This window comes from Poecilia reticulata, chromosome 20 (genome assembly GCF_904066995.2).
Source record: "Poecilia reticulata chromosome 20, P_reticulata-male-v2, whole genome shotgun sequence".
NCBI lineage: Eukaryota > Metazoa > Chordata > Actinopteri > Cyprinodontiformes > Poeciliidae > Poecilia > Poecilia reticulata.
The window spans coordinates 5307140-5451263 of NC_088849.1; the positions used below are offsets into that span (position 1 = coordinate 5307140).

The window sequence follows — 144124 nt, forward strand, 5'->3', positions numbered from 1 at the left end:
AAAAAAAAAAACGGGTGTTGGGGGGGAAAAGGCTTACATGGAGTTAGGGTGAAAAACGAGCCATTCAGCTCACCGACCTGACAACACCACCAGGTAGGAAAAAGAGCTCCCGTTCCCGCATGGAGACAGAAATGTTAGCTGGCTTGTTTTTCGAAGCGGTTCGGCATTACCGGAGTTCGCCACAACAACAATAAAAAAAAACTCCCCCAAAACACGGTTTTCTTCTCCAGGACTAAAAAGAAAAAGAGAGGAAAAAAACCCGGAAAAAATGTGAATATACTCCTTTTGAAACGACTGAAGGGGATGTGAAGTTGTCACCACTGGTCCTCTTGTTCCTTTCGAAGTGGCCGGTCGCAGTGAAGCATCACGTTTGTATTCCTGAGCGGAGAAATTTTAGGTGGAAAAATGGATGAGTCAGTCCGCAGGGCTGCACACTCAGACTGGAGACGGCGGCGATTTAACTGGAGAAGCAGCAGCAAGCGGCCCAGGCCCCGCCTTCCTTCCTTCTGATTGGTCCGACCACCCAGGGCACAAAATTGATCTGAGTGCAGTTCAGGGAACATCCGGTAACTTAATTTCAGAATAGAACCAACAGGCTGAAAGGCACACACGAACCCCAGGTTGAAGTTGAATAGCAATTTAGAGCAATGTGAGCAGTACAAAATGATTCAACCTGCATAACTATCAAACAATAAAAAAGTTTATGTAGGACAACTGTAAAATGTTTCTTAATGGATTGAAGAGTTAAATTTATGTGTTTATTTTTGTATTTGCTTGTTTAAAGTATTTAGGCATTTTTAATGTTAAATCTACCATTTTAATTATACAAATTTAGTCTGTTCCTCCTAGATGAAACTAGCGAGTCCTAAAGTGTTGCAAAGTTTCCACACAATTATGTCTTTTATAAGCTGGGAACATAATTGTTTCTTTATTGTACAAATAAAAATGTTATTTTCATGATTTCTCAAATCATCAACATATTGCATGTCGTAATTCTATTGCTCAGCACCTAATTTTAGCGGCGCTATGTCCATTTTGTGCTTCGATCAAATCAAGCTTTTATTTTCTACACCACTTCCACTAACTTCCGGGCTATAACTCGTCTACCTACATTCTGACCTGATCCAAACAATCCCCTCCACCTTTCATTCATAGCCTTCTATTTCCATAATAGCATGTTCCATGTGTCATCACAGGACCAGGTCGTACTCATTTAAGTGACTTAATAATTATGGCGCTGATGTAATCAGTAATATTATGGTATGTCTGGATAGCCGGGCCAGTTTATGTTGCAGCTCCTCAACATAAACACAGTTTAATAAAATTATTTTTGGTGTATGAATCAAAAATATCAGTATTATATATATATATATATATATATATATATATATATATATATATATATATATATATATATATATATATATATATATATATATATAAGAATAACAGGATTAAAGGTGTAACCTTGAAGCTAGACTGTGACGTCAGGTCATTGTGTCCGGTATCAGCTACCTGCAGCGTCATCGCCGCAGCAGCCAGGTTGACGCCGGGCTGAGCCGCCTTCCTTCAGGCTGACACCGCCGCCGCTGCTGCTGCTGCTGGGAGGAGTGGACAGCCGGTTAGAGAAATTAGCAATCCAAAAAGCGCATGGCGCCACCCAGTCCACGCGCACACACACACACACACGCACGCACACACACACACACACACACACACACACACACACACACACACACACACACACACACACACACACACACACACACACACACATAATTACCCCTTCACCAACCGGCAATGCAAAACAAACCGGCGAAAGATCTGTATCAAGCCTCACGCGCCATCTGTATCTTACCATACGGACTTCCTTTTTTTTTTTTTTTTTTGAACTTTCATTTACTTCGTAATGAAATCAGTCTCATTATGACTCTGTGCCTCATCCTATAGGTGTGATATCGTGGTTCCGCCCTGATCCGGAGCCATATGCTTCACCGTCGAACAACCTTTATTGTGGCTCTCAGAAAACAAGACGAGGATCCTCGCTTCAGGCAAAGTAGAAGACGACACTGCAATTACCGCAATTATGTGCAATTCCACGGAGGCGCCACTCCACGGCTGGTGTTACATCCCGTGCAAAGGGCAGTAAAGGTGGAAAGAGACGGGTTCAAAATGTCAGCTCACGCTGTTTTTAGGATTTGTTGAGAGATGTATACAAAAAGAGACCCCTGCCTTAATTAATGTGCGAGCTCTGTATTTAGCTCTTAAGATTAATTTATTCGGTAGTTTACATTTGATTTGGCGTTAAATTATCAGTTTATACTAGACTGTAAGTATTTACATTTTTATCTAAATATTTCTAGAAATGCTCCTTTAACATCGAGCGCTGCAAGTGCGACCTTACGTGATGTTAGCTAAATACTGCCATCTAGTGGCCACAGCTGGTACCAAGATTTTTCCTTTTCAGTCACAATATGCATTTTCCTCCTTCACAAACAAATGTAGACTGACAATTAAAACCCAGCCAGATTATGAAATATATATGTCCACAGCAGGATTTTACAAAATACAACGGTTTTTTTTTCAAAGACATCGAAGAAATATATATTAAAAAAACTTAAGAAGTTTCAACAATGTCACAAAAGACAGATGTGGGACTTTTCAGAGATTTCAACACAGATTCTGAAGCAGTCAAGTTCTATTTTAGATGTACGTATTTTACCAAGTCTGAGCCAGGGACTGACTGGAATAACCCCCCCAAGCCATGATGGATGCTGTCGTGGCCGGTGGTGACAGTAACAATAATTATCTTCAGGACTTTAAAGGATAAACATCTGTTTATATTCTGGCTTGCACTGCAGGCAGTTTGAACTCATGCAACTTCGGTTTACCCAAACATCCTCTCTGTCTCCGACTGCTGAGCCACCGCTCTTCTTCCTGGTTATCCTTTTCAGCAGAAGTAGCGAGTGATGCAGCCGTTCCTCAGGATACGCTGCAGGGACTTGGACATACTCTGGACGGATGCACGTCATGGTTACTTGTTTGAAAATAAGCGCTGGAGATCAACCAGATAGATCTACGACAGCGTGTCAGTAAATAGAAAAAAAGAGAAGTAGATTTCTACCAAAAAAAAAATGTTTAGATTTAATCTCAGAAATTTTCTGTCATTTCAGGTGGATAACCACATCTTGGTAAGTTTATACTCACGCTTTACCCCCTAATAAATTCTTCACTACGATGGTCTCAAGAGTTTGTACATAATTTGTCCAAACCTCATTTTGTTCTGAACTTCCACAAAAAAGACACTAAAGCTCAGTACTTCATGTCAATATCAACCATTATCAACTCTGTCAAAACCTTACGTTTAAATCTGCTTTTAAAAACTGTTGACTTCCCATTAAAGTTACTATTAAAGTATATTTAGTCAGTATGAATATGGTTGTATTTTATTTTTTCTCTGTTTTATGATGTTCTCCCCTTTTTTTCTGCTGCATCATATTCTGCTGTATGATGTTTAAATGTTTTCGGAACAAGTCATTGTCTCAAACCAACTTACTCGGTTTTATAAAGGTTGTAGTTGTACCCTGCTCTTTCCATCATCAGATGACACATTTAACACGTTTTGTGGTTGGATTTTAGTTTTACATCTGATTCAACTTTATGTTTGGTTTAAAAATAAAAAAAAAACTATTTCTGGGTCCGTTTGATCAAATTTCACCGTCTGATCTTATGCTAACTTGGTGTGTTTTCTTCCTGCTGAGAGGATGAGTGTCACCCGGTGGGGTTGGTTTCATGTGAGCGTCTCTCTTCGTAGGTAGTCATCGTCCCCTGCAGGTTGCGTCTGGTTTCACACATTAGGAGACACTTTCTTACTTGGAAGTGTTACCTGTTACTGATCTGCATGACAACAGTTCCTCCCCCCCTCTTGCAACCTCATGGCAGGAATGCTGTTGTGGTAACTTAGAGTGACAGACAACTCAGTTTTTTATTGACAAAACAGCTCTTTTGGAGAATTTCACTTTGAATTTCCGAAAAACCAAACAATTTGAAGAGTTGCATGTGTTATGCCCCGTGGTCCCACCCAGGTCATCTCCATGCAGCAGTCACTGAGGGGCCAGCCGGGGCAGAAAGGCCTCCCTGAAACGTCTTCCTCTTGTGCTTCCTGTCCTCTCTTTGATCTGAGCCATATCAGTGTCTCCAAAGAGTCCCAGACAGGCAGACTGTCTCCGTCCTGCATGATCTAGTTTTGCCCTCCTGACTGTAACAAAGGGAAATGTTCAGTTCTACTGGGTTTATAGCGAGAGAGAGAAAGAGAAAGAAAGAGAGAGAGAGAGAGCCTCTCTGGCAGCTTTGATGTTCCAGATTTGGTTAAAAGATCTGCGTACTGAAGTCGCCCCACTGAGACAGAAAACTGACTGCCTTTGACATTTTTTGGGCAGGAGATCTGTGTTCTTTCCGTCTGTCATCCAAAAAAGACTCAAATTTGCATTTCTAATTGAACTTAAATGCTAAGCCTTTTTACCAATAAAAAATACACAACGCCTTACGTCAACAAAGAGAGCAGGAAAAAGCTTAAGAGTCAACTTCCTGTCCATGACCGTACCTGCAGTTTTGCCTTGATAATTGACCACAGGCCCAACATCCAGCAATATCACTGTATTTCCTAAAGTGATGTTCTTGGGAAGCTAATTGTCTGTAGAGGGCTACGTTTCGGAAATAACCCGTTTCCAGGTTTGCTGCGTTTCTCCTCTTTTTGTGTGTTTTGATAATCCCATGAGACAAAGGGACTGAAGTCTTTGTGATGGCCACAATAAAAATGCTGACTGTATCCTTGAGCCACTTTGTTCATAACTTGGCAGAGCTCTTAGGGTTAATGTCAGTGTGAACAACAGTTATGTGCTCGAACTTTACATTTTTGGCTAATGTGGTTTCATATCTACATATTTTTTTCACATGAGTTGTTCCTATCCTTCCCACAGCAAACCGGCTCACAACCCAAAGCTGCCACCACTGTGCTTCAGTTAGCACGGTTCCTGTTTTTCCTCCAAATTTATTGACGCTCATTTTAGCCAAAGACTTTGATTTTGTACTATTGGACCACAGGGCACGTCTCCAATCATTAATCTTTGTTTCCATGTGAATTTGCAAAACGTAATCAGGCCTTTTCATCCCACTCTTAAGAGTCGTGGCTCCTCTCAGCACAGCCTTTCAGCCCATGTTGGTGCACGTCTTGTTTTGCTCTAGATAATGACACTCTCTTACTCACACTTAGCCTTTGTTTTTGGGTTGATACTCACATTTTGCACCAGAGCACATTCATCTCGGAGACAAAGAGTCTGTCTCCTTCCTGAACAATAGAATGGCTGGATGTTACCATGCTGTTTGTACTTGCATTTAATTATTTAAACAGAAGATTGTAGCCCCTTCAGGCAGCTGTACCTAAAGACAAACTAGGCTTTTAAAGGCTTTTTTTTATGACTCCATTATCGGCTGTTTGTAAATGAATGTTCTCAGTGGAAATAAATAAATCACTGAAACCCAGACTGAAGACTCTTCTAGAACACTGTAGGACAAGAAACTAATTTATGACTTGGGTCACATAAAAAGAAAATTAACATGCTGGGTTGAGTTGGCCCTACGAAAGGAAAGACCCTTATGAAAGGAAACAGTAATGCTGTCCTCTGCTGGCAGAGAATATGCTGCTCAGGATCATTATTATGATTTTAAAAAGACCAAATGTAATCGTTTTATAATAAATTCCTTCACTCAACCACTATGGGAATAAATATAAATATTTTTTAAAAGTTTTTCTTTAAACACCACCACAACTTTCAACTGTTATTTAAACAAAGACTAGGGCTTTGGACGGAAAACACAAAATAATGAGAAATATATAATGAAGACTTTCTTAGGAGGATGGCAGGAATGAACCTTGATGTAATTTCTTGCTGCAATTTAAATGTTTTGCCACTAGAGGGAGCCAGATTGTACAGTTCAAAATGCTTGGTTTCATGCCATTTGTTTTATTTACATGGTTTTTCACAAGCAACATCCGGAAGAAAACGTATCAGTCATTTTTGCGTAAGTTTTTCATTAACTTAAAATCTAAAAAATAAGTAAAATGGTAGTTCCAACAAGTTACAACAAATGTCCTATTGCAAACATCTACCAAAAATATTTTCTCAAATGATACAACAGTTCAGGAAAACTGCTGTTCAGTAAAGAACCAGCAGGTGTCGCCAGAGGATTTGCCCCCTTTATGAAGCAGGTGGGAAGTAACAGCGCTGCGGTGGAGAGGTACATTTTAATGTATTAGTCACTTTACATCAGGAAACGATGCATAAAGCGACAACGGCTCGTATATTCCGAATGTGTTATTAAAAGGCCAGCGTTATATAAAATAAACTGTTATAAAGTTATTCCCTCATTAAAAAAAAAACATACCAGGAGTGTTACCTTGATTCGTTAATTCATGTTTGAGAAACCCCATCTGGCAACCATTCGGGTTTGTAGGCGGCTTGGTGGGATCGAGCGCCGCCTTCCAGGACGAAGGTCCTCCTGGGAGCTGCAGTTTCCGCCTCAGAACAGCCCTACCCAGTGACTCCCCCCACCCAGCTCCTTCAGACTAGCCAGCAGCAACTAGCAAACACCTGGAGGAACTACATATATGCCGAGCTTAGTATACCAGGAACTACTCAGTGCACCGCTGGTAAAAACGTTAAAGGGTTAATAAGAGATGTGATAACTTCCTGAAGGCGAAGTAAAAAAAAAGGAAAAAAAAGGAGTTTCTAAGGAGACAGGCCCAATAAGTAAGATTTAATTAGTCATATTTTATATACACAGCATTTTTATAGCAACTACAGGCAAGTTACTTGGTAGTGCTATAAAATTATACATGGCTGGACGATGCACAATACTGCCCCTTTAAGAGAAGCTGTTCAGGACCCAGCTCCATATTTACAGATGGCAAAGAAGTGAACTCCCAAGTGTCTCTCGCTGACCTGATGGCATCACAGAAAAGCTCTTCAACCAGGCACCAATAAAACATACACGACAAGCTTTAGTTTAACATGTTTATTACAATACGTACATTTCATTTCACATTTGAGCTTTGACCTCTTGTTGCCCTGCGCTGACTGAAGAGGTGCTCCACATGCACCCACCCTGGACCTGCTGAGGCCGTCCTACCGCTCCTCGACCGGGGCGTTGGTGAAAATGTGTGGCTATCATTGTGATTTTCCGCTCGTCACTACAACTCTTATAAATAAAACCTTTTTTTTTTTTTTTTTTAATTCCGTCTCTCTTAAAACTCCACCGTTATGTTAGCAACTGTACAAAGGAATGAAAAAAAACAAGAGGTACAACCCTCAACTTGAAAAGTCAGAGGTATGGGAGGGGGAAGAGAGGAACAGAAAAACAGTGGGAACCCAAAGGAGAAGAAAGTAAAGCACAACACAGAAAGGTGGGATGTGTCAGAGAAAGAGGCGTGGCGGGCAGGTAGGTGGGCGAGTGGGTCAGGAAGCCAGGGCGGGGTGGTGGAGGTTACCGGGAATGGTCCAAAGCAGCACGCCATCACATCCCACGATGGATTTGTTTTTTTTTCCTTTTTGTATTTTTTTTTTTTAAATAATCACTCACTTCACCAACCACCAGGCACTGATTTTTTTTTTTTTTTTTTTTCAGACTGGGTAATGCAGGGCCACCAGAAGCTGCTAGCAGATCACTGAAGCATTGGGAGCAGGTGGAAGTCTGCCACGCCTGCACATGACAGAACCCCTACACTCAGGGAGGCTGGAGGGAACGGGCGAGTTTACCGAGATTTGACGGGCTGAAGAGATTGTTCTGGTTGATTCCATGCCTCCAACACCTTCAAGTCAGCCTGCAGGCCAGCCACACACACACACACACACACACACACACACACACACACGCACGCACGCACACACGCACACACACCAGCTGACTCAATGGTTCAGAGATCTTGTGAAGTGAGAGTGAAGCCAGAGATCTGCAGATGAGTTAACGTGAAGGACCGGAGGCGTCGAGGCGTTGATTAGTCTGGATGTCCGAAAAGCTTTGATAGGCATGGCTTTCCATGGCTTCAATCTACAAAACATATTTACAACATAGATAATAACATCTACAAGAAATCTACATTTTTTTTCCACCCTCCCCCACCAAGCGTTTTTACAAAACCAGAGTCTTGTAAATCAACCCTCCTCCTCCAACAACAGCTCCTCGGTTCTCCCTTTCAGGTCTCCCAGTCCAACGGTCCAAACCAACCCGACTCAAACTCCTCTGAGAGAGTGTGTGTGTGTGTGTGTGTTTATGTGTGTGTTAAGACTGGGTTCAAGAGGAACCGAACAACTGCTTTCTTTCCAGCTTTCAACTATGTGCAATGGGTTTTCCCCTTCCCCCCAAAAACAAAACTCTCGACCCCAAAGTTCTCAGACCATGAAGGAATTTTGATTCTTCAACTTTTCAAGTTCTTTGATTTGCTGCCTCAAAAACAATATCCTGAGGGGAGAGAGGAGAGAGTTAGACATGTGGATGTTTTGACCGAGTTGTGACCGAGGGCGAGCGGCTGGCTCACCTCTGCTCCCGCAGCGTAGCTTGGATTTCACAGACTCTGACCAACGAGCGCAGATTCTTGAGCTCAGTGCAATTCTCAGACATGCAGATGCTGCCCATGCTGTGGGCCTCTTCACGTAGCCTGGACGCCTGGAAGAGTTCACGCCAAAGGTCAGCTTGTTGGTGTTCCCCAAGGGGCCGTTCCAGGGCCACTACTATTTTTCATTTACACATGCTGCCACTTGATCAGGTTATTCATGAATTCTATGGTTTACCCCAGTGTTTTATCAGCCTGGTGGCCCACCAGGCTTTACTAGAGACCCCACCAAGATAAGCTTTGTTTGTTTAATTCTTTTTAATGTTTGTCTTTTTTTTTTTTGAAGACTTTATAGTTGGCGTTTGTGTTCTTTGAAAGACATCAACAGTCCCTAATACCTGGTGAAATTTTGAAATAACTTCAGTTTAACTCAAAAACATGGTAAGCTGCTGGATGCCACCACCAGGCTTAGCAAGTTTTCTAGGAGAAACCCTGAATTCAATGTCTCTTCATTTCTATGCAGATGATTCCCAGATTTATTTGGCTGTCAACCCATCACAGCTCTCTACTTTTAAACTTACCCTGCCTCTTTTAGACATCAAGACCCAGATGATTGATAATTATCTGTTACTCAATAACGATAAATCTGAGTTAATGGCGTTTGGACCCCAGGTCAACATTTTGAGAACATTACTAAAATTGGTGAATGCTCTTCCTCTAAATATTAGACTGGGGTCTTGACTGCCTCCTTTTAAATCATTAGTTAAAACTTACTTTCAAAATAAGGCTATTAATATTTGAATTTCTTTTGTATTTTTACTATTTCAATTTGCTTTACAATGTTGTGTATTTTAAATGATTTGGTATAATTTTTGTTTTTGTGTAATTTCTAATGTTTTAATCTATTTTTTTAATGCAGAGAACTTTGTAATATTTGTTTAAAAAGGTGCTATACAAAGAAAAAAATTGGAGGTATAATTTTAGTTGAAATGTTTTAGGTTGTGAAATGTAAAAAAAAAAGGGGAAAAAAAAAAAGATTTCGGGAGGTCCTGACCTGCTTCTCTGCATGTTCTGCAGGCCACCCCTGCACGTGTTTGATAAGGTTCTCATTAAAGTGAGTGGCCAGCGTGGGGGTCAGGGAGCAGGAGGGCCGCACCGCCGAGGCGCCGGGGGGAGCCGAGGCCGCGGTGGAGGCGTTGCTGCCGGAGCCGACGTGGTTGGGTCCAGGAGAGGGACTCCTCTGACTGCTGCGGTTCACAAGAGAAAACGGAAAACGTTTAAGAAATGTGTCCCTCAAAACCTCCTGCAGGTTTTATTCAGAAGACAAAGTTGTCATTAAGTTTCGGGAGGAGATTTCTGCTAAGTACTGAAGATAAGAATTTGATTTGATGTTTACACACAATCTGAAATTACCAAAGAGGGAAAAGCTGTGGGTTAAAAAAAAAAAAAGATCCTTGTACTGTAAACTGCATAGTTTGATGCTGTGGAATAGGGAGAACTGCTACATTATCAATTATTTTACATTTTATGTAATAGTTTGCTTTTGTTTCTCATGTTTTAACTTCAAAGATCAAAGTAAAATCCTCTGCTCCTCCTTTTTTTAAACCACAGTTTCTGCAGATTTCTCACTTTAAAATTTTGTTTTAGAAAACTAATTTCTAAAACCATCCGTCAGATTTTACAAAATTCTGCAAACGTGTGTAGTTGGCTTCAGAGGTGAAGTTAACCCCCCCCAACAAATTTAACATTTCATATTTGAACAAAGATTAGAACCACTATAAAATCCAGACCTAAAATCCTGTTTGTAGTTTCTGATCTTTTGGTTTCTTTGTAAAAGTTCAGTCACATAAGAATCAAAGTTTTTATGATCGTCTAGCTTCAGAACTTCAAACCGATTTAAAACCCTGATCTGTGAGAATGTAGAGGCAAAAAAGGCAGCAGAGCTGTCCTTTTGTAAAAATTTCTGATTTTGAGAATATTAATTGCTAAATTTTATCAGTAACTCATACACATGTAGAATTAAAGATGAGTCAACATCTTATTGTAAAACACTGTAAAATGTCCCGTTAGGAGATAAACAGATCTTAAGCTCTTTCCAGATTCATGGGCAGCAACAACCTTTATTTGTAAATTCAAAATATATCTAGAAAAACGGCACAGTTTGATTCTTTGGCTTTAGAAATAGTTTAGAAGATTAATGTGGAGCTAGAGATTGAAATAATTCAGCACAGACGATGTAAAGTGCATGCAGCAGGCTGCTACTGTGGAGCAGGTGAGCTCATGCAAAGACGGTAAAAACAGCGATGCTACACTGATGAACCAGGTTTCTGCTAGTATCACTCAGCACAACTACAGCTTTAAGAACAAACATCCATGCATTTAGAAATGTCTCTGCATGAAAAAAACTATGCTTTCAGCTCCGAAGCTAGAAACAAAGTAAACAGAACTAAAAAATAGAGTTAATAAAAGACAGAAAGTAATGGTATGGGAAATCAATTGTCTTATTATGGATTCCATTTACAACTAGGGCTGAAACGATTCATCGAGTAACTCGATTACAAAAAATCCTCGAGGAAATTTATCTGCCTCGAAGCTTCGCTAAATTTATTGTATTGTAATAAGCAATGCTGTTAAATACGCAGCACACTGGTCTAGCTGGAGGGTTTTTGTGTTGCACAACGCTACCACTTCCGTTAGCGCCTGGAGCACATGTGCTAAGTTTGTAGCTATGGAGGGAACCGGAGAATGCTCAGAAGGAGAACCCCGAAAGCGACAAAAAATGTCAAAAGTTTGGGAACATTTTAGGCTAAACAGAAAGGACAACACAGCGCAATGCATCCACTGCAAAGCAGAATTGGCGTACCACAACAGCACGACATCAATGTTGCAGCATCTCAAGAGAAAACACCCGCTACATGCATCCAACTCGTACACGGTTGCCAACAGGTAACGTTTATGTTCTCTGCTAACTACGTTGTGTGATAATCTGCCATGTTATAGATGTAAATTGAGGCACATTATTTTGCTAACGTTACATCTACCGCTTAAACATAGCGGTTACTTAACCGGGTGTAGTGTAAAATGTATGTGAGGGTGGAACTGAGAGAAATTATGCAGGACTTAATGTAAGTTTGTTAATAAAAATACGCAGCAACAGATTACAGGCATAAGCTGAAAAGCATTTATTTATTGGTGTCTTTCCATCCTGAAAAGTTGCAATTTTTTTTCTTCTCACTACTGTTATGTATGAATTAGAAATTTTGTATTAATATTTTGTAGTAATTCTGTATTTGTTGCACCTTAGACTTAAAATATATTGTATAAAATGCAGTATTTACTATTTTGTCTAAACTTGTTTTATTTTTAAATCAAGTATTTTCTTTATTTATCTTTTCTGTTTGAACTTTAGAACAAAAAAGCAAGAGATTTGCTGTACTACTGATTTGAAACTTTACTGGAGGTTTAATGTTATTGCATTGTTATTATCAATAAAATGTTAAATGAGTTGTTTACTTAGTTCTTTTACGTGTATGTGTATTACTCACTGAAGATAAATACATAAACTAAAAGCTGGAGTATAGACATTTTTATAAGCATATTTGTGAGCCTGCCACTTTATTATTTGAATATAATTTAATATCTTAGTATAACTTTTCTAAAGGTTAAAGCAAACTACTGTTACAAGTAAACTTTCTAAACCACAAACATTTAATTGTTAGGGATGCTCAAAAAGGAGATATTGAACTGATCTGGACTAACTGGTGTTATTGCAGATTTGCCAATATTTTATTTTATACATTTTTTTATCAGATTACCCGATTAATCTTAAGAATAATCGATAGATTACTCGATTACTAAAATATTCGTTTACAACAGCCCTAATTACAACCGTGATCAATCTGGCTATTACACAACAAAATACTATTAGGCTTAGATAAACAACGGGGTACACCCTAGTCAGGTTGCCAGGGCGACACAGACACACCATAGGCCCATCACCGTAAGAAATTTTGCTGGACGATTAACTGTCCCAGAAGTTATTGCGATAAATGATAATATTGTTTTGAGACAATTTTCAAGTAACATAATAGCAATTGGATAATAATACAAAAAAACATTCACAAAGATCAGTACTTTAATTTCTAACATTCAACGAAGACATTTTAAATATCCTAAATAAAAAAATTCGCAAAACAAGAAATAATGAATTATGAAGTCTGTAAATAAAATTATCCTTAAAGAAAAGCATAGATGAGACCAAAGAACCAGACTGAAGACTTTTATCATCCATTTACATGCAAATGGAAATGAATGAGCTAGTTTTAATTGATCATGTATTCAATTGATTTATGGCAACAAGCCTAACACATAAAACTAGTGACCTGTGATTACAGGGATCCGTAATGGCTCTAGAAAGAAAGAAATAAAATAAACAGAGTAAATAAACAGAAGCAGCAGCTCTGATGTAGAAGAGTCCAGGCAATCAAAACAAAGCAGCTTCTCTTTGTTCCACTGATGACCAGCAGGTGGTGCAACAACAGAACACATTGAGACACTGGATGAGCTCAAACAGCCTTGCCACTGGAGGTAGGAGCAGGAGCGCAACAGGCAGTAAGTGAGCTAAGGTCAGGGGTCAACCAGCTGAGTTTGGAAGTGTCGGTACTGACCCTTGGCGCTGAAGTGTGCGTGGGGAGGCCGTGGTGGCGTCGTGACCGTGCGGCTTCTCGCTGGACAGCGACTGTTGAGATGTAGGCTGGGAATGAGGCGGCTGCTTCACCACTGGCGTGCTCACCTGAAACGCAAGTTGGAAACGCTGCGTCAGCAAAAAACACCGACCCGCTCCAGTCAAGGCTCTTTAACATCACTGGGATCAGCTGGTGTCACTGGTGCTCTACCTGAACAGAACATCAGATCACTCTGTGGTGTGGTTAGCTCCCAGCAAACACATGCTCTCTTGTTTCTGCTAAATGCCACTTTGCATAATCACATCACTATTTTTATTTCTTGTAAAGCAAGATAAAAAATAGCACTTTTGAGTGTCCTATAAAGCACTGAGTAACTGTGATGTGTTATTATTATTATTATTATTGGTTTTTGTATTTAAAAACAAATGAAACTTATGAAAAGGCATAAAAAAGTGATGTTTTAGTGACTTACTTTTAAAGATGCACCGATACGATAATATCTGTATCAGTCCGATATAGAAAAAAAAACAAAAATCTAGATTTTGCCTGACCCATGAGGGCAGATCTAGTCAGTTTGATTCTACGTTTTGTGATCTGAGCAACATCATGCTTTATTATTTATTTTACATTATATTCAAAATTCCTAATTGCGTTTTCTGAATCATTTGAAAGGTTTGTTGCAGTTTATTTTTCCATGTTGGACCAACGTAGTCAATCCATTATTTAGTCAGTTTCAGTTTCTTTATCATTTATTTTCCATTGGCTGTTCTGCTCCTAATTCCACTCACAAATTAAAAGTTGTTGTTTTTACATGTTTGACCAAGCTAGCTGGCTTATGAAGCTATTGGTGTACTGAAGTGTGCTGTACTGGAGCAGAGTTATCAAATAAACTTGTAATTCAACACATTTCTGTCTGTTAAAAAAAAACAAAAAAACATTTCAAGTCAATTTAGCACTGAACTGCTGTATATACTGTAGGTATCGGCAAATCTAAACCTCATACGAGTATCGGAAGTAAAAAAAACAAAAAACTATGTGCATTCCTACTTTTGGTTGTGAGATGACGGGCTGTGCACTGAGGTGAGACTTTAAAGGGCCGACGTTCGTCTGCGGCGTGCTGATCCTGGGCGACACGTAGGATCTCGGCGATGAGGCGTCTGACGTTAAAGACATCGGTGACTGATTTGATTGTTGAGCTTTTGGGAGAAACAAAACCGTAAGGGACCCGCAACGAGCCGACGGTGCAAAAACAAGAACTGGAAGCACGGCGCTTCATTTCAGTTGACGTTCAACTTCCTTCACCTTGGTTGGAAAGCTGAGCAGCTTGGGAGAGGATAGTAGTGATGTTGAAAGCCGACGGTCCAGCTGTGAGGATCTTGTGGAGCATCGACTGTAATGACGCTTGTGTGACAGCAGCTGTGAGAACTACAGAAACAAAGAAAGAAAAACCACAAAACATGTTGGTGATGGGTTAGTTTTTGAACCAATTTAAGAAAATTGTGACCAAGTTTTCTCATCTCTTTTATAATAATGTCGCCGCTACACTTTGTGAACTTCAATATCTCAGCTGCTAAAAATATACATCAAAATTTGGCAGTAAAAGTCTCCCCAACAGACCAAATCTGCAATAAGGAAATGTTCTCAGTGCTGCTGTCACTGTTCCGGATAAGGTCTGTGGTCATTTAGATAGATGTGAGCAGCATTTTCATGGACTGGTCATCTGCTTTTCACACAATTCAAACCCACGTTCTTTTAAAGTGTTCAAAAAAGGAAAAAAACATGAATGCAAGTAGTAATTTTATAATTCTGATTATAGTTTTTTTTTTGTATTTTTTTTTAAAAAGACTGATCACAATGAGATTGCGTTAACATTTATTCCCAGTGTCATGTCTTAAACACAGGGGTTCCGCAGGTCTGTGATTTATCCCCTCTGTTATTTAAATACAAATGAGATAAACTACAACACAAAAGCTCCTGGATAATAAAATACGCTGCGGATGATCGTTGAAGCTCCTCTGCAGGATGCTAAACACACTACTTTCAGCAACTGACTTGTCCTCAAGTTGCTCATTTTAAATAATACACAGTAAAAATCTCACCCACTGGCCCCAACAGACTTCACTTCCACTGCCATGCAAATTATAACCAGCTTCTGGCTAATTGTTGTTAATTATTTACTTTTTCTATATACAGCGGTGCCAGTGATTAAAAAAGCAAGGAAAAGCTAGGTTTATAGCATGTAGAAAACGTGTCGAGCGTTTTAGAGGTTCACACAAGTTAAACGCAACTATAAAGGCCCAGATTTGTTCAGCTTTTAAAGATTTGCGCTGAGTGAGCAGTGAGACTGATGTGAGCGCATAGATCTTTGTTAATAAGGAATAATGTGTGGCAGGTGTGTTTCCATCTCAACACGCTCACTCAATGTGTCTGTTCTGGCAGACTGATAAATCACACCAGCAGCCAATCACAGACGGGTCCTTTTCATCCAGAGTTATTCTTTACAAATCCACATTCATTCACTTGGAAAAACAACAACTAATCCCAGCCAACACAAAAACAGCAAGCGTTATTACGGAAATGAACTGATAATGTCACAACAATTTACCATGTTTGTGACGTTATTTTGTAAATCCTACCAAACAGTAGGATTTAGAAAAACACAAGAAAACTTAATGCAATAAGTTTTGTCCCCAAAGAATATTTATAAAAATATGCTCATTCCTCCTACTTCATGTTTTATTTTATTTTTTAACTTTTAAATGTGACCACATCACATAGTTTGTCTTATGATCCCTGGGCTGATTAATTAGGATTAGTATTGTCAATAGTAACACAATTACAAAGTCAAATTTCCTGTCAACTTTAAGCATCAACACAAAAACATGGCAGGCTGCTGGTGGACTGGCCCAATGCCTCTACCACCAGGATTAGCAAGTTTTCTGGGGGGAAATCCTGAAATTTAAAGGTCAAAATAAAGTTTCCCTTATGAGCAAATTGAGAAGCCATAATGCCACCAAGCAAAGGCTGACAGTGGTTTATGTTATTTACAGAGAATAAACATCTTGGAACGGTAACTGTTCCTTTAGGCATGAAAACAAGCTGAATCAGGGGATCAACGAGGACAGGAAACAACTCCCACCCAGATCAACCCTTCTTTAAGAAAGCTACTCAGTTCGATGAGGACGGCTCTCATTCTATTCACTCACTGTTTTCATATAACAATAATAATGAATTATGTTGTACTTTTCAAACTTACTGAGAAAAATCACTTCCATTAGTTGGGAAAACTACGATTTCTTCTCATTCACACACTACCAAGCTGCACTATGTGGCACATTTTCAATGGATTTCATTTGACTTGTTAAACTCTCTTATTCTAGCCACATTTCAAACAATCACAGGAGTCACTGAGCTTGAACAGGAAGTTATAAAAAGCGTAAAACTAAATCACTCACTCCTCATTAAGTGCTTGATTAAATTGCTCACCAAACAATTTCGAAGCGCTAAGAATCAGCCTGTTTCTAACTGAATCAAACATGCCACACCAGTGAGCTTTTCTCATTTAAGACATCAAATACACAAGCTTTATAACACACATTATTTCAAGTTAGATAGAAGGCAGTGGTGTTAACTCCAGGGTGAAAACGAATGTTTTAAACATGCTATTCTTCCACTTGCAAAGCAAAAAGCATCACAGGAAACGTTTTGCAAACACAGGCTAAACGACATAACATAAAATTGCATCGTCAAGCTGTAACTTCTCTCTTACCCTCGTTGATTTTTGCCATGTCCACGCTGGCGTTATTGAGCTGCAGGGCCGTCTGAAGCGCTGGGAGAAGCTGGCGGAGCAGGTTGGGGTCCTGGAGGATGGGGGGTGTGGAGGACTGAAGGACTGGGGAGACGGGCACGGTGGACGCTGACGAGCCCGGTGGCGCCGATGAAGGGTTCACGCTCCCTACACCCGAGGAGGATGACTGCGACTGGCTGGGAAGAGCCGCTGAGGGCTTCTCCACCTGAGTCGACTCTGTTTGGAGAGAAGGGGAGGAGTCTGGTTCAGGCCACCGTCTGTTGATCCACACAGCTAGAGACTGGAAGACTTCAGTTGAAGTGGTGCTGGTGGTGCTAAGGGAACAACACCAGCACCACCACATAGTATCATTTTATAGCATAATCAAATAACTAAGTTATAAAAATGTTGTATATATGAAACATAACTCAAAAGAAATTTGACTTCATAAGTAAACGCCTTGAAATTGGGTCTCTGTCTCTTTAAGAAGCTCCTGCTCTTTCTGAAACTCCGCCTTCAGGAAGTCATTACAACATGGTTCCTCTATTAACCCTTTAACAAAATTTTTTCTTTCCATCAGGTGTTTGCCAATTGCTGGTCAAAGAAGCCTCAAACATGGTTCTAGGTCCACTAAGGTGCTTTGAACATTTGAATGGTTGCTATGGGAGATTAAAGGATTTCTCAAACATGCATGAAAAAGAAAAAATCTATACAACGCTCCAAGCTCATCATGTTTTTGAGCTTAACATGATGTAAAGCTTAAAAAACCCATTTGTTATATAATACTGCCCCATTAAAATCGTTGAGACTCCACAGTAAGAATAGAACTTCTTCAACAACACTATTCAAGGTCAATACAAGCAGTCTGACTTTTAGCCAAGTTGTTGCTTCAGAAACACAACCAGCCTGTTCTTCTTGCTTACAGAGGCTCACCTGAACCACCAAGACAGAGACAGTCAGCTGCAGCTGGAGCGACCTCAGAACGAGCCTCTGGGACAGTTAAGTTGAGATGGTGAAGGCTAAAGTTCTGTTCTGAGACAGTTATGAGGAGTTTGGGCTCAGAGGCAGGAGAACAAGAAGAGCCCAGAGGCTAACGCTTAAACCGACACACTGACGTTTAAGAGCAACTTAAAAAGGACAGTGTGGACATATGGACATATCGGATGGTATATAATCACCCGTTGTGACATATAATCAGTGGTGGAGAAAGTACTCAAAAAATGTACTTAAAGTACAAATACACAGACAAAAATGTACTCAAGTAAAAGTCAAAGTACCACATTAACATTTTACTTAAGTAAAAGTAAAAAAGTACTGGTTTTTAAAAATACTTAAGTATTAAAAGTAAAAGTACTCGCTGAATGCATTACCTAATCACTAATATCATTAAGTGTACCGATCATATGATCATATGCCACAGATAAAACATGTTTTTATTGCGTTTATTCTGTAACATAGTTTAGACTTAGATATATAATTCTATGCATCATAATTTCAGGGATGGAAACATCTCCTGTCCTAACATAACATGAACTTCACTTTTTTTGCCACACATTTATTTTTAAAGAAATCCAACTGGCAGAGGAGGACATGGAACCAAGGAGCCTCATAGCAGAGTTGTAGTCTAGACCACCGAACCCAAGACCAAATCAAAACCAGTACCCCATGCTACATGACAATAAAATTTAGTGCACCTATCAAAACTGCTTCTCAAATTGATCTGAAAGATTCACTTTCCCACCTAGATATTAAACACTTAGAGCTGAAATAAATTTAACCAGTGACAATTCAAACTCTTCATTCTGTTTTGCTTTCATCTCTGTGCCACAATCCACAGAGGTCTCCTGCCATCCCTAAAGAAATAACACCCTGTGCGGTTGCCCATATTGCCAATGTCAGAAATAATAATTGTCTGCACCATTAAACATAGCAATTAACAACGCTCAACTATGAACACTGTCCAAGGCCCAATAAGCAAGAAGTAACCAAGCAGGAGGAGCACCGTGACTGTTCTCATCCTCCCTCCTGCTGCAACGTCTGCCACCATGACAGGTGACGAAAACAAAGAGCAATGAGCATGCTCTGTGTTCTTATGTTGTTTTATTTATTCACCAATTAAATATAAAGATATTTTAATGAAATAAAATAGCCACTGCAGTGTACACAGAGCATTACAAGAACAAAGAACGGCTCTCAGTGAGGCTTCAGCACTATAGGACTTGGTCAAGATCCGTCCAGAAGAATCGGATCATCCATGAATGTCATATTACTATATTTCACTTTGGTCACAGCGTTGTCTCATATCTGCGACGTGTCAGTCATCCCAGATGCAACATGTGTCTCAGTACAGCTAGCTTTGCTAGCATCACGTCCACGGATCTTACCTTTCTTTAAGCTTTCCTTCCAAGTGACGTTAAAAATTGGACAAAGTCCCCACCGTCTGTGAAAGCGAAGCGCTGCTGATTTTACATGTCGCCGCAGCGCTTCCGTACTATTATATTACTGACGCTCAGAGGAAACCACTGCGCATGTCTGGAGCTCCGCGTGCGAGTAAAGGTGGAGCCGATGGGTGACAACAGACACTAAGTCACGTTATTGCTTGGATTTTACGGCGCCACCTTAAATCCCTGAACTTCACATTTTAACGGAAAAAAAAAACACAATGCGACTTGGATGTAACGAGTAACGCGACAGTTTTGTAGAAATGTAGTGAAGTAGAAAGTACAGATACTTACTGTAAAATGTAGTGGAGTAAAAGTAGAAAGTATCCATTATTAAATCTACTTAAGTAAAGTACAGATAAACGAAAATTGTACTTAAGTACAGTAACGAAGTACTTGTACTTCGTTACTTTCCACCACTGCATATAATTATATATATTATAACAGGTGATAAACAATGGTATATGTAATGGTATATATAACCTGTTTGAAAATTAGAAATGGAAGGACAACACAGTTATGAAATTAAATCTGACCCTTATGCATTATTTGTATAAAGCAAAAAGGTTGCCGTTACCAAAACATTTGCATCATTTCACTTCAGCTGGGATTTAGCTGGCAAATGTACGCTTCTGGATCAATCTGTCGCTAACAGAACAAACAAGTTGTGGAGAACTAAGTGAGGAGTCTTTGTACAGAGGTTTTCTGATTTCACGTTTGGGTGGTTGTGTGATTACATCAGATTTACACTGAATGTCCAAATTTTTAGAATGCCGATCGCGGAAAAACAGCTGATGCAGCTCTATACACAAACTTTTTGCACAAGTTCACTTCCAGTGAATTGCGGCTATTTTTTTTTTATTTTGCTTTTATTTGCCACCAGTAACATTCATCTTTAGACCCTTTTTTTTTTATTCACCATACGTAGAGTAAATAGGAATGTTATGATATACATTTGTAAATTCATTTGGATCAGCAAAAATGTAATATATACTCAAAAAGTATAATGTCACACAGAACCAGAGTGTAACATGATTTTTTTTTCATACTCATTATTTCCATATTTGTAGACAGTTTTCGACTTTCTATTTGACTTCATGCAAACTAAAAACTGGATTAAACCCCACATTTTAATCCAATTGAATTAAAGTTAATAATCCATCTATTTTTTTTATTTACTGTACAGAGAAATGCAATATACAAGCCCTTCTAAAAAAATTAGCATATTGTGATAAAGTTAAATATTTTCCATAATGTAATGATAAAAATTAAACTGTCATATATTTTAGATTCATTGCACACCAACTGAAATATTTCAGGTCTTTTATTATTTTAATACTGATGATTTTAGCATACAGCTCATGAAAACCCAGAATTCCTATCTCAAAGAATTAGCATATCATGAAAAGGTTCTCTGAACGACCGATTAACCTCATCATCTGAATCAACAAAGTAACTCTAAACACCTGCAAAAGATTCCTGAGGCTTTTAAAAACTCACAGCCTGGTTCATTACTCAAAACCGCAATCATGGGCAAGACTGCTGACCTGACTGCTGTCCAGAAGGCCATCATTGACACATAATGATGTGTCTGTGTCTGACCCTCAAACAAGAAGGTCAGACACAGAAAGAAATTTCTGAACAAATAGGCTGTTCCTAGTGTTGTATCAAGGCACCTCAGTGGGAAGGAAAAGGTTTGGCAGAAAACGCTGCACAAAGAGAAGCGGTGACCGGACCCTGAGGAAGATTGTGGAGAAGAACCGATGGGGGACCTGCGGAAGCAGTGGACTGAGTCTGGAGTAGAAACATCCAGGGCCACTGTGCACAGGCGTGTGCAGGAAATGGGCTACAGGTGCTGCATTCCCCAGGTCAAAGGTCAAGCCACTTTTGAACCAGAAACGGCGGCAGAAGCGCCTGACCTGGGCTACAGAGAAGCAGCACTGGGCTGTTGCTCAGTGGTCCAAAGTACTTTTTTCAGATCAAAGCAAATTTTGCATGTCATTCGGAATTCAAGGTATCAGAGTCTGGAGGAAGACTGGGGAGAAGGAAATGCCAAAATGCCAGAAGTCCAGTGTCAAGTACCCACAGTCAGTGATGGTCTGGGGTCTGTCAGCTGCTGGTGTTGGTCCACTGTGTTTTATCAAGGGCAGGTCAATGCAGCAGCTATCAGGAGATTTTGGAGCACTTCATGCTTCCATCTGCTGAAAAACTTTATGGAGATGAAGATTTCATTTTTCAGCACGACCTGGCACCTGCTCACAGTGCCAAAACCACTGACCATGGTATTACTGTGCTCAGTTGGCCTGCCAACTCTCCTGACCTGAACCCCATAGAGAATCTGTGGGATATTGTGAAGAGAAAGTTGAGAGAAGCAAGACCCAAAACTCTGGATGAGCTTAAGGCCATCAAAGCATCCTGGGCTCCATAACACCTCAGCAGAGCCACAGGCTGGTTGCCTCCATGCCACGTCGCATTGAAGGCTGCAAAAGGATTTCTGACCAAGTATTGAGTGCATAACTGAAGGTTGACTTTTTTGGTATTAAAACATTATTTTTTTTTTAGGCAGGGATTTTGGGTTTTCATGAGCTGTATGCCAAAATCATCAGTATTAAAACAATAAAAGACCTGAAATATTTCAGTTGGTGTGCAATGAATCCAAAATATATGACAGTTTAATTTTTATCATTACATTATGGAAAATAATTAACTTTATCACAATATGCATTTTTTTTAGAAGGACCTGTATCTACAGAAATGGATAATGAAAGCTATTAAAACACAGATAAGAGTGAAATGTAACAACCTATACGCAATTTCTCTCCCTAAAAAAATGTAGTCAAGTCAGATCCAGCTTGAAATGCCAACAGGTCAAAAGTCATCCATTTATAAATAACTTTCTACATTTTATGTTTTGTGCACATTTGTAATGGAAACTCAGATTAAGGTGCTGAGCTCAACTCTAAACCATCTTCAAGACAAGATTTTCTTTTACAAAATGTATAAGAACATGACATTCTTTGCTTTGCACACAATGTTTAAGTTTTTTTTCTAAAAAAATAAATAAAAATAAATCACAAACGCCTTGGAAAGTCATTCAGTGCTTTGTTGAACCACATCACTGATGTCTGTGAAACCTGAACACAGTAAATGTGAAACTCTGGCTACTGATTTCTTCAACTACTTTCATACACTCCATGATGACACACTTTTTGAATTAATATTAGAAAATTGAACAAGTGGAATTTAAAAAATAATAAAAACAGATCTCACACTGTAGATTAGAAACTGAGATCACCTTACCACAGCTGCTCTATAGTCGTTTGAGAAATCTTCATATCTCTAGAAAACAAGACCCTGCTCTCCAAACTCTAAAACAGAAACCCCTCATGTGTGCTCAGAGTTTGTATTTTAGCCTGTTGACACACGGTTGTACTGACAAATCCAGAACATAGCAGCTTGTCATGTTCACTGATGTAACAACACGGCCAGCTATGAGTAAGAACCTGCTGAGATAGAGACCGTTAACTTAGTGAGCTGGTGTGGAGATAACCGTCTCTGAAAGGGATAATCAGCGCTGGACACTATGTGGTAGACTAGATTTAAGTGTAGCTTAACCCCGGCTCTGAGACCAGGAAGTGTTGCAAACAAAACAGATGACCACTAGAACAGGAAGCTAGGTAGTTAGCTAGTTTGACAGAAAGAAACCATGAGGAAACCCAACAACTGATCAACTACTAGGCCTGTCACGATAACAAATTTTGCTGGACGATTAATTGTCTAAAAAATTATTGCGATAAACGATAATATTGTTTCAAGACCTTTTGACAGTGATTTAATGGAAATGACTAATAATGCATGCAATTTCTTGCCATAAATAAATACACTTTATTTTCAAAAGAACACATAACACTGGAACTGATAAACTAAATAAATAAAACAACCAAAAATAAAATGGATTATCAGTCTCCATTAACAAAAAACGTACTTGGAATAAAAACTAAACAACATAAAGTCAAAGTGGAAATAAATACTGCATTCAACCAAAAGAGTGGAGATTATAAAGTCTGTATACTATATTGTCCTTCAATAATCACTAGATTTAAATAAAGAAGATGGGCACATCCGACTACCTAATGCAATAGTTCACACTACACGGTTTTTTGCCCCCATTTTCTCCTTACGACAATCTTAAATCATTGGTCGATCTACGATTGTCGCTGGTGATTTCGTAACCGATCATCCTGCAGTGTGATGTAGATCGTCGTGGCCGTTCCGATCTAAATCGGGTTTTCCCCGACTGGGAGCTTAAAGCTGAATGTGACAGGTAGCCAATCAGAAAGCGAGGATTCTCCTCCTGCTTTCTGAGGGGAAATTACGAGGGGAATCCCAAACAACTGACACAGCGCAACCCGAAGTCCAGCGGACATTGGAGATGATATGTGGAAACAACATTAATATTTATTCAACATTTCGTGCAAAGAATATAGAAATGACAAGGGGAGGAGTTGGAGCCAAATTGCTACCGCAGTTGATAAACCCGGTAACTTTTCAGCTGTTCTTCGTTAACGTGACATAAATAGGTTATAATGATTTTCATTCAGTCAAGACTTTACACTGACTCTAGCCACATGCATCACAGGTAGATTCTAGTAAAGCATTGATTAATGCCTGATTTTAAAATTAGTTAACTGGACTTGTAGCCATTATTTTGTGCCCATTGTTGGACACGGCACGACGAACCCAACCGAACCGTTATACCTAGGATTTCTGTCAGCTAATGTGTCTCTCAGGTTTTGTAAATGGGCCGACAACTCGTGTAGTGATCGCTGGACATTACACTAAGGAAATGAGGAAGGGAGGGTCAGTGGAGAGCACCGGAGTTGAGTCTTTTTCCATTCAGTGTCAATAGAAAGAAAAAAAGGCAGGAAGAGATGATGAAGCCGATAATTAAAATGAGATCGATAGGTTTAATTAATCGTGCGATTAATTGATTTATCGTTTATCGCGACAGGCCTATTAACTACACTGGGCGTTTTCATGGGTCGTTTCCATACATTATATGTCCTGACGCTGAATGTCTTCTCGTACTCCAGGAATGCTCTTTTCACCTAGAAACACAGATCTATGCCCAACAAAACAGCAGCATCCAGAATGCTTAAATTAACAACAGCCACATTTTGCAAAACAGCATTAATATCGGATTCCTGTGGTTTCAAAGCCGCCACTCCAAACTGTTTGGAATCATGGGAGTTTTTAAATGAGCGACACTCCAGACTGAAAGGAGATCAGAAAAGAATGCTGCATTTAGAAACACAACTTGCTTTCAAAAAACACAACAGCTTCACAAACCTTTGAAAACATCCTGGGATCTTTATAAACTGAAGTCTGCAGAAAGAAAACGACACATATGCCACATCCTGAGCAGCAGTTTGTCTACTCTGTTAAAACTTGAAATCTGCGAATGATCAAAAATCCAGCAGAATTGTGATTCTGATCTGTCCCTTTAAGGATAAATGCTGTAAAAGCAGCCAAACTTTCTCAGTCATTGCTGGAATTCTAAATGCTGAATCTGTCAATAAATTGTCCCAGAAATGATTGAGATAATATTGTTGTTTTGACACCAGTTTCAAGTAATTTAAGAATTATAACAGTATAATAATGCAAGTTTGACCTCTCACAGAACAGTAAATAAATCATTTTGTAAAGAACTTTCAATACTGGAACCGCAAGATATTTTAATAATCCAAACTAAACGACCAAAAACAATAAATACTGATATAAACCACACCAAACAAAACCATGAATTAAATATATTAGAAAGTATCAAAGAAAATTGCCATTCAAAAACATAATCAGAACGGAAATTATTAAACTTTTTTTTTCCTTTTTTATGTTTACCTTTATAGTTTGTGTTAGTGGAAGTCATAATACCTAATTACCTGCTGATAGTTTAAAATTTCTTGTAAACCTGAAACTTTATTAACTCAAAAACACATTAGGCCCCTGGTTAAAGTTTAAACCCTTCTAGACCGAACGCGTCGGCAACAACAGAAAAATGTGCAGTACGGTAATTCTGCGACACTTTGCGTTATCTGAAAAATAAGCAAAAAGATCCAGGCAGAGATTTGAAACTTAAGGCTCTTAAATCTCTAATTCCTTAAGTCAATAGTTAACAGCCCTTGTTTCTGCAGTACAACTTCTCCTCAGATCAGCCAAAAGAGAACAGAGCAACTTAAAGCAACATTTTGCCCAACTAAAACCACCAACTCGGACTGAATCGAAAAGCAACCTAAAGGCAAAACCTAGCATACAGCTTGGTTTGAAATTGGACCCGTCATCTTTAGAAACCTTGAAACCAAACAACATGGGTTGGATAGTGGAGGTAAAGTGTTTGCTATAAAAACCAAAAAGAACCAGCAGTTCTTTCTGCTGTCACAACCTGAATACATCACCCTTTGAGCCGCCGTAGCAAACCGTCTTCAACAAAGACGGCACAAAACAAAGCATCTGTGATGCAGGCAGATGAAAGACGGAAAGCTCGGCATTGCAGAACCAGACGCGGTACTTACTGGGTCCGGTGAAGCCGGGGGCTGCCGTGGCTTGCATGGCCTCCCTTCTGTAGTCCCTGTCCTTGGGGAAGCTGTTGACAACGGCGCTCTTTGTTGCCTCCTTTTGCCTCTGTTCCCTGCCAAACAGAAAGCAACCTGCGTGAGCCGACAACCGCGTGTGACGGGATGCGCAAGAGTGCTGTGCATCCGTCGCCGCGGCTACCTTTCCAGCCACTCTTTGGGCTTCTCCCACTGGGACACCTCCGTCCTGCAGTTGTAGTAGTATTTCTTTCCGGAGGAGCTGATGTGCTCCGACCAGTCGTCGCCAGGCTCGTAGGGCTGGGTTGGGAAACGCAGAACCCAAAGGGCAGCGAGAAGAGAGAGATAAAAAAAAAGGCAAGAGTTCATGTGACAGTCTGATGCAAGAGGCTGTAATATAATCTGAGAGAAAAAGACTGTTCCTGTTACTGCCGTTCAACTTCAGTTTACAACATTCAGGATTTTCTGATTAAGATGTCATTTAGGTTTGTTTTTATTTTGCGTGAAATTTACTGCAAAGTGCAGAAAATGAAACTTGTTTTTTTTTTCTTGTGAAACTATGCACTTAGAAGTCATTACTGAGATAAATTCTATAGCGGTCTGTCATCGGCTCTCGAGCTCCAGCAGAAACAATACTTACTGTGTCTGATGTCTTGCTGGGGTTAGAATGCGAGTTGGAGCTATGGAGGGAACTGTGGTTGTGGGAATTTTCTTGTGGAGAATAACTGGGTCCTGCAGCGAAACACACAGAAATTCATCATGAATGACCGGGTCCAGTGAGGGACAATACAGCAACACAACCCAGCTGTGGTGTATTTAGCTTTAATGCACCCTGTTCTTTCTAAAGCTCCCCACCTTAAGCATTTAATGACACTGTAGAAGTAACGTGTCACTTCATCTACATGATGGCGTATTAGTGCCACTGCAGATGGGGGGGAAAAAGGGGGAATAAACTTCTGCCAAAAAATAAAAAACTCAAGAAATTTTGTGATTGGTCTCAGAAATGTTGTAGAACAAATTCAGAAAATTTGAGTTTAATCACAGTTTCTTTATAGAAAAAAGAGAAGAAAAAAGAAACATTTCTGGGTTTTAAACGTCCAATTTTTTTTTTGAGTTTTTAAAACTTAAATTTCTGAGATCTCTCAATTTGAATTTTTTTCAAGCAAATGTTTCATTTTTGGAGCTCAGAAATGTCCTCGTTTTCTCAAGAGAATTTCTGACATTGATCTCCAAATTTCAGAATTTCTTTTTTGGCAGAAACTTATGCCTCAATTTTTTTTTCCCCATCTACAATGGCCCCAATACTCCATCATGCTTTGCCTTTCATTTACTTAACAACAATTCTATGTCACACTGCCTTTTCTTTACATTTGTTTCACACATTTATTCATCTTTAATTCAGGATGCTACAGTAGAATCTGTATTTTTCAGTAAGATAAGGCAACAACCAGCTGCTTCTCTCACACTAAAGACATTTGAGTTCACACCAGTCCTGGAACTCCAGTTTGTTTGTCTAGGAAGTCTGGTTTGTTTGTGGACATGCGAATGCGTAATCAAACTCTGATTCGGACCAAACACAACTCTGGTCCACCTATAAACCTTGGTCTCTGTTAGATTGAAGTGAACTCTGGTGCGGTTTGAAAACAAATGTGAATGCCAAGCGGACCGGAGACCGCTCCAAAGGTAGGAAGCGTACTAAAGCGCAGGGCATTCTGGGTAAATACAACCAAAACAAAAACAAGGGTCTAGCGGGAGAAATGACTCAGAGAAACAAAAGAGAAATCCTCCAACTCCTAAAATCTGATGCTACTCCATTTTTCTTTACATTTTGTGAAAAAGGAAATTGTGTCCAATATCTTCTTTGGAGGGTTTTTGTATAATTTCCTTCAGTAGTTCTTGGTGCAGCGCCACCGTAGACGAGGAGGGGAACAGGTTTTTCAATTTGGTTTTTTTGACAGTGCAGTGAGAAAGAAAGCAGCACAGCTGAAAGTGGAACAAATGTTGCAATTTTCCAATTGAAGGAAGCTCTAAGTTTGTTTTCCTTTTATTTCTAAAGCCATCAAATAAATCAGTAGTGAGTACCTGATAGTGACAATTCCTGTCTAAGTAGAGACAAATTGCATTAAATCCTGAAGCCCATCTGACTTCAGGTTCCAACTAGTCTGTAAATACTAAAAATATTTCCAAAACCTTTATTTTCTTATTCAGACATGAAAAGCACTCTAATAAAACTTCATTCTTACCAGACTATAAAATCTAGAAATCTATAGAAATTTACACAGAGCCAAACTCGCTGCTGCCTCACCATCACTGGACCAAATCAACCCTGAGCTGCTGCTGCTGTGTTGAGGATGAAACTTATTTTATCGATGTAATCCTCACAACGGCTTCAGGTCACATTCCATTTATCCTGCTCTGCTTATTTTTGTTCAGTTTCCATCTTTCTCTTATGTCCTTACCTATATTAGCAAACAGCGTATGTTTCTGCTACTTATCAAAAGGGGAACTACGTCAGGTTTCAGAATGAACGGACAAAAGCAATGTGAAGCTGGCAGGTTATGTCGTCAAAAGTGGCACAATTAACCAACTTTGAGACAAAACTGTCAATTGTGCCGTTATTTAACAACATGCAGGTTTCTGGTTTCAAACTCCATATGATGGAGCATCTTGAGATTCGATTGAGATTTTTAGGTTCGCCATTCAATTCAGAAATTACTTTTGTCTCGCAATTTATTTTCCTACACAAAAATAGTTTATTAATTCTGATTAAATAATGACTTACAATAGTAAAGAAATGGAACATTTAAAAAAAATCTATAAGGTTCCATACGCTATGTGTGTCCGAATTCAGGGTCTGCAGCCTTCAGAGGACGGGTCCTTTGCAGCCTGTGAATATCGAAGACTGGAAGAGAAAAACTGTGAATTCGGACAGGTCTGGCCTTCAGCCAGCTGTTTAGCCTCCACTTCAGTGTAACTTATGTTGTCTATCAACTGTGACAGCGTGAAGCACAGAGCGGCAAAGGAAAAACAACGGCTCAGAAATAAATTAGATACTTTACTAAACCAAACATTTTACTACTAGATGTTACCTGACTGAATAATATTGGTAGTAGTGTCATTTAAAGTGTAATATAGCAAAATAATTTGAAGCTCTTCACTGCCATTGCTGCTTTGCCTGAACACCCGATTTGGACCCGCAATGAATTATGGGAAATTATGGGATATGGTGGGCTGTGAAGGATACACCACATCCATCCTTCAAGTCTGCGGAAAAGAAGGACGCATTTGAAGGAGTCTTCGAATTCGGACAAGCCTCGTCGCCGCGGTATGATGTAAGCAGCCTACAAATCCGTCCTTCGAAGGATCCAGCCCCTGAATTCGGACACGGCTTCTATCAAATTCATCAGTTTGTATTTAAACAATAGCAGGTTTGTGCACCAAATTCAGTAACTTCAATTACCAGGATTAGGTTAGCTTAGCTAACTGGCTTTTCTTAAATAAAAAAAAAGAAAAGAAAAAATTCAAAGAATTATTCAAAATAAATACTGCAGCTGAGTGGACGAGTAAAGCGATACGCAGTATACTCGCGGCAACTTAAATGCATTTGAAAATCGATTTTGGAATATTCTGAATCTATTCGGAATCCCCAGGACAAGGAATTGCAATATTCTTTGTAAAAGAATAATTTTTTCTGGACTTCTAGTAAGACAGTGTTTTTCAACCACTGTTCCGCGGCACACTAGTGTCCCGTGAGTGATTGTCAGTTGTGCCGTGGAAATTATTCAATTTCACCTACGGTACCGTATTTTCTGGACTATAAGCTGCTACTTTTTTCCTAAGCTTTGAACCATGCGGATTGTAGCCCGGTGTTGCTTTTCTGTGGATTTTTCTTCAACCACCAGGGGGCTCTCTAGCAGGAAGTAAATCATTAGAAGTCAAAATTGTAAATCAAAGAAGAATGCGCACATTTTCATTTAGAACAACCACATGCTAGCAGCAGGCACGACGGAGAAATGTTTTCAAACTCGTATGATGCAGTTTTTAAGTTGAGGGCTGTCGATCTGGCACTATAGGAGGAAAATAGAGCCGCTGCATTTAAGCTCGGTGTGAACGAAACCATGGTTTGGCTTTGGAGATGGAGTGCTGCGTCCAGATTTATTAGGACGCAGCCCTCTGCTGGGTCCTAATGGAAAACCGAGAGCAGCTTCCAGTTTTTTTTGTTTTTACTTTAATTGAAGGTGCTAGTATGGTGCGCTCTATAGTCCAAAAAATACGGTAATTGGTTTTAAAAGATTTTTTGAAAATGAATTATCTGCAAATAATGCCATCTTCGAGTGTCTGCTGTAGTAGTGAATAGCGGCGTAATCATGTCATTTTCTTACCACTAGATGGCAGTAGGTACAGAGCATTTTACATTAAAACGAGAATTAGTGACGCATGAATGTTACAGGTAGCGGTGAGAGCACTGAATCTAGAAAGAGTGATGGAAAAGACAGTGAAGCTCAGCAGTAGTTGGAAAGAGCATGAGTCCATTTCCCACAACATATCTGTGTGAAGTGAGCTTCTCCAGCCTGGCAACGATAAAAACTAAAAACAGAGAAACAGAGTTGTTGAGGAAGAGCTTTGTCTTTCTTCAATTTCTGCCAGGAAATCAGCTGTTTTCATCCAAACATGCACAGGTTTCACACCAGGTGGGTAAAATATACAGATAGACATTTTGTACATGCAACTCTTCATAATGTAACAGTGAATATGAAGTGAAATGTTTCCCAAATATTATTGCTTCTTTCAGAATAAGAATTATTTTCTGTATTCCGGCTATAATAATGCTTGTGGATTAATTTGTAAAACACTTTGAAGTTTTCTACAAGTTCTTTAAATTTAACACCACAGCGTAGTGGCACTGTTCAGGTGTATTTTTGAGGTGGATATGTTAAGTGCAATTTGAAATAAGAAATGTAAAATGTGATAAAAATACATTTTTGTATTCATTTGATTTCTATTCAAGAGACTTTGATAAGAATAACTATATATGTAATATAGGCGGCTACAGAGGATCTTTGTTTACATTTTTGGTTGGTGGTGTGCCTCGTGATGTTTTCAATTAAAACAATGTACCTTGGCTCAAAAAAGGTTGAAAAACACTGTAATAAGATATAGACAATATCTCACTATCTACTCTTGCTAATGGGCTGTTCTTTGTCAACTAAACATGTCCTAACATTTGACTGTTTAAAATCCAAATTGCATGTCATGTAGCAGATTACTGACATATAGAAATCAATGCTTTTCTGCCGTGTTTTCTATGGTTGATCAAACCAAACGCACTCCTCCTCAGAGAGAAGAAGCTGGTCAACAGGAACCATGGACAGAACTCTGACCCGCTACAAGATCTCTGTTCGAGTCATTTTTTTTTATTGTGACAATGTACACCTAGAACAGGAATATCCTGCAATACTGTTTATGGCCTTATGTTTCACTACACACTGTCAAAACGCCCTCCACAACAGTTGCTTTAACAACACAATTCTAAAAATGTAAAAGTGACTGTAATTATATGGGAATTTAAAGTCATTGCCAGAGAAGCAACTCTGAAATGGCAACAATGCTGCAGCTCATGTGGAGAGCAGCTTGCTCTCTCTACATGAGTGATCAAATAACAGAAAACCAAACATGAAAGCCACAAACTAAACTTTGATCTTCTGAGCCTGACATTCTGATTTATGCAAATACTCAGGATTTTTATAAGATCTTAATTTTATTCCGGCAACATTCATGAAACAAAAAAGTTGTTGAATCTAAAGCAGCAGTTCTGGATGCCTGATTATATATATATATATATATATATATATATATATATATATATATATATATATAAACATTTTTAAATAAAAAAAAGAGGATTAAGGATTTTTTGGGGTCAATATTACTGCATAATTTAGATTTTAACTATTTTGGTTATGACAGTGACTCAGATTCCGAAAAAATATTTTTGCATTCCAAGAACAAATGTTTTCCAAACTGACTTTTTCTCTTTCAAATCTTTTATCTGACACAACATCAATTTTTTTACTTTCATGAACATTAAAATAAATAAATAAATCCTACATCAGTTCATCCGTTTCTTTCTGTGCCTCTGCTCCGTCTGGGAGACAGACGGCCCGGTTCTGGTTCTGCTGGAGGATTCTTCCTGTTAAAGGGGGGTTTTTCCTCTCCGCTGTCGCTACATGCATGCTAGCTATGAGAGAAATCTACAACACAACTCAACGACTCTCTCCTGTGATAATGTAAACTGCTGCAAAAAACAGTAAAATGTCGGGCCTCCATCAGCTGTAGCATCACCAGCTGAAGTCACTTTGACAAGCTTACACTAGAAAGTTAAAACTTATTACCAATATGGGAAAATATTAAACCTTGGAATACAAACCACCAGCGCTGAATTTGATCAAAAACTTACATGAACTCACAAAAAAAGGTCTCGACTTTCAGCAACATTTTCTGTGGATCGATAACAGGTGATGTAATAAAACACCAACCCGACTGACCATTTCTTCCTAGAGACATAAAACCAGTAGCAGGAAGGCAACTTCTTTGCTAAATCTCATGTTATAGCTTGCTGATGTGGAATACTAGTGCTAGCTTGATTCCTCTCAGCATCAACCGCTTGCTGAACTTAAAGACGCGTCTCCTCCTTCGCAACGCACGACACATCATACCGCTGGGACGACAAACTCTGCTCGTTCATGCAAGTGTGTGTGTGTGTGTGTTGGGGGAAATAGTGGACTCCTCTGTCCATGCTTTCTGCTTCCCGGATGTCAAGTCCTGCCAACTAATTTTCATAAGAATCATCTTTTGCGCGTTACATCGTTCTCATGTTCGTTTGGAGCAGAAAAGTTAAGAGTTTTAGGAGTCATGAATGTTGAAAATTCAACTTGTATCTGAGGAGATTCTGTTCAAATATTGGCATAAATTGTTTGTAAGAGTTTCCATAATTTTACCGCTGTTTTTCTTAATTACATCCCAGACTACAACCTACAAATATGGTTCAGTTGAAGTTTTAGATCTTGCATAAACAGACTGAACAAACAATCTTAAAAAAAAACACATATCTCTAAATACAACACAGAAACAGTGATTAGACGTTTGCCGACTTTACTTGAGTTATGACACAAAGTACAGGTCCTTCTCAAAAAATTTGCATATTGTGATAAAGTTAATTATTTTTCATAAAGTAATGAAAAACTTAAACTGTCATATTTTAGATTCATTGCACACCAACTGAAGAATTTCAGGTCTTTTATTGTTTTAATACTGATGATTTTGGCATACAGCTCATGAAAACCCAAAATCCCTGTCTCAAAAAATTAGCATATTTCATCCGACCAATAAAAAGAAATGTGTTTTAATACCAAAAAAGTCAACCTTCAAATAATTATGTTCAGTTATGCACTCAATACTTGGTCAGGAATCCTTTTGCAGCCTTCAATGATGGCCTTCTGGACAGCAGTCAGGTCAGCAGTCTTACCCATGATTGCGGTTTTGAGTAATGAACCAGGCTGGGAGGTTTTAAAAACCTCAGGAATTTTTTGCAGGTGTTTAGAGTTACTTTGTTGATTCAGATGATCAGGTTCATTGCTCGTTCAGAAAACCTTTTCATGATATGCTCATTTTTTGAGACAGGGATTTTGGGTTTTCATGAGCTGTATGCTAAAATCATCAGTATTAAAACAATAATAGACCTGAAATATTTCAGTTGGTGTGCAATGAATCTAAAATATATGACAGTGTAATTTTTATCATTGCATTATGGAAAATGATTAACTTTATCACAATATGCAAATTTTTCGAGAAGGACCTGTATTTTCAGCCTTTAATCTTTGCAATTAGAGGTGTGCCGATCGATTGGCCACCGATCATAATTGGCCGATTTCCGTGAAAAAGTGTATGATCGGTGATCGCCGATCACGGCCTCTTGTTGCCGATCACACAAACCGATCACCTGCTTCTCATTTCGCAGCCTGCCTGTGCAGCTGGTCTCCTTTTTCCTTCACACTGCGCAAACGCACAGCAACAAATCCTAAGCGATGTGGAACTATAACGCACTGAGTGAATGGGGAAGTTTGCGTGTTGCGGCGGAAAATTACCTCAGGGGTGAAACACGTCAAAATGCATCAACACGACGAACCTAATATGGCATAAAAACATTGCCATACTTGACGGAGTTTGGCTACATCGAGGCTCACTGCAGTAAAAAAAGACAAAAAAAAAAAAAAAAAAGACATGGAGTGATCAGATAGCAGGTAAAGCAGCGCACAGCTACAAACACTCACCCAGATTATTAGCATGACGGTCAGAAAGCTAAACAAATAAAATTATTTAAGTCTTCGAGCTGCGATGTAAGACGCCGGTTCTGTTCTCGCTGTTAAACCGCTGCTACGCGCTACAGGTAGTAATATTTGATAGACGGAGCGCCGCTTCTGCTCCACCTGGTAGTGACTCTCACACCGAACCTCTACTTAAAGCTGCAGCATCTAACTTAAAAAAAATTATTTTACATACGTATTAAAACTTTCGCTGCCCTAAAATGAGACAGATAATCTCTAAAAAAATAATCGATCTCCTCCCTGCTCTGCATAATTACTCCGCTCAGTCAGAAACAGCCACTCAGAACTAGCAGTAATCAGCTAGCCGCCATGCTATCAGGAAGTTTTCATTCAGTAACTCTGGATTGTTTATTGTAATGGAACCTGTATTTGCCTTTGTTAAGTTTTATACTTGAATTTTTTGGCAATGTTGAGAGGTTTTATTTTGGCTCTTTGCATTATTTAGCCTCTTCTGAGCCTTCATATGTTTTCTGTCTGTTAAAGATAGTATTATTGATAGCAGAACAATTTGCACAATGCCTGTTTTGTTTTTTTCTTGGAAAAAGTTCTTAAAAACAAGTTTTGTCTAAATTAAGGTGAATTCCATCCATCCATCCATTTTCTTGCACCCTTGTCCCTCAGTGGGGTCGGGAGGGTTGCTGGTGCCCATCTTCAGCTAACGTTTCGAGCGAGAGGGTGAATTCATGGTTCCTTTATCCACATAATGTAACCGGTAGCGTTTATGATTAAAAAAATAATTATGTGATCGGTATTGGTGATTGGAATCAGTAGGAAAAAACCTAATCGGCACATCTCTATTTGCAATATATGAGTTAATAGTAATTCTGGTCTGAACTAATTCCCAGTATCAAGTCAATTTAACCAAACATCCAAAATTATAGATTTTGGATTTAACCTAGATTCAGATACCAGAAAAAAGAACTTTAATTTATTTTTCCAGGCTCTGTCAATAACATAATACATGCAAAGATCATCGTACCTGTATGAACATGCATTGCCTGCAGCCACATGTTACTTTTCCTCCACCACCTCCTCATTCAAACAATGAGCTCCAGTTGATTTATGAATTAAGTGTCTGTAGAAACGTCCAAATGAAGCTGAAAATGATAGCTGTTCAGGAAGTCCACACACCGCCTGGAGGAAAGCCTGGGTTAACGAAGACGACGAGGTACGTCAAACCACCAATTAATTCTGATCTGGGTGTTAAGAGATCGCCAGCAGAGCAGTGAGGAGCCCTGGCTGGGTGGAATTTACCTCAGCTTGGCTCAACTCAAACTGCAAGCATGGCTTCAACAACCTGGATTCCAAATAAGCAAATTTGAGAAAATGAGAAATGTTCAAGCCTAAAAAAAAAAATAAAATAAAATAAACCCGTCACATTAACAAGTTTTGCTGGACGATAAACAGTCTCAGCAATTATTGCAATAAATGATAAAATTGTTGTTTTGAGACCATTTTCAAATAATCACGACAATTCCATAATAATGTGCGTCTTCTCAAAGGTTGAGAAGCTTCCACATTTTTAGTATAGAAAAGGAAACACAGCAAACAACAAATACAACAGAAATAAATAGATTATGACATCTAAGTAAACAAAACTGCACCACAAGAAATAACAGACTGAAAATTAACGAGTTCAATTTAATTTATCATGCTTAATTAGTTCAACATCTGAATCCCTCCCTCCTAAAAATTCACATTAATTACTTCCCATTCAACTCCAAGAGATGCTGCAAAACTCAACAAAATTCTTAAAAAGTCGGTTCATCTGTGGAGTTTTTCCCCCAAAATCTGTTCTGTCGCCTACCGAAGACAAGTGGAATCAGTCGCTTCATCCCGCTACGCTGGTGTGTGACTTTGAAACCCCCGAACTTGTGTGTGTGTGAGCATGTGTGTGAACACCGTCGGCCATCTCACCTCCGTCCCGTTCTCTGACGCGGTGTGTGTGGAGAGCCTTCGCCCTGCTGTGGCCCGTGCCTTCCGTGTGTTTGTTCTCCGGGCTGTCGGACCTCCTGAGCATTTTGCAGGGAGGGGTGACCTCTGTGGGGTCGCGCGTCTTCTCGTGGCGGTGTTCCCCTCCCGGATGGCTTTTGGATGAATATTTGAGAGTCTGGAGACACGAAAAGGAAGGAGCTCACTGTCATCTGGTCATCAAAGTTGCAAACCGGCTTCCAGTTGTCACAGCGCCCCAGCCGGCTCTGTTACAATACTTTTAAATCAAGTCTAGATGATTGTTGAATCACAGCTGAAGCAAATGTATTACAAGTCGGTGATACCCAGCCGTTCTCACAATACTTAGCACGGTTCGTTTAGTGAAGAGAAGAGCGTTGTAAATTTGAATAAACTCTGACTGGTGCGCATCGCTTTAACTTTTATTAATCCACTGCTGTTCTACAAACCTTTGAACAAATATATTTTACCTTATATCAAACGCAAATATCATGTTTTGCTTTTTTTATAATGTCTAAAAATTAGGATGCCACAAGCCACAAAACATTCTCAACATCTGAGTCCAAAATTGAAATAATCAAGATTTCTTAAAATATTAGACAAATTAGCTGAGAGGGTATTATTCTAGTTTTTTTTTTTTTACTTTTCCACTTATATCAGTCAATCACATATTAACAGATTTTGCTCCTTTTTCTTTGCAACGTTCCTAGTAAGTTATGAATCTAAGCCTTTTGAGTTTATCTCAAATTAGCAGCTTAAATGATAGCAAAGCTAATTAACTCTTCAAATTTGTTGTAGATCTAGGCGTAATTAAGCGTTTTCAACACTTAAATATATAATTATGATCGGCTAATTATATAATAGTAAAGGTAAACAACATTTCAAAACACTGACGACGAATTGCCTCTACTGGTAACCGAGTTATTTTTTGTGTGTGTTTTGGTTAGAAAATGTTGGTCTTAAGAAGATATTGTTACGACTCCTGTGTTAAAAGCTAAGCTGACTTTATCCTTAAAATGACAGATTGCGGTCGGGCCCTAATCGGAACAGCTAGCAAGAAGGCTAACACTACCAAGCTATCGTTAGCTTTGATCTGCAGTAAAACTCCCTCTGCCTTTCCCTAAACCTCTTCCTTCGACGAACTCATGTCGCTATGTGTTCTATTGACATTCAAATGTTTGCGTTGTGGATATTTTCCATGCTTTGTCCCTTATTTCGGGTAGCATGCCCACTACTTTTCGTGTTATTTTCCGCACCGACTGAGGCCCGTGCTTTCTAGAAGCCCGAGCTAGAGTGTCCATTTTAATCTTATTTGCTGCTAGTGAGCTAGCAGGCTACGGATAGCTAACAAGTACCTGATAGGGCTGAGAATCTCTTCGGTCGCACCTGAAAATAGAAAACAAAAGAGTAACGAGTGAGAAGCTTTGAATGCCAACGTCGAAAAACGACTTTACGAGCCTGCGGAAGCAGCACGTTCAAGTTTTAAAATACTTATTTTGGTTTCGGCAAAAATGGCGGATTGTCAACGCGTAGCTACGAGGAAAGGGGAAAAAATTAGAATAAGTAACGTAAGAGAAGGATGTTTACCCATCGCCGAGTCTCGGTTGTTTCCTTGCATACATTACCATCAATGCCGTGTTAGTGTGTTTAGAGTGGGATGTGAAAGACTTGGTAATGGCACTATGTTTTCTTGTGATTCGACGACCTGAAATCGTCTGTTGGTATATAGCAATGCTATCGGGAGCGCTGGTCTGAAGAGCGCCCTCACTCAGTCCATCTCTCACTCTGAAAACACAGCTCAACCGCTACCAGTGGAACAGAGCAGTTTAGCAGCGAGCCAGGTTGCCACGTCGGAGACAAGCACCCACATGGGATCACCTTCAGAAATCCAGCAAACGTGCATCGTGGTTTATGAATACATCTAATAACAAAGTCCAAATGTTTGTTGGGTACCTTAAACAATTTTTTATACATGCATTCATGAATACAATGCACATGCTAGTGCCGTTTTTATTATTATTACTCTTACAGCTGCAAATAAAATACGGTAAGATGTAAATATATTGAGGAAACATAAATAAATAAATGTTTTGTAATTGGTTACAGGCCAAACTGGATATTTAGAAAGTACACTGTAAGAGTCGCAAACGTCAATAATTATGGCCAAACATGGCAACCTTGTTCCTGATAACTCACAACGCCCCCTCTGATGTCTATGTACTGATTTAAAACAGAAAAAAAAAAATTTGAAAAGTTTAAATCAACACATTTTATTATTAATTATTTTTCAATTCCGTTATGACTACGAGAAAGAATACTTATTAAATAATTTGCGAAAAACGCCGAAAACATATTGCCAGTTACTGGTTTAATGAATGAAGCAGGCAATGAGGTTTTCCACTCCTGACATCTAGCGGTGGAATTGTGACGTTACAATCAAAATTTGTTCAATGTTTATTGAAAATAATCAAATATTTATACACTTCACTGGATAATTTTGTTATATCAAAGCTTTTTTTTATTGAACAATTCCTGAACCAGAGTTCACCATATCAAACACTAGTTTCACAATCTATTTACTTTTCCAAAGCAAGTCGATTATGTGTACTAGAATGTAGGGCTGCTACAATAAAGTAGAAAGTATTTAAGCAGGCATCAATACAATATGAATGAATAGCTAGCACTTGAAAAAAGCAAGTGAAAACTTCTTTGCGTCCTGTTTTCTATTTTGACATATCTGTTAAGAGATGTATGAAAATAGATAGAATTTATTCTATTCTGAAAGAATAAGTTTCAAATGAGAGCTGCTCGTCATTGTTCACAAACAATGTATCTCACATCGTTTTGTAGGTTGAGGACAAAAGACACAATTGGCTCTGGTTCGCAATGCATTAACACGAGGACCTATGAATGGGGGTTGCATCTATTGTCAGCGAAATTCCTGCAACTTGCTCACACAGGCACACCGTGTCCTTCCCCACAAATCTCCTGGGATAACATGTTTTAAAATTAATTCTCTTTCTTTCTTTCTTTCTTTCTTCTGTCTATTTACATGTCTTAAAATTGAATCGAAATAGTCAAGTAATCAAATCTGCATTAATTCCTCAAAATAAGGTCACTGCAGTTTGACCACCTGTTGGTTTTTCCTCCTCAGTTGACCTCTAGAGGGAGATATTTCACCATTTTGTAACTCGAGCGCCAGAACTATACAAATTGCTGTCAATTAATTGAGTTTATTTTATTTATTTTACAAATAATAATAATAATAACAATTATTATTATTTATTATTATTATTATTATTATTATTATTATTATTATTATTATTATTATTATTATTATCGCTCTACATGTTCAATTAAAAATTCTGCATTATTAATAATACATATTTTTGAATGATTACACCGGCTCAAATGGCATCTTTTACAAACAAATTACATTGTTGCAAAAGTTTGTTTTCTTTAGTCGTATCGAGGAGCTATGCTAATGAATGGTAAAATCATCCAATCATAACGAGAATGTTCTTATTAAGCCCGCCTCAAATATATTTCAACCAATGAACACTCAAAGTGGGCGGCATCTGAAAGGAAAACCCGTCACAACGCAGATCTGAGATCAGCTCTTGGAGGAGGCTTATCTCCGGCCCGACGTTGTGTCCAAATATGCTAACCGCTTCCAAGTCAGCGCGTTGGCGAAACACTTTCTCTGCCTTGGGACAGTTGGAACCGTCGAGGCGTAACATTTTAAAAGATTTTTGTCCGTGGTAGGCTGAACCGGGGATAAAATAATGGAGTGGAGAGAAACAACCCGAGACTTTAAAAGTGGGGAATGAAAAAAGAGAACGCTTCGATTTTCGAAGGAAACGCTGGAGTTGCAATACCGTGAAGAAGAAACCATTCAGCTCCGATACAAGTGAGTGGCTTACACGTTTATTATTTTTTACTTCTGAACTTATTTGTAGCCGTTAGGACAGTGAACGCAACAGACTTTCCCTGTCATTAAAAAAAAAAAAGTTGGTCAACGTTAAAGTTTTTGAATGTGAAGCATTGACAATGGCTCAATAATGACGTATGTGATTTTTATTTGAGTGCTTATGTGATGCGGAGGCTAAAATAATAGTGACCGAGCATTTATTCACTACGAGGTGACCAAATGCAGAACTTCTACTGCGTATAACATTTGGCTACGTATGTGCAACAAGTACATATTTTGTTTTTACACACAATATGCATTTGTTTTTCTTTATGAATTTAAACTATATCCAAAAAAATACGAAACAGGGATACTACCGTATGAAACACTTAATGCCAGTTTCCCCATGACCCAGCTCTCTACTTCCACTCCCACACCCTTAGCGCGCAGTTCCTCCACTCCAGGAAGTGCACCGGGAGGGAAAACAGAACCGTGGTGCCCTGTAGTGTCAAGTGTGGTGGCACGGAGCTTGTCACTGGCTGACGACAACAAGCCTCTGACCGGCGTTCGTCCTATAGGATACTCAGCACTTGGTCAAATCCCACGGCACCCAACTACTTCTTCAAACAAGTTTTATTTGTTCTTACTTGTTTTACGACACACACGTGTGTTGTGGATAGTAGCATTCCAATTCTGCATCTGTTCACCTGAGGACAACACATTTCAGCAGCGTCCTTGTTCCAACACACCTGATTCAAATGGGGAAACTACCCTGTCAGCCTAATTATCCAGAGGTCAGGTGTGCTCAGTGTTGCATGTGTTGTAATCAAGTCGAAATGTCTTGCATGAAACAGGCCAATGCAGATCAATAAACGTACTGTTTGTCATTATAAAAATAATGCAATGCAAGTGCACTATCTGTATTCAAACCTCAATTGATGGTTAACCTTGTACTGTGACTGCTGGTCCTTTGAAGTGCGTTTCCATTATATTTTCACATCTAGGCACCAAAATTCAGCAAGGTGTGTGTGTGTGTGTGTGTGTGTGTGTGTGTGTGTGTGAGCATTCGTTTTCCAATATTTCTAAATTGGATTTAGTTCGAGACTTTGGCTGGCCCTTCAAACACAGAAATATACTTTTAACTAAACCATGTAACTATAACTTCTTGGTTTTGGACTGCTGTTTTTTGCAGCCTCTAACAGGTTTAGTTCCAGGTTTTGTCATGTATTTAGCTACAACCACATTCCTACTAGCTCTAACCAGCTTCCCTGTCTCTGCAAAAGAAAAGCATCCCCAAAAGTGGATGTTACTACAAAGATGGTAGGAATGGTTTTCTCAGGGTGACGGTGTTTGTTTAGACTCTTTACATGTAGACCAAAATGTTGTTTTTTGGCTCCCATCTGACCAGAGCACCATGTTTGCTCTGTCCACTAAATGAGTTGTGACAAGCTTCAAATGTGAGTTCTGACCTGGATGGGAGTTCAACAATGCATTCTTCTATAAAGGGGAGGGTTGTGGAATGTATCATTAAAGGTTTTCCTGTTGACGCATTCTTTTACCTGAATGGATTTCTGTTGCCCGTCTTAGCTCCTTCTCTAATTGGCAGGTTTGTTGGTTTAGGTTGACGGTCATAACTTGGGAGGTCTGCAATTATTCCATATTCTTAATGTTTGCAGATAGTGGACTAAACCTCTCCACAACTTTCGAACATGTCCGCCGTGTTCCTTGGTCATCATAATTCTGTTTATTCTCTAACAAACCTTAGGAATCGATTTTATTTAGGGTTATCTAAACATAGCATTTAGCATACACAACAAATGTATGCCAAAATCTTCATATTTTTATTTAAGCAATTAAAACCCCTTATTTTCTATGCACTACTCTGTCTCAGACTCTCACACAAAACATGTAGTCATTTGTGGTTGTAATACAAGGAAATGTGGAAAAGTTCCAGGGATGTGAACACTTGTCTACAGTAGTGAGAACAGCTCTGTGTTGCTGTGACTGTAGATGATAACAATAACACTTCGTTTCCACTGGTCCGGTCGGTGCATTAGCGCCGTTTGTCTGTTTCCATTGTAAAAGTGGCCCACTTTCTGGGCCCCGTTAAGCTGTAGGTCCATGGGTCAATGGTACCGTTAGGGTGGCGCTATGGCGTCACACAATACAATCCATTGACTAGAGCACAAGAAATACCTGTGTGCCACATTTTTCATTGCAACGTTAGGCATTTGGTGGCAAACCCGCCTGCCCACTGAGAGTCCAGATGGTGGTGAAAATGCTCTCATGAATACGCCAGTCCATAAAATGGCATACTGAATCACACTAACCCATGCCATACTACTCAATGGAAATGAGGCATCAGACCCTTATTTCAAACAAATATCTGCACTGGTTGGTAAGAATATCAGAGTATTTTCAGAAGTAGGAACATTTTTTTTAAAAGCTATGTTGTAGTGGATATCACACTGTTTTCTTTTCAGGTATGGTGTTCCAACATCTCTGATTATATTTTTCACAAAGTAATTTCTAGGTGCCTTGGTTCCTTGTTGGTGATTGTAAATACAGAGATGGAGTTCTGTCATGTATGTTTGAAAGCCTGCAAGGAAAAGAATGTGGAAGCCTTCATGTTTTAGCTGCTGTTCTGCTCTGACTGGGAGTAACCCGGTTCTTCCTCTGGATCTTGACTAGAGAAAGGTGGGAGGCCTTTAGTCTGCATTCCAAGAGGGTAGAGAGAGTCTCCCAGGAGACTTTGATTGTAAGTACTCAAGTCAAGTTCATTGCTTGGGTCTGCTGGTGTGGTAAACACCCCAGCATCCTGGCATGGCTGTGATGATTTCATTAAGCCTTTCACTTAATGAAACGGTTCACTAATGGGTGAGGGTGTTGAGCTACAAAAGTTTACTGCCTAGAAATCAGCTTGCTGGCTCTGACCTCTGTCAGTCAGTGGCAAGAAAACACACTTATCTGTTGGATGTTTTTTTTTTCTTTTTTGTCCTCAGTGCACACAGTCCTAGAATATGTTGGGGTAGGCGGGAGTCAGGATGGGTTGTGGCCCTGAAAAAACCCAGAGTAGGACAATGTGCTCCTGACCGTTGTCTGAACAGTTGAACAAGTGTTTCAGAGCTTCGGTCTTGCATAGCTTTCATTCCCAGAATTTGCTTCCAGGTTTGGACAGTCATTGCTTGGTGAAAAAGGAGGTGTGTGAACTCAGAATTCTATCTCTGCAAGGATTAAGTTCACCCAGGCAACCTGCTGATGGAGTCAAATGCCTCCTGTCATTGCTGCATCCAGGGTTATGTTGATGAGAATAATCTGAGCACCCCTGCTGCAGAACTCATGGCAAGGGAATAAAGCTAAAAGCTGGCTTCCATAACTGCTTGTCAGCAGGAAGGCTATTTTCCTGGAGCTTAAGGGTGGGTGGGATTCAGTGCTATGAGACGCCTAATCCGAGTATTAGTTTGGATCACTATCAGCTCACTATGAATCATGAGAAACTACCTTTGTCTGAAGAAAGAGGTTGACACGTTACCCTTTAGAAGACTTTCATTCCATTTAAACATTATATTGTTTTACCAGAACCTTCTAATAAATCCAATTTCGATGTCATGAGAAGTAGGTAAAAGCTTCTCTGATCTACTGTCACTCTGGTGAAATGAAACCATAACTATTAGTTATGTTGCTGTCTCTTTGTGAGTCTTTAAGAGGTTTTCCAGCACCAGCGTGTGAGGGGTGTCTCTGAGATCTTAGTGAATTTTACTACTAGCCACAGCTAAACATGGTATCGCATGAAATATGAATACCAGGAAGCTGCCACAGAAGTGTATATAAAGTCTTAAATAAGACGCATGAGAAATTGTACTCTACATTCACTTGATTGAAGCCCTGAATGTTTCAAGGGTTATTCTGTGACTGGACTGGCAAACTGTTTTGGTCTCTGCGAGGGATAAGTTTATGAAGGTAAACGTTCAGTGAGCCTAAGCTATGTTTTGCAAGTCTATTGCCAGAACAGTTTGGTTACTGGTACCCAGGTATACCAAGGTGTTCATAGTTATTTTTTCGTACACTGCTAAAGTTTTTATTGTACTTGCAGCTTAAAATCCTTTTGATGAGACGACTTGAGACTGCAGAATAAAATAAGACTGCTGTGTCCTTTGGCCACTTGTTGCACACGAGCCAGCTGAGAGGAGACTGCTGGACTGTTCCCTCACAAATAAAAATACAATTTCAGGTGGACAAGCGTTGGGACTTTATTCATATTTTTAATCGAGTTAATTACAGAGTCTGTACTCTCACATTTTAATCACTGTGTATCAACAATGTTAGCATTTTTCATTTCAAAAACGTTTTTTCTGCTAAATTGGTAAATTGTCTTATTTGCTCACCAACAAAGATCTATTGTTTTTCATCTGTTATTTGGGTTATTCAACCATCAGATTGGATTAGTGCTATTATGCACCTTTTCATCTTTCAATTATTTCAGGAACCCCTGATCATTCATGGAACGTCTTTGAAGAAATTCTTTTTTAGAAATGTGGATGGTAACATTAGCATTGGGGACGTCTGTAATTCCTGCAACATGTTTAGCACTGAGATAATATTTCAGCCTTGAATAGCTTTATGATAGGCTAACTCCTTTTTGCACAACTTGCACACTTGTCTTTAGTCCCATCAGAACGTTTTTTGAAGCGAAAACTTACCCCAACTGTGAAACAAGACAAGCTGCTTTGTTCTTAATATCTGTTGTTTGCAGATGTTGCAAACATCTGCAAACAACAGGAAAATAGCCTTCCTGCTGACAAGCAGTTATGGAAGCCAGCTTTTAGCTTTATTCCCTTGTCATGAGTTCTGCAGCAGGGGTGCTCAGATTATTCTCATCAGATTTATTAGAAATGCACAAATATGAAGGTTCCAAACAGAACCTTTGTATTATTAAAAAAAATAAATTATATAGATTTATTTTTTTACGTGTTAAAATGTGTATAATTAATTAACAGAAATAATGTGATAAGGCCCCGGCCCTTAGCTGGATATATTCTGGTTGTGGAAAGCATGGATGGTCACTGTGAAACTAAAGAAACTCCACTCACTGTTTCAAGCTACTGTTTGCCAGCTATGCAGCCGACTGCAGACTCTTGTCTACTATGTAGCTCAAGCAATTAACCAGCCCATATCAACTTGTCATAGTTGTTAGTCCATAAAGAAAACAAACAGAAAAAGGTGCACTATTCTGCATCATAAGCATTTAGAACTGTTATTCAGTTAAAAATTTCCATTTAGCTTGGTTGTTCTAGTTCAGTAAGTCAGTCCAACTGTGTTTGGTTAAGTCAGTTTTTCTGTTAATCTGTTGTTTTCCCCTCATTTTCTTTGGCCTTTCCAATCCATTTATTAATGTATTTATTTATCTATGCATCACACTATCCATTCATAATCACCATTATTCCCTATTGCTGCTAATCTCTGAATCGACAGCAGACTTGGGAGCCTTCTGCTGCTCTGTGGATCCCAGATGGAGATTAAAATGATGGGCTTGTAAGGGTCTCTGTAAAGGTCACGGTTGAGGGTGACGGGCATCAGCAGTAGTGATGTTGTTGTTTTTGCCCCGGCCCACCCTGCAGAGGTGTAGGGTTGCTCCCAGGTTCACCCTAGCCTCTGCAGCGCTGCGGTGGAATGAGCCCACCCAGCAGATGCTGGCTATCAGACACCAACTTTGGCAGAGTAGCAAAGTCCGGCTCATATACATGAAACTGCTGCGCTCACTGTTCAGACATGCCGGCCTCCTGACTCACAGTAGGCTGTGTTTTCATGGAGAACGCCATGGGACCGAATGAATGGCAGCAGCATGAATATAAGTGCTTGTTGTGGGGTGACTAGTCATGCACTGAACCCTTGGAGAGAAGATTAGGTTATAATGTGTTACTGTGCTGGTCCTGACACGAATGCTCTCAAAGTGTGCTGTTCTTGTCTTGACAAAAGTTTTATTACTGCTTTTAAGGCATGCAAAGTTAAAGATGTGAAATGGGCCCGTGATGTTATATATTTCTTTACTTTTCCACAGAACCTCATTTGTCTTTAATTTCATAATAAAAGGCTTTGCTGAAAGCATCAGGAATTAGTCAGTTTCTTCAAATTAAAAAACACAGCATTCAACATAGTTTCCCAGGATTTTGTCAATCTTCTAAGGCTTTCTATCAGTATCTATCAAATCTGTCAATATACTACTACTTAGTTTTCATGGCTAACATCAAGCTTATTTGTAAAATGCTGATTAATAAATGTTTTTAGATCATGGCTCCTGGATGTTTCCAGTATGGCAGCGCTGTGAATAATTCAGCATACTTCGGGCAAATGGAGTCAAAATAGCTCCAAAGTGTGTCCATGTTTGTTGCTCACTTCAGTAAATCACATCTGCTAATTAGTACATCTGTATAAATAATGGAAGTAGAACTGGAGTAGAGGTTTGGAAGATTTCCATTGTGACATTTTTGGTCAAGTTAAAGCTGCCAGTCAGAATTATTTCTCTTCTAAGCATACAATCAAATAGTGCTGTAGATCTTTCTTTTTAGTCTTTTCACTGTGAGTGATTATATCAAGTTGTTTGTGTGTGTCATGGTATTTGAATGTGAAATAAACTAAACCTATTTTAGCGAGGTTAACGTTGCTAAGTGAACACAAGTCTTGATAATCATTAGTGGATACTGAAAGTCAAGCGTACCAATCACATGCATTTCTCATGACAAATTCGGTCATTTTCCTCCAACCAAACTGAAAGCGCAGTATTTGATGACCTAGTTTGTGTTTATCCCTGTTTCTTCTCTACCAGACTAACCAACAAACAGACACGTGTTAGTGTGGCACAAAGTGGCAGTTTGGCTGATGTGCATCCTTCTGACTGCCTACACCGATTCTCAACATTATTGCATACAAAACAGTTTGATGCGACTTAGAGTACAAAACAGTTTGATGCGACTTCGAGTACATGCAAACAGTTGTAGAAATGTATCTTTGCTGGGACATGTCCGGAGAATGTCCACTTCGAGTACATCCTCTGGATGAATTACGACCAAGTATGGAGGGGAAGTTAAAACGACCAACTTTAAGTGATTTTACAGTAGTAACAACTTCCACACCAAAGAGGGTTGTTGTCTATGCAGCCTCGTAGCAGGTTTGTTTGATCAATTGGAAATGAATCTGGTTTTGGAGTTTCTGACCAGCCAGTCACTGGTGAGATCCACTCAAGCTGAAAATGGTCAATTCTGGACATCAACCATCTACTTGGTGCATATGTGAAGCTTGAAGAATTAAAGTTGAGGAACAAAATATCGCTTTTTCCATCCACCTGACCTAATTTCTCATTGTTTGGATCATCTGTGGATCTATTTGGGGTTCTTGTCCTGTCAGTGATGAGCATATAGCTCTCCATTAGTGATCTAGCACAGGGGTGGGCAACTCCAGGCCTCGAGGGCCGGTCTCCTGCAACTTTTAGATGTGTCTCTACTTCAACACACCTGAGTCAAATAATGAGGTCATTAGCAGGACTCTGGAGAACCTGACTGCACTGAGGAGGTGATTCAGTTATTGGATCCAGGTGTGTTAGACCAAGGAGACATCTAAGAGTTGCAGGACACCGACCCTCGAGGACCAGGATTGCCCACCTGTGGTCTAGCAGGTTACAGAATCTTTTCGCTTGTGTTGACATTCAGAGTTCTTCTCCACTACCTTACATCAGTCCTGACTCCTGACCCATGTTTTCCATCCCTGCCTTGATCTTTATAGATGACAGCAATTTGAACACAAGTTCCTGACTGTAATTTATGAAAGGGTAATTTAAGCTGACTTGCAGTTTAATGACAGATTCATGCCAACACCATCTGCCTTTTGCATGTGACTGAGAGCACTGCAAATGACAGAGGTCACAATATTTTCATGACACATTCTAATCCTGAGATTTTGAACAACTTTTTGTCCTTTTCAATTCAGACTCTTGTTACTTTTGTCTTCACTCTGCTGTATTCCCACTTTGATCAGCATCTGTCAGCTGCTCTCTCTTTTATTTCATGACTTCCTTTGGCTTTGGATATGTTTCTATTTTTTGAGAAAAAAATACAACACGTAACCAATGCTTTCAGGAGATTTTGCTTGTAACTTGGTAATGTACCCTGGATATGTTCTCAATAGACCCATTCTTATGAAATGAATGATTTGATGTTTCAGTTTGGCACATTACACCAAGGAAAAATGGCCTTTTTCTTATTAGTTGGCAAGCAGTGTATTTACACAGCATTACAGTTTTTTTTAAGAGTAAATCCTGTGTCAATGTGGGACTTCCTACTTGTTGCTATGCCTCCGGTCACCACCTCATTTCTCCACAGCCACACAGGTTGTGTGTTCATCTGTCTTTTAACTACTCAACCCCTTAATTTGACTGTCCACTTGCTTATGAAATATGAAAATCTTTTTTGGTGGTCGAAAAGAGGCCTGCGCTTGGATGTGAATACATGCTTTTGCCTCTGGTGTTAAAAGCAAGTTGTTGAGCAAGTTGTTGAATATGCTTGGATGTTGATCTGCCTCCCTGGAATCCATTCATATTTAGATCACCAGATAAATCTATGCATGTATTCCCTTGTTGCTTGCTGAGTGAAATTAGGGGAACTGGGGAACAAATGCCACTTTTAAAAACTGCTGTCTTGTTTCATTTATGGCCAAGTTCCTCCAAACAATGGAAAACTGGGGTTTACATTTTTAGTAAAACACCTTCATTTTTCTTCTTTATCAATACAAACAATACTTCCTTTGTCAACCAGGTAGTTTGCTTGGCTATGCTAACCTGGTTTTCCAGCTTGACACCAAAGTTTGCCTTCGTACAGTGAAAACATGAAACCAACACGTGTGCTCCACATATTTGGAACCCAACTTTGCCACAGATGTAATTTGACATTCTCCCTTTAGTTGAAAGGCATCCTAAAATTCAAAACAGCTGTAATCTCCTGCATATTTTAGGGTGTGACGGACATCTGTGGCGTAGTCACCCGTAGCTCACCACTAATTGCTAAGTAACCTTATGTTGGTGCCTCTTAAGCTCTGGTCAGATTAAAGTGTTGTATTTTTAACTTGCTTGGCTTTGTCGGTCCTTGATAACATAAGGCAGATGGCGCTCATGCAGAGATGTAGTGTGCATTGAGAGGTGGTTAGAACCACTTTAGATTTGAATAGAGTTTGAATAGATGTGCAGGGTGGAGTTGGGGCTGAGTTTGAAGGTTCACTGGGTCACATGGTTCCTTTAGTGGCTCATTGTTCAATACAGTGAAGAGCTGCTGCTTTAACATGGTGTTATGTTGCAACCATGAATTAAATGGGATTGTTGCTGCTGTATATTTATTAAAAACCAAGCTTAGTTTCTCAGCTTTCCTGTTTCAGTGTTGGCAATCAGAATGTCTCTGTTTTTCTATGTTCCCAGTTTCCTCTCTGTGTTTCCGGGGTCATCAGAACTAGAAAAGGAAAAAAACCCTCAAAACAAATTGGTTCTTTCTTTTGTGTTGTTTTGAAGCTGTTCTCTCAGTGGCTGCATGCTAATCTGACTGACCATCAGCAGCTTCTCATTCAGAGACAGACGGATACAAAGGGAAGTGACAGAGATGGACCGCAGTGAAGGGAGGGCGTAAAGGGGGGTTGCATGGAGGATGGCTGGACCGTTTAGCATTCGGTGAACAGAGAAGTATTGTTTACCAAAAGGCTATGAAAGAACAGAGTAATTTTATATACATGTATAATTATTATTATTTTTTTTTTACAGAGTGAAAATAATGTAAACATTCTCGGATCTTAGGGTTACATTACTGACCATACATCTGGGAAATCCTTGCCTGCTTATATGGTAAAGGATATTCACAATGTCTGTAATTCACTTAAGTTATTAAAGCTTCTAACTTGTTGACCTTCTTTTTTATTGTGTTTGAAGCCATCTTAAGATGGAAAACACTAAGTGTAATGACAAGTCTGACAGAATGCTCCTGTTCATGGATGAGTATATTTGCTTAGTTAACATTTCTTTAGTTTCCTCTATGTTTTCATTCACATGAGTGGTAGCAGTTTGTACCGTTTGGCAAGTTGTTCGCTATTGTTTTCCACCAGTTCCTCATTTAATCCTAACTGCTATGCTTGAGCAGTGGTGCCTGATAAGGCTTGAAAAATGATTTACCTTTCCCTGCTGACTTGGAGAACTGCATGTGTTTACAGGGGGTCATAAAGCTCTGGAGCTCTGAGAATTTTTGTGAGTTGCTTCGTCTGTCGATTCCCAAAATAATTATTTAGCCAACGTTTGTGTGTATTCAGTCATCACAGAGCATTCACCGGTCACCAGGCAGCATTTTTTTTCCATCATCGTATTCCCTCTCTGAGTAAAGATAGCAGCCAGGTACTCCTCCACTAATCCCTGCAGTTATCATGGGATTTTTAGTGTGAAGCTGAGGTCATTTCCAAGAATAATCTCTTGGAATTTTCAAAATATTTCTGTATGCAGGAATGTCTACTCCCATTTTCACTCCAAGCTGTTGGAACTTCAGATTGAAGTTGTGTTTTTGTAGGGGTTTTGTTCTTCCTGAAGTTGGAAAGTTTCCTGATCTTTGATTTCCAGTCTGATTTTTAAATAGCTTTAGTTCTTTATCATCATGGAAAGTTAATCAACTTGGCAGTTCCAGTCATATTTGTGCAGTCGCTTATTTCACAATATGTCTAAATGTCGATTAAAAATCCAAGTATTCTGTGGTCAAGTCATAAGACGGCTCAACAACAAGGCTCAGTTTTAAAGGTGACTGATTACGCTGCCTTGAACATGACTTTGGGCAATACAAAACACGCTCTTTACATATTTTGCACAAAATCATTCTTTGATAATGAGATTTCAATCTGCTCAGTTTTACCTACTTTGAGCTCCTTTCAGAATGAGCTGTTTTAGAACCTCTTGTCACTTTAAATCCAAATACGTTGCTGCAGTCCACACTACCCCATCTCATCTCAAAATGGCTGCAAACAGATGTGCAATTACACAACTGTGTGAAAAGCAAAGGTGGAGCAAGTGCTTTCTGAATGGTAAGTCAACAGCAAAACATTTGTCTTTTCCAGCAGCCATTGTACAAAACCAGCTGACCAAATGTACTGAAGCTCTGCTTAGTTTGTTTGATAATGGGCAATGCACTGGTGGGTTTGCTAGGTAACGGGCTGGGCTTTGCTGGGGTTGTTAGATGATGGACAGTACCTTCTGATTTGTGATGTTCAGAAGGTTTTTGAAAATTTCCAGGCACCAAAAAACATAAACTAAGTGTGTAGACAGCTGACAGCGCAAGTCTGAATAAGACTCTATTTCAGCTTAATCAGAGCATCTGCTGTATTTAGTGCCATTTAATATCATTCCTTAATGAAAAATCAAGCGTGAAGCATAAGTCAGTGTTGCATCACATCATGAATGGTATGCATTCAGGTTGTTCATATGCAGTTTCTAAATCCAACATGAATAATACTGCTGGAGATGGGAGAAAGAGAAGAAAAAATAAACAAAACATAAAACAGATGAAAGGTAAGGTTACTATACATCTACATCATCAAGCCTCTAGATTTATTTTCTTTGAGACTAAAACAAGAGATTGCTTCATAATCCATTGTTAGTTTTTATTTGAACAGAATCACTTGAAGATTAGGGCAGTACACTGAAATCAAACCCAGCTCTGGATTAATTCTGGCATGCATAATTGGGCAGAGTGAGACACTGCTTAAATTCAGAATGAGAATAAGAACCAGAGGTATTAGTTAAGGTGATGCTTCCTCCAGCTGGGATTTCCAGCAGTAACATTAACTTATTGCCAAAAGCCAGCTGGGTGGTTGGGTGGGGTTAGATATTTTTGTGTTTTTATAGAAGCAGCAGAAACTCAAATGGATATGCAGAATGTGAATTGGAAATCATGTCAGTACAATAATCTGCAATATTTCACAGAAACTTATTGAAGGGGCAAGGAGAGCATTAAGGGGCAAGAGAAGCAGCTCCCATTGTAACTCTGGAAGGGCTGCAGAGATTCACTGCTCAGGTGGAGGAATATGGTAAAATAACAACAGCAAGAAGCAAGCCAAAACGGAAGGTTTTGCCCCAAGTCATTTAGAGAAATAATTTGGTGATAGAAATCTTAATATAACCCATCGTCCTGAACACACTTTGAACACATGGGGGTGGCAGCATCATGCTTTGTGGTTGTTTGTCTTTATCAGAGACAAGAAAGCTGCTCAGAATATGCTTTCCCCCGCTCCCCACTCTTGTTCTTATTCTTTTCCCTTTGTCTGAGTGTCTTGTAACCCACTGGACTCAGATTTCAGGGACAAAGCAGCAGGGCGACGTGAGCCAAGCCGTGGTAGTAGAACGAGATACCGTTTTCCTCTAGTGGAGAAGGAAGTGCTGGCCGCATGTCGTCGTGTGTGTGTGTGGAATGCACAGAAGAGCGGAAATGAGAGCACTTCAGAGTGAACGAAGGAGGCAGGGACGGTTTCTCTGTGCGATTACAGAGGTGCCGACAGGTGCTGCTCAGCTTCTCAGAGAGGCTGTTGTAGACAAATGGGGATTATTATTGACCTGAAAATGTCTCACAGTTCATGAAACTCTCCACCGTGGCAGACCTGACAAAGCAGGGAACAAATAACTGAAAGAAACGGTAACTAATTACTTCAATAACAGGAAAGCTGAATGGAAGGTCTGAATAGCAAAGAAGATTTACCGACATTGTTGACTCTGCAGTAGAGCTCCACAATGACCCTTTTCAGCACTTTGATGACAGTTAACTACTGAAAGGCTGGTATTTAAATGGGGTGTGTTAAATTTGGAGTTCAGGGCACCACTCTTGATTCTCAATTGAGGCATTGTTCTCCCCATTTCATGCCTCTTTCCCTCCTTCCTAGCAACCTATGCCAACCGAGGTACCAGGAAATGGGGTTACACCCAACCATGTTTCCAGACAACTGTCCAATATGTCCACACGTCGCCTTACACGGCGAAGGAATGTGTTAATTAGTCGATCTAAGTAAGAGTAGGAAAAGTAACCCGGCTAACAGGCTTTCACATGTGATCCACTTACTCTTTAACCCTGCCTCAGGTGTGTTTAACCTGCACAAATTCCCAGCTGGAGGAAGCGTCACCTTAACTAATACCTCTGGTACTCATTCCCTTTCTAAATTTAAGCTGTGTCTCACTCTGCCCAATTACTGTATGCAAGAACTCATCCAGAGATGGGTTTGATTTCAGTGTACAGCCATAATCTTTGAGTGCATCTGTTCAAATAAGAACTAACAATGGATTATGAAGCAATCTCTGGTTTTTGTCTCAGAGAAAATCAATAGAGAGCTTGGTGATATAGAGATGCATATCGATCTAACCTTTCATCGTTTTATTCTTTGCCTTATGTTTTTTTCAACTTTCTTTTGTATTAAGTATTATGCATGTTGGATTTAGAAACTGCATATGAACATTTGAGGATGTGATGCAACACTGACTGATGCTTCATGTTTGATCTTGCATCAAGGAATGATATTAAATGGCACTAAATACAGCAGATGCTCTTATTTAGCTGAAATAGAGTCTTGCTCAGACTTGCGCTGTCAGCTATCCACACACTTAGTTTATTACTTATCTGAGAATGTTCAGTCACATGGGAACTCGCACATCGCACTTAATCCCAACATCATTTCATCTTTTAGTACCACCCTGTTACCGGACTCTGAACTGCCTGAAGCTCTAACCAGGCCAAAGCCTCCCTACAGAGCCCTGAACATTGCTCATTACAGGGCATATTTACATTTCTTGTTAGTTTATGTTGCTACGAGGGGTGATCAAATGAAATGCAATAATTGCAGATGTATTTAAAATTAATGCTAGGACTGAAATGTTAACTCTGCTGTGTTTTAGCTGAGTCACAGAGTGACCTGCTTGCATCATTTCAGTGAGATTAGGGGAAGGTTTTAATATGGCTGCGGTTGCTGTTAGTACAGGGTCATCATGCAGACTGAACAATAACACCTGAAAGTTTTTCTTTTTTTTTTTTTTAAAGATTGTACTTGAAAGTCTTCTCTTTAGCAGGAACTTTAATCGGAGCAGCTGTGTAGAAAGAGAGGTTCAGGGTGCCCAAGAAAATCAAGCAAGTGCCAGGACTATCTTGTAAAGAGGATTTAACCAAGGGATTGAGTTGCAAGTAATGCCAGCAAGTAGGTGTGTTTTAGCTTGTGTGTGTGTGTGTGTCTGTTGCAAGCGCAGTGAGTTGGAGACTTTTGTTGGCTGTCCTCGGTTCAGCAGGGTCAACTAAGAACTCATCTCTCTACGTGAAAAGCATGAATGATAAACCGGCATTCTTCCTTTAGCTTGTCACTTTATCATTGATCTTGTCCCAACATTGACCTGTGGATGACTGGGTTAAAATATTTTATCATACTGAGCTCTTTAGGACATCTAAAAACAGGAATTTTCATAGGGAAGTAAGAGATTCCTACCTCAATCTGATCTGTTATGCAGAAGCATTCAGAGACCATTGATGTATGAGTTTGCCTCGCACTCAAGGGAGAAGGTCAATCATAATTTAGACCTTAAAGTTCCCTGGGGGAAAAAATGTCAAAAATCATCCTCCACAGCAGATTTTACCTAGCAATTTGGCGATAAAGAATCCTTGTTTGTTCTAGCGTAATTGAGTGCCATGTCACAAGGCTAATATGCTAAGTCGCTCAGGGATCAAAACATTGAGATTTTGGCTTCAGAAATCTTAATCCCATCATGAACATATAAAATGTACCATTGAAACGTGACAAAACGTTTCTAACATTGTCGAAGCAATAAAGTTTGTGAGACACAAAGTTTGTCTCAAAATGTTACTGAAACAAACAGAAAACGACACACTTCCATGACTCTAAAATGAATTCTTTTCAAAACTAAACAAAAAAATAGATGCCCACTTCATGTTTCTGCACTAAAAAGTGCAAGATAACACAGCAATGCCAGTATAATTTTTAGCAGTGTTTCGTTCTGTGGTTTGGCTATGATTCTCTGCTTCCTGGAATCTTGGTGTCTTGATCGTTGAAGATGATAGGATGGAGTGTAATCTGGTCTTAATTTGCAGTGATCTGGGCATTGCTCCAATCTGTTTTTGTAAGAAAAGGAGTAGAGTGGATTTAAGTTTCAACTCTTTAGCTATAGTTATGCAGCATTTAACCCAGTGCATGGTAAGCCTGGCTGGCCACCAGGCTCTACTTCCCCACCCCACCAGACTTACTGTTTATTTTGAAGGGTTTTCCATACATCAGTGACAGTAAAGATGGTTTAAGATTAACTCATTGAACTGGATGTGAGGATTTGCGCACCAATTGCTCCATCCCTGCAGCCACCCACTGGACTTACATGCTATTATTTCCAAATTACGATGCCTGTTTGTAACATTTTTTAACATAAAAAATGCGTCTGGACTGCCTTAGCGCCCCTACCACCATTCTTAGCAAACCCTTAGTGCATATACACTTGTTTTTTTGTTTTTTTTGGTTTTGGCTTGTGCAATTTGGCACTGGAATCTTTGTAGATCAGGAGCTTAATGTGTTACATTTTGAATGTTGGGTGTATGATTTCCACGTCTTATCCTGGTGTATTATAAGGGTGTGTTACGGTCTCATATGGGCAAATATAATTTTTCATGTTTGAGTTTGGCAGGAAATGCATTATAAACTTACTCCACTTTAAATGCGTTTGCATGATCTCTTATGTCTGAGTCATGACATATTAAAGGTTTGATTAAGCTTTCGGGGGGAACTCCTCTGAGAAGTTCTTTTGAAGTGATTACTCTGCCCTTGAAAACAAACCCAGAGCTCAGGGTGAATGAGTAAATGCCGGGATAGCCTGGCTTTTCCTGTCTGGACTGTTGTATTGTCCTCACCTGCACCAATTCACACAAACTGAATCCTGTATGCCTCAGCCGTCTGAGCTGTAACATCACATTCTCAGATTTTAAAGCAGCAGGTGTTTGCCAACAATAATAGCATTCAGTTTCCCATCAACATGACCACCATGTCCTGAAATACAACTTCCCAGTTTTTGCTTCCTCCTGACAGTTTATCTCTTACACTGAAAGGTCTGACCAAATGGATTTAGTGCTATTACAGCAGCGACTCTAATCTTTTGTGTAAGTCGGCTTCCCTCGGACAGTGTTGGTGTTCAGTGATACTTCTGCAGTTGTTTTAGAACTGCTGCCTTGTAGGGAGGGGTAGGGAGTGAGACTGAAGCCACATTCAGGATGCTAGTTGGGTTTTTCTTCCAAGGGAAGGAAGAATTACTCACATTATCTGTTAACCTTACACACTGCAGCACTGTATGAAGAGCTTTTTCTTTTCAATACTACGAGTTACTATCAAGAATGAACCTTGATGTTAGTTTAATGCCTGATCTTGTTGATTCATTAAGACTCCAACTCTGTTTCCAGTGTTGCTTCAGACTGTTGTCAGGGAGTTGCCAGACTTAAGAGTATGTTGCTTTTATAAAATCAGCATTAAGCAATCCTGCATCAAATCACAGGATTGTATTGTGAGATGCAGACATTGTTTCATTTTTTAACTTGGCCCATAGTTTAGCTTAGATAGTTGCGTAGTGCAAAGCAAAAGCAACAGTCATTAAGGCAGCTGCAGCTCCGAGTCCAGCCTGGAGATAATGGAAGTACTGGCAGAACTGGTAATTATACCAATTATCTCTTCTAAATGTACCTTCACCGTGACTGACCAAACTGTTTGGCCTTGACCCATTATCGACCTGAAATTAGGTATCACGCAAAACAAAAGCCTGAATATTCTCCTGTAATCTGAAATTAAAATAACATACCTTTAATGTGTTTGTTTGAATCACATCATGCATGGCTTACTTATTTTATTTTTTAGTTTTTTTTTTCAGAAATAAGGATTTGAAAAATGTGGTGTGCATTTGTATTCAGGTAGGTAAAACTACCTTTTAGTGCAATTATAACTTCATATTTGTTTTTGGAGTGTCCAATCCATGCTTTTTCCATCTGTAAACAAATATTTTTCCCCATTCTTCGTTGCTGAATACAGATACTCCACCACTATAGCAAGGATTTAAGCTGACCATCGGATTTTAAAGCTTCCTACAGAAAGCTCTATGAGACGGATTACCATCATGATGTTGAATCAGAGTAACAGTGGAAGACCAGGCGAGCTGCTTTAGAGTGCATTACTCGAAAGCTGAGCGAGTTTACAATACTTCTGGTTCGACACAACAGCACAAAAAATTAACAAAGTAACTCGTATTAGTAAACTGGAATTACCTAAACGGCCACGGACTCATCATCATCGTTGGAGATTCATTTGAGTGTGAGCAGCTCATGGTGGCTGCACCAGAGGACAGCAGCCATGTCAAGGAAAAAGCTTCATTCTCATAAAACCACCTCTCTGGGGATTAGTGAAATAATGTTCCTATTTTTAGAACGGGCTTTGACTACCGCATCTAATTTTAGTGATACTCTACCAAATTGTTTGCTTTGAGAGATGTTGATATGCTACTACTAGTGTATGATGCTCTCTTTGTATTTTAGTGACACTGAAGTTACCTCACATTGGTATGAGAACTGCACGTCTAATTTGACCAACATTACAGCTAGGCTGTAAAATGATTCTTTGAACACGAGATGGGATGATGAGCTAGATGACTAAAGTTATGAGTTCTAGTTTGTAGAATATGCATTTCCATTGAAGATATAAGTGCGTAATTTGACATTTTGAAAATGAATTTGCTTAATGGAATAACGGCAATTTAATTTTAAGGAAACTTTTGCTTTTCAATAAAACCTACTGGTGCTAGAATTAGATGGCTTTTTTTTTTTTGGCCAGATTGAAATTGGTTAATTTCACAAAATTGCAATGGACACACTTTTTGGCATCACACAAATCACAGGATCAGTAAGCGGATTTTGCCACTGGAGAAAACTATAAAGGAGAAGATGACAGGAAGTGGTTGGAGGATGGTGGTGCGGCAGGATTTTTAATGTCTTATTGTGTGAACAACCTTATCAACGTGGGATGTTAATTTAATATCTTATTAACGCCACAATTGCAAAATTGTTTTTTCGAAATTCGCAAAATGCAGACAAAATTTTTAACTTATTCGTAATGGAAACGCAGCTATAGTTGCCTGGGATGAGCTAGTCCACCACTTAAAATAAATAACCAGAGTTTCAATTTCTTTTAGCAGCTGTACAATTGTTGGAAAGAAATCAGAGGAATTGAGACATTATTCATTTCTAAGGCAAACTTTCATCAAAACAGAGTTTTAAAATGTGTGCTTAAAAAAATCTGCATATTGAATTTCCAACTCACTCAGTCATACTGAAGCAAATATGTTGTTTTTATTTCAGTGAAATGTCATGAGCTCCTGTTATCACATTCTCACTCTCAATATTAATAGCTCATTAAAAACTAGATTTTTTCTAAGTCCAAAAATACCGAGACTCGCATAGAATTGTACTTTTAACTCAATTATGATGAACTCTTCAAAAATGTTAGTTTTTTTTTAGATCATGAAATTAGATCTGCAATGTAACATGATACAAAATTCTGATATTTTATTTTTTATTTTATCCACCTGCATGATAATATTAGCTGGTTTATAGCTGTCGGCCCCCCCACACACACACACACACACACAAGACTGTTGGTTTGTACACCAAAGAGTGGCAGGTAATTAATTTTATCGCTTCTAATTATGTTCAATAAATTTTAATTGCAACGGTAATGGAATGATTTGTTTATTGTCTCGAACTGTCAGTAAAATGTTAGTGACTCAGTCTTGTGCCCGGTGAACACAGAGCACTGATTGGTATCTCTTCTTCTTTTTCCGTTCGCTGTTCTCCTGGTTCCTTCTCGGTTCTTTCACTCTCCAGCTCTATTAATTATTCATCAAATAACAGGCTCACCTTCACTTCCCGCTGATGCCTTGTCCTGTAAACATACAACAGTAGGCTTGTAAGTGTGTAAGCATGCTGCACAAGTGTCCAGAACTCACTTTACCCTGTTAGCCTCTGTGTATTGCATCACGGCTTTCTGATCTGCTTTATCTCATCTGTCCTTCTGTCAGACCAGCTGTCTCCTTCTTTGTCTGACATGTTTCGTTGCTGGCGCTGCCAGTGCACTCCAGGTAGAGCAATGCACTCATGTACTATCCAGCGAGGATGAAGGTTATTAAACCACAGGGACATTCAGGACTTGCAGATTAGCAAGGCTTACGCCTCTCTGTTTTAGCCTCTGCCTGCCTCTCATCATTGGGAGTATGTCCATGTTTGTTATAGCTGAAAAGTTTTCTAGAAATCCATCATATACTTAATGCTGTAAAAACTGTTTCAGAGTGGATTTTACACATGAGCTATTTGCTCATTTTTAATAGTTTTGTTCACACACTTTGATTGTTCCAAAGCTTTAGAAACTCAACTGCCCTCGTATCGGGGAGAAATACGGAAGAGGATTAGGACCACTGGAAAAAAAAGTAAAGAAATTGCATTGATCTCGGACATTTCTAGAAAAAAAAGAAAATTTCTAAGTCTGAGAAGTCTGAATTTTGCTAGAAAAATAACTAAGAACATTTTTGATCTCAGTTTTATAGAAAAATAAGTATAAATTTCTGTTTCAAAAGTGGAAGAAAAATCTGAAAATGTTTATTTATTTATTTTTTTCTAGAAAATTTCTGAGATTAATCTCAACATTTGAATTTTTGGCTGACCATTATTCCTCTTTTTTCTATCTACAGTGGCCCTGCTACACCTTCATAGGAAGACGAGCTAGATGGCTTTTAATCTCAGAATTAAAAATTTTCAAGTTTTTTTTCTAGAAAATATCTGAGATTAATCACAAAAACTTTGTGGGTGGAAACTTATTTGTTTTTTGGATGTAGAATGGACCTAAAATGCCGTTCTAATGTTCTGTCTTGATGTCCAAATTACAGAGTAGTGTTTATTTTTTCAATTACTCTATGATCAAAGTAACTGATCAATAAGAACTGAACTGTCTGTTAACCTTGTTTTGGTGAAAGTATTCAGTGGCACAGAAAGTATTCACACCGCTTCACTTCTTTTTATGTTTTGTTACATTAAAAGATTTATTCTAAAAACTGATTTAAGACTAACTGTCATTATAAAGAAATACTAAATTGAAAACCAATACATGTTTTCTGACCTTTTATTTCAACATCCTTTTCTATGAGACTCAAATTTGAGGCCTATTGAATCTAATATCCACTAATCACCCTTCAGATGCTTCTGTAACTTGATAAAAGTCAACTTGTGGAAAGTTCTGCTGATTCGACATGATTTGAAATGAAAGCAGCATTTGCTTTTGTTTGAGTAAATCACATCAAGGTTGCCTGAAAGCACAAAAAAGAAAAGGCAAACTGACATCGCCTGGCTGACACCATCCCTTCTGTGAAGCATGGTGTTGGCAGCACCATGGCATGAGAACTCTTTTCTTTGGCAGGAACTGTGTGACTTATCAACACAGCGAGTATCATGACAGCAGCAAACTGTGCTGTAAAACTGGGACTCTGTCACACAACAAACACAAAGCAGTGACGTCAGGAGCAGACGGTTAATGTCCTTGACTGGCAGAGAAAGAGTCTACTCCTAAATCTTGTTGAACATCTTGGGAAAATACCCAAACCAGTTGTGCTAAGCTTGCAGTTAGTTAACCCAGAAAACGCATCTTTCTAAAAAAGCAGTTTTTCTGTCATTATTATGGGGTGCTATGTGTTTCTCTTTAAAGAAAATACAATGATTCTGTACTGTAATAATGTGCGGGTCAACTGAAGGTGTGTATGTGTTGCAGAGAGGGAGAGATGCTGGAATGTGTCAGCAGAGACTGATGGCAACTGTTACTCCCCTTCTTGGTTAATGGGTCCGGGAGAGACAAAGAGCTGCTGTGTGTGCCTGGGAACCAGAGGAGAGGGATGGGGCTGGGACAAAGGAGGGGAAGAGGTGTTAAGACCAGAAACTGACCACAACGCAGAATGTCCAACCGCTGCGTTCAGTGACTTATTGTGATGTGGCAGAGTTATTTTTAGAATAAAGCTTTTGTTTACAGTTTGAAATGGTTAGAATTGAAGATGATCCCTTTTAGATGTTCCTGTAAATTGATATTTAATGATTAGTTCAGACATTACAAAGACTGACACCGACAATCTGGAGATGATGTTGGTGCTGCTGATCAATACTGGTCACTGAACGCAGACAGGAAATACACACACAAAACGTACCATTTGAAAAGCAACACTGGAAACTAACAAGGAGACTTATTTCTTAAAAGTTTCATATTTTATTTAATAGCGCTAAAGCTAACATTATTTAGTGATCATATTGCTCCATCTAGTGGTGAAATGGTGTCACTACATCTATCCAATGTGTAAGAGTAAGCAACATGATATGCTGCTCCAGTGGTGTTTGTAAATCAAATTCAGGAAGTAGATGATTAGTATCTTGTCATATTTAAAACTTAAGTTCATTCATAAACAGTTTCCTCCGGTGCGGTTTGGTCAGAAACATTGTGCCAGGAATAAGTTTGAGGGGAATTATGTGCACTTTCTCTGGTCAACTCTCTGAAAATGGTTAATCTCTTTCTGTTTACATGTGAGCAGTTAGTGAAGTGAAAAGGGTGGAGTACCACGAGCCTTTAGGGGAGCGGAAAATGCAACAGAAACAAAGCAAAAAATAAAAACTCGAGTTTCAGGTCTGTTCAGGTGAGAGGAGACTCCCAGCCAGGAAGGGAGGGAGGGAGGATCCGTTTTGTGACTCTGCGTTTTAGCGCCTGTTCTTGTTGGTGAAGCCGTCTCTTCAGGGAAAAAAGTGATCCCGTGAGTCGCTGCTCGGGTTCTCTGCCTTTATTCTGCTTGTTCCTAGTTGGTGGTGATGGTGATCCATGTTGTCAAGATAAGAGGTTCTGTGTTCTCCTTCACATCTTTTGTGCTTTGACAGGTGAGCTCCTTTATTTTCACGTTTGCTTGTGCTCGCAGCAACAAGCGTTTTGGGTTTTCATTTGTCTTTTCGAATGTTCTGGTTGTCCATTTTTGGATGAAGTTCAGAAACGAACTCCAGAAATGGGCGTGTAGATATATTTTTGCTTCTCAGGCATTCTCTGTAGCACTGTGCCGAGAATGGGGAGGGAAGCAAATGTCACCAGACTGTTTGTTTTTGGTTTTGAGAGTGCCTTGAGTTGTACTATTCCTTGAATGAACCCTGAGCTCCTGAAATGCACCTATTTAGCTGTAAATTAAATTAACAACTTACCACTGAGGCTCTTCCACCACTTCGCTGGGTTGTAGAGGCGACTGAAAGGAGGAGTGTTTAAGGCCCACTCTGGAAAAACAGGTCCACCTTAAATGCCAATGTCTTTCAGAATTGAGCTCTTCCACATTTTATGTTCAACCTCAAACTAAAATGCATTTCCTATGGGCTGTACATAAGAGACGAGGGGTCTCCAACTGCAGTCCTGCAGGTTTACATGCAATACTGCTCCAACCTAGCCTTCATTATTTGTCCAACGTGCCATCAAGTTCACAATCATTGGATTCAGCAAAGCAAAGAATAAATGCAATGTGGAAGGAAAATGAGAAATTAATTTTCTATGTATTCTATTTATTTAGTACACCTCTGAAATCTGGAGTGCATAATCAGCCCCCATGAGGCAATGCTTTGAACTGCACTAACAGACTGCAGGGCTCGTCTTCAAAGATGAAGATCTTTGTCCTTGTGTTCATCTGCAAACTGCAACCTGACTTTTCATGATTAATTTGAAGTAAAGGCTTCTTCTTCCTTGCTGAGTGACCTTTCAGCCCATGTGTGCACAGAGCATCTTTCACTGTGGGTAACGGCTGTCTGACCAGCTTCAGCAGCATCTACACCAGGTCTTTTGTTCTGGGGTCTATCTGCACATTTTTATACGAAACCCTGTTCATCTATGAGACGCAGAACTCGTCTCCTCCTTGAGCATTATGATGGTTGGGCATTCCCATCATGTCCTCCATACTCGCATATAATTATTGGAACAGATGAATGCATCTACCGATGCCTTCAAGCATCGGTAGATTGTTCCCAAGGATGAACCAGACTGGTGCAGTTGCACAATGCTCTTCCTGATATCTTGGCTGATTTCTTTTGACCTTGCCTCCGTATCAAACAAGAAAGACGTGGCCTTAAAAATGGATCAACAGGTGTGACTCCAGTTAACTCAAACTATCAGAAGTTTGTGGAAGGAAGCTCAAAAAGTTTGACCCAAGTTTTACATTTCAAAAGACAGCTTTCCCAAATTTATGTCAACTTATGAATTCAAGGAAAGTTACAAAAAACAGTTCTAAAAATTTTTCTTCCCAAGTTTTCTGGCATTTATGAAATAGAAACAATTTTGTTAATTCTAAAGAAGCTAAAACAAGCAAAGTTTTTGGTCTGATTTTGGCTGTTAAAGACACTCCAGAAATCACAGCCTTGTCCCACCAGCGTCCTACACCTACACCTCCTTGGTAAAGGAGGAAATCATTATTTGACTAAGAGTTTTTCCATAGAACTGAAAAGGGAGAGAACAGTGCTGGCATACATTTTACTTTGCTTTCTTGTTTTTTTTTGTGTTTTTTTTTTTTACAAAAGTGTTTCCATCTCTAAATGTCATGTGGATGAGTATTTCCTGAGTAACTAATTATATGCAGTTCTGCAGAGCAGATTGAAAAGTAGTCTGAGTGCGGGCCTGTCTGTGAACCAGTGTTGGTCTTCACCGCAGCTGGGTCCTCTGCAATCATCGTCTGTTGGTGTCATGGCTGGTTGGGTGATTGTGGCTGCAACTCTATCTGGTTCTGTCTGACTGACTTTGCATTCTGCGGTCGCTACAAGTGATGATCACGTACAGCAGCTGAAATGAAACCTGATTTTACATCCAGTCTGTCTCCACAGCTGCCTCCATAACGAGCAGAGCTGAAGCTGAACACAGCAGATTTAAGTCAAATTCACTTTATTAATCCACATTATAGATCATGTTTCATCTATTAGCTGTTCTGTCTCCCACTTTTTTTCCGACATGAGATCTGCTTGTGTGTTTGCTGCAGGGTTGTGTGCTTTATTTAGCCTGCTAACATATACTGCACACCATTAATCTGATGACTTGGCATATCTTTAGTTTTGTTTCTTTCTGTAATAGTGTTTTTTCAGACTCTGGAGTATTCTCATGTTTACTTGAAGAGCCCACATTTTTGTCAAACTTGAGCAGTTTGTCCAACATCCTGACTTAAAGGGACCCATTCTTGTCGTTATTTTACTTGGAGTGGACCACAGTTTATCACAGTTTGTTTGTCATTCTTGCTTTTAGAGAACTGGCCATGGCTTCTTCACAGGGCTTCTGGCAATTGAGGCAAATTTTCACTGCTGTGATCTTTGACTCCCAAAATCATTTGATCCTTACATTTGACCCTACTTCCCTGGACAATAACAGTATATATCGCAATAGACACATAGTCAATATCAACAGAAATTGACATTGATATAATTTTGATCATTTCACCGACCGCTACACGGGGTATGTAGGCAGAGGAAAGGCTTTAGCTGCTCAATCTCTCATGGCAAGCTAAGCATGGCTGGTGGCATCAACTAACTCACTCGGTCTTTGCTTACCTAGCAACAACCTGTTGAGTAACTTGCGCAGCACCAGTTTCAGGTTTCACCAGCATGTCTAACTGCTTAAAAATAACAAAACTGCGTGGAGTGGAAACTGTGGATAAAACAGGAAAGGTCACATCAACAGTTTGTCAGTATTTCAAATATTTAAAACAAAAACGAATCGATAATTACTGATATTGAGCAATAGAAAACACTTATGATGCTTTTTTCAGCTGTGTCGTCCAGCCCTGCTTTCTAGTATCAAGACTCCCACAAAGTAGTTGCAATGTGTGGTTTAAATCAAAAGACTTTCCGTACAAAGTAGCCTGTGAATCACTGAGTTATTTTAATTAGTAATTTGGTAGCAGACATTATTTCAACTGTATTTTAGCTTTATGCTTTTTTGCCAGACTTTTTTGCATTTAGACTTAAAACCTAGTTTCTATATTTTGTCTTTTTTCCCCCATACGTTTTAACATGATGTTTTACTATATCAGCGCTTCTGAAACACTGAAAACATTCAGTGTTCGTTTTTTGCAAACTGCTAAAAAGTAACAGAGAGAAGGCAACCTGCAACTCTTGCAGAAAGTGCAGTGGGAGGAGGAGGAGATGCAGAAAACAATCAAAGGGCATTAGGATGCATCACTTCTGACATGACACATCATGTACACACTGCTATCTTTTTCTGGACAAAATATTTTCCAGATGTCTCGGAAGAAGAAGAAATATTTGTCAGAAAAATGAACTTTGCAGCAGCTTTTGTCATCTATTATCTTTCTTCTTGCAGAATTTCAATCCGTTCTTTGTTTTTCTTGGACAAAAGTTGCCTCTTTTTTTTTTCTTTTGATGTACTCACACCCACCTGCTGACCAAGCCCTGGACCAGTAGGACACCCCTCTGACACCTGCTGGCCAGTTTTGGGCAACACAAACACTTGGTGATACAGAAAACTGTACAATGTGCAATGTTCTTTGCATCACTGCACACTTTTTCTTGAAAGTATGATTACTAATCCTGGAAGAAACAGATTTTTAAATCTCCTGACATACTTTAAGCTGCTAGTTGGATTAATGGTGATTACAGCTGAACTCAGTCACATCTTTAGCATTGCTTTTGATATTACTATACCAAAATTTATTGATTCTGTGACAGGATAGGCAATATGGTAACTATATATTTTTATTGAAGGTTGAGCACTTTATGTGCAAAAATCATTCATTGCAACAATTCAATATAAGTTTGGTCCATAATGTTGTCATCTAACATTCCTAAAGTTTTTTTTTTTTTTTTTTTTTTTTTTTGGCAAACATTTTAGCTTCAGGTTCTCATTTGAAGTGCTTCAGGACTTGAGTGCTCCTGGTTGATTTAGTCGTGCGCCAGGAACTGAAAGACAATGAAAGGATGCCAAGAGTTGAATGTGTCAGTCGTAAATTGTAATGTTCGACTTTACAAAAATCCTCTTTTGGCCCTCTATCTTCTAATGTGCAGCACATTCAGAATTGAAAATTACTTGCAGTATGGCTTTATTTGGTTCCTGTGGTTTAATTAGTAAAATTAAGACTTATTTTTCTTGCAGACATACAGTAAGTTACATTGTTTAAGTTTTTTTTTAAGAATGGCCTCAATTTATGCATAGAAAACTTTAAACAGCTGTTGGCCAACTTCCTGCTGAGCAAAGAAAGAAGAAGAAGTCCAACATGTTTCTGGACAAATGGCAACTCTGCTTAAATTATGATCGTAGAGAATATTTTTTTGTTATTATTTGTGAAGTCACTATTAGGCCTGTCACAATGAGCAATGACTCAATAACTATGATAAACTGAAATGAGCTATTTGCATGAATGTTTTTCTCTTTCTACCAAAGTCTTGATGACAAAAGGCTTCAGTCTGGTGCTTTGGTCTCAATTAGCCTCTTCCAGCAAATTTTTATATTATGACAGGCCAAGTCACTATCAGGTGTACAGTAAAAAAAACCAAAAAAGATTCTCTCGATTCTCTCCATTTAACAGGAAACGCAGATCAACTATACGTCTTAAAATTCAGGAAATGTTGAAAGTGACAACTAGCCAATTGTATTTTTTGTGATATGGGTTTGGAGCACTTGGTTTAAAATAATGAGGCTGAATCTGATCAGCTGACGCTGAAGCTGGCAGACAGCTCAGCAGCACATCTGCTTGAGCTGTAACTGGAGCAGGTGAGACGGTTCTGGCTCTGGATAGGTTTCCAGTCATGTGAAAATGATCATCTCTGCTGTTAATGGTGGGCAAATAAAATCCATCACTCTTAGCTGACCTTCCTGTCAGCTACTTCAGGTTTAAATAGCAACATTGACCTCTCCTGTTCTGTATTTGCTCTTCTTGTTCAGCCGTAGATGGACGGACCATGAATGTGGATCTGTTCCACCCAGTGGCAGGGACTGAAGGCACACACGTTTTTTTTTCTTTTTCTTTTTTACTCCCTTAGCTACCCTGATGAGGCTCTAATTGTCTTTTGGCTGATTGCTTTGAACACTCGTCATTCCTCTGACCTGTCCATGGAGAGAAACAGGGACATACTGAATAATAAAACTGATGTTAAGTTTTGGAGCAGAGCTTTGAACTGATTGGCTCTTTCAGAAAGGTCTTGCAGGTAATTTACCTGTTGGACCTTCACGTCCTGACCGTGTTGTTGTCAGAGGAACTTTAACAACGTCCAGCTGAGAGCTGAACACCTCCACCCATGTTGCTCCTCGGTTGGATGGACAGGCTTGTTTTGGAAAAGTGTGGAATAAAAACAGTTTCCTATCCCATCTATCCATCCACCACCTGGAGCTATTTTCTCTTTAAATACTGATCAGACCTTGTGTTTCACACATCAAGGTTAAGCAGGAACAGATGGGATGTCTCCAAAAGATGTTTTGTCTCAGTTAGGACCAGAGAGCATCAAAGTCTAGTTAAAAATTAAAAAGAAAAACAAAATTCCCCACTAGATGGCAGCAGATTCATTTGTTTCTAAGACTTTACTTCAAGAAGGTGGAATACCCTTTTCCAATGTACATACCATTCCTTTATACCACATGGCGGAGTGACTTTACTTCCCCAGTGACCATCTGATCCTGTGTGATCTGAGCAGACACCGTTGGAGCGTGATGAGGGTGGAGAATGTTTCTCTAAGCCCGTCCATCATGAGCCTGTTGGGTCTTGTTAAAAGTCCCAGGTGTTCCTGAACCGGCACTGTTCCTTCTGACCTTCAGAAAGATCCACCAGAAATGGCAAATCCTTCCTCAGACTGAAGATTATGTGGTCAAACTAAAAGTGACCAACTGATATTAGAGGGCTGTTAAACTGCTCCACTCTTCATGTCCTCTGTCCTTTGTCTTTCTCCAAGTCTGTCCTTCCAATCACCAAGTTTACAACAGAACTGTGCAGAGTCTCTCTGGGGAACACTGAACTGATTTAACATGGGTCAGTTCTCTTGGCAGCAGCTCGGTGGCTGTCAGGTTTGGTCCTCTGTTCAGGATGTCGTAGCCGTGGCTTGAGGCACCACTGCCCTTCTCTCCTCTTAACCTGTTTTATCATTGATTACAAAGGCCTGAACTGCAGTGAACCCTGGTTTCATCAGGTTTTCCGTTTTCACTTCAGGCTCAGGCAAAGCTGTTTAAAACGCCCAAGAAATCTGGACCACAAACTGGCATGCAATTGAAGCTGGAACTGGAACTCTGATCTAGGGTTGGAAAACCGTTTGTCAACTATGTCCTGTTTGATGATCCCACCATACTTCGCACATCTCAGTCCAGACCAACCCACTGACTTGATCACTTGCTCACTTCTTACTCTTCCTGACTGCTTTTTCTGAAAGGTTCCATCAGGGGCCCATTAGGTTCTGGCTGATTTCACACCTCGATGTTTCTTGTGCACATTATATTATTTTTCACATCTTGAAGATCCCAATTTTTTCTCCAGCTGTCACAGCAAGTAGCTGAGCAGGAACATCTCTACAGTAGAGTATATGTTTTTTGGAGTTCTTATGGTTGACAGAAGTTACAACAGACAGTCATTAATTGATCCAATGGACGTTAAATGGTGCAGTTGTTTGGGATGTTTCTTTTTATATGTTGCGTGGTTTGGGGTCAGCTGAACTGTGACTTCAGCTCCAGCCGTGGATTGGGTTCCCTTTGAACTTGTTCAAATGTGGCGAACTTCTAAAGGCACCCCAAGGCCTTGCAGCTCAGCCGGGCCGTTGACGTAGGAGTCGACGTATAACGGACCATTAAGCTGCATGCTGCAAAGAGCTCAATGTTCATTTTTCCATTCCCCGTTACCACATAGTGTTTTTGCTGGCTGCGTGACTGTAGGTGGGCAGGATTTTACGGATGAAATTAAAGCCGACCAGATCTATTTCTAGTATTTTGCCACATTTTTAGATGTTCCAGTTGATCAAACTACAAAGCCACGCATCTACTATAAACAATTTGCCAATGTGGCCACAATTATCTGTGGCTGCAGGAAGGATCTCAATCAGTCACAGACTTTGAAGTGATCGTCAGATTCTTCTGTTTCCACATCTGTCCGGTTATTCTCAAGTTCCTTCTCCTTAGTAGATAAGGTTCTCCTTGTTTCTGCTGGACTCTGAATGAAGTGTGTGAAGCTGAATGTGTGTCTGGGTTCAGGTGAGGTGTTTTTGACTCATGTTCACAGCAGGATGTTCTGCAGCTTTGGGGAAAACCTGTTGGACTGTAAACATCCAGGAACAACTTTGAACTTAATGTGTACACGCTCAGTCAATCTTTGGCTCACCTATAAAAGCATATAAATTTGCAACATGTTTTTTTTTTTTTGGTCTGTGGTTGCATATTGCTGTATTGCCCCCTTATATGCATGCAGATGATGTGCTGTTTGACAAGCAGGCTCTTGTTTCCTTGCAGGGCTCCATGGCATAAAGGCCGTCTTCAGCTGCTCTCTGGGGTTTCTCACCACTCTGACACGCTGCTGCCATTTTCCACAGCCTGAGGGGAACCAGGAAGCTGTCGGCAGGAGACATGCCTGCCCTGGCCACCGGAGCCGGCCACGAGCCAGGTACAGGACGCTCAGCAAGGAACTTATTCAGTAACAGTTTTCTGCACAACCACACCCCAGTGCAGTATTTTTAGAAAATACATTGGCAGCAGGCAGAATTTTTTTATATTTTTTTAGCTTTATTGGAATGGTTGACTGTGTTTGACAAATGTTTTTATAGAGTTGTATCCAGAAAAATGAGAAACATATCGCTGGAAAATTACAGTTTAACAACAAAATTATGTGACAGACACATTTTTTTTTTCCTTTCCCTATGTGCGTGTTTGTACTTTTTACATTATGGACTTAGAATGTTTCCTGGTATATTAACCATTGTGGCTTGGGTCCAAAAACCTGTCATAAAGTGGTTGACCTGCATTGTTGAGGGTTAGAGGTTAAGGTTGGAGCAACAGAACAAAATAAGTTGAGCTTAAATTCAATTGAGTGGATGGACAATGAATCAATAACAATTTTTATTGCGACAGACGTGATAAATATTAGTAGATGATGCGGCTGATAAAATAGTCAATAATTTCGCTGAACTCTGATCCGAAACTGCTCAGCATTGTGGGGGATGTAGGCAGAGGAAAAGCTTTAGTCGCTCAACTTCTCATTGCTAACTAAACTAGACCGGTGGCATCAACTAACTCACTTGCTCTTTGGTTACCTAGTAATAACCTGTTCAGTAATTTGCGCAGCAGCAGTTTAAGGTTTTCCCACCGTGCCTCTTAACTGCTTAAAAATAAACAATGGGGTGAAGTGAAAAGTGTAGATGAAACAGTAAAGGTCACACCACCAGTCTGTCAGTAGTTCAGACCCAAACACTTACATTACCATTTGAGTAACCCCATTTTTCCTAAACCCATAACCAACCCTAATCTTAATTTTTACCAGTAAACAACAAACACTACACATTAAAACTTAATTCACATCAAAGCCCTAACCCTAAAAACTGATTTCTGACCAGGCGTAGGTTCACAAAAAGCCCATTGGTCTTGATAGGGTCTTGATAGAGATGATTATACCATGAAACAGTCCTAAAGAGGGAACTTAAACAAATGCACTCCCTGTAACAGTTGAAGAGATCATAGCCACAGCAGAACAATAACAGGATATATAGGACCTGTTCTGATGAATGCAATGTGTGTAATACTGCATTTTCTGAATAGACTGACAAAAGCCCCATCATTGTGGAAATCTCTCCGGGCAAATTGGAATGCCAGACCGTCACTTTTGATTACGGTCATTGTGGGCAATTACCGGCAGGGACTCAGGTTTCCAAATAAAACCCATAAAGACTCCTCCAGCCCATCTCCTCTTCTTTCTCCTTGATGGTCCCGTGAAGCTGTGTTTGCAGAAGAATCTCGGTGAACTTTCTGCATGAGCAGTGAATCACTGATGAAGTCACGAGGTCTTGTGCCCCGCATGGCACCAGGATGGTCTGGCCTTAAATCGAAGAATGTACAGAACACCGGTAGTGTCACGCCTAATATCACATTATATCTCTGTCTGGATTAGTGGAAGTTTCTTTGACCTCCGGCTCAGTCAGACCTCTGCTTCGGTTCGGTTTTCACTCTGGGAAATCCAGACAGACAAACCCACTGCTCTGTCTGCTGCTCCTACCTGTACTTCATTAGCTCAAAGGTTGAGTTTAAGGTTAGTTTTCCCTTTACTTCACACTGACCATCCTGCTGAGAGTATTTGCTCCTTGTACACCCATTTCCTCTCAGCATGTTGATGTCTGTGATTCTAGTTTTGTAGTGGTGGAGGAGCCTACAGTAGATCATTCTTGCATAGATTTTGTGAAAATACTTCTTTTTTTTTCATGGGATGAAACTAGCAGATTTTCTGAGATGGTATGAAACAAAGTGGCAAAATCTAGAGCTAGTCACTGTGTTTCCATTGACCAAAGTATTGTACAAATTGGAAAATTTGCTTAATGGAAACGCATCAATTTCGAAAACACTTAAGTGTTTTGATTTAAAAAAAAAAAAAAAAAAGCTAGGATGAGGTGTCGTTTTTTTTGGTTGTGTCTAAACTAGTGTGTTTTGCAAAATTGCATTGGAAGCACTTTTTTTTTTTTTGCATCACAAGTTATGAGATCCACAGTCCGATGTTGCTGTTGGTAGAAAAACGAAGGAGACGACAGGAAGTGGTAGGAACATGATATCATGGCATGTTTTTTCATTATATTTTTTTAACAGACATTCACATGTGATTTAATTGAAACACCGCAATTGCAAAATTTGAATTTTTTGTTACCGGAATATCGACAGAATTTTACGCACATTTGCAATGGAAACGTAACTAATATTTACAACAAAAAAAACGCCAAACAAAACAGAAGTCATGGAAAATCCAGAAGACATGAACACTTACCTGCTGCAGGAAATATACATATAATTAATCAATTCTTGTAAGAATGCCTCTTAAAAAATCTGATCTGTGCTTTTCGTGTCTTTTCCGTGTCAATGTTTGAACGGGACAAAGCTTTTAGCAGACATGCTAATATATCACTGTATATAAATGATTTATGCCTGCATGCACCTTGTCTGACAATGAGTCACATGATGAGGCTTATTTATTTGCAATATGTCCTGTAGACCATAACAGTCTTAAAAATTCATGTAGGACAAACGCACATTATAATGTGTCACACTTACTGAGCTCAAATGTAACAGATTTTGACATTAATAACCCTCACACTGGTTCTGCAGGTTGAGTGCTGCAGAACCAATTTTACAATGCAGCACTAATTAAAAGCTGGAGGAGAATCACATCAGAAAGCTCTAGAGAGATCAGTCTAGCTGGTGTGAGCATGTCTGGTTTCAGAACAGAATGAAAAGGATGAAGGAAAGCAGAGTGTTTAAGACATGATCACAGCTCAGAAAAAGTTAAAAAATAAGACCTTTTGTTTCAGGAGCAGTCACACTGAATCATTTTTATGCTTTACATTTATCATGTCACCTTTTGTGAGAACGGTACATTAGGTTTTCACACGGAATAAACTCAAACTGATTCAATTTTGCAGCTCTTTCCTGGTGACAAAAGTTTTGTCTGTGACAGTCGATAATTGCAAACTGTGAACTTGTAATATGATTTACTCAGTGCAAGATGCGAGTGCATTGATGGCTTTTCTTTTCAGGTCTTGTTGATGCAGCTTCACTTATTGAATTAACAGTCATTGTTTTTGTTAGGTAAATTGTTGAGGTTCCTGGTGAGTCAAATGCTTATGATCCCTAAACACATGAAGCCGGGCTCCAACCTTCCTCTTTCTCTTCTAAAGACCCCGTTGGCCTTTTATTAACCTCATTAAAGCTAGCAGTGTTATTCCAAGCCGGACCTGCAGGTTCTATCAAGGTTTACGGCTCCCACACAGCAGTTAAAGGTGAGGACGCTTCAGCCACGCACAGCTGCAGAGGAGGAGGCTGAAAGACGACACATGGAAATGTTTGAACGGGACAAAGCTTTTAGCAGACATGCTAATAACCACCGGCTGGATGTGGTAAAGGAGATGGCTGTATAATAACACTGAGTAATGAGATACAGATAATCTGTAAACCACTCTGTGTCTTCATTCTGGCATAGCTATCACAGCCATACAAGTATATGGGCATGTATAGAGGAAAAAAAAAGTTTCCATCCTGAAAGAAAAGAATCCGGAGCATCTGGTCTTTGGTCGGTTTCAGATTGTTGGAGACATTTGGAGGTTTTTGAGGCCGACTTGGTCTGTGCTGAGGGGGCTGGTGGATCCTCTGGGAGCTTCAGACATTTGTCCTGATCAGTAGCCAGCAGGCGGCTCACTGCCACACTGATACTGTACCAAAATGCTAGGATTTGTTGCCACTGGAAGAGCTCCCAGTTTCCAGTTAGATCAGAGTGGTTCTAAATTTCCACTTCATCTTTACAACTGAATAACAGTATCGTCAAAGAAAGCAGATGGATAAAAAATAAATACAGAGAGCGCAACAGAGAGGGACAGACGAAGAGCAATGACATCTTTTATTTGTTTGAATATGCAGAATTCTTCTTTTTATTGAGTTATGATGATTTCCTTCCTCCGTCATGCTCTTCCAAACCTGAGTATTAAATCACTTATTGTTGGGCTGGACATGCTCACTTACATTACAGGCAACCTTAAAACAGCTTCTCAGTATTACACATACACAAATCATGGGACTGAGTGTTATATTTGTTTTTAGCATTTATCGACTACTTGTTCTCCCCCCCCCCAAAAGGTGAAATGTGGATGCAATAACTTGATATAACCTTATTTTAAAGAAGGATTGTGTGCACAAGTTAGAATTTCTACTTGAAATCTCACAGGGTAAAATGTATACATACAGATTTTTATAGATATGTGTGTATACTGTGAAAACGTATTTACCCCTTTACAGAGTTGCTATTTTTCAACTCTGTCACTGTATGATCAAACAAATTTTAATTTTGGACATTAATACAAACGCATATATACATATGTTAGTTTTCAAATTATTATTCATTCAGAGGAGAAAAGTTATCTAAACCACCTGAGCCCTATAGGAATAAGCTATTCCCCTCTTAACCTCATAACTAGCTGTGTCATCCTTGGCAACAATGACTGACTGATAACTGGTGATAAGTCTTTACAGAAGTCTTTTAATTCAGCCATGTTGAAAGGCTTCCAAGTATGAACAGTGGGTTTAAAGTGTTTTGGTTGATTGTTCTGCTGCAGAACCAAAGAGGAATTGGGCTTAAGGTTCATGTAATGATGGCTGGACATCCTCCTGCAGGAATTCCTGGTAGAGAACAAAATTCATGTTTTTATCAACTATGACAAGTCACCTGGGACACAAAGCAGCCCCAAACCCCAAATCAAAGGCAATTTCGGAGAGGTAAATAAACAAGTACAAAATAACCAGTCCAGTTTGTTTTGACCATTGTCCGCAATAAACCTGTGTTTAGACTTTGCTCTCATGAGCTGTCCTAATCACCTCACTGTGGTTGAGTTTAAATCTGCAAGTCATTTCCTGATGGTTATTTTGAAGCCCAGTTTGAGTGAGTGTTCTACAATATCCACCAAACTGAAGACTGGAGCCGAGAAACGACCACGTACCTTCTGCTGCTCCTGAAACCACCAGCTCTCAGTCTGGTTCTCTTTAGAGGGAATTTGAAATATTTGTTCCCTCTTTATGACGCCTTGCTGATGTCTGAAAGGCCGTTTGAATTTCAGGCACGCGTTGTTCGGAGATGACTCGGATTCAGTCATGTGCTTCCTCTCACCGCCACCGACCCACTCTGTTTGGTTTCAGCTCTGTAAGATTTTTTGTTTTTTTTTAAGGGATTGTGGAAAAATGTCTGCAAAAAGTCAGAAGAGCAACAGAGATCATTTATACACTTTCCAAAACACAGAAGCACACATCCACTTCAGTCCAAATATGAGTGTTTACATGCAAGGAAAAATGTGCGGCTGTAAAGTACAATGACCACCGGTTTAATGGAAAAAGTCTCTTGAATGGATGCTTCATCCGATCCTAAAAGCACCTGGATTCAGAAGATGAGTGGTGGGCGTTTTATTTGTTTCGGGGGGGCGGAGAGATTGTCGGGACAAAAAATGGAAGCGAAATGCTGGATGAACCTTTTAAGGTGACGATAACAGGTGACATTCCTTGAAAAAGTTAATTACATTCTTGCACAAAATAATTCTTGGATAACGAGATTTTAGTCTGCTCAGTTCCTTTTTTTCCTTTCAGAATGAGTTGTTTTAGGGCCTCTTGTCACTTTAAATCCAAATAAGCTGCTGCTGGCCACGCCCCCTCAAGTCCATGTTTACACTCACACATGAAAATGGCAGCAAACAAATGTGCAATTATACATTGGTGCATTTTTGAAAAGCAAAAGTGGAGCCTCCTGCACAAGAATGCAACAAGTGGTTTCAGGATGGAAAGTCAACAACAAAACCTTTGTCTTATCCAGCAGCCATTGCACAGCAGAAAAACCAGCTGACGAAACCTGCTGGCGCTCAGCTTGAGTTGCTAGGTGAGGGGCGGTGCCTGCCGATTTGTGATGTTGCATTCAGCAAGTTTCTGAAACGTCTCATTTTTTCAGACACCAAAAAATATAAACCTATTGCCAAAAAATGGTTGGGTTTTTTTCTTTTTCAAGCGCTTGTGTTGTTTTTAGAAGCAATAGAAACCTAAATGGAAGTACAAAAATGTACAACATGTGAGTTTTGCATAATAGGTCTCCTTTAACTGCTGACTTTTGCTTTTCTTGATGTGCGTTTGAATGCTTTGGTTGTACTTTCAGCTACTTCTTAAACCTGTGATGTTAAAAAGACATCACAGGTCCTCTGAATGTATTCACATGCCTACATTGTCATTTGATGGGGTGCACATATTCATGAGTATACATAATATTCATCTTTTTTTTAAATTTCTGTTGTTTATTATCAACCTGCAGGTATTCACATGTGTCAGTGATTGTTACCTCTCTGTGTGCTGACGTGTTCGTTTTCCTTCTCTGCAGGTCTGTATGCGCTTCTGGCAGCCCTGCCATCCCAGCTGCAGCCCCATGTCAGCCGTCCAGAGGACAACACCTTCCTGCAGGACATGTTTGGGGAGAGAGGTCTGCACTCACTGGTGAAGGTAAAGACATACAGATCTCCTTCAGAGTTGTACTTCTATTTGCATTTTTTAAGACTGACACCCAGGTTCATCCTAATAGAACATCAGCAGAGAGGTTTCATCATTGTTTACAAGCAATTATGTCAGATTTTCGGGAAGACTTAATATTTATAGCTATGACTCATTATCTTACTTGCGTAGTTCTTTCCAAAATACTGTATGTTACATTCTGATCAGTGCCTGACTGATAGTTGCACAGTATTTTATTGTCTCTTATTGTTACCATCGAAGTTAAGATGGAAACGGTTCTGATCCAGACAGTATTCTGTTTCCTATGTTTTCTACTTGGTACTGAGACGTAAAGCAGCCGTCAGCGAACCGACCCAATGTTCAGACCTCCAGACACCAAACAGTCCAACTATCTCAGCTTACAGCAGAAACTCAGTCAGAACCAAAGTTCAGGAGACCCTGGCTAATGTCAGCAGTGCACTGTTAAAAAAACATTCTCCACAAGTTCCAGCTGTTATTAGTCAAGGCAACAACTGGGATAGTTTGCAAAACTGTACGCTGCAGAGAAAACACACATCCTGTTAATCTGACAGATTTCCCATCATGGAAACACTCAGGCCTCACCTGGTTCAGAAAGGCTCCTCAGGTTCTGCTGCTTCTGTCTGGAGGCCAAGAACCAGAGGAGGTGATGGAGATGGAGAGAGGACAGCATTCAGTCCCTGATGAGGACGTGTCTCTGATCTCTGATCCCCGTCATGCTGGTGGAGACTCTACCAGAGCTTTGGGATCAGATGATTTCATCCAGATGAATCACTTCTCCTTGTTCTCCAGACTTTTCATCAGTTCAGGAACAGAACCGACAGGAAATGGGAGCTCTGCTGTGGAGAGCTAACTAGCATAACTAAACCAACACAGCCCCTCAGCACAGCTGGCTAACTAGCTAATTTAGCTAGTGTTGGTTTAGCAAATTGTGCAGCATATTTGCTAAATCTACTAGCTAATTTTAGCTAATCTAAATTAGCTAGTAGATCTGATCTTGATGAAAGCAGGTCACTGAAGGAAATTTTTTATAAATTTCGCCTCACTCATTGTTCTACTGCCAAGTTCTCACTCCAGAAAAATCCACAGGAAATCTAAAGCAGTGTTCAGTTTCCACCTGCCTCAGGTGGAACTCTCTCCTCTGACCAAGTTTCTGTCAGCAACCTTTAGGCGGCCTCTGAGATCCCTCATTTTGTGGTCAGTCAGCTTGCCATAAATCCCTCTCCTGTTAGCTGCTAATAGGCTTGGCTCCTGCTTCGTTCTTCCTCTGCATCATTGATGTGGCCTCTCCAGTTTGTTCTGCACAAAGTGCTGCAGACCTTTAATGATGGCTCACCTTGCTGCTGGGGATTCATGGACCCAAGTGGAAAGTTGAGACGGTTTTCAGTGAATGAGCTCATTTCCAGTCTGTAGCTGTTGGGTACCAGGCAAACCACTCGCCTCCCAGATTTGACTCACCCTATGATATTCATCTCTGGAAACTCTGGAAGCCAAACACAGCCAGACCGTTTTCCCATTATGAACTTAATAAACGATTTGACCCTGTTTTCTGCTGTCATGTAGAATCACAGAACAATGAATAAAATGTATTTTGATTTTGCTAAAACCCCCTTAAGTTTTTAACGTGTACAAGCAGGAACCTGCATACAGCCTATTTTCCACCTAAAACACCTGCAAAGTGCATATCCTGCTTTGGTCACAGGAGAGTCCATAGGTAGTTTAAAAGTCCTCTGAGGTGTTTGACCTTTGACCTGAAGCAGCCCTCAGCAGCACTCTGAGGTATTTTGACAAAATAAAGATGGATGTTCAGCTTCTGTTCCTTGTTGGAACGTCGTCTAATCCATGTTCCAGGTTTTTTTTTTTTTTTTTTTCAGACCACAGGTCGTTTTTGGAACTATTCTGTTTGTTTAGTTTTTATTCCACAGAACAGATTTTTAATCAGCAGCAGCACTGCCTCACTGTGTGGACAGAAAGTGTTCTGCTCAAAGTTTAAACGCCATGAATGCGTCATGGACAGAAGCTTGGAAAGCCTCCTGAACAGTAAATAAAGTGTTTGCTCACAGAGGAGAAATTCCTCAGTAAGTGGAGGTGGAGGAGCAGCAAGTAGCTCAACAGATGTTCCTGGGACTGTGGTATGTTGGAGCACTGAACACACTGGCAGCCTCACTCACTCCTTTCACCAGGTTTCCTCCATAGACAATGATGAGGACTGATGAAGGAAGCGGAGTCGCTCCTGCAGCAGAAGAAGAGATAGAAGAGTCTTGGTGCAGGGTGGAGAACCAGAGGGGTAATCGGCAGCTACAGAGGAGCTCTGCAGATCTTACTAGCTCAGTGAAATGAAAACTGCAGTAGTCGTCCTTCAGCAGCAGCATTTAATAGAACCTCTTCCTGCCCTCATCTGTGCTTTACTGTAAATTCTTCACGTCACAGCGGCATCACCGGTCCACCTCTGTCTGCTGCAAAACAATAGAAATGTAACAGTGCATTCACACCAGCCCTGTTTAGTCCGCTTTAATCGAACCCTTGTCCGTTTGTCTAGAACGTCCAGTTCGTTTGGGGAAATGTGAATGCTCAATCAAACTTTGATGTGGACCAAAAAGTGAACTCTGGTCCGCCTAAAAACCTCAGCCTCAGTTCATTTGAAGTGAACTCTTCTCTGCTCCAAAAGCAGGAAGCAGAGTACAGCACAGGGCATTTTGGGTAAATACAACCAAAACAAGCAGGAGAGTCTAGAACTAGCTAGAAATGTCTCGTGGAAATCCTACAACCGCTAAAATCTGACGCCACTCCATTTGTGTTTATATTCTGTGAAGACGGGATTTGCGCTCAGTGTTTTCTTCAGAGGTTTTTGTGTAATTTCCTTCAGTGGTTCTTGGTTCAGTGCCACCACAGGCAAGGAGGTGAACAGGCTTTACCACAGCAGCTGAAAATGGAATAAATGTTGCAATTTTGGTCCTCAATTGTAAAGAGTCAGGTGTGAAAACACTCTTAAGTTTTACTGTGTAAATAAGTGACAGTGAATCTTGCACTTTTATCACAATATTTTTTAGAGATTTATCTGCATGTGTGTGTTTTGTTAATCTTCTGCTGCAGACATGGAGCTTGGAGGCGTTTCTATGTCACCATAGAGCTTTCTGTATTTTCAGCTGGAGGCTTCATGTCTGAAACCAGACCTACTCTGTCCACATTTTGGGCAGACTGGGGATTTGGGGAGTTGCTGCTGGGGGTGGAAACTGGTCCCAGTGTGTTCTGTGATGAGGGCCCACAGCGACCTGCAGGTTGTCATTATAATAGCTTCAGTGCTGCTTCTAAATCAGAATGCCAGAGCCATACAGCTCAGAACCACTCTGTATGGAGGATGATGTGTGATGTGCTGCTCCAAAATTCAACATTGGACTGATAAAAGTGTTTCTGTCAGGACTATAATCAATGTTTGCACACAGTTGAATGTGTTCGCCTCCAACTTTCCATTTCAGTAACTCCTCAGAGAAACAGCTTTTGTCTCTCAACATTAAACAGCTGCAGTCCTGAAGGTGATATGGAAAAAATGAGCCTGTTTACTGTGGAAATGATTAGAATGCCTCTGTGGCCTATGAGCTTATAATGTGCTGCTGGAAAATCGGTTGATTTGTAAAGTGGATGCACGGGTTATAAAAATCCACTATTGGAAAAGCATTTTGTTTGTCTAGACTTTTAAAAACACCAGGAGTTTAATTTAATTCCTAGTGCTCAAATCAGAAAGTGAGAGAATCACAACGAGCTACTAAAATAAAATAAAATAGCTTCTAAAATAAAATAGCTCAATTAATATAAGGAAAAAACTGCAAGGACAAATAATTGACAAACAACCTATTTCTAATTATATGAAAACATCTTCACCTAATCTGACTTTACCACCTTACTTGATTTAAGGACAAAGTGGGAGGAAAGAGTTTGAAATTCTTTCTTCCACATTGGTTCCAGATGCAAGACAGAATTTTTTCCACCTCACGTCAGAATGGTAACATCACAGTCTGCGGATTTCTGCATAAAGTTGCTCAAAAATCAGTTTTAAAACTTAAAAGTTTCATCTTTGCTGCTTCTGTTTGCGAGTTCACTGCAGATCCAACCACTTGGTCGTCTCACACACCGTATATATTTTTTAATAATTCTTTGCTATTTTTTTTGTTTTTATTTAAGAAAATGTCAGGCAGCTAAGCTAACCTAACATTGATAATGTAAGTTACAGAATTGTATGAACAAACCCTATTTTTACTTAAATATAAACTGGTAAAATCTGATGCAGCGTTGAACCTTTTAAGCAAATATTCTATTTGTTTACACTGTTTTTTTCTCTTGTCAGTCATATCGTTTAAACAAAATCTCTAGACCGTTTAAATAGAAAAAAATGGCTTTCTGAATGGAAAATTGTGATCCTAAAAATCGAAATTAAGTGGAATTGCTCGACACTGAAAGATTTGCATCTTCAACCAGGTCTCAGCTTAAAATTCATGTTTGGGAGATTTGACTGTTGGCTAAAATGAAGCAGGTGGAAGACATGTCTACACAACACCCCCAAAAACTGTAACATAGTCATAATTAATAGTCAAAGTTTCAAAACAAATCAGAGCTTTATTAGTCAGGAATAAAAAATAAAAAACACAAATTCTAGCTACATTAGCATCAGACCTAAAGGTGTGAAATAACCATAAACATGTATTTTCAGTCTATTAGAGATGATCGTGTTTCTTAATTGAGGAGAAAATATTTGAAGAATCTCCGCTCTCAGGCATTTTATCCCAAAGTTTGACATAAGTGTTTTGTTTTTGTAGATCCATGAACGGCTGCAGCATTATGAGGAGAGCAAGCCGGCTCCAGTCCTGGACAGCGCCGCAGTCCTGGCCCAAGACGTAAGCTTCTTCAGCTCCTCTTTCCACCCGTTTTACGTAGTGATGGCTGCCGGATGGAAGGAAACACAAATGTACAATGGTTCTGTAACAATGTTTGTTGGCCTCTGATCAACTTTTAGAAAAGTTATTTGGTTTCCGTGCCAAAACCAGAAAACCAAAATTTTGAAAAGGGGAAAAAAAAAAAAAAAAAAAAAAAAACTCAGAGTGCGAATCATAAGCCCCATTTTCTCTTTTACCAAGTCTCCCTCCTTCCCAATTACATTTCTTTTTTCAGCTGAACTACAGACGGTTACCTTTGTGCTTCCTTGTAAATGCCCTGCAAAGCGTCTCTCTGGGGTTACTGGATATCAGGCTGGAGCCCAGAGAGCATCTCTGAGCCCGCCACAGACCCGAGTCTCCTGTCGGCTCAAACACGGTGTGTTTTTTTAAAAAAACGGATCGTTTTCAGCCGTCACGCCACTTCGACTGAGCTCTGCTGAAGCTGTGGCCGAGGGCGAAAGAGAACGCAGAGAGATCCACGGTTTGATTCATCTCAGGCTCTGGTTTCAGCCAACAGGGCTGAATTTACTGGCTAACACAAAGCGACACTTCAACCCGGCCTGGTTGCTCAGGGTTCATTTCTCTCTGCTGATCCAGATATAATACAGTATGAGTGAAGAGATCCTGTCAAAGGTACTAACATCTAGTGTAGGCTGAACTCTGGTCCTTTCATCACTGGATGTTCTGCTGGTTCACTCAGTTGAATTCAGTTTATCTATATGGCACCACTTCACAAGCAAGGAATGTTAGAAAAACAAAAAACAAGAGAAAATGAAATTTCATCATTCAGACTTAATCAAAGTCAAGAACTTGCGTTCCAAGTTGATTCTAGATTTAATCGCGATAATTTTCAGGACATTTCATCGTCCAGCAGAACTTGTTACCATGACAGACCTAGTTACGAGACTCGTTGACGCCAACATAATCTTTCAGCTGCAGGCTGCAGGTTTCTTTGCGACGAAATCAAATCTGATCCTCACAAGTCTTTGAAGAAAAACCTGATGTTCAGTGAGCCACATTTAGCTGCTCTGCTTTTTGTCCAGTTGAAATGTTATTTATTTTCAGCGGATTCTGGTCTATTTCTTTTAGGTTGGCTTTTTAATCTGTTTAATTTGGACAAGACGTTGACCCGCTGGGGTAATGCGTGGGTAGCGTTACAGAAGCTGCAGCTCTGCTTCCTGATCTGAACCCTGGCTCGTATCCTTGCTCCCTTGCAGAAACCTCTGGTCAGCTTCACAAAGCTTTTATCACCTTTCCTGTTGTTGCAGCAAAATCCACTGGGTGTCCTCAGTGACCTGATGTGTAGCCCACAGTCAACAGAAGTTAGAGATGAGGCTAATTACTTATTGACTTTGTGAAAATTTAATTAAACTAACTTTTGTTTTTGCCTTGGTTGAAAACAGCACCTGTTTTCTGTTGATCATCCAGTCTGCTCTTTTATTGTCCCCCAGGTTTTTCCAAACCCACATGTACTAGATTTCCTCATTCTTCAGTTTCCCTCCTCCCCCCTTTTCTAGCATCAGTTTGTTGAAGCAGGACTGATTCTGACCTCTGCTGCTATTTATTAATCCAGTGTTTTCCCTTCAGGGAACGGAAACTAGTGGAAATAATGAAGATGTTTCCCCTCGTGCTTTCTCCCCCAACTCTCCAACCTCTGCTGCCTTGCTCCTGCAGCCGTTACTCAGAAATACTTTCTCCTTCATCTTGCTGAGCTTTACGTCTGATGCTTGAATCTTCTGTCCTCCTGCTTGATGACGACTCAGACAGAGAGATGATCCATGTGTCTCTTGGTGCTTTAGGTGCTAAACTTATCATCCTAATGCCAGAGAGAAACTTCTACGGTTCTTTTATTTCCTCTGGAAGGATTTAAAATCAACTCATTAACTACAACTAATTGTATAAATTTTTCACTAACAATATGGGTTCTCTGCATTTTTTCTTTTTCTGTCTTGAAGCAAACACATAAACTTTAGTATGGCAATTGGAGGTTTCATTTTAAATCTCTTCCACTGTCTGAATTGACCGCCATCACTAGACATGTGCCAGGACTTCATCTGTACCAGCTTTCCTTTGGGCTTGACTTTCATCAGCTAATCTCCACACCTCCTGGATGTTCTTGCTGCTCTGAAATCTTCCTGTAGTTCCAGAATCTTCGTGCTGGGAGATCGTCCTGCAGATTTCATCTTGAGCTCCTGCTTCCTCACTACAAAAGCATCCCACTAAAATATATCATGGCTTTGTCTTGGAACTCAATGTAAAATTTGTATTTTTTTTTATTATTCAGAATTGTTCTAGAATTAGTGCCTAAACAGTGTAAAAAATCATTAAGGTAGAAAAGAAGTTGACCTGATTTGGGTGGTTTTTGTAACCACATTAAGTTCTTCGTCATGAGGAATTCCAGCTTCTCACTGTGTTGTATTGTTGTTTTTTTTCTGAGTTCAGGACCATGGACAGAGCCCGAGAGGTGATTAGATCTGTGAGCCCCACTGTGATGACAGCACACAGAGATGTTGTTCATAAAGCGTTCAAAGAATGCCAAGTTTCCCATGAAACCTTTTTTCATAACCAGTTGTAAATCTGCTGATTAAAATCAATTTACTTCAAATTTCACCTGCTTGTAAGATGTTTGAACCTGAACTCAAGCCACAGCAAGTCAAGGAAATAAATCTGTTACGTTGCTGTTTACTATACTATATCATGTATGGTTATTGTCTTAAAGCTTATTTGAGTCACCGTTCTGTGTCTATTCTCTTTTAGCTTTCTGAGCAACTTGAAATAAAGTCTGAAAATGGAGACATTAAAGAACTCACCAAGCTACTGGAAAACCCCCATGTGAAGGTAAGAACCATGCCTGCCCTTTTCTGTTAGAACTGAATAAACTGAAATAATAAATCCTTTTCTGAATGATTAAATTATTATAAAAATTGGCTAAAGAATTAGTAGTTTTGTATTTGTGTCTTTTCTGTTTTTGAGTCATCAATACTAACGTGAACCGCAAACGGCTTCAGGCCTTTTCTCTTGTTTTTATTCTTGGCTGCAGCCGCTGACCTCATTAACCAGACACAGACGGCTCCAAAATAAATGTCCACACTTTTTACTTTTTAATCCTGAACTGGAGGCCGTCCATCAAATCCTCCAGGTGTCTCAGCCAGACAGAGCTGGCTTCACCCTGAAGGATCAGGCTTCTCACCACGTTGTCCTCAGGATTATTTGGCTTTTGCCAGAAACAACACTTCACTCTGAAGTTCTGTCCCAGCAGATCAGACACACAGACGCACATCGATAGTCAGTGTGTGTCAGACTGTAGGGGTGTGAACAGATCAGTTATCTCCAAAGATTCAGGCTCAGAAGGAGATTTTTCAAGTCTGCACTGATGACAGGAATTCAGTTGCTTTGATTAATTCCAAAAGGAAAGCTGACAGTTTCTCAGAATGTATCCCGACCTCTCCTACCGTGCTACACGGAGAGATGGTGATGATCTGCTCTGTCTGTGACAACCCCAAAGAGAAAAGAGCTGACAGATGACAAATGACAATGGCTAAGGTCAATCCATCACAGCATAAAGCTGGTAAAAGCCATCTGCTGTAACTGATGAGGTGAAAAAAGGTGGATGAGGCCGAGGGTTGGCTTAACACTCCCGCACAGTGAAAATAACTGTTTAAAAGATTGTGTTTCCATGGCTTCCATCCATGTTTTCATCACTTTTTTTGAAGAATATTCTCCTGTTCCCGCAAAGCTCATCGACGTTCTGCAATTTAGTTTTCTGTAGATCTATGTGCTTCATATCAATATCTCCCCCAGACTGTTGTCTAATGAAAATAAAAATGAATCTAAAATTTTTATCCTTCAATTAAATATGTTTCACAACATTTTCAGCCAGGCTTTATTACCTCTGCAAATGGAAATCTCATCAATCCACAAGAGTAAAGTTCCTTTATTTTTCATGGTAACGGGACGTAAAAATGTTAGAGGAAAACATCATCAGGACCACAGTAGCTCTTATTCTCGGTAGAGGTGGATATTTCAGCATTATATTTTGCTACTGTGTATTTATGCATTTGCATAATTAATTAGTTGTTTACTTCTTCCCAGTGGAACAATCACTATGATGGATTTAAAAAGATTAGTTTAATTTATTTCTCAGTGCTATGATTTTATTTCCCATTCAGATGGAAACAGTTCATCTAAAACCATGAGGAAATCACCATTGTTTTAATGTTTTACATGTATTATTGGTAAAACTTAATAGCTATGTAAACTATTCATTGTTTATACATAAAAAATTACAACCCAACTCTAACAACAATAATAAGACAAACAACTGATCAGCTTGAGAATATTGACATACTTGGTATGTCTTTTGGAAGAAAAGTTGACAAGGAGACTTGGTGGTGGAATGAGGAAGTGCAAATATGGGTCCTGAGAAAGGGAGCAGCTAAGAAGAAGTGGGACAATGTGAGGACTGAAAAGAGTCACCAAGAGTTCAGGGAGATACAGCATAAAGAGAAGGTAGAGGTATCTAAGGTCAAACAAAGTACATACACTGACTTGTATAAAAGGCTGGAGAGTAAGGAGGGAAAGATGGACATATACAGGTTGGCGAGGCAGAGAGATCGAGACGGGAAGGATGTCCAACTGGTCAGAGTGATTAAGGACCAAGATGAAACTCTACTGACAGATGCAAAAAGTGTGATAAGGAGATGGGAGGAGTACTTTAAAAAGTTGATGAATGAAGAAAATGAGATGGTGGCAATGACTAAGAGGCAGAGCTGGAGGTACCAGAGATGAAGATGTTGAGGTTCTCTTTGGAAGTGACAAGGATGGATAAAATCAAAAATTAAAACACCAGAGGAACAGCTGATGTCAGATGTATTGGAGATAAAGTCAGAGAAGTCAGACTGAGATGGTTTGGACATGTACAGAAGAGAGACACGAATGCATCGGTAGAAGGATGCTGAGGATGGACCTGGCAGGCAAGAGACCTAGAGGAAGACCAAAGAGGAGATTTATGGATGGAGTAAAAGAGGACATGAAGGTAGTTGGTGTGAAAGAAGAACATGCGGAAGGTAGGATTACTTGGAGACGGATGACTCGCTGTGGCGACCCCTAAAGGGACAAAGCCGAAGAAGCTTGAGAATAACGATCCCTTCATCAGAGTCTAATGGTTTTGGGGAAAGAATGCTCTCCTTGGACCAATCCGGTGCCTCCATTTGAAAGCAGAGTGGGCCGCTGACTGGGCCAAGAGGGTTTAATAAGAGGCTGCTGCCAGGAATGTCCAGCAAGTTTATTTAGTAGAGTTCTCTGATCTGTATTTCTACCTTAATTATTTATTTCTAATGAACACAATACAGATTAACAGAGATTGAACCGGGTACCTGGAGAACAAGGATGAGTTTTCCTTCTCTTCATCTTTCTTCTCCAGGAATCCAACTCTAGATCTCATTGGTCAGCTAATTCACCAACTCTGAAGTATAACAACACCGACTAACTCGTATCAGCCCAGCAGGAATGCTTCCCTCTAGAGACCTGAGTGTGTAAAACATTTGGACCTGTGTTCTGCTCCATGTCGGTGATCAGCAGCCAGGACACGCTCCATGTGCTCCCCAGTCAGCTGCTGCTGCAACTTCCAAGAAGGTTTCTACAGGGAATCAGTTGTGGCTCTATTCCAAGTTGTTGGGAGGGGAGGCGGACGGCAGATCCAGGTTTAAGGAGGATCCGTGGATGAACGTAAAACCGCAGGTTCTCCGGTTTGGTCTGTTTGACAGAGTTCAGAGGTTCCAGTGGGGAAAGGCTGAGATAAGATGGAAGGAAATAAAACTGAACTTTGTTGGAAAAACAAAATTTAAATCTCAAACAAAGTTTGTCGATAAAGTTTTTAAACAGTTGAGGTCAAGTTGTGTTTAGGTTTGATTTTCTTGTAAATCAGAGGTCTGACTTTCAGCCAGCAGTGGAAGTGGAACAGAAAGGATACATAAAACAAAGCAAAAGATGTTTCCAGAACTCTAAGGGTTGATTCTGATTACCAGCATGGCTGACCTGAGATCAGCTAACATGACTGACAGTCTGTCATCATAAAGAGCCAAAACAAAACATAGATCCAACTTGAAACTGAAACAGAACCTCCAGTTTTACTGTCTGTTTCACCAGAGGATGTTATGAAACTGGAGCCTGATTGGGATCCAACCTGCAGCTGGTTTCCCTGAAAAAGAGGAAAATGAAATGAAGAAGAGGAGAGCTCAGAGTTAGAATCTGTTTTCTTCTGATGTGCAGACAGAGATATTCTTCCCCTCTGGTTTGAACTGAGAACCTCCTGCTGCTCTCTGTACATTCAGCTGCTGTTCTAGAGCTGCTGCTGGTTTTACTGCAGATTGATCCCATTCCCATCAGCTTACCATTTGTGCTCATCTGCAGAAACAAACGTTTTCTGGTGATCAAAGAAAATGTTGATGAAATCATCCTCAGAGAGAGAAGAAAGACCAATAAAATTCAGGAGCACATTGTATGAGAAATTCATGAAAGACAAAGAAGAGACAGGAATGAAGGTGTAGATATTTAACCTGGAGCACCAACAGATAAAGAGCTTCACAGGGATAAAAGATAAAAAAAAAGAAATGCAATAGAACTTAGATTCTTTTACTAGACAGTTATTTTCTGTTTCTTCAGACATACCTGACAGGTTTCAATTGTGATACCTCTGACAAAGATGGAAGTATGCCATCAAACATGTCGTGTATGCCTGAAGACACATAAAAAATAACTGTGTAATAGCAAAGTAATCTTTAAGACTGTATCATATATAGACACAATGAATTTCATCAATAAAATTGAACTTGTTTTTACGAGAATTTCAACACATCTTTAAGTTTAAGTTCTACGTCGCACTCGTTTTGTCAGGGATATGAGGTGGAAATTGCCCCCAAAAATCCTTTCTATGTACCTTGATTGAGACATGCAGTCATTAAAATGTGGATTAAAGTTCTACATTGTTCCACTTTATTTTGCTAAGTGGACCCAAGTTCAATTAACTAAATAAAGTAGGACCAAACTAGCTATTTAAGCAAATCAATAGATTTCCAGTTTGACTGTTAACTTGAACTGGCGTCTTTTTTTCTCCCATATTTCTCTCTTCCAGAGCCTTCTGTCCGTCCATGATACAGTTGCTCAGAAGCGGTACGACCCCGAACTGCCGCCGCTGCCTGAAGACCTCGATGATGAGGAGAATTCTGTGAAGATTATAAGACTGGTCAAAAACAAGGAACCTCTTGTAAGTGACTTTTTATTGTGTGCTCAGCTGTACTGTTTACAGAAGTTTAAACGTCAGAGGAAAAGTTTGGTCTCTCCAGTCATTAATCAAATAGCTCATGGAGTCCCTTGCATCTTTTTGTTCCCTGTTGCCATCCTGAATCTATTGAGATGTTGTTGCATAAATAACCTTAGTCTTGTGATGGCATGAGTGAGGTATTTCACTACAGAGTATGACGTATACCCCATATTTCTCTGAGATGCAGGAGGCGATTGGCTTACAGTTTTAACCTGATGCTCAGGCCAGTAATGCCCCTTGCTTATAAACCAGACTATAAGAGAACCTTCAGTTCTTTCAAGCATTCATTTGTGATCTCACTATGGGAACATATACTTCTCTTTTGAATCATAACTTGTTTCTAAAGCTGACTGAAGTTCACTCTGGAGAATAGGCTCTATTGGAAGCAACTACTGTCTATTGGAGCAATAACATCTAAAGTGAAAAATGCTGCAAAGGTTTGTGGTGATGTCCAGGTTGCAGTTAATTAGATTTCCTGAACTGCCATTGAATCAGACCTAGCATGTAGCTTAGCCTCTAGCATAGTGAGCACAGGGGCCATATGGTGTCTGGAGATCTTTGCTTTTATAGGTCAAGATGATGCCAGTGAGCGAGGAACTGATTTGGACTTGGGCTTAACTGTATGTGTATTATCCCAGGAGAAAATATCTGGACCTATTTCCTTGATTCTCATCTTGTTAAGATCATCTTAAATGAATGAACTTATTCTACTTAATAGAACGGTTCAAATGGTGTGTATGGTAGTGTATCAAAAGAGCTTAGATGGGAAATTTATTAATATAGAGTACCTTTCATAAAGTGTCACACAAGAGGACACTGGGATGTTGTTTTTAGCTTGAAAACCCAAGCCTTGGTGCAGTGGAAATGAACCAGAGACCGTTATAACAGGAGGAAATGGTCTAAAGCCAAGGGTATTCTGGGTAAACACAATCAAAACAAATGCACTCGTGTATCACAAGTGGGAGAAATGGCTTGTGGTCTTTTGTCAAAGAAATTCTGTAATAACTAAAATCTGACGCCACTTAATTTTTGCAGTGTTGTAGCACTCGAGATCGGTCTTGGTCTCGAGACCGGTCTCGAGACCATTTTTTGATGATCTCGGTCTCGTCTCGGACTCGACTGCATTTGGTCTTGGTCTTGCCTCGGTCTCGGGCGCTGAGGACTCGGCATTTTATTTCAAGACCGGTCGAGACCGCAACTGTGAAAATATCACTAAACATGCAGCATACTATTCTGTTTATTCAACATCTTTGTTTTCAGTGGATTCAAAACGTACTGATTAAAATCCAACCAATAACGTGACTTGGCAATTACGTGTTTATGTAACCTTTCACTTGCACATGGCGCTCCAAGACATGCATAGTGGTTTTCTCTGAGCGGCAGAAGATGTCTGTCTAATAGTCAGTAATAGAATAGCGCTGCATAAATCATAAGAAATCTGATGGCCACAGCTAACTCGGCAGCGCTTCGCTTTCACTGACGGTGGGGACTACGTCTAACTTTTTTCGTCACTTAGAAAAGTAGCTCAAAGAAAGGTAAGCTCCGTTGTCGTGATGTTAGCAAAGCTAGCTGTATAGAGACACATAAGCATTGTGATGAAAAAAAGTTGTCACTCACTGCTCTGAATTATTGTGCGGAGGTGTTGACTGACTTGTCGCACATTATGGCAGAAAGGGGGGGGCAGAAAATGTGTTTGGAAACCACTGGGGGGGCGCAGGACAAAAGGTTTGGGAACCACTGGCATACATCTACTTCTTGCTTGTTGCTCCTTGGTCAGTGTTCATAGTTGAGCGTCAGGGTATTGCCTCAATTGCTATGTTTAATGGTGCAGACAGTGGTGGTTTCTGACATGAGCAACATGGGTAAACACCCAGGGCGTTATCTTTTTAGGGATGGCACGAGACCGCCACAGATCGTAGCACAGAGATGGAAGCAAAGGAGAACAAAGAGTTTGTTAAATTTAATATTGGTTAAATTTATGAAGGATTTAATATCTATGTGTTTTTATGGGAATATGGATCTTTCAGACCAATTTGAGAAGTAATTTTGATCATATTTCACATTTTATCATATCATGTAGAGCGTGGCGCTGGTCTTGGTCTTGACTTGGTCTCGGACCCTAAAAGTCTTAGTCTTGTCTCGGTCTCGATACACTCTGGTCTTGGTCTTGACTTGGTCTCGGACCCTAAAAGTCTTAGTCTTGTCTCGGTCTCGATACACTCTGGTCTTGGTCTTGTCTTGGTCTCGGGTTAGGTGGTCTTGACCACAACACTGAATTTTTGTTTATATTTTATGAAGAAGGAAGTTGTGCTCGTTGTCTTTTTGTGTCATTTCTTTCAGCTGTTCTCAGTGCAGCACACTGCAGGTGAAGAGGGGAATAGGTTTTTCAAAGAGTTTGGTTTGTTAGATGCAGTGCAGTGTGAAAGTGAACCACACCAGCTAATGTAACAAACATCGCAATTTCGGTCCTCAATAACCCTAACCAAGTCTACCGGACTATCGGCTCTAAAAACACTCTAAATTGTCATCGACTGGCAACCAGCTCTTGGAGTACACTGCCTCTTGCCCAATGGCTACTGGAGATGACCACTAATGGATGAATAGATCCAGCTAAGTCTGATTTTTGAGAGCACTCTTCCTCAGAAATGGTAAGAATAGCTGGCATTATAAAAGTTTGGATGAAATTAGCATTTTCATCGAATTTCTAGAAATCCAGCTGGCTCAGTGAGGGATTCAGACCACATATGAGGCCAGTAGCAGACATGTTTTAAGTTAGTAGCCTGTAGTTGCTCAACCCACAACTTCGGAGTTGTAACACAGTAAACTAACCACAGCTGCCCTTCTGTTGGCGACAAGTATTTTTAGTCAGTCTACGCTTGACCTTTGCTCCTCCTGTGCCTCATCATTAGAACATGCGAGTCTCATTGTCCCAGACATAACAACCATTTTCCCACTGTTTTCTCTCATTGTTTAATTTTCTCTGCACCCCTCGACTTACTGTGCGTGTCTGTGGTGTTGTTGCCATTTCAAACGTTCCCAACAGCTAATTGGCTGTTTAGACACTTAGAGAAATAGACTTCTCTAATGACTGGGTTTGCTTGCATGCCATACCTCCTTTTTTTCTGTAACTGTCCCAGTTTTGTCTCTATTATTGTGTTGACTGACCTCAGTGTCCTACAGCAGAATAAACACTGAGCTACACACACATGTCCTCATTGGTCTGTCAGACGTCCATCTGTCCTCCCAGACCTTTGTTGTGTGCTGAGGTCCCGTCCGTCTTTGATCTGCAGCGGACATGTCCTGGACCCGGCTGCCTCTATTTTCACTCTGTGGTTTTCACTCTGACCGCCATCTTGGCTCCAGGCCGGCGTTCCTCTCACCACACCCTAGGAGAAGGGGAGGACAGGGGGAACACACCTCAGCCGTTGTGGCTTTCCTGCCTCCGCCTGCTGCTTGTTCTCTGGAGCTGTTAGGCTCAACAACGAGGCACGGAGGAGTTCTGGGTTTCTGTCTCACTGCCCACATTGGTGAGGACACTTCATGCTCTAGGTTTTCCAGAGCAGGATGATGTTTCAGAAAAACATTATGGTTTTCCAAAACCATAATGTGATGTAGAGCAGCCACAGTCTCCTTCATCATCCAGCTCCTGCTGTTCCAGGAAGGGATTTGATGGGTTTTGTCTCGGTGGACTGAAAACGTCAGAAAAAAAATTCCAATGTGTGATCTTGTAAAGTTGAGGCTGGGCCATTTCTGTTCTTTCTACTGAATGCTACATGACAGCAGTTTACAGTCCTGATTATATTCCGTATCCAAGTCAGTCCTAAAATTCATCACAGTGCTATCCGCTATAGGTGTGGGTGATATGGACTTCTTTCTATCACAATATTTTGTGGTACTATTGTAATGACGATAAAAGTGATAAGAAGTTGTTGTTTTTTCTTTTGGGTAACTGTATGGTTGTGACTGCGTGTCACTGCAATTACACAAACATTCCAATTAGTAATATGTTTCTCTTGGCTTTTGGATACAAATCACATGAAGAAGTGTGATTTATATTAAACTGCAAATCATAACAGCATTTAATCATGTTTTCAAATTTATTGATATTCCTTGATATTTTCATTGAACAAATGGTGGGAAAAACAATAAAACTAATAGTCTTGACAATACAGACACCTTTAAGGGTTTCAGACATTATTAAAGGGGCAGTGTAATATATATTTTAGGCATTTAGTTTCTATTTGTAGCACAATCAAGTAACTATGTCACCAGTTCTTATAAAAATGCTCTATATACATCATAGATGACTTAAAATAAATTTGACTTTATAATTTGGCACCTTAAAATTGGGCCTCTGTCTCTTTAAAAACTCCTGCTCTTTCTGAAACTCCATCTACAGAAAGTCATCACAACATGGCTTTCCTCTATTAACCCTTTAATGACTTTTGCACCAGCATTTCCCTGAGAAGTAGGTCATATATTGAGCTTAGCTGATTCGCAGTTTCAACAGGTGTTTGCTAATTGCTGCTAACTAGTCTGAAGGAGCTGAGTGAGAGAGTCGCAGCGAGGGGTGTTCTGTAATGTCAAAGCTTGGTACTGCAGCTCCGAGGAGGAGTTTTGTTCTCAAAGCTGAGCTAGGTCCACCCAGGCATTTGCATAGCTGAATGGTTGCTATGGAAATGTAAAAATGTCTCAAACATGCATAGAAGAATCAAAGCAACACTCCAGCTTTGTTTTTGATGAGGGAATGACAGCATAACATGATGTAAAGCTCAAAAAGTAATTTTTTACTTAATACTGTCCCTTTTAACTGTCATTTGTCACAACAGCAATGTCCTAAGAAATTTATTACGATAAATGACAAACATTTAGATAAATGCCCACCCCTAAACTGATTATCATTCGACAGTTTCTACAGCCACATGAGTACTTTGTGATCATGTGCATGCCTTCAAAGAACATTATGGCCTAAGACTGAAGACAGTAATATGCATTAGCTTTTCAAATGCAAGTAGCAAATATTTTTTTCAAGTTAAGATCCAAATGAATGTAGATTAACTTTTAGACTTTATATTTGCTTGTATCGCCATATAGTGAGGTGTAGAAGTGTGTCTGTCCTGCTCTTCGGATCAACCAGATATAAATAACTTGAAAAGTTAAACATGAAGTATTTATAATAATTGGACGCCTCCAGATGGGTCCCCACAGCTGCTGAGGGTCACCATGGCTACGATGTGAGAACATTAGAGAGCAACAAGCTGCTGTGGCCGACTCTGTTTCTCTCATCTGGATCCACTGGAAGTTCTGGGACTCGGATGGAGAAAGCAGACTTGGAGCTTCTGGCTGTGTGTGCCCCGCTGTGTCCGCCTTCCTTCTGCTGTTTCAAAGCCACTCGGTCGGTGGAGGCTCCTGTTGCTTCATTTACTTCCTGCTCAGTTCATCTTCATCTTCCTCCCACTGACACACCATCTTCCTCTGGTTCAGTTTAACCTTTACCCATTCTGCTCATTTTGTATTTCATTGTTCTGAGATGGTGGATCTGATCAAACCAGAGGCTGAAGCTGAAGTATAATGTTTGTTTTGCAACAAAATAGAAAAATTTTGTGTAAAATGAGCTCAGTGCATCTCTTCCTTCATCAGATCAGATCAACATCCTTAGCAGCCAGGAATGTGACGGCATTAATGTCTGACTCTGTCTGCTCTGTTTGTTGAACAAACATGTTGGGTTTTCCTATTATAGCTGAGAGTCACTGGCTCCCAGTCAGTGGAAACAGGAGACTGCAGGTTCTGTGGCATCCAACTGGCATCCAGCAACACATCGTCCTGCCTGGCATCAGCTAGCACCAATCAATCTGTGCAGCTTCAAGGCCCAGCCATCAGCCACCTCAGCCACTGGGAACCAGTAGATCAGATGGACTTCTCATTATGGGACCACAACTGGAAGACGTTCAGAGCCGGAGCAGCGACTGCATCTATGAACACAGACGACATGTTGAACATTATTACTGTCTGAGCTCCAGCTGCAGGATGGATGTCTGTGGATTCTCTGTGTTTAATAATGACTTGATCATTTTGATGAGATGGTTCAGAGCTGGGATCTATCCAGTTTGGTTTTCCATGGATGGCAGTGATGGGAATGAACTGCTGGCACTCCACGGTTTTCCATCGCTGACACTTTCAGGACAGTCGGATCAGAGCCTCTGGTTCCAGTTCATCTGGAGATCTGCTCTAGTCTCAGTCATCGTCTTCCTCCCTTTAACCTAAAAGCCGCCATCATTATTCTGATTTCAGTGTGGGCTGATGTGGCTTAGAAACGAAGTGGCGTCCCAGTTCGTCTGCTGATCTTGAGAGAAGCTCCTGATTGAAACGTTGTCCAGGAAAGACCTGATGGATGTCCATGTTTAGAAAAGGAGAATCCTTTGTTGTCTGTTTCCATCTGAATGTTGAAAGAAAAGGAACGACTCAGACTGGAAATAAATGAAGCAGCTAATGAGACTCAAGCAGACAGCACACATGTTAGTGTTTTACAGACCGACCCACGAGCTTTAAAAGCAACATGTCTTCCACTTGATGGATTGCTCACAGTGTCTGTGGGGGTGAGGATGCCACAGAAGAAGATGGAGAGCTCTGCTGATGTTGACTCTCATTTTTCTCAGCCTCTGTATTAAAATTGTGCACAAAACTTTGTCAGTATTCCACTAATGTTGAGAAAACACAATTTTGCAATTGCGGTGTTTCCATTAAATAAGGGATGCAGTTAAAATCATGTTGCGCCATTATCCTCCAACTATTTCCAGTTGTCTTGTTGTTTCTGCCAGTATTGACATACAGTGGTTGACCATGTGTTGCGAAGAAAGTGTTTCCATTACAATTTTGTGAAATAAACCAATTTCTGTACGACCCAAAAAAATCCACCTCATTATTACTTATCAAAAATTTAGTTTAGTTTTTTTTTTTTAATTGGAGTGTTTCCATTAGGTGAATGTATTTTTGGAATGTCAAATTGTGCCATCCCGACCCCGGATAAGCAGAAGAAAATGGATGGATGGATGGATGGAAACACCGTTAATGTGGCTAACTTCTCTCCAGAATTTATAAAAAAGAATTTCAATTAGCGATTTTTTTCTTTTCTTTTCAAAATTAATAATTCCCTCGATATGAAAATACAACATAGACGAAGAATTGTTTGTCAGGAGATGCTCTCTGTGCACTGTGTAAAATAAGTATTTTGTAAACTTTAGATTTTTCAAGGTTTCCTACTTTCAAAGAATTGAGGTTTGTGGTATTCAATTGCAAGACTCAGCATCTTAAAAAAACAAAATAAACAACATCCACAGGTGGTCCTGTGTCTATGACATCCTCTTGCTGGATGAACTCTATATGAGCTCATCCAGCTCTCACACAGACATGCAGAGAGAAAACCTGTGGCTTTGTCCAGCTTCTAGCAGGGAGATGGCATTTCCACTCATCTTGCATGAATCACTGAGCTCTTCACACACTGAGTCATGGCAGCAGCATGGAGACAGACAGACACGCTTGGTGAAATTCACAAACCCAAACACCCCCCACCTGTCTGAAGCAGTGAGGTGGGCTGCTAAGTGTTGTCATAAGAACTGGGTAATGACCAGTTCTAACATTAAGGTGTAAAGATTCAGAGGAGGAAGATAAATGAAGGTGCACCTTCCTGTCAAAGAGTCGACTGTCTGCGGTGCATCAGATAACAGCTTCTCCTGGAATCACTCCTGTTCCTCATAATTATCAGAACAAGTCTTCAATTGACTTGTTAATGATGGAAGGTCCAGATGGGGTTAAGAAAACAAAAAGGAAACCAGAACCGGTTTGGATGCAGACAGGGAGAAGAGTAGAATAGTAGGAGAAGCTGTTATTGGTCACAATCCCACCTGATGGGCTGCTAGGTGAAGGGTATCCCAACAGGGGCCACTCTGTTACAGCACCCAGAAAATCATTATAGAACTTCATAATAGAGATTTATCAAACTGTCCAACAGCAGATATGACTGGAGGTAGATGCATTTTTATGTCCAGGTTTCCCACTTTGTATTTGGTTCCTCCTGGTTTTTAAGATCTGCTGTGAAGGTCACCATCTTGTGTTTCCTCTGTGTCAGTGTTTAGAGCTCAGCAGGAGGTCATTGTCATCGTTCCACTTTTGCTTTAATTCACATCATGTCTAATTATCTGCGTCTCTCTGCCTCGGCCATTCCTATTTGTTTTTCCTTGTCGCTCTCAATCTAGAGGAGAACGATGTTTGTCAGATGCTCCGTGTTCAGTTGGGTTCATGGCCGATGTATGGAGTGGTTGTTCCGGATGGGCGGCTGTGAGTTTAAAATGGAGCTTTGTTTGTTTTCACTGGCAGGTCATGAACAGTAAAGTGGTTTTAGTTGAGGCCGTCGCTGAGCTGCAGAGGTTCTAGTGTCCCTGTTTCTCCTTGGTGACCAGTGCTTTTTCTACACAGGACTTGAAATTTATCCTGTACAATTCAATTGAAAAAACAATTGAGTTGCTGTGAAAAATTACAAAACTAAAACGGAAGATAATCTGGATTCATAAGTGTACACACCTCACCTTTGAATTTGAATATTAAAATTCAGTGTTCTTGTTAGAAGCTTGTCAGCATCATAATTCATAACTTGCCACTCAGACTTTCAATTCATTCTCCAAATCTCTTAGATTCAAAGAGATTTCAAATGATTCCACAGATTTTTAACTATTTCCAAAACTTTACTATACCTCTTACAAAGTCATTCTTTTGCTGTTTTTGACATATACTTGGACTTTAGAGTGATGTTGAATAAAATCTATAGTCAATTTCAGCTTTCCGAGTGACAAAGTTTTTGGTTTAACTCTGACTGAATAAAACTGTTCATGATTTCACCGACCTTGGCAAAAAAAAGTCTAGTTCCATTTGATGAAAAGCCATCCAGTAGGATGATGTTGACATCATTTTTAATTATTTCACTTTTTATTACCACTCACCTTCCTGGCAGTATCTTAGATACGCTGTTTGTAAAAACCCCTCTCGGGACGGCTGCTGTAAATGATCTCACTATAAGCATCATGATACAGGCATGGAACTGCTGCTTCCTTCTGTTTGTCTGTTATTATGTCTGTTCCCATTAAAAAAATTAATAAAATGAAATAAATATAAACTCAGTTTGATGTGACTGATGTTAGCAGCCTCTCTGGTTCCTTTGCAGGGAGCAACAATAAGACGTGATGATGGAACAGGAGCCATCATTGTGGCCCGGATCATGAGAGGAGGAGCAGCAGACAGAAGCGGTCAGTTCCGGCTCCTCTTCTTCTCCTTCTTGATCTTTTTCTTTCCACATGTTTATCTGTCAGAAGGTCGGAGGTGTGACAGATCCTGACTCTGCAGCAGAGAAACGATGTGTTTGTGCCATAGATTAAATCAATCCACTCTTTAAAAGTGAACACAGATGGCAGAGCTCTGCTGCTTGTCCACATGTTTCACATTTGTGTGCGTGCGTGCGTGCGTGCGTGCGTGCGTGCGTGCGTGCGTGCGTGCGTGCGTGCGTGCGTGCGTGCGTGCGTGCGTGCGTGCGTGCGTGCTTGCGTGCGTGCGTGTTCACTGCGTCCAGCCTGTGTGTGTGCCGGCTCAGCCAGAGTCGAGCCAAAGGCAAAGTTCCACACATGTCCTCAATAACATCATGATTCCTTTCCAGGCCCACTGATCATCGTCACTGTAAACATTAATCTGCCGTTCTGTACACAACCTCCGGCTCCGAACACGCTGCACTTTCACACAGTAGCTCACTTGAGTTGGAAGATTAGAATAATCAATATGAGGATGATCGTAGAGATTTAATTCTGGTGTTTTTATATGTCAGGGCTGATTCATTCTGGAGACGAACTGAAGGAGGTCAACGGGATCCCTGTGGACGACAAGATACCAGAGGATATCATTCGTATCCTGGTATGGCTGGTGTTTTTAAAATATGTAAAATGTTTCCTCTGTTTCAGCTTCTCTCACTTGGTAAACAAAGAAAAAAAGTCTTTGTGATGGCAAAAATTGTCTTAATCTTATTAATCCCAACAGGAAATGAAATACTTAACCAAAGAAACAAAACTCTAAGATGTTTTATTTATACTTTATCCACCATCCAGGCCCAGTCGCAGGGAGCCATCACTTTTAAAGTTGTCCCTGGTTCGAAGGAAGACGCATCTATCAGAGAGCCAAAGGTCAGTATTTTATCAGTAAATCCAAATTAGGATCACTCTTTTTGCACATGGGCTTAGGTTGTCCTGGGAGAATTCCTGAGATCCTACTGCATGGGGTAACAACAAACCTTTTTGTTGGTGCTGAGCATTGTTGTGCAGCTTCTACCCTTCCTGACAGTCTTAACAACTACACACTTCCAGAAGAGGCCTCAACAAAACCCCCTTGCCTCCCATGTGCTAAGCCTGGCTACTTTGATGTAAGAGCATTAATTGGCCAACATGGTGACTTTCTTGGAATCCCCCTTGTGTCGACCAATGTTGTGGTGTACATAAGTTGACAACCAGGTTCTGCACATGGCGTTCCTGGGGAAAAAAAAAAGAAGCAGGGCAGGACACCTGGGAAAAAATAGAATAATCACCCTGTGCTTTTCATGAGGGGTGTTGTAGTGGCTGCAACTCTGTCACTACAACGGACCCTCAGCAGGCGTGATTAACTAATTGATAAAATAATCGTCAGCTAATTTAGTAATCTATTAATCTTTAAATGGACTACACAGACCCAAAAAAAAGGCAATTTTCTGAAAAAAAAAATCCAAACATATTCAGAGAAGTAATGAAGACAAAATTGTACAGAAAATATATACTTTTTGCATTTGAGATAAAACCACCTTTGTCTGTAAATATGTTTTAGCCAAAATTCCTTAAGTGGCATCGTTTTAGCTTCACCTGGTTCAACTTTACTGAAGGAATGTTGTACTATGCTAAATGTTTTTCTTTTTAAAAAATTTAATTGAATTCCTTTCTTATCTCTATATTTTAATGTGTTTCTAATATTGCATAGAAATGAAAAATATGTAGAATGCCAATGGATTATTCTGGCTATATGTCATCTGAAAAATTATTTGATCTATTGATTAATTGATTACTAATTTGTCAGTTTCAGCCCTACTTTCATTAAGGCCTTCCAGATTCTGCCTCAATAACCAACTTGTTTCTCCCTTCTTGTCTCTTTTGTCCACCCTGTTGCTGGTTTGTCCAGGTGTTTCTGCGAGCACTGTTCGACTATGATCCCAGTAAAGACAGTGCCATCCCGTGTAAAGAGGCTGGTCTGGGCTTCAAGAAGGGCTCCATCCTTCAAATAATGAGCCAAGAAGATGCAACATGGTGGCAGGCAAAGCTTGATGGGGATGCTAATCCCCGTGCCGGTCTGATCCCGTCCAAACAGTTCCAGGAAAGGTGAGAAACAACCTCCAGCTATGACTCCCTGATGCTTCAGCCTCGTTTTCTTCCTTCTGCTGGCTGTGGACTGCCAAACATAAGCTGGATTTCCACACGGTCAGGTCCGTAATAAGTAATGACAGTAATGATAGCAATGGTACTGACGTATTTTGGGCAGCAAGGGAACGGAAACCTTCCCTTGATGTGGAACACATGACACTGGGTAGGTTTGCTGTTGTCATTCAGAAGTCCTCAAGGTTGAAATGGAAAATGTAGCCTTTCATTTCTAAACGAAGGGTAAAGTAGTTTTTGGGTACTTAACTTTAAGTAGTGTCTCCACTTCTCCTTTCATTAAGTTCTGTTTTTTTTAAGTCTGTCCTGACACAATAAAGCTGCTGGTCTTTGTAGAACTGCTTCTCTGAAACTTAGCAGAGAGAAGTGTGAAATAATCACCAACTGGTCATGAAAATTAGTGTTTCTACATTTTCTTAGTTTTTTTCATGTCTTTCTTTATCCTTCTTTTTCATTTTGCAGGAGATTCGCTCTACGGCAGCCCCCTGCAACTCTGCCACTACAACGGACCCTCAGCAGGCGGCCATGTAAGCATTTACCACTTGCTGTGATTTTTACCCAACAGCCTGAACATGACAGTCTCAGTTTCACAGGGTGTGGGCGTGATGGACGTTTGGGTACACGTGGGAATTGTCCCACACACTTTTTCCAACAACTGTTTAATCCGTTGTTAAGATGTGGTAACTTGATTTTCTGAGCTGTCTAAGCTTCAGCAGTGCGTCTTGGTTCTTCACATGTCACCTTGGACGTCAGGACAAACAGCTCTATGAACTGAGGTCAGATCGTTTCCTGCCTGATCTCCATCCTGCTCTGTTATCACATGGTGCTTCATTAGAGCAGGAATGCTCATGTACAAGGCCAGGAGGCCATTAGACAATGTGAACCATTCCTGGTCAGATAGGCAGCAGATGAAAGCCTTGCACAGAATAATAAGGCAGCTCTGGGAAGGATTTAAGATATCTTTTTCATTCTCCTGTTGTCCTTATTGTTTGCTCTTTAAGCTCTCTCTACAATCACATCTCATCTAATGTGCTTTAGCTGCTGGGTCAGTGTTCCAGCTGGAAGAGGAGGGGAGCATGAGAGCAGAAAATGATGTGAGCTCCAACATGTGAGATTTTATATGAAGGCAGAAACATTCGGTCCAAACTAAAAAATATGTCCAAATGTCCTCGGAGATCAGAGCAGAAGTCACATGACCCTGCTCCAGCTGCTGTTTAGAGATCTTTAACCTGCTGTTGATGCAACTCAGGAGCATCTGGAGGAAATTTAAAACTTTTAAATTTTGGTGAAACATTTCACTTTAAGGTCCATCTGTCTTTGATGTTGAGTTTGTTGTTTTCACTTTAATCTCCACTTTATACAGTAGTACCAAATTATTTACATTGTAGCAGCACATAAATGTTACATTCCTTTCCAAGGTTTCTGAATCTGAATGTTTTTCCTCCTTGTGAAATCACAGTGGCCACTTCACAGCCGTGCTTCACAGACTGTGTCACACTAGGTAATGAACTACTGTAGATATCCACTATCTCTAGAGAAATACTTGCATTAGATCCATCCATCCATTTTCTTTCACCCTTGTCCCTCAGTGGGGTCGGGAGGGTTGCTGGTGCCCATCTCCAGCTAACGTTCCGGGCGAGAGGCCAGTCTGTCACAGGGCAACACAGAGACACACAACCATGCACACACACACTCACACCTAGGGGCAATTTGGAAAGGCCAATTAACCTAAGTCATGTTTTTGGACTGTGGGAGGAAACCGGAGTACCCGGAGAAAACCCACGCATGCACAGGGAGAACATGCAAACTCCATGCAGAAAGACCCCAGGCCGGGAATCGAACCCAGAACCTTCGTGCTGCAAGGCAACAGCTCTACCAACTGCGCCATTGTGCAGCCTGCATTAGATCCAGATTTAAATATATTGAAAATATTGTAGTTTTGATATTGACAGTGTGGCAGAAGCAGCATTTCCAATGATGAAGGTGGCAGAGTTGGAGGTAAACTTGAATCAAAGTTAATTACAGAAATTGCAGTTTGTGACCAACGTTGCTGGATCACAGGAAAACTGAAGAGCCACCTTTATCCCTCTGCAGTCCTCCTAGTCACATAAATGTTCAGCTACACCCTTACCTCAGGCTACAGAGGGATGTTTTGTTCCTAAACATAGTGGATGAAAACGTAACTTGATTCCTGAAAGTCAGCCGGCCTTTAAACTGTCTCTGGTTGTCATTGTTATGCACATTTATCTTGTTGCATTAAGTTTAACCAGCATGTGTTCTCTCAGCTGTTTATTACATAGTGTTAGAGTAAGTTACTCACATTAGTGAGTAACTGACCCAAACGCTTTACATGTAGACGGGTGGATAAAAATATCCCCAACTCAAGTGGCCGGCAGACATTACTGACTTGAACTGTTAAATCAATTTTGTTAATCTTGAGCTCATAATGAAATGTGACATCGATTGACACTTTTATACACTTCTTGTGCACAAATGGGAAGTTTCTGGGCCCTCCTCAGTTTTACCTCCAACAACATTGTCACCAGCATCAGAGGATAGAAGTAGTATCCTGAGCAGAAGCTTCACCACAGCTGTTCCTCTTCCTTCCTCATCCAGCAGCCTTACCCATAATGAGATCAAGTGTTTCTTATTTAGTGTCCAAAAGGCAAATGAAGGACAACGGAGCATGATTGTGTCCATAAGGCTGTGGAACATGGATGGTCATTGCAGCTGAATGATCATCATGTTCTATTACATGTTAAAGGGAGTCCATATTAACACAAACCTAAAAGACTGAAGAAAACCGTACCAATAGTATCCATGCTTTGGCTGGTATATACTGCAGGTTGTAGTGGGGTCTTCGTGTGTGTGTGGGGTGGAGGGTGGGGGGGTGCGTGTGGGTGTGGGGAGGTGCTTTATTTTGGTGAAACCTTGGCCAACATATGTTTTTTATTTGCAGCATTATGACTTATTTATTCTCTTTGTCCATTTCTTCTTTTCCCTCTGAAAGATGATGTGGAGATAGAGCTTGGTAGGTTTCTTCTCTTTTTTTCTTACCCCATTGCTCAACTGGCTTTTCATAAACTTTAGTACTTTTTAAAAGCAACTAACATTGCTTCTTTACCTTTTGGCACTCAAAGCTACTGAAATTGAAGGTACTACAACCTTTCCCTTTCCATCTCATATTTTACCCATGTACTTGTGCTGCTGTACGCAAGTCCAAAGACCCCTTGACCATTGCCACCCCCTTTATCAGTTTAGTGTTAAATGAAAGGTCACCCTTTGCTTCCCATCCTTGTGTTTCCTTTTCCTTCCTCTTCTACTTACTCAGAAAAACAACTTTGCACCTTGTTGAAATATATTGGTTCTAACTCGTCTAAAGATACTAAATGACAAATTTATTGATAATATAAAATTATATCAGACAAAGGGCAGGAATGAAGATAGTGACAGAGGCCGTTACATTACTTAGATTTGGTTTTACATCCATGGTTATCACAAAATGCATATCTAATATAATTCATCAGTTTGTTCCACTACTCTCCCCATATTGTTCCCCATGTATTCCAATGAATGCATCATTTTCCCCTTTTCACTTTGTGATCAAAGAGGTAGGTTTATGTTGCTCTCAAGATTGATTCCTCTCTTTAATCAGTTGTTGTTCCTCTCTTTTGGATTCTTCTTTCCTTTTCTTCCCATCACCAGAAGAAGCTGATTATTGTAGCGGATTCCACTTAGGTGAGAGATTCTCATCATCCTGTTTTCCAGCTTATCCTCTCCTCTCTTGGTGTGATTGTTTCACTGTTGACATAACTGTGAAAGCTACAAAATCTGTCCTAGAAAAAGGCCTTCCCCATTCCTTTAGCAGCTCTCCCTTCATTCATCAACTTTGACCTCCTTTGATGTCACGTGTCTTCCACAGGAAACAGAAAATTCCACTTACTGGTTGTTATGGCTGACTTATTTATCAGATATATTGTTATTATTGTTTTCAGTATGATGGTTAAATTATGGAGCCACAAATTACATTCAGAGATTTGTACATTTGTACAAAATAATATTGGCACAAAATGAATGATTGTTTTTGTACTTTTCACTTTTAGAATCCATAATTAATCTATTTGTTATCACACTTCTGTATTGAATAATTAGTTTTCCATGTTATACAGTAAGTAATAGTTCCAAAAACAAAACTAGGCAAGAGATTTTTGGGCGGTTCAGTTCACCCAACCTCTATCTGGACATCCCTTCTCGTTGGAAGAACATAAAATAATGGATTTATTTCTAAAGCTTACTAGATTCTAAACTGGAAACATAGTTTCATTTAGTTTAAGATTATTATATTATGCATCTAAATAAAGATTTTCTTTTAATTAAAAAAAAAGTATCGTCTCACAGTCAAACACAATCTAAAAAGAAAAAGAAGCTTACCATAGTCTAATGTCGGGGGCTTTAACCCATTCAACTTGAAACAGACAGAAGAGTGAAAGGTGGTCATATAGGTGCAAAAAGTTTGATTTGTGAGGTTCTGTAAGGATATGCTTGTTTGTAAATCTCTTTACCTAAATGTCTTTATAGCAGTTTTTCCTCTCTGATATTGTTTTTTTGACAAATGTTTGGGTCAAAAGTTGATTGATCTTAAATCCCCCCCTCTCTTTACACTGTATTATTTTAGACTCTTTATTTATAATAAATCCCATGGATGCATGTTAATGATTGTTTCATTTGGATCAAACCCTCCTAACATTAAAGAGGGTCACCCTCCATGTCTTGGCTATGTTCCGTTTATTTATTCTCTGAGGATTCGCTCCGTCACTCTGCCCTTCACACAATCTCAGTGACCTCATCATCTCTTCTTCCTCTGTAGGGCCCAAACGACGTCCCGCACTGTAGTAGGTTTGCAGCTTTTTTTGAAACCCAGTAGCCCTCTGTGAGATTTAACCAAAATGAGAAAACCTCAAGAGAAGGAAAAAAAACCCAGAAACCATTCTAATAACACGTCCTCTGGGTGAGTACAGCTGCGTGGCTTCTCAGCCGGTTGGATGTGGTTGTAGGATGTAACTTTGGCCCGTTCTCAAAGGTTTGAAACTCTAGAAGCTGCAGATGTTTTTCCAATGCTACTAAAGCTGTACGGCGGAATAAAGGAGGTGGTGGAAGGCGAGCAGTTGTTGTCCTCAGGTTTTAGTCTTTTTCCTTCCTTCTTTTTTTCTCTCATCCTCTCCGGCGGTGTGGTGCTCAAAATTGTTTGTGTCAAGGTGAGGCTGAACAGATTTACTTTCCACAAGTGGAACATTTCGCCATGATATTCCACTTGAGACACTTTATTTCTTTGGGTTTATTTCAAATGTAATTCACACAGAGATGAAAAGAAAAGGAGAAAGGTGGGGAAAGGGATTTAAAGGAAAGGAGGTAGCGGTAGAGGAGAGAAAGTAAACATCCTTGAAGTCAGCCTCTAAACCTGCAGAAAGAGAAACCACAATAAACGTGTGCATAAATAGCAGTTATGACATCATCTTTGTTTTTTATTCCTGCTTCTATCAATCCGTGAAAGATTCAGAGTTTTAAAAAGGAGGGATTTCTGTACTATGAAGGCACTGGACTTTAGAAACTGTGGACGACAGAATATAGTTGAACCATTAACCAGCCAACATCAATAAAAACCCAAAAAGATTCAACCTGTAGCCATCTTCGATTTTGTTTTTTTTTTGTTTTTTTTGTAAATATAACTGTTTATTTCTTTGCTTTTGGTGCTTCCAGACTCTTTAGTGTTGGCATCATTGACTGTGGCTCTAAAGTTTCCCCAACAATCTGAGCCACTTATTTTGTCAGTGTGAGTTTTATTATTTTTTGCTTACCGAGCTGCAGCTTCTGGGTCGACCAGCATCGTTCTGAGATGTGACGTCTCTAAGCCCGTAGAGCTGCGGGATGAGACGGAGGGGAAACATAGATTGCTTCTGACGCAAATAGACTTTTAGCAACCTCAGATCTAAAACACTGTTCCACCATGTAAGCCTGTAAGAGTTGGGTTGGAGACCATTTTCCTCATCTTTTGTGAGTCTCTTCTCCCCAGGTAACCCAGTTTAACACTGGGATGACCGCTACAGAAACTGATTAAAGATGTGAAGCATCATCTGGTCTAACCCCAGCTAAACCTCCCTCTGTCAGGAGGTCAGAGTAGCTACCAGACCAGATATGCAGGCTTCTCCTGGAAACAGATGCTGAATGTATTCACAAAGATCAGAACCTGACCTTCACTTCAGTGCAGAACCATAATCATTTCTGCAGACGTCTGTTGTTACAGTTGTAGGAGGAACATTTGGAGAACTCGTACAGTAGAATATGGGCCGGAAATGTTTGGAGAATGACTTCTTTTTTTTTCTGTGTGGGGAAAAAAAGGTTGATGTCTGTTACAAACACAAAATGTCTGCACACTCTTTAAACCAATAGTATGTATGAATGCATGAAGAAAACATACAAGAATGAGTTTTTTCATATGTAAAATCTTTTAGATCAGGTGGGGAGCTATTTTTTTTCCCAGTCTGTAAAAACAGTCTGGATTTGAATATAAGATTGGCTGCAAGAGTTTATTGGTAGCTTTGGAAGTTGTTGATATTAATCTGGGGGAAAAATAAAAAACTTTTTTTTTTTTTTTTGTAAGGATGGACAATGACCCAACTCAAGCTTTCCAAAATAACCCTCCACAAAATCTGAATATTCTGACTGGGTCGGAGTATTCTCACTTTCCTTAACCAGAAAAAGATTGACTGCTCATCTTGGATTTAGAACGAGTCTCTGCCTCAAGCAGAGAAGTTATAGTATCATTTGGTCTTACTTTGATGAGTAGTCTGATGGGGGTATGGGAAAAGGTGGTTTGGAACTTCTTCTGCAAGAAGGAGGTCATTGCTTCTGCTGGTTATGGTTTAAACTTTGCCTTTATCTGTTTACTTCTTTATCTGTTTTTCATGCCTCTTCTAGAGTAATGACATATGCATGACTTAATGAATGGGATCCTGTATATGCAGTACAAACTGAGATTGGCTTCTTCCGTAGGGTTTCTGATTTGGACATGTGGTTCAGCTGAAGCCCAAAGTAGAACTTCTGTTTCTCCATAATAAATAGATTCCGCTGATGTGATTGGAGGATCTGATCAGAATTGTTCTTAAAAGTTTCCCTTTAAATGAATCCCTTTGGCAGAATCAAAACTCACCGCAGAACCATATTTTCACTCTAACCTGAGAACACTTCAAGATTACAAGAACAGCCTGAAGAGTGCCATCTAAGGATGGATGGATGTTTCATCTCTTTGGCTGATTGTTGATCATTTCTTTCTACTTTCTATTTTTTTGTGTTATGCAGAAGCACAAAGGAGATCAGATATTAGAATGTTCAAGAACAGCAGTTCTCCTGTCTACCATCAGATTAGAAGAGCTACAGGTCTTCTCTTCCTTTTCTTCCATCTTGCAATAATAATGGCTGACAGAATGGAAAGCCTCCACTCCTCCCTTGCTGCCTACCATCCCTCCTCCTCATCCTTCCAACCAACCAGTCCTGTAATCTGGATGTGTAACAAGGCAGGAAGAGCTGCTAATGCTTCCCACATTTGGTGCCCACCACCTGGACTAAGTGTTGCAGCGTCAAACCGCAGCATTGAGCATAATGCTCATTTCATCCCCCAATGCCATGTCTGGTTACCTCCATGGATGTTGTCTCCATTCAGTCTGAGGAGGAGAACCAGGATGGTTCTGGAGCCCACAGTCAGGCCCCGGGCCCCTGATGGAGGGTCACTACAGCAGCTGGTTTCCCTGGGAGCTTTTCCCTCTTTGTCTCACTTTCATTTTACCCTCACCACTCTTTGAGTGAAATGAGTTGTGATTGGAGGGAAAAAGGCTGCTTGTCGTTTACTGATGGCCTCCATGTGACGTCTGGAAGACCTGATGCTGCTCTCTGCTGTCAGGCTTTGTGACGGTTTCTCTTCAGATCAACTTTTCTCGCTGCTTCACAGTTGTGGACATTTGTTTTCCAGATCCAGGGTTTTAGTGGTTCTCGGTACGTTGGGAGTCTGAGCGGGTAGTTTGTAGCTTCAGCTTACAGAGGCTGCCGGCTGCTTTCCTTACACACTTGCTAAATTTCCTACATGGCTGTGAGACATTATCAGACTGGAAACTGGGCTCAGAGGAGCTCTGGTGCTGAATGAGTAGATTACTCACAAGAGAGATGGCACAGACCATGAAAGCCACAGCTTGGCCAGAGTGGAACAAAGTCTGCCTCAGTTCAGTGTAAGACTATATCCAGGCCGCGTGCCTTCACTGCTTCTTATACACACACGAGCTTCTCCAAAAGCAGCGTTGCTGTGCTGCTGTGACTTGCAGCGTGTTTCATCTGGAGCTCAGCGTTGGTCGGCAGGTCCGTCTCTTATTAAGGGACTGTTTGGAAAAGAACGAGCAGAGAAAAATGTGACTGGGCTGTTTGTCGGCAGAGAAACACAGCTGTCTGAGGATGTTGTGGAAAGTATGAGGCTGTTATTTAGTCTCTCACTTCATCATTTCGCTTCATTCGTTCTGCATCATGTATCTGACTTTTTATTTATTACTGATTAAAATATAATGAAATCATAAAAGTGAAATAAAGTCTCAGTTAAAGGCAGAGAGATTTATAACTTTTCAGGTTTCAGCAACATCTAATAAATACGAATGTCTGCTTTTAATACTTTAAATCATTATGAGATCAGCGTTTGCACAATGAATCAGTCTATTAAGAAGTCTTTGTGTCACTTTAGATACAACAGACTAAGAAATTTACTCTATATGCATATAAAAGAACAATAAAAATCCCAAAAGTGGAAAATGTGAGTGAAGTGGCTGAGTGTGATCTCAAAGCTAAGTGTTGGGCTGAGGGTTGCGCTGCATTTCCTTCACCTCCAGTAAAGATGTCTGTCATCAGAACAACCTGAGCTCCTGGACATGGAGCTGTGTGGATGCAGAAACACACAGAGAACGTGAAGCTCACACCTGCAGAGGATCAGCTGGTCTGACAGCTGCACTGGAGTTTACAAAAGTTTTAATTTTGTTATGCTACAACCACTAGATTTGCCTGCTGTGAGAATGTAGCCTCAGACTCCTTTCACAGTGCTCAGTTCTGTATCACCTTAGGTTTGACAGTGACAAAACAGGAACATTTAAAATGACATGATAACTTTTGCATGGCATTGTAATGATGGCCTTCCTTCTGTCTGTGGTTTGATCCTGACCTCCAGCTGGCTTCAGGAGAAGTTTCCGTCTTAGCAGGAGAGACAGAAAGACCAACAAGTCCATGTACGAGTCCAAGAAGAGTCAGATGTATGACATGGCCGACGTCCCCACCTACGAAGAGGTCGCCCCCTACTGCAGGCAGAGTGGAGCTAAACACAGGCTGGTGGTCCTAGTGGGTGAGTAAAGAACCCGATGGTAATCAGTGAAATCACTGCTCACCTCACACTCTGCTGCTGTCAGACTTGGCTCCCTAGAAACTGTTTTAATGAAACTCCTCAAACACTTCTAGATGTGTGACCTCTGAAAGTCCAGAAGCTCCAGATGGATGGGCCTCAGTCTTCCATGATCCAGGAGAAACACACGGTCCTTAATTTAGCTCTCAGAGGGATAGACGGTGCAGAACTCGCATCAGTCAGTCCTTTTAAACACTTTCACCTCCTGCACCTGTCTCTGTGTGTCCTTTAAACCTGTTCAGATAATGGAACTGGTTGCACCTGCCTGGAGCAGCAGCTGCTGCTAGGCTCTCCAAAGAGCTTCACAATGATGTGCCGAGGTCCTGAATTGAATTTAGTGGTTCCTCCTTCTGGGTTTGTGGTTGGAAGACGAGTGTTGGCAGTAAATGTTGGAACAATGAGCTGAGCCAGGTGTAGCAGTGAAGCTTTAAATCTCTGTCTGGACCAACTGGACCAGCAGGGAGCTGTCGACTTCTCCTTGTTTTCCCTTTTTAGGTTTCTGATGAGAACAAAAATGAGAAGAACGTCTCAGACAGAAACGGAGAAACGGCATTCCTGAAGTTTTCACTGGGAATCTCTTCATTGTTTCCATTAATCAAAGGAAAGCTCACACATCTGTTCCAGCAGCTTCAGTTGAATATTTCAGGAGGTTGTTTTTTTTTTAGAAACATCTAATCTAGAAGGTGGAAAACCGTTTCCCTCCATTTCTCTACTCCAAGCTGTCGCCTGATTGGCCAAGCCTTGGTACTCAGAGTATGGGCTTCATCAGGTCGAGATGCTTATCAAAGAGCTGAACCCGTCCCACCTGTCTTCCAAAGGGTGGAGGACAGTATGTGGACATTTGGACACTCAGTGAAGTGGAGGAAGAAAGACTCTGCTTTCTGTCTCAGCTGTATATATTAAAGGCTAAAGGTCTTCAGACAGTTGAATAGTTTTATTTATCCGAGTTTACGGATTTTTAGAAGCTTACTAAAATGGTATTAATCAGACTGGATCAACTTGTTGCATCTGTGGAGAGAATGAAAGTGTTTGATGAGGAGTACCATCTGTTTTCTTCCTATCTGCTATTAAAATGTGACACAGCGGACAGAGAAAAGCAAAGTTTCAGGGAAAGTTCAGCTTGTTTCTGCAGAGAAGTGAGTTTTTTTTGGGGGGGGGGGTTTCATACCTGCAGACGGGACACAGCCCAGAACTTTCTCCTGTCTTTAGCCTGGCAGCTTTCTGTCTAAAAGCTTTTTCCTAATGCCTGAAGGCGTTTGTTCATTGAGGTGAAAGCAGCCTCTAATGACAGAGCTGCAGCCTGCCTCTCTGACCTGACTGGAGCTGAAGAAATGAAGTCTGGGATCATTTCTAAGATGAATCCAGATGCTTATCTGGGCTTCTGCAGCTTTCAGGACAGACGGCTAATGAAAATCAGTTTTACATAATGTCAGCAGAGTTTAAAGAAATCTGATTGTTAAAGTTCAGAGCAGACGTTAGCAAACAGATCCACAAACAGAACCTTTGGAGCGCTTCATTAGAGCTTCTATTGATAACCTGCAGGTCTCTAAGTGTAGCCACAGTGTGAACGCTGCTGGGATGTCGTCTGGTTCTGATGAGAGCAGCTGGGAGGCCGGGTCGTCGGGTCGGGCCTCGGTCTGTTTGGCCTGGAAGTTGTTCAGCTCTCCACAGTGAAGGCAGCTTCTCTAATGAGAGCAGTAATGCAGACTGACACATTTAGTGCTGAAGCAAACTGCGAGCAGAGAGAGAAACCCAGGAGCACAGCTCAGAGAAAACAGCAGCACTTCTGCTTTATTGCTGGCTTTGGCTTCAGACTGGAGCTGCTGGTTCTGTTGGACCTCCTCTGGTCCCTCTGATCCAGAGGCTCCATGTTTCCCCCTCAGCCTGTGTGTGCAGGTCTGGTTCATGTTGGATTGACTGTCTGCACCACTGAGATAAGGATCACTACAGAGCCTCTATTACCACGCTCTGCCACCTTCATGGCTACAACAATAGAACCCGGTTCAAACAGCAGTGCTGCATTCCTTCCACATTTTTCAACCCGAGTCCAAACGAACTCCACTTCCTGATCTGAATAAATCAGCCGACCACTCAGCTCCTCTGTGAAACAGGTTGATTTCTCTGTGGAGGAAGGAAAGTTGGAGACTTTCACTGGAGCTGAGGTCAAATACTGTTCAAGTATTAAAGCATGTTTGGTCATAATCTACAGCCGTCCAACCAGCAGGACGAGTTCAGGACCAAACGGCCCCGGTTCTGAAGGGTTCTGTAGGATCAGTGTGAGGCTGCAGCAGCAACAACCCATCATTTGACTCCTAGTCACTTTGTGCTTTTCCAACTTATCAAAATGTTTGCTGCTGTATTTCCTTTTTTCAGCTGAGAACTAGAAGAGCCTGAATAATCTTCAAGGAAACAGACACTTTTTCTGCTGGTTTTGCTGAACATTTATGGAAGGTTTCTGTTTTTTTATTATTCTGTCCAGGACCTTCAGGGGTCGGCATGAATGAACTCAAGAGGAAGCTGTTGATCTCAGACCCTCAGCACTTCGGTGTGACCATCCCACGTAAGTTCCCTGCAGTCGTCTGCTGCTTTTATACGACTCAATTATGGACACATGAAAGTGCTTTACACACACAGTCACCAAAATTAACAGCAAACACAACATGAACACTGTTCATAACTACATTTCTCCCCCCCCCAGATACCAGTCGGCCCAAGAAAAACCAGGAGAGTGACGGTGTGGAGTACCACTTCATCTCCAAACATCTCTTTGAGGCGGACATTCACAACAACAAGTATGCAGAGAGAGAAACCCAAAGATCTTAGTGGAGAAGCAAAGCCTCTGCTCAACTTCCAACTGTTTCATGTTGATCAGACTTGAAGTACCAGATGCTGCAGAAACTCATCACATCCTGAAGTTTAAATAGAAACACAGCCTTCCTCTGCTGCTGTGTTAGTTTAACTGTGAACTGAACAATATAGGAACAAAATCAAAGCAGCACGTAATGAACATGATACTGTAAAGATATAAACATTTGTAAAAGAAAAAAAAAAAAATCAAAACCTCAGTTTGTCTCATAGTGATGGACTGTGTTATTGTAAATTATTGATCATTGGTTGTGATTATTTTCTGCTACTTATTGCATCTATTAACACGACATGTTTATGTTTCTGCATAAACTTGTGTCAAAAGTCTAATATCAAACTCAGAGCCTCCAAACTCCATCAGTCCATCTCTTGTGTTTCCTCTCCTGTCCACTAGGGGCAGAGTGCCGCAGCTTGCTGTCAGCTGAGAGTCTGTAACTCAGAGTGAGCTGCTGATGACGGGGCCGGGCCCTGTGCTGGGAACTGATCTCCAGACTGCGGGCCCCAGGTCTCCGTCTGGGCCTCCTCCTCTGCTCGGGGCCCTCTCTCTCTCTGAAACTGGCCCTGGCGCCGCTCTGCTTCCATATTTGTGGCCGACTAATTAAAGTGCTAGTTGTAAAGTTCAGAAGGATGATTGAGAAGAAGAAGAAGTGCCGCAAACACACACAGTTCCATCCAGAGTTGGACATGGAGGAAGTCTGTGGTCCTGAGTGAACGCAGACAATCCCAGCATGCAGAGAGCAGGAGTGGAGGGTGGTGGCGCTGTTGGAGGAGGTGTTATATTTAGGGCATGCTGCGGTGGAGGTGGAGGCATGCAATGTTTTTCACTGAGTCGGAGGGATGAGTGGCAGAGCTATGATGTGGGCTGGACGAGTGGAAATGTCCACTGTGAAATTACAGGCAGCTCAGTGAAGGAGAGGAGATGAACTTGTTTGTGTTGTGGCTCATTGCAGCAGCAGAACGATACTCTCAGCTCCCAAATAAGAGGCTACAACAACCGTGTGCTCAGCTTGAAGAGCTTTCCCAGAGGAAATCCTCAAACCTCATTTAAAGGGAAAGTATTATGTAAATTTGACTTTTTTGAGGCTTACATCATGCTATACTGTCATTCCCTCATCAAAATCATACCTGAAGTGTTGCCTTGATTCTTTCACACATGTTTCAGAAATCCTTTAATCTCTTTGGGAACCATTCACCTGTGCAAAAGACCTGGGTGGACCCAGCTCCGCCTTCAAAGACGAAGCTCCTCCTCAGAGCTGCAGTTTCCAAGCTTTGGAAACCCCTGTATCCCACTCAGCTCCTTGAGACTAGCCAGGAGCAATTAGCAAACACCTGGAGCAACTGCGCATCTACTAAGCTCATTATACGAGCTTCTTCTCAGTGAATCGCTGGTAAAAACGTTAAAGGGTTAATAGAGGACAGATGTTGTGATGACTTCCTGAAGGTGGAGTTTCAGAAAGAGGAGCTTCTTAAAGAGACAGAGACCCATTTTCAAGGCTTTTATAATTACAAAGTCTAATTTCTTTTGAGTCAGATTTGACAGATAGAGCCTTTATATAACAGTTGAAGGTAACATAGTTAAACGATTGTGTTGTAAAATGGGATTATGTGCCTGAAAAATTCTCAATATTGCCCCATTAAAATCAGAGTACAACTCTCTAATGTGGAGAATTAACAGCAGTTCTTTTTAGATGAAATCAGTACCAAAGCATCATAGCTCCAAATTCTTTCCCTTTTTTTTTTTTGCTGCTCTAGTTTCACTGTTCTTGTTGTTATTGCTGAAAATCCTCCTGCAGCTGCTCTTATGGCAGGAGGAAGGTGATCTGGTGGAAAATATGTTGTTTTCTTGAACCCGTGCAGCTACTTGAGGAGCTGAAATCCCGGATGGTGGAAGTAGAGATGGTTTAGCCGTTTAGGGCCGTTATGGTCATCCTGGAGCAAACAGGTGTCGCTGAGCTCCTTTCATACTCACCACCGGGCCTCTAAACGAGCAGCGTCTTTGGATGAGTGAAATGCAGTGTAGTAAAGCAAACAACAACTAAGATGGAGGCTGCTCTTCCCTTTTTTCTTACATAAAATGGTGAAAACCATAGAATAACTTCCTTTCGATATCTAATATCTTCAAACTGTTTTTGTTTGACCTAGTCTTCTTCATATGCTAGTTGTCTTACAAAGTGACTGGACTAAGTTCAGATTCTCTATCTCCACCCAAGAATTTCACCTCCTTTCCATATGTGGTCCAGTTTTTCAGCTGCCATGTTGTCCTGTCCTGTCCTGCCTCAGGTTTGTGGAGTACGGCGAGTACAAAGGGAATTACTACGGAACAAGTCTGGACACTCTACGCAGCGTCCTCGCCAAGAAGAAGGTGTGCCTGTTGGACGTTCAGCCTCATGTGAGTGACACAAACCCTTCTTCTGCATCCGCAGCAGGGCTGAGAGACACGGCTGGAAAACTTGTCACGACATGAGCCTTTCATATCGGTCTATATAGATAATTATTGATTAGTTTTTTTGTTTTGAATATCTGAAATGCTCTCAAAACTTTCTTGTTTTAAACAGAGTATTCACTCTCCACTTTTTTCAAAGCTGTTTTGCGTTAAGGTGGCAGAACCTGAAACCACTGCTGGGCAGGTTACTCAACAGGTTGTCGTTGGTAACCAGATAGAGTTAGTTGATGCCGCTCACCTTACTTAACTAGCCGTGAGAGGTTCAGCGACTACAATCTTTCATCTGCCTCATGCCTTAAAATGCTGTGCAGTTCTGTACTGGAGTTCAGTAAAATGATTGAAAATTCTATCAAATGTGTTATCTATTGATATTGATCACGTGTCTGTTGTAAAATAAATGATTGATTTATTGTCCAGCCCTATTGGATTTATTGTCCAGGGGGATTCTAATCCCCCTGTGACATAATCAGATCTTCTCCTTCAGCTGTTTTCCTGCTTTTCTATTTGTTCATAGGCAATAAAGCTTCTGCGAACGGCTGAGTTCAAACCCTTCGTTGTGTTTGTGAAACCTCCAACAATGGAAAGACTGAGAGAAACGAGAAAGAACGCCAAAATTATCTCAAGCAAAGATGACAAAGGATCTGCCAGGCCCTTCACGGTAGGAGACCCAGAGTAATCTGTCAGAACCCTTTGGCTTTATGTATTAGAATACCAAAAAGTCATCATGATGACTTTAGTCTTAAAACTTTAAAATTATTGTTTTAGAAAATAGGAATGTTATTTTTACACAACTAAATAAACTGGTGTGAGAAACTGTAACAAACAGCAACTGAAGGCGGCGTCTCCAGAAACTGAGTTGTTCAGGAGTTAGAAGTTCTCACCAGCCTGTGTGTGTGTGCGCGTGCGTGCGTGCGTGCGTGCGTGTGTGTGTGTGTTCATGTTTTCTGCTCCCACTCAGTTTGAATCCTGCAGGGTTGTTTGTGTCTGAGTTTCTCAGCATGAACTTGTATCTTTGTGTGTCTCTAATTGTCTGTTTGGCAAAGTGGTTCTCTATAAAACCATATCTGTCCTCCAGTCTAAAGCTGGACGTTCCCAGTAAAACCAGAAGGCTAAATGAGTGCAGCCATGTTCCAGCTCTGCTGATACACTGAGGGGGTCAGGGTCACAGGGGTCAACCAGAAGCCACCTGACTTCAGTCAGTTTAGTGAGCTGTGATTCACAAGCTCCCATCTCCCGTCACACACAATGCAGACTGACACAAATGTTCCTTTTCCTTTCTGTAAATTAGAGCTGTGAGTTTTGCTCTCTGCCTGTTTGGAGGAGATTTCTGAGGATGTCTTTTTTTCTGAGTGGAGTGGATATTCCTGTGTGTTGAGTGGAAGGAAAATTCGGTGAAGTTTCAGAGCATTTTCTATGACGGGGTTCATGTGTGAGAATCATGTCATGATAGAACAATCTCTGCACTTTTGGAAATCTGTGTTCACAGCAGTGTTTTTGTTTCAAAAACTTTTTATTCTAAATAAGTTAGTATGTAACTATTATTTAGAATTTTTTTTTCACATATTTGTTGAAACAGTCACGTAACAGTTGCTGTCTCCTATGAGACAGACAACCTGTGAAAAAATGGAGCCTTCTCCAAGTTCTACCTAGAAACAACCAATCAGAGCCAGGAGGAGAGTTTTAGTGCTGTCGATCATCCTCGTGTGCATGCTGCTCACCCACCCACCATGCTGCTCTCCCTTCCTCTCTGGTATGCTACAGTGACTTCCCAATAACATAGCCATCAATGACAGCAGATAAACAGTTTTCCTCTAATGGTAAGTTGTTTCTCTGCCATTAACACATTTAACAGCACATATACAAATTTGATTGACATCGCAAACACCCTCCTTGTGGGTTTGATTGGTTGTTTTTGATCAGGACTGATGCATTTCTTCAGATGGCAATAGTAATTCAAAGAGGAGATGGAGAAGGTTATCTGTCTTGCAACAAACTGTCACAAGATGGTGACAGTTTTAACAAAAAGCTAAAAACATTTCTTTTTATAAAAGTTACATTGTGCAGTTTTAAGCAGATAGTTGAAGTTTTTGAAAAATCATCTTCGTGGAGCTGATTTTCCTCCCCGTTTTCTTTCTTCCTCTGTGACTCTGCAGGAGGAGGACTTCCAGGAGATGTTGAACACCGCTGAGATGATGGAGTCTCAGTACGGCCATCTGTTTGAGAAGGTCATAGTGAACGACGACCTCACCACAGCCTTCAGCGAGCTGCAGTCGGCACTAAAGAAAGTGGAGATGGAGACTCACTGGGTTCCTGTCAGCTGGACTCACTCCTGAGACCCACACTGTCCGTGAAAGGACAAAAAGGGAAAGGTTACAACAAACAATTTTTTGTTTTTTTAAAGTCTCTTTTATACCAACTGATTCTGACACTACTGTGAAGAAGATAAGATGGCACAGATCAGTGTGAGGTGGACCTGCCTTACATTTTGGGAGGATCTGGATTCAGGAAGTGCATCTGGATCATGGAACACCTACCTGGACTGATAACAATCTTGGATCTTTGTAGAACCAGGGACCAGCGGTTCTACCAGCAGAACAACTAAGACTCAATCTTTAGGGTGTTTTTTTTTTATGAAACCAGTGGAAAACCAAAAGGAAGGATGTTTTTCTGCTTGGTGGACAGATTTGATAGAAGTAAAAAAAATAAATAAATAAAACTGATGGAAAGCAGAGAACATATAAACATGTTTTCTGTCTTCTTTCTGTGCTTCAGTGACAAGTGAAAACACTGCCAGGTACTCTCTCAAGAAAGGGCAATAACTGTCATTTTATTTAAAAGAAATTAATATATTTTCTATATGCTTCCAGTACTTTTTTTTTAAAATACTTTTGATAAAAAATTTTTTGTCACTAAGGGAAACTTCATCCTAGCTGTAGCTCCTTGAAATCTTTTCTTTCCTTGAAGTGTTTGGTTCTCGTTTCCTGTATTTTATCCCGCTCCATCCTGGATCTGTTTGAAACAGCAGCTTTCTGAGAGCGTGTCCAGCAGACCAGCTTTACCATTTATAGACCTGGTCACATTTGTCTTTAACAAGAAAGCTTCACTGCAGTGTTTCATTAGGGTGGAGTTTTTATTTAATTCACATAAGCGTGGTTTCAGTGAGGCTGCCAACAGCGGCTCCGCGCGACCTTCAGGATGTAGCTGCTCCTGATTTTATGAGAATCACAGGTTTATTACTTGTCACTCGTTCTTACCAGCTCATGCTTATTAATTACCATTTTCTTGAATGTGTATCAATGCGATTCTTTCATTTCTTCTTAACTGGTTTCTCAATTTTCAGTTTCCTCCTTGGCTGCTTTGGCTCAGATGAGGTCACATCTACACACACAGTGGCTTACAACACCAGTTATGTATTTATATAAAATTTAGAAATGATTGATTGTAGAGTTTATTTCTCATAATTATTGAACCATATAAAAACAATGTCCCTTGAATTCATAATAGGAAAACTGGTGGTCTGTGACACCAACACTCCACTTTTTATGGGTTTATTATTAGCCGTGTCTGTTTTCAAAGATCAGTGGTGGGAACCTCTACCACTGTTTTATGAGAAGCTGAGTTTCAGAACCACTGCTTAGCGATGGGAGATATGGCTGTAAAACTTGGTTCTGTGGCTAAAAAAAACCAGAACCTCACAAACACAGATACTCTGAAAATACAACATCAGCTGCCCACTACCGACTAGACTACTTCAGGATACCAGTAACATTAAGCAGCAAACAGTTTAGCTAGCTTGGTTCTTCTGATACATTTTAGTTGTTCCTGCTTGTGTACAAGAACAGTTTATTCCTAAAAAAATCTATCTTCTGCCTAAAGTAGAGCTTTTGGACTCAGTTTTTATTCTGAGCTAATTAGCTATGTTGATTTTTCTGGTTGCTTAGCTAACATATTGGCCTTAAACTGAACTTCAGAAACTGGGAATGAAGAAGAGAAAAGTACGTAAAATACAAAAAAAATGTACTTTAGGTTTTTTTTTTAGCTTTTCAGTGTCAGCTTTATTGTTAAAGCAGTGAAGTGACATTAACTACTTAATGGCTTCAGACAGAGGAAAATCTTTTTGTCAATCTGAAGGTATAGATTCCTGTCTGCAGGAATTATCACCATTTCTTCTCGTCTTTTGTCACATTCAGTCGGTGCTTCCAGAGTTTTTTACTACATGTTGTCTTTACCTTTTTGATTCCTGTTTTGTGATCAGAATCCAATGTGTACAGTCTCTAGAAAATCAAGGGGTTTGAATCCTTTCTGTAAATAATGTTAATCAGGCAAGTTGTATGAAATTATACATTTCTTATTAAAGAAAATTTAATTTAACTCTTCTAAAATTGTATTCATTTTTGCATTTAGCAAATCTCTTTGAGATTTGTGAGGAGGATCATTAAAAATGATTCCTGTAGTTTAGAGATTTGTCCCACTGAGTGTCACTGGAATCCATTTCAGAGAAAAAAAATATCCCAGTTCATATATTTCATCTTGTAAATGAGAGCACTAGAGAGCAGTAAGTCATTCAACAAATACTTTCCGTACTTGTATACCATCCCAGCTGAATTTGAAGAACTTTGTCTACGTTCCAACCTCAGTTAATTTATGAATCCCGTTGGTTTATTGCATTGCAGTGCAGCTCACTGGATCTCCTGTCTCACCTCAAACATAAAGCAGACTCATGCATTAAGAGTCAGACCAGAAGCTGACAATGTTTTATGTATCGCACAAGTATAAAATGGTCAAAAATAGTAAAACTCCAGTTTCATGTGAACCCCTGTAATGCAGATACAGGTACCTGTAAAAATGAATTTGCTCCCTTTTTGTGACGCCTAAATGTGTCAGGACAATAAATAAATTTGTGTATCAGACAAAAGATACCCTGAGTGAATACAACATGCAATTCTGAGATAATATATTCATATATAAAGGGGAAAATGCTTTCCAACAAAACTGAGCCATGAGTCAAAAGGCCTCTAATACTGTGTCCGTTGTCGCAGCAACAGCTGCAGTCAAACGTTGGCGATTACTGGAATTTGATGTTTTGCATCACATGGGTTGAATCTTGGTCCACTCTTCTTTGTAGAAATGTTTTTGATTGACACATCAGAGGGTCTTTCTGCCGAAAAAGTCAGTCTAGATTTTCAGAATCTGAATGTGATCAAATCCAGATTTTACATAGGACATCCCCCAAATTTTTTATTTATTTTTATTTCCTGTTTGTTTTAATCAAAGTTCATTCACAATTTAATAATACTGTTATTTCATTGTTACAGTGGTACAGAGGGCTTCTAGACAGATATCAACACAGTTGGATTCAGAATTACAGTGTGTTAAGCTCTGTATTGTCAGAACTAAGTGACATAAGATGTTCAATAAATTTCACAAATGTTCCAATTAAGTTCTATCTGACCTCCAGTAGTCCCAGAGGTAAACTAGTGCTAACATGGTGTAGATTTAGAGCACACCTAAATGTTATAGTTCTGCTTTTAAGCTCTTATTTCTTGTTGCCTCCATTGTCCAACTCACATAAAGTAATGTGTTAAATGAGCAAGTATTTAATCTGCTCCAACTTTTCTGTGTTTTTTAACACCGTTTCACTTTAAGGAATCTCAGCTGTGTTTTGATTCCACTCAGATTGCTGTAAAAATGGTTTCTGGACTCTTCAGACATGTATTTTTTATTCCAATGAGTTTCTGATGGACTGTTATCATTGGTACTGATGGACCCTCTGGTTCTGCTTGTCAGTTATTGAAATGCTGTCAGCTTGTTCCATGAGGAGTGTGTTGCGTCGGCCCAGATGTTGCTCTTTATTTACTTCCAGTTGAAGATGACAGAAACATGTGTTCACAGATCAGCTTGGTTAATGAACAGACAGGATCAGCCACATATACCAAGGTACTTAACATGAGCGATGATGCTTTAAAACTATGTGTGTACTTTACATGTAATGTATTAAATGGCACTGCACAATATAAGCACAGGAATGGGAAGCTTTCATAAATCTTCATTTAATGCAGTGAAAGGAGGCCGTCTGGCCTTAACTGAGTTAAGATAACAAATCCCTGTTTTCCCTTTCTTCATGTTTCTCTGACGTCCTTTGAAAAGTGAGCTGCTGTGTGAGTAAAGAGCAGTCAATGACTTCCCCAGCTTGGTCATGAGCAGCCACCAAATCAAAATCTGACGACCAGAACGCTTTAACAGAACGTGCTGGAAGTCTGAAGATTAATAAGAAGTAAAGCTCTGCTTGTGTCTCAGATCCAGGAGATTCATGTTGCTGTGTAGAAAGGTCTGATGAGACTCTTTCTTTCTGTATGATAAATTCATATTCATCTCCATAATTCTATGGAAAGCCATTGTTTAGCAGAAGGTGGAAACAGCCAGAGAAGGACAGGAGGAGAAGCAATGGAAAAGTCTCAGTCTGAGAGGGCTGCCATAGTGGGTCTTTCAGCGTTCCCCTGATGCATTTTAGAAACCATTAAGCTGAAATGTCTCCGTCTCCCGTCTCCATGTATGCTGCAATCATTTTTATTTACGGACCGTATCCTAACCAGGGCCCAGTCTGAGGAGCTCTGTCTGGATAATGTGTCTAATTGTTCAGCGTTAGCATCAGAAGGACTCCTGCTGAGAAATCTGGGCTTTTTCTTTCTGAGGCTCCTGCTGCTCTTTCTCTCTTGTTTCTCTATCCTGCCTTTTGCCCAGCCTTTCATGTGGCGACTCAGTCCATTACCTTTACTTTACCACAGAAACCAGCCTGGGACGCTCCGTTTTCCTCATTTTGTGGTAAATGGACATGGAGATGATGTTACTGACAAATGGAGCATCAGGCCTGGAGTTTCCACCACCTCTATGTTCTCCAGTTGATCAGCCTCAGCGTCACCTCAAGTCTGCAGCCCTCAGATGAGCTGATGGTCATCTGAAACTGAACTGAAGAGAAACTGAGGAAGGTCAGCGATGATGGGTATCTTGGCTTTCAATTAGCAAAATGAAAGCTGCTGTTCTTCTGAGCTGCAGTTTGTCTTTGAAAATGAAGAGAGTCAAATCCAGGCAGGTGTTTAACAGATGTATATTATTCCACCTGAAGTTTGAAGATCCATCAGGGACACAAATTCCTCCACGGATCATGATGGCAGAGTAACTTTCCATCATGATGCGTTCAATGTTCTCTGATGCATATCAGAAACTACTAAACATTAATATTCATCTCCAGTCTTTGCTGGTACAAACTTCAGTCAGTGTTAAACATGTTGTGCTCATGGATGTTAGGAGGAAACCCAAGAGATCCATAGAAGATAAAACTTGTCACCAATGGGACTTTAAGCTTCAGGCAAAGACCTTCTAACAACCATAAAGACTTTATGTTGTTATTGCAGAACATGTTGATGTCAGGAACTGTTCCCCCTCAATATATCAGCAGAGTCCAGACCTGAAGAGGTTTATGACAATCAGACAAAACTCTAAGGCTTTAAAGCCAAAGTTTGACCCCTCAACCTTCAAGTTCCCTTCAACGTTTCAATCAGTTTGGTTGATGGAAGATGGGGGCTATGGGGAAGAGTTCAGGGTAGCTGCATGTATTCTGACTGTTTGCTGGTATGTGATTCTAATCAGGAACTTGTCCTGGTTTAATGGACCACCAGCCCAAAGAAAGATATGATGGGAATTCACCTGATAATGAAAACAAACTCAATCATGACAAAAGATTCAGACCATGACCAAAAGAAACAGGGCTGTGAGACTTTCTTCTTGGTTAAGAAACCCAACAAGAAGCAGAATGATTGTGTAATGAGGCCTGTCCCTTTATGAGCTGATGTCATTTCCAGTAAAGAACCACTGGTCCACAGAGGATGCCAGTATATTATGTGTTGAGCAGGCAGCAGACGGTGCTACCAGGTTCTGTTAAGGCCCAGCTGGTGAACAGAGAACGGATCTGTAAAAAAGTTGGTTCCATCCAACATCATAAACTCAGTCTGACTATCAGTCTGACTAGTGAGAGAAACCATGTGGCCGGGTCTGAAGACAAACAAACCGTAAAGCACAACACCAGTACCAGAGACTTTTATCCTCCAGTGAGAGGACTTGTGGACCTTTGAGGTGCTGATGAGGAAGTACAGCATGAGGTCAACATAAAATGAGTGAAGAAAGAACCTTCTAATGTGTAAAAGCGCCAGAGAGAAATGTTTGGGGACTCATTAGGCAAAGGCAGCAGGACCAAAGGGAATCCTCCGAGCCGACGGTCAGAACCTCCATGTCAGGTCTCAGTAGGTGTTGATGGTAGGGAGTGGTTCTGCAGTGGATGGGGAGCTTTTCAGCTTTTGGCCATAATGAGTGATGGTCCACAGGGACTGTTTTACAACCAGTTATAGGATGAGGAAGTGGAGCTCTGCCTTCCAGAAACTGGAACTTTCTGAGGAGGAGAAATGTTGTCAGGCTAACGTCTGGCTGCTTGATGCTCTGACCACTCTGCTGAGGGTTCTCATTCATCTGAAGATCCTGCTTCAAGGCTGAAACTAAGCCCAAGGCTGATCAGTCCTTAGAGCTCTGGGAGTCAGTTAAAGGGTTGGCGTCTGAAAAACTCAGTCTGGATGTCTTGGTCTGTTCTACAGTTGTACAGAAATATCTTCTCACTTTCCAACTTCTTAAACAGCAAAGTGGTCAGAGAAATAGTCCCTAAAAGCTGCTTTTCTTTGTTGGAGCTCTGGACACATTCCTGTTTGGGCCTAATAGGTTACTGACAGCCATTATCTGAGGATCAGGTTTTGCCTTCTTGCCTTAGATTTCTGCTTCAAGATAGGAAAGAAATGCCTCAAGATGCTGAGCTCTACAAGGCTTTTAATGTGATCAAGCATAATGTGTTTCTTGTTACTTTTAGTTTTCTCTGCTAATTATAGAAACTTTTTTTTTAAATCTCACCCTTGGAATTTCAACTTCTTGGACTTAAATGACACAAATGCCTCACAAATCCAACCTGCTTCAGTAAATGTTTGAATAATTACATTGGAGCACATTGGCTATTATACAGTTGAATTCAGTTTCCCATTTGCCAGTACATTTAGTTTTCTTGTAAAACACCCTTCCTGTGCAGCAGCTCAGTCGGCTCCAAGCACATCAAATGAAACGAGGTTTTAGATAGAACGGTCAGACAGAATGTCATGTTGGCTTTAAGGTTGCGAACCCACATGCAAGAACACAATCAGACAGAGCGAGTCAGAAACAATGATGTTTATTGAAGAGTCAGGGAGCTGGTGGCGAAGCCGAATCGGCGGACCGGTTCTTCTACTGCCAACGGGAGAAAGCAGGGTTAGCGGGAACTCAGCGGAGTTTCTCCAGGAAATGACTGAGGTGAGCTTACTTTGGGTGGAGGTATATGGGGCGAAGCGGAGCGCGAGCCAAGAGTCCGTTGACGGGCGATAGTAGCTCTGATGTCGGGCACGGCCTGGAGCCTGATCCGTCCAGGCGGTCCTCCGGGAAGTTCGGGCGTGGGCCTCCTGGCCCGTAGCGTCCCGAAGGGGAAATCCCGGAGAGGGATCGACGAGGGGGGATAACGCACACACACACAGGGAGTGGCCTCTGACCGGGAACACCGGCAGGGTCGGGAAATCACACAGGAGGGAGGTGATCCACAGCGGGGAGACAGACTTACACGAACGCGGGGCAGCTGGTTTCCGGGAAACAACTAGGAGACGGCGGGAGAATCTGGCGAGGGAGACAACAAGGGTTAGACGAGAGTAATCACAGAAGGCCTCTTTCTGGAACGCTGGTTACCGTAGTAGGCAAACACTCAGGCGGTGAGACGGAGTGTAGCTGTTGCTTATATCGCCGGTCCACGCCCTCTTAACCAGCTGCAGGTGTGTGTCCGGGTTGAACCAGGACACTTCTCAGGGGTGGAGCATGGGTGACATCTGCTGGATGTCTTGAGAAGTGGTGGTTCCAGGGACAGGTGGAAATAAAACTAACTAAAGGAAAACAAACTAAGAAACTAGGACGAGGGGAGGACAAACAGACCCTGACAGTACCCCCCCCTCAACGGACGCCACCTGGCGGCCGAACAGAGGACGGGGTCTGGGAGTCCCTAAAGTCTCTAATAAGGGAGGGGTCTAAAATGAATGATCCAGGAACCCAGGAACGTTCCTCAGGGCCATAACCCTCCCAGTCGACAAGGAACTGGTGACCCCGACCTCGTCGCCGAGTGGCGACAATCCGGCGGACGGAGAAGGCCGGATGGCCATCGATGACCCGGGCGGGTGGAGGGGGTTCGGCCGGAGGGCAAAGTTCACTGGAGAGCACTGGCTTAATTTGGGACACGTGGAAGGTTGGGTGGACACGCAGAGACGGGGGAAGGTGGAGGCGTACAGCTGAGGGGCTAATGACTGCCAGCACTTCAAAGGGGCCAATGAACCTTGGAGACAATTTTCTAGACATAGATTTGAGGGGAATGTTGTGTGTGGACAACCATACCTTTTGTCCCACTGTATAAGCAGGAGCAGGGGTTCTACGACGGTCAGCCAGGCGTTTATTGGTAGCGGAGGTGTTGTTGAGGGCAGTGATGGTGTCCTTCCAAATCTTATGGCTTCGTCGGATGTGGTGTTGTACAGACGTGATCGAGAGGTCCTCCTCGTCGGAGGGGAGGAGTGGTGGTTGGTAACCCAGGACCACTTCAAACGGAGAGAGACCTGTGGCTGCAGAAATGTGGCTGTTATGTGCATACTCGACCCATGGGAGGTATTGGGCCCAATCGTCGGGGTTCGTGGAGGTCAGGCATCGCAGAGTCGTCTCTAGCTCTTGGTTCATACGTTCTGTCTGGCCATTGGTTTGTGGATGGTAGCCAGAAGTGAGGGATACCTTAGCCCCCAGAGCCGAGCAGAACTGACGCCAGACCTGTGATATGAACTGGGGGCCGCGATCCGAGAGGATTTCCTGCGGGATGCCATGTAGCTTAAAGACATGTTTAATTAATAACAGGGCAGTCTGGGCAGCCGTGGGCAGCTTACGTAGGGGAACAAGGTGACATGCCTTGGAGAAACGGTCGACGATGGTGAGGATGGTGGTCATACCTTTACTGGTTGGGAGTCCGGTAACGAAATCTATGGCCACGTGGGACCAAGGGCGCTTAGGTATGGGTAGTGGTTGTAGGAGTCCTGCGGGGGGTTGATTGGAGGACTTGTTCCGGGCACAGATTGGGCAGGCTGAAACAAACTCCTTGACATCCTTGTGTACGGAAGCCCACCAAAACCGTCTGTTTATTAGCCCAATCGTGCGGCTAACGCCGGGGTGACCTGAGAACTTAGAATTGTGTATCCACTGGAGAAAACGGGATCGGACAGAGGATGGAACATACACCTTACCCGGTGGGCAGGACTCTGGGGCTGGTTCTGTTTGCTGAGCTTGATGGACGATGTCTTCGATCTCCCAGGTGACCATTCCCACGGTGCAACTGGGAGGCAGGATGGGAGCTGGGACCACCTCAGCGTCATCTGGGGAATAAACTCGAGATAGGGCATCGGGTTTAACATTCCTTGAACCTGGGCGAAATGTGATAGACAGGTTAAATCGAGAAAAGAACAGAGACCAACGAGACTGGCGGGGATTGGATTTCTTGGCTGCTTGCAAGTATGTCAGGTTCTTGTGATCGGTCCAGACCAGTACGGGGTGTTCGGCACCCTCCAGCCAGTGGCGCCACTCCTCCAAGGCGAGTTTAATCGCGAGGAGCTCTCTGTCGCCCACGTCATAATTCCTCTCAGCTGGCGAGAGTCTACGGGAAAAGAAGGCGCATGGATGGAGCTTATGGTCGTGGGTAGACATCTGGGAAAGAACCGCGCCGACCCCGGTGTCGGAGGCGTCAACTTCCAGAATGAATTGCTTCTTGGGGTCAGGCTGGACCAGAATGGGAGCGCGTGCAAACCGGGACTTGAGCTCCTCGAAGGCGGCTTCTGCTTGAGGGGTCCAGACGTATTCTCTCTTGCTGGAAGTGAGAGCGGTGAGGGGTGAAGCAGTCTGACTGTAATTGCGTATGAACCTCCTGTAGAAGTTTGCAAACCCCAAAAAGCGCTGTAGTTGTTTGCGGTTTTCGGGTTTAGGCCAGTCGAGTACTGCCTTGATCTTGTCCTCGGATGCTCTAACCTGTCCCCTTTCGAGGATGTACCCTAGGAAGGTTACTGAAGGGCGGTGAAACTCACACTTTTCCGCTTTTACATACAGCTTATTCTCCAGAAGGCGTTGGAGAACCAGACGGACATGTTGTTTGTGCTCCGCGAGGGATTTGGAATATATCAGGATATCATCCAGGTAGATGAACACAAAGACATTGATGAGATCCCTCAGGACGTCGTTCACCAGGGCCTGGAAGAAAGCAGGTGCGTTAGACAACCCAAACGGCATGACCAAATATTCATAGTGGCCCATGGGGGTTTTAAACGCCGTCTTCCACTCATCACCCTCCCTTATGCGAAGGAGGTGGTAAGCGTTCCTGAGATCTAGTTTTGTGAATATGGTTGCCTCTTGGACGGGCTCAAAGGCTGAGGATAATAATGGCAACGGGTACTTATTCTTGATGGTGATCTGGTTGAGTCCACGGTAGTCAATACAGGGCCGGAGAGAGCCATCTTTTTTTCCCACGAAGAAGAACCCTGCTCCGAGGGGAGAGGACGAGGTGCGGATAATCCCTGCGGCTAGAGACTTGTTTATGTACTCCTCCATGGTTTGCCTTTCTGCTCTAGAAATGTTGTATAGCTTACTGTTGGGTAATGGGGCGCCAGGCAGTAGATCGATGGCACAGTCATACGGTCTGTGGGGTGGCAGAGACAGGGCTTTGTCCTTACTGAAAACAGGAGCTAGATCATGGTACTCACGGGGAATGGAGGAGACGTCGGATGGGTCGATCACAGCTGGCTCTGTAGGCGTAGTGACGACTGGAAAGGCGGAATGAAGGCAGGTACTGTGACACTTAGTGGACCACGACTCAATCTTGGTCTCGGCCCAGTCTATGTGCGGGTTGTGCTTGTATAACCAGTCGAAACCAAGGATGATGGAGGCACTAGCGGCAGGAAACACAAGGAAAGTAATCTCCTCTGTGTGATTACCTGAAGTGAGTAGACGCACTGACTTGGTTTGATGGGTGATCTGTGGCAGGTTCCCTCCGTCGAGGGCTGATACCCGGAGAGGAACTGGAAGCGGCTCGATTTCAATAGACAGTTGCTCGACGATGTCTGAATTAATGAGGTTCTGTTCACACCCTGAGTCAATGAGGGCTGATAAAGAATATGGTTCGTTAATGATTATGGAGACAGGGATGATGAAGCGAGATCTTACTGTTTTAGTCTCCGGCAGTCTCCCCGTCCTTACTGCCGGACCTGCGGGTTTAAACGTACTGGACAGTTAGCGATGACATGATTGGGTTCACCACAGTAAAGGCAAAGCCGGGATCGCATCCTCCTCTGCCGCTCCTCTGGGGTTAGCTTAGCGTGTCCCAGTTGCATGGGTTCTGGTCCTGTAGATGAGGGAAAGGTGGGTGGAGGTTGGACAGTCGACTGGTTACTGACCTGTGCGGAGCGCGGAAGGGCGGTGCGGCGGGATCGCTCACTCATCCTTGACCGAATCCGGTTGTCTAGTCTTATGGCCAAGTTAATAAATTCATCCAGAGACTCTGGTTCATCTAGAGTAGCCAGTTGGTCCTTTATCTGCTCATTTAATCCATGAAAGAATGCGCTTTTAAGCGCAGCAGGGTTCCAGCCTGAAGCAGCGGCCAAGATTCTAAAATCGATGGCAAAGTCTGACACAGTCTTCTGGCCTTGCTTCAATCCGTGTAGTTCACGGGAGGCTGAAGTCTTTTCAGCCTCTTGACAAAACACCTGCTGTAACTCCTTCAAAAACTCGGGGAAGGTACACCCATAGTCAGAGGCTGAAGAAAACCGGGCTTCGGCCCACTCTAGGGCTCGACCCGTCAACAGGGATAACACGTAGGAAATCTTAGCACTGTCATGCAAAAACTCCGCGGTGAATGATTAAAGATGATATTGCATTGGAGAATAAACCCCTTGACCTTCCTGACGTCACCTGAAAATTTCTCTGGCGCTGAGGGTCGGACGTCCGAAAACATGGAGCGGGATGGTGGATCCGGAGCCTCAGTCGGGGAAGGTTGAGAGCTGGGAGCCTGCTGAACTGAATTCCGTAGGAAAGTGGTTAATTCTGTTAGTTTATCGTTAGTCTCGGCTTGACGACTAGCTAACTCCCGTAATGCGGAGTCATGTGACTGGACTAGCGCGTGTTGTTCGGACAGCGCTCGTCTGATTGCGTCTGCTGAGGTTACGAACTGGCCTGAGTGTTCTGTCATGTTGGCTTTAAGGTTGCGAACCCACATGCAAGAACACAATCAGACAGAGCGAGTCAGAAACAATGATGTTTATTGAAGAGTCAGGGAGCTGGTGGCGAAGCCGAATCGGCGGACCGGTTCTTCTACTGCCAACGGGAGAAAGCAGGGTTAGCGGGAACTCAGCGGAGTTTCTCCAGGAAATGACTGAGGTGAGCTTACTTTGGGTGGAGGTATATGGGGCGAAGCGGAGCGCGAGCCAAGAGTCCGTTGACGGGCGATAGTAGCTCTGATGTCGGGCACGGCCTGGAGCCTGATCCGTCCAGGCGGTCCTCCGGGAAGTTCGGGCGTGGGCCTCCTGGCCCGTAGCGTCCCGAAGGGGAAATCCCGGAGAGGGATCGACGAGGGGGGATAACGCACACACACACAGGGAGTGGCCTCTGACCGGGAACACCGGCAGGGTCGGGAAATCACACAGGAGGGAGGTGATCCACAGCGGGGAGACAGACTTACACGAACGCGGGGCAGCTGGTTTCCGGGAAACAACTAGGAGACGGCGGGAGAATCTGGCGAGGGAGACAACAAGGGTTAGACGAGAGTAATCACAGAAGGCCTCTTTCTGGAACGCTGGTTACCGTAGTAGGCAAACACTCAGGCGGTGAGACGGAGTGTAGCTGTTGCTTATATCGCCGGTCCACGCCCTCTTAACCAGCTGCAGGTGTGTGTCCGGGTTGAACCAGGACACTTCTCAGGGGTGGAGCATGGGTGACATCTGCTGGATGTCTTGAGAAGTGGTGGTTCCAGGGACAGGTGGAAATAAAACTAACTAAAGGAAAACAAACTAAGAAACTAGGACGAGGGGAGGACAAACAGACCCTGACACAGAAATGTCTCCTTCTGTAAAACCAACATGGGTCAGCAGAGGACCATCAATGTTTCTCAGTCATGAATCTCTGTTCTTGCCGCCTGCTGAGGCTGCATTTAGTGCACAGGGTGGGGTTAACTGAGGCTCTTAAAGAAAACGACGACATGTGAGTTCTGCTGTGGAGAAAATGAACTACAGCTCAGCCGACATGTAGATGGTAATAAGAGCTCACTTTGCTGACTTTTCTTCTGAAACAGGTAAAACCTGCTTGAACATTATTAAGGATCAAAGTTTAAACCTAATAGGTCAAACATCATTTTGCTAAGACCAACAAACCAACGACTATAATCAGAACAACAGAGCTGCACTCTGCTGGGCCCAGAATAAATGAGCTGATGAACAACAGAGTTGTCTCCAGGCAGAATCTGCTCTCAACTGAATGTGTCTGTTTGCAGAAAAGTCTCTTTTCCCTCTTCATGTCTTTCATAGTGATGTGTCATTATTTCCCAGCAGCAATATTCCTCTCCTTTCCTCTCACTGATTGGTCTGGCAGCAGCAGCACTGGAGCTGCACCAACATAAAGGTCTCAGGCCGAAGCTCCTAACGATGGGAGTAAAGGGAACCAGCTCTGACTCACCTCGGACTCTGACATGCTGTCCTCTTTGTCCTCCCATCAGCTTCTCTTCCCACCTTTTCCATTTCCCATCTTCAGAGCAACATCCGTCTCCATCTCAGTCTTCTCTTTTCATCCACATGTTCTTCTCAATAAACAGGTCAAGATGAATCAGATACATCCTCACAGCAGCCTTCATGTATTTCCTACAAGGTTTTATGTAAAGTGTTGTTGCCATGGTTTTTTATTATCGTTCTTCTATTTTTACATCAATTGACAACCTTCATTGAAACCAACCAATCAGAGCAGCTGAAAATATTCCAGTTCATGATGATGTGATTTCTCAAAGATGTTTTGTGGTTACATGTTCACATTAAGCTCCACTTTTTCTGAAAAAAGAGTCGAGTTCTGAGCAGAACTAGAACCCCTGGCAAAAAGTATGGAATCACCAGTCTTGGATGAGGACTCATTCGGACATTTCATGCTGTAAAACAAACTCGGATCAAAAACATGATTCAATAATAAGGTCATTCCAAAGTGCAACTTGTTGGCTTTCAGGAACACCCAAAGAAATGAAGAGAAAACATTGTGGAAGTCAGTGATTGATACTTTTATTGACCAAGCACAGGGAAATAAATATGGAGTCACTCAATTCTGAGGAAAAAAGTATGGAATCACTCAAATTGGAGGTAGAAAATAAGGACACACCCAGTCTATTTCCTTTCCCTAAATGGACACCTGCCCCAGATGAGATGTGCCCGTTTGCATTCATGAGGACTTGGAGGACTGCTGGACGAAGTGGAGTGCCAAGAACCATGGCTCCAACAAGAGAAATGTCCCTTGAAACAAAAGAGAGGATTGTGAAACTTCTTGAAGAAGGTAACCCTTCATGCATGGTTGCTAAAGATGTGGGCTGTTCACAGTCAGCTGTTCACAGTCAGCTGTATCCAAGATATGGACCAAATAAAAACAGCATGGAATGGCTGTTTAAGCCAAACGTACTGGTAGACCAAGAAAGACATCAAAGCATCAAGACAAACGACTTCAGGCCATTTGTCTTGAAAACCAAAAAAGTACAACTAAACAGATGAAGCATAAATGGGAGGAAGCCGGAGTCAATGTGTGTGACTGAACCGTAAGAAATCGCCTACAGGATATGGGATTTCAATACAGGAAAGCTAAACGAAAACCAGCATTGATACCTAAACATAAAATAACAAGACTGCAATGGGCTAAGGAGAGGCAGTCATGGACTGTGGATGACTGGATGAAAGTTATCTTCAGTGATGAGTCAAGAATCTCTATTGGACAAGGTGATGATGCTGGGACTTTTGTTTGGTGCCGTTCCAGTGAGATTTATGAAGAGGCCTGCCTGAAGAAATCAACCACATTTCCAAAGTCCTTGATGATATGTGGCTGCATGTCAGGCAAAGGCACTGGGGAGATGACTGTGGTTAATTCTTCTATCAATGCACAAGTTTACATTGACATTTTGGTCAGTTTTCTCATCCCTTCAATTGAACAGATGTTTGGAAATGATGAAATAATTTTCCAAGATGACAATGCATCGTGCCATAGGGCAAAACAGTGAAGGCATTCCTTGGAGAAAGACACATTCAGTCGATGCCATGGCCTGCAAATAGTCCAGATCTCAACCCAATTGAAAACATGTGGTGGAGATTAAAAAAAATGGTCCACAAGAAGGCTCCAACCTGCAAAGCTGATCTGGCAACTGCTATCAAAGAGAGTTGGCACCAAATTGATGCAGAATACTGTCTGTCACTCATCAAGCCCATGCCTCAGAGACTGAAAGCCATTATAAAAGCCAAAGGTGGTGCAACTAAATACTAGTGATGTATTTTAAACGGTCTTTTGTTTATGTGTTTTTCATGATTCCAAACTTTTTTCCTCAGAATTGAGTGACTCCATATTTATTTCCCTGTGCTTGGTCAATAAAAGTATCATTCACTGACTTCCACAATGTTTTCTCTTCATTTCTTTGAGTTTTCCAGAAAGCCAACAAGTTGCACTTTGGAATGACCGTATTATTGAATCATGTTTTTGATCCGAGTTTGTTTTACAGCATGAAATGTCCGAATGAGTCCTCATCCAAGACTGGTGATTCCATACTTTTTGCCAGGGGTTGTAGAACCAGAAAAAAACTAAAAAAGTTTAATTTCTATATGCAGAGTTTGACTTTGGGTTTCTCCACAAGTTTTATGGCCATAAATCTCACAATGCTTCTATATTTGACAAAAGTCTGTCCCCTCCAAAGAAAACAGTGGCACCGAGGCCTCAACCCCTTTAAATACAAACAAACCACATTATTCCAAAGCCACAATTACAGGTTTGTGTGCATAAGAAGTCCAAGCAGTGATATGGAAATCTTCTCGGAGGTATCAGGGTTTGTTTACCGAGACTCATTTAGATCAGATCTGATTGGTTCTCATGTAGCCAACATTATGTCTCAGTCTGAAGTTGCATGCAGTCGTTTTCACTTGGGATAAATCAACATAATGAGAGATTAAGGAAGTCTGATCAGGAAAGGAAGTTTAGACACCAACTGTGTTTCCATTAATGCACTAAATGCGTGCATATATTTGTCCATGAAAACCAAAAAATGCCAAAACGTTTATCAAAAAACACGTTATTTTCCCCCAAGATTGCTGTGTTTCTACTAAGCAAATTATTTTCAAAATGTCAAATTGTGCAATTATGTGACTGATGGAAATGCAGCTACTGTTGTTGCTGCAGATCAATATAAGGTAGAACATTTTTCTACACCCTTCAGTCACAAATACAGGTTTTATTTTACCTCACTGTCTGATGAATCTTTAAAATAATAACTCAGACATTCATCTAGAATCACTAAATGATGTGAGCAGCTGGACTCTGAGTACAACATATGTGCCATAATAATGAAGAACGTTACCGGTCAGTTTTAAAGAATCTTTCAGCCCCACTTAACCAAGTTTAAAAGGTTTACCCATTTTCCCATTTGTCCTAAATCACAGAGGATTGTGGGAAAGGACAGGCTGGTTTCTGGGAGTATTTTACAACTTTGGGATGTGGTCACACATATCTAGCAGCTCCTTCCTACAATGACCAGAGTCACCTTCATATTTTCCTGCCTTAACCACATGAGCCCCACTGATCTGGATTTAACACAGAGCCTGTAAAACAAGTGAAGAGAAGAATGTGACTGAAAAATGACAACAGAGACCCGTTCTGACTCTCCAAACCAGGAACAGGAACAGTAGTAGGAGCCTGAGCACCTTATCATCACTCTAACTGCTCACACACTCCCTCTGTGTGTGTTTCATTTGAGCCTTAATGGATTGTTGGACACACTGAACTGAAGCAGGCTGCAGTAGGTTTCTGTATGTCATCCAGCAGTTTCCATGAAGTTTAATCAGGGCCTGAGCTCCTGCAGTGGAGAAGCAGTATGGAGAGCAGCCTGTGTTTATTATGCTGTATTAAGTTTTAGTCACAGAACATCTAAGAGAGCAGGTGCTTCTAAACACGCTGCAGATCAGTTTTCCTTTGGAAAAAACCCGTCTGGGAGATCTTTCCATTTAATCTCTGCTTTAACAAACAGCAATTAGGTCGGCTAAAGAGACCTGGGTTAGATATTTAAAGACCCTCGTTTATCCTGCTTCTGCTTCCACATTTTCACCCAGTCTTCAATCCATCTTCTTCTTTGTTTTCCTGTTCAAAGCCAGTCAGGTGTTCACATTAAATCATGCACTAAGTTAACTCTCTAGTGTGTCTGAACTCTGTTGCACACAGAACTCAACATTGACTCCAGCAGCCAGTGGCACATTTTCAGAAACTCCTCCAAGTAAAATACCTGCAGAAGGAGGAAAGCTCATAAATTCACTTCTCTAACAACAACAGCATCAGAAATGATTTGTCTTGTTACTGTAGAAGAGCTGCTGCCTCTCCTCCCCTCAGGGGGAATTTCACTGATCGATTCACATTCTGACCCCATCAAGCCGATTCCTAAAAGCTGTGGAGACAAAGACGCTCCACCTGCTCTGACTTTGTTGTCAACGATCTGAAAGACAGAGCTCACCTTCCTATTGGTTCAGCTGGCAGATAAAGAGCCAAACAGGCCAGCATCAGAGGAAATCAGTGATTTTACTGATAATCAGAAAGATGTTCTCTGGGTCAGACGTCATGACTGGAGAGGATGGTTGACAGCAGGAAGGCTGCGACAGTATGGAGACTGAAGATGTCTCCTTGTCTCTGTGGCAGGTCAGTGTTTGGTTTCAGTGGTTTAAACACAGAACACCACACAGAATGTTGTGGAAAATCAGAGAACACTGAGATGAAAGACCTGCAGAAGATCTTGAACGTTCGTCTTGCAGCAGGACCTTCCAGCTTGTGGTGAATAACTCTGAACTGAGTGAACCTTTGGGTCTAAACAGAGAGAGTGAATACAAACAGAATATTTTCAGTCCTCTGTGTTTGTCTGCAGGACAGAGCCAAACCAGGAGCAAGAGACGAAACGGGCTCAAATATGAGCTGAGGTGGACGATCATATTGAGATAATATTTATTTATTGAATTTTTCCACATCCTGTTGAAGCATTTCAGTCCCACATATCAAGAAGGTTGAAGTCTGCATGTTCCAGGGCAGTTCTGCTTTACAAAAAAGACATCCTAAGTTTTCTATGTGTGAATAAAAAGGGGTATTAAGGGAGATGCAGCTATTGTCTGGATCTGTTCCCCTTAGATTCCTTCATTGCTTTGATCCATAAAGCTCACTGTCCTAGTGTAGGTTTTTATCTCTGCAGGATATATTAAAGCCGTTGTTTGCTGATGATTCTAGTGAAATGGAACAACAAGCACCATATCTGGGAGATATTTAGGAATCACAGTCATTCTTATGGACAGGCTCTCTTCAGGGTCTAATTGAGGAAACAAAGTTGCATCATTGCAGCTCCCTCCCCTGATGGCAAAGCAGAAGCTCAAACCCACAAAGCAGCAGCCAGAGACTGATCTCCGAACATGTCTGTTTGTTGTTGAAGTTTAACCAGCAGTGCTGGACTAGAGGATCCCAGAGGATCCCAGAGGGGACGATGGAACGCCTACAATTAAAATGGGTTTTAGTGCTCAGAACTCTCACTTACAGCGTTTTAAAAGCATCTGGAACAGAGTTTGATTTTATTCTAGGGAGTGTTCCCTTCAGCAAACACATGGCTCTTGTCCATTTCACATATAAGAGAATTACAGAATCTTGGTTAGCCTAATAAAGTCTGCCTGTTAGTCTGTGGTTGGGTGAATTAACTTGTATGTTTCCAGTAGCGAGTCACTTTGTGTTTAATGAGAGACGATGGGCCGTGCTTGGCTCCAGCTGATGGTGAACCCAACCTGCAGATGTACATGTTCATTTCTTTCCCTGCCCTTAATGTGCAGCTCCTAACAGCCAATCAGCGTCTGAGCTGTTCCTGCAGAAGCAGGTGTCTGTGATTAAACTGTGACCTGCTCTCCATTCAGACAGGGACTGTAAAGTTTGCTGTTAGAGCTTCAAATCCTCCAGAACCAGAACCAGAACCAGACCTGAAGAACAGCAGCTCAGTTCAGACTGAGCTGGAAGCTTTTAGCTGGATTCTGAGGAATGGGAGACGTTTGATGTCATTTAATGAATAAAGAGGGATTTGTGCTTTGGAAAGCTTTGGGAACGTGTTCTTTTGTTCCAGTTCCTCAGTAAAGACCCAGTCCTGATGCAGGCCTGCAGATTGTTCACAAGGGATTTTATGGGAATCCAGAGTTTCTCGTTTGCCTCTAATAACTGCTCTGTTTTCATTTCACTCTTCTTGGACTGACATGACAACACTTTGTTAGACATTAATATCTTTTTGTCCAACAAGGAAACCTAACTAAACTCTGATGTTGGTTGGGACAATATTCAGAACACATCTTTACAAGTAGCAGGAATCAAAATGACCATTTGTGTTTAATAAGTAACATTTGCAGTTTTACAGACATATTTTACAGATTTGTTCCATCAAGATTTATTTTTAGCCTCTGTCTTTTTCTGTCACCATCAGTATTTTGTAGAACAGAAACCTCGTAGGAGTATTCATCTTGCACACGTGATTTATGAAAAAGAACAAGCCCAACCTAAAACACCTGAAGAACGAGAGTGGGAGAATCTACAGCGAGCTCTGTACGGCAGGAAGAAACGTGAACCATGTCAGAGATGGAGGAATCTTGGTGTGCTGACTATATGTGGGTAAGTGAGAAGTGATGTAAGAAAAGTGGCTTTAAATCTGACCAGACTACCAAGAGAGCGAGGCAGTGATCCCTCTGTTAGTGCAGAGGAGCTTTGGAGCAGAAGGATGCCGAGCTCTCTCCACATCTGCCTGCCAGCAATCACACTTTATGAAGAGATGATTGGATGCTTTATGAATATCAGTGGTAATATTCCTGATGGCTCAGTGATCGGAGTTAATAAAGACTTCACAGTGTGGGAACCCTGTCTGCCCAATTACAGACACCAAACCAAGAGAAGTTGTGAAAAAAACCCAGCGATCACATCTGGTCTCTGACTGATAAACAGATCTAGAAAGAGCTGAGCTGTTGCAGCTGGAGCTTTTGATAAGTGGACACACTGGAGGAGAAACTGGCTCAAGTTGAAAGGATCTCAGTCGCTAAAAAGTACCAGCTTTGTCTGAGATTGTTAAATAATGATGATGATAAAAAATAGAAGCAGTTATATTGACTCTTATTTGAAATTATTGTAGTGCATTTCCTCTGCTGCCATTACTTAAACTACAGGGATGCTGCAATTCTAAAGCATCGCAGAAAATGGATGTCATCGTTCACAACTTTTCCTTTTGTTCACTGATTGGCCCTGTAGAAATTCTACCAGAGAAATCCACTTTAATTGGAGAAAGTCCAGACGGAGCCCTGAACTCGATTAGAATCGAGTGGACTTGCGTAGGAAGGCCATGGCCAGATTATCAGAGCAATAAAAAAGCCAATACTGTACAAAACATATACATTTTCCATTTAAGATATTTAAGATTTCTGTAAATATGTTTTACTCTGAGCTCCTCTAGAGGCATCGTTTTAGCTTCACCTGGTTCAAATTCTTAAAAAAAAAAAGAAAGAAAAACTGACCACTTTTTGTTATCCAATTATAAAGTCAAAAATAATCTTCATATACTAGAATAGAAAAGAATAAAATAGAATATGCTTTATGGATCCCCAAGGGGAATTTGCTTATTTGCTGAAAGCTACTCCATCTTAGTTAATAAATACAAAGTTTGTAAGAGTGTTTAGTTCAAAATTACTAGATATAAACAAGTAAATAACAAGCAATCACATACAATATATTAAGCAATAAATAAAATATAAATGAGCACAGAAAATGTTTTAATCAATTAGCACAGACTTGGGCATCATAAAGCCTGATGGCAACAGGCAGAAATGACTTTCTGTGCTGCACTTTGACAAAACGAGTCTCTGGCTGAAGCTGCTACTGTAGCCGTCCTGCACTTCATGGACTGGAAGAGACTCGTTGTCCAGGATCCTTCTTTCTGACACCACTGTCAGAGAGTCCAGCTCCACTCCAACGACCGATCAGTTTGTTCAGCACACCACAGCATCCAGGATGGCCCAGGCAACCACAGAGTCGTTAAACATCCTGAGCAAAGTCTGGGAGACGTTGAAGGACCTCAGCCGCCTCAGAAAGTAGAGAAGACTTTGACCTTTCCTGTACACAGCATCAGTGTTCTTGACCCAGTCGTTTTTTTTATTTTTTATTAATGTGGACACCCCGATATTTATAGTTCTCCAGAATATCCACACTGACCCCCTGGATGGTATCAGGGGTCAGCGCTGTCCTGATCCTCCTCAGATCCACCACCAGCTCCTTGGTCTATGTCACATTGAGCTGCATATGGTTCAGCCCACACCATGTGAAAACTATAAAAACTTTAATAACATTCATTTAATAACATTTGATGTATTAATGTTACATCAAACCGAAAGGGCTGAGAGTTTCACATGTTGATGGTAAAAGTATTTACCTTTAGTGTACTGTAAAGGGATGCCATGTTGTATTTTAGACAATAAAATGATTTTTTTAATCCTCTTAATCATCAGAATAATCTATACAATAATCGTTTACTAAAATAGTGAGTTGCAGCCCTAATCTAGACAGAATCGTTCAGACATATTACATCAGAAAATGATCTCGACATTCCCTGAGTAGAATATCTTCTCACTTCAGTTGAGGAAATGTTTTGTGGAAAACTCTGCTGTCAAGATATTTCTTTTGTGAGAAGAAAATAGAAATAATGGAAGGAAATTCCCTGTCTAAAAGTAGGAATTCACTCTTTCCAAAAAGGGAACAAAGAGATTTAAGTGATATGAAAGAGGCAACATTCAGATAAAATCAACATATTTTCTTTTAAAATGCTCTAGTGGTCTTTATTTGAAGTGGTCAGACAGGAAAGGTTGTGAGAGAGGGGCAAGAAGTCCAGCAAAGGTCATTGGCTTGAAACCATGACAGCCACGTTGAGGACTAAAGCCTCCGTACATGGATCACGTGCTGTACCCTCACACCACCACAGTGCCCCAAAATCAACACACTGTGGAGTGTATTTAGCAGCAGGATTGTGCTGATGGCTTTAGGGTTTTGTGTTTTCCTGCAACAGAAAGATTCATGTAACTAAACAGCATGTCCCTGCTTTCTTTCTGTCTGGATACTCCACAGTGCAGTTATTTATGACCTTAGATCTGCAGTCATTTCATAATATAATCACCATAAATAAAACAAATTAAAAATACATGTTTTTATTTTAGGAGCAGATCTTTTCCCTCTCACACCACAGACTGCTGCTTGTTGTTTAGGGAGTTAAACACTTTCACACAGTGACACATGCATGATCTGTTTGATGTTTTAATGATGTTTATGTGGGGATATTTGCTCAGGGTTCTGAAGTGTTAGGTTTTCTACCTGGACGGCTACAGACTTGTTCCTCTATGAGACTCATGTTGATTCTCACAACATCCAGAATGCAAACTGAATGCAAATATTCTGACATGTTTGTCAGAATGTTTCTGACAAACATGAATTCATGTTTTTGTTTTACATAATTCTCACTTCACTCTCCAGTTTCTAACGCATCAGTATTAAAGTACAAGCTTTGTTTCATCATCCCTGTTATAAACAGATTTATTTTAACAGGAAGGATGCAGCAGGTAGAACTAATGCTAGATTTTAAAGCTTCAGTCTAATTATTGCAGAAAGAAACTGAGCTGATAAAACTAGAGATATTTTTGGAAGATGATGTTAAACTTGTTTAAATATCAACAGAGATGTTCATTACACTAATGAATTTAACAATAGCTGATTGCTACAAGCTGTGTCCTCATTAAGGTTTCCTCCCTCTGCTGGCCAGAAGCAGAACTGCTGCATTGTTCTTAGATCTTCATGACTGATTGCTGCAATAAAACTGATCCATAAAGCAGTCAGTAGCAGCAGGTTTTCTCACCAGATGCTAATTTCTGTCTCCTCATGTTGTCCTCTAACATCTGATGGTTTGTTTTATTTTTTCTAATAATTATGTATTCTTTAATGATGACATAATTTTCTTTTTGTGAACAAAGCATTTCTCAACTCAAAGACCTGATTAGATCTTTATTCTATTCAAAGACCGGGTCTTTGAATAGAATAAAGATCTAATCAAAAATCTAGATCTAGATCAAGATCTAACCTTTTAGGAGTTAACCATAAAATGTTAACTCCTTTTATGACACTGATGAATATTAAGTGATTCAGCTTTATTTTATTGGACATCCAGTAATCATTCATTCTGTCCAGTTCTACCAGCATCCTTCCTATGAAGCATCTAGATCCTGGATTGTTCTTGTTACTGGGTGATCTTCACTCTGAACCTGCAGTTTGAACACTGATCTGTCCTCATCAGTTCAAACTCTGCCAGGTTTCCTGTCTGACATTAAGATCTACAAAGCTCTGTCAGCGACCTGCATTCATCTGCACCAACCCAACGCTGCAAATCAGAGCACCACACTTAACACAGATGTTCACTCCTTCTAGCAACATGTCCAGGTCACGTGCAGAAAAGCATTGCATAAAAGGTTACCAGTGCTTCACTGGCAGTGCTGCTCCCCTCGTTCCTGCTCCACATCCTTAGTGCTGTGATTTATTGGCCTGAAGTTGCAGCAGGTCAGACTGTGTCTGCAGAATCCCAGCTGCAGCTGCAGAGGAACCCGATTACAAGAAGACCTTCATTCAGCCACGTGGAGGCTTCTGCTGTTAGCAGCTCAGGCAGAGAAACCTGCAGGGAGAGAAGCAGCAACATGTTGAGGTTATTACTGTTATCTGTTTGTTATAGCTCAGTAAACAAAGATTGTTAAATAAATCACAGTTAACACTTGAGGACGAAGAAAGCATTGATGCAGTTTTTAAACACTTTACATTGGTTTGAATAATTTCTTCTATGGTTGAATGTTTTTGTCTTGGAGCATCTGCTCTGGTCCTGCTAAAGGAAAGTCAGAAATCCTTCATCATAAGAGACTTCAGATGGTGTCGATGTTTTAAAGAATGTCGACAATCCCTCCAGACCAAAGCATCTGAAAATGAAAACATATGATCTGTTTTCTGATTTCCCAGCTATCGCTACTGAACATCACATTTTTTCTTGTTTTTACAAGGTATGAAGCTGAACCAGCAAATCCTTTGAAGAGTTAGAATGGAGGAGACAAAGGAAGCAGTAGATCCACTGCTGTTAATGGACAAATGGTTCACATTTAGGTTTTAGCTTCATGATATGGAGAACACATGTTCCTGTTGTCCTGCAGTGTCAGAGAACTGCTCTGTGAAGAAGATCTGATCACACAACTGAGATTGTGGATATAGGTCTCCACTGGTGAGCCTGTTTGAAAATCTACTTTAGATGGACATTTAAATAAAATGTGTTTATTCCACACCCCTGTGTTTGTTGATTGGAACTGATGATACTCACTCAGTTCACTCAGAGCATGACCGAGTCAAAACAAGCATATAACACAATATTCAACACAGTGGAGCTTCAGTCTCTCCCTCAGTGGTTACCACCACACAGCTATGTACAAACCTGTAGTAACAACCAAACACATCCAGTCAAAGTGAATCAGAGAGAAACTGCACACATAATAATACTTTGAGCACTGCATCAATCTCTTTAGCCTTGAATGTTCTCTCTCATTTTTCTTTGTTCCTGTTTGATAAACGTCTTTTTAGGCAGCAGACCAGACAGCCACTGTGCTTGTTCTCTGCGCCATGATGGATCTTGATCTAACAAAGGGGCCATTTGGAAGTGTTCAATCAGCATGGAGAAAGTAGCTATGTATGCACACATCTTTACTATTTATCGTTCCACCTGAAGTCATGGAGATACATGTCAAAACACCATGTTAGACATACAGAACACATGCTCTCTGCCTTTCTTTTTGTAATTTTTGTAGGGAATAACAGATCAGAGTGACTTGAACAAATTTCTACCTGCTCACTGGAGCAACGTTTGATACATTACTGTGTCAAAGAGGTTTAATAAGAATAAGACATTTTATCCTCATGTGAAAATAACCTTTGGAGCCTGTCTACCTTCTGTAATTACTGGAGCAGTCTGAGATTTTCTGTCTTTGATTAAGTTAAATTCATCTTCCTGCAGACAGGATTCAGTCTTATTTTGGTGGCTGATTTATGGAGGTCATGTGGACTTGAGACAAGTAGCAGCAAATGTTAAACCTTCACTGATGTGAATGAATGAAATGAGAAATGATTGATGTCCTGAAACATAAATGTGTAAAAAGCACATTGTCACAGTTTGTACTTTTTAAAGGCCTCCCACTGAACCAAGGACAAGGCTGAATAAAATCTGAGGACTGAGAAACAGTGAAACATTTAGTTCAGATTTTTAGCTGTGTCCAGATGTGGCCTCTTGTGTCTGTGGACAGAGGTGTTATAGACACACAGAAATGCTGTAAAAGGCTTTAACAAAAGGCTGAGGCAATAAGTTTGCAGTGGAAAGTGGAGACTGCCAAGTCTTGGAGTGTGTTTGCCAGAGCAGCAACGTTTGGGTCAAGATTGTGAAGTTTGCTTCCAGATCCAGGCTTCCTTCCATCTTAGTTCTGCTGCAGGCCGACCATGAGCAGAACATAATCTCCTCTTTAAATGATTCTTCTCTTTATCCGACTGCAGCTCAGCGTTCCCCCATGTTGGTCTCTGCTCTGATAGATTGATCTGTTTATCATATTCCTCATTGATTTAATGATTGTCAGGTTTCTGTGATCGTTGCTGGAGATCTAGGAGGTTCTGAAACATCTTAATATCACCTGGACCTTCTGTGAAGCTCATAGTCATCACAGTAGAAAATTAATTCTCTATGATGATGAATTGGTGAAGAAAAGACTGAAGATAACAATGTGTTGCTCACACAGAAGCTCCTCTGTTGTCCCTGTCTGCTCTAACATGCTTTATGAGCCTCCAGCCATGTAGAGGCCTGTGTTTTCAGTTGGATCTGCTTCAGGCAGCTTTGTGTCAAGTTACTCCTGCCAGAAAACAATTTCCTCAGCAGGACCTGACAGAAATAGACATGACACAGTGTTGATTTATCAAAACAAGATCATTGTAGGGTAGTGAGCTGCAGATACCTCAGATGATGGAGGAAGACCATTGATGTTCTCGATGCTGAACTGGACTAAAGTTAACATTGGCAGCTCCTCTGTTCATTAGCAATGTTTTCACTCTGAAGAAGAGGCTGTGGTTCAGTGGACCCTGCCCAGAACCAAATGACCTTAGCCGTCTACAATAGCTTACAGGCTATGATGCCAGCAACCGTAACTGGGAATAAAAACAGCCAGAGAAATGAACTGTGCACCAGAGGGTTGCTGAGGTTTTAGTGGAACCACAGTATATCCCTTCTGAATGTTGACTATAGTTTACTACTCTATAGCGAAGGCAAACAGGGCAAAATCACTCAGTTAAAGACGGAGGAAGAGTTTCCAAGGTTTGGTTCTGCAAAGTGAAGATGAGTGAC

General features: G+C 40.9%; 3 protein-coding genes and 1 long non-coding RNA gene across 11 annotated transcripts in view; 1 reads left to right on the plus strand and 3 right to left on the minus strand.

Annotated features, from left to right (window-relative positions):
* bambia (BMP and activin membrane-bound inhibitor (Xenopus laevis) homolog a) overlaps positions 1 to 525 on the minus strand; it is a 4683-nt gene extending 4158 nt beyond the window's left edge. The window contains exon 1 of the mRNA XM_008438515.3: positions 1 to 525. This exon is cut by the window's left edge and continues 142 nt beyond it. The gene's annotated coding sequence lies outside the window, so the exon portion shown is untranslated.
* A 6534-nt stretch (positions 526 to 7059) lies between these two features.
* Positions 7060 to 41018, minus strand: waca (WW domain containing adaptor with coiled-coil a). 3 transcript variants are annotated; one of them, XM_081602033.1, is made up of 13 exons: positions 41000 to 41018; positions 37798 to 37828; positions 36410 to 36602; positions 26749 to 26840; positions 26293 to 26408; positions 26091 to 26206; positions 17063 to 17317; positions 14596 to 14718; positions 14341 to 14489; positions 13276 to 13400; positions 9663 to 9855; positions 8594 to 8721; positions 7060 to 8517 (listed from the first exon to the last, which is right to left on the minus strand). In XM_081602033.1, exons 3-13 carry the CDS (start codon positions 36510 to 36512, stop codon positions 8448 to 8450), a joined length of 1470 nt encoding a protein of 489 aa, XP_081458159.1. In that variant the 5' UTR covers positions 36513 to 36602; positions 37798 to 37828; positions 41000 to 41018; the 3' UTR covers positions 7060 to 8447. The 3 variants fall into 3 exon arrangements, with proteins under 3 accessions (XP_081458159.1, XP_008436734.1, XP_017157490.1); XM_008438512.3 differs by lacking the exon at positions 41000 to 41018 and adding an exon at positions 38030 to 38271; XM_017302001.2 differs by lacking the exons at positions 36410 to 36602; positions 37798 to 37828; positions 41000 to 41018 and adding an exon at positions 35472 to 35630.
* mpp7a (MAGUK p55 scaffold protein 7a) lies at positions 40034 to 119616 on the plus strand. 6 transcript variants are annotated; one of them, XM_008438504.3, is made up of 21 exons: positions 40034 to 40352; positions 69939 to 70089; positions 76576 to 76694; positions 81533 to 81610; positions 84407 to 84487; positions 88782 to 88913; positions 98185 to 98266; positions 98836 to 98921; positions 99113 to 99187; positions 100206 to 100402; positions 100919 to 100983; positions 101916 to 101957; positions 103467 to 103487; positions 103597 to 103611; positions 104162 to 104194; positions 109710 to 109880; positions 112417 to 112497; positions 112636 to 112729; positions 115083 to 115191; positions 115760 to 115903; positions 117399 to 119616. In XM_008438504.3, exons 2-21 carry the CDS (start codon positions 70053 to 70055, stop codon positions 117576 to 117578), a joined length of 1842 nt encoding a protein of 613 aa, XP_008436726.1. In that variant the 5' UTR covers positions 40034 to 40352; positions 69939 to 70052; the 3' UTR covers positions 117579 to 119616. The 6 variants fall into 6 exon arrangements, with proteins under 6 accessions (XP_008436726.1, XP_008436730.1, XP_008436731.1 ...); XM_008438506.3 differs by lacking the exon at positions 40034 to 40352 and adding an exon at positions 62184 to 62371; XM_008438508.3 differs by lacking the exon at positions 103597 to 103611.
* Positions 119617 to 129663: 10047 nt separating this feature from the next.
* Positions 129664 to 130462, minus strand: LOC145549429 (uncharacterized). Its single transcript, XR_014085408.1, has 2 exons — positions 129809 to 130462; positions 129664 to 129735 (listed from the first exon to the last, which is right to left on the minus strand). It is a non-coding gene; the product is annotated as an uncharacterized LOC145549429 (long non-coding RNA).
* Positions 130463 to 144124: the final 13662 nt, after the last annotated feature.

What these genes read in the sequence shown, in the direction of transcription:
- waca (XM_008438512.3), bottom strand. Translation starts at nt 38,070, where the DNA reads ATGGTAATGTATGCAAGGAAACAACCGAGACTCGGCGATGG. An exon ending in CCCAAAGAGTGGCTGGAAAG is followed by an intron (nt 26,207 to 26,292) that starts GTAGCCGCGGCG and finishes TCTGTTTGGCAG; the next exon opens with GGAACAGAGGCAAAAGGAGG. An exon ending in CATGGCAAAAATCAACGAGG is followed by an intron (nt 14,719 to 17,062) that starts GTAAGAGAGAAG and finishes TTGTTTCTGTAG; the next exon opens with TTCTCACAGCTGCTGTCACA.
- mpp7a (XM_008438504.3), top strand. Translation starts at nt 70,053, where the DNA reads ATGCCTGCCCTGGCCACCGGAGCCGGCCACGAGCCAG. An exon ending in AGGATATCATTCGTATCCTG is followed by an intron (nt 98,922 to 99,112) that starts GTATGGCTGGTG and finishes TCCACCATCCAG; the next exon opens with GCCCAGTCGCAGGGAGCCAT. An exon ending in CTTCGGTGTGACCATCCCAC is followed by an intron (nt 112,498 to 112,635) that starts GTAAGTTCCCTG and finishes TCCCCCCCCCAG; the next exon opens with ATACCAGTCGGCCCAAGAAA.